Source organism: Plecotus auritus (assembly GCF_963455305.1).
Source record: "Plecotus auritus genome assembly, chromosome: 2".
Taxonomy (NCBI): Eukaryota; Metazoa; Chordata; class Mammalia; order Chiroptera; family Vespertilionidae; genus Plecotus; species Plecotus auritus.
In genome coordinates, this window is record NC_137771.1 from 200,351,660 (window position 1) to 200,495,838 (window position 144,179).

The window sequence follows — 144,179 nt, forward strand, 5'->3', positions numbered from 1 at the left end:
TATGTGTATATATATACATATATACATATGTCAAAATAATAAAACATTACCCCCAAAAGTTTTCTCATGTCCTTTTTTAATCCTTACTTCCAATTCTTTCCCATGTTTTACCTTGTGCATGCAGTGGTCTGCTTCTTTTTAATGTATTTAGTTTATATTTATAAGATTTTATATAAATTAAATTCCATAATATGCATGAATTCTTTTCATCTAGATTCTTCCACTCAGCATAATTATTCTGAGGTTCCTCCATGTTTCTGAATTAACAATTTATTTCTCTATATTGCTAAATAATATTCATTTGTCAGATTTGCTACAATTTATTTATCCATGCAACCATATACGGCCATTTGGATTATTTCAAGTTTGTGGCTATTACAGAAAAAGAGCTTCCATAAACATTAGTGAAAAAAGTTTTTGTGAAGATATAAGCACTTATTTATCTATGACAAATACCTAGAAATGGAATGGCTTAATCTTATGATAGGTGACTGATTGATTTCTTTGTTGTTTAGTAATTAGGTGTTTTTTAACATCTTAGATTTAAAAGGAAGAGTCTGCATTACACTTAGAATACTTCCATCATGAGTCAGATAAGTAAGGGAAATGTTACCAAAAAAACTAATACAATGGGGTCATAAAATTTAGAGTGAGAATGATTATTGGTGATCATAGATCCCAGATCCTACATTATACAAAGGGATACAAATAAAACTTCAATATCTGGGAAGAGTAAATGACCTGTCCAAGGTTAAGCAAAATTAGCACAATTTCCAATCCAGTCTTCTCCCCAAGTCACAAACTGAATCAAATTGTATTACCCCAACTCAAAATTGAGGTGGACATGGTGCTTTGCCAGGTCCACATTCGCAGGAATATCAACTAGGAGAGAATTTCCCTCCTCTAAAGCATGCCAGCACTTTTACTTCCAGCTTCAAGTATGGCCCACTTCATACAACCTCACTCCTGATCTCCTAGTGGCATTTTAAGTCACACAGTCCTGGTTTTATATCCAACTAATCAAGTTTTCTAAAGGTTACTTTGAGAAAGGCTTATTCTTAGGTGCTTTTTCCACTATAATATTTCTAAAATTCTCAGAAGTAAACCGCCAGGGCTCATCACAAATGGATGATTTATATTTTGCTCCATAATATGTCCATATACAGTATATGTGTTAGTACCAAATGTCCTAAATATCTTTGGGAAAATTTTTTCTCTTTTCTGGTTAATGAATGAAAACCTTTTGTTTTGAATATCATATTTTTTTTTTGAAATTTGGCCTCAAAAAAGGAAGCAGAGATTGAATATTAGATTCAATATCCAATGTTTTTCTCCCCTGTTTTGATGTCATATTTCTAGAATTCACACTCACATGAATGAGTGGATACAAATGTTAATGTGTTTGCACTGACTTATCTACTAGTATATATATAAAAGCCTAAGCCACCATTATGACTGGTTGACCAAACAACTGGTTGACAGGTTGTTATGACGTGCACTGACCATGAGGGGACAGACACTCAATGCAGGAGCTGCCCGCTGGTGGTCAGTACCCTCCCACAGCCACCCTCCAGCAGTCGGCCAACTTTCTGTGGTCCCTCCCCACATGCTGGCCGGCCCGATCAGCTCCAATCAGGACTGGGCAAGATGGCCACAATTGGCCCTGATTGCCTGGGGCCTAGGGACCCCACCCATGTACGAATATGTGCACCGGTCCTCTAGTCAAATATAAGAATGAAAGAAGACCAGAAATTTATTAAGATAATAATTACACAGAATTACTTTTTCTAGTAGTTTGATAATTGTTTTTCATAGTGAGTGGATATTTCCTGTGTAAATTGGTGAATTGAAAGGTTCTTTGAACTATTGGTCTCTCTCTTATATGGTTTCAGGGAAATACTTCTCAAAGTTCTGCTTTTAATAAAGAAAGATGATTACTGACCTATTTATTTTACCACAAGATTTACTTATATTTCATTTGTGCTTTACTAAATTTTATGTAGAAAATATGCTTTTTTTCATTTTGGATTTATAGGAAAATTTAGCAGAAGGTATAGAGGTTTTCCATATACTCTCTGTCTCCCTTAAAGCATAGCCTCCCAAATTATCAACATCCCCCACCAGAGTGCTACATTTGTTGCAATTGATGAACCTATATTGAGCCATCAATATCATCAAAATTCTAGTTTACATTAGGATTCACTCTTGATGTTGCATATTCTGTGGGTTTGGACAAATGTATGACATGTGTCACCATTATGGTATCATACAGAGTATTTGTACTACCCTAAAAATCCTCCACCTATTCATCTTTCCATTCCCCCTAAGGGTGGGTAACCAGTGATCTTTACTGTCTCCATAGTATTAGCTTTTTCCAGAATATTATATAGTTATAAATACAGAGTATTTCACAATTTAGGTTTGTCTTTCACACCTAACAAGCACTCATATTTATGTTTAACATGTTTATTTAAGCTGCTCCCCTTTTTAAGAAAATGAGCACCATGTCCAGCCAACATGGTTCCATGGTTGAGCATTGACTTATGAACCAGGAGGGCACGGTTCGATTCCTGGTCAGGGCACATGCACAGATGGCAGGCTCCATCCCCAGTGTGGGGTGTGCAGGAGGCAAGCCGATCAATGATTCTCTCTCATCATTGATGTTTCTATTTCTCTCTCCCTCTCCTTTCCTCTCAAAATAAAAATATATTTTTAAAAAAGAAAATGAGGACTTACATAAGCCATATATTTTTATATGTTATGTAACACTAGGTTGTCTCTGACTTCAGGTGACCCTATAAATGAGTGATGTTAACATTTTTTACCTGTATTTATTTCTATGTTATTTCTTGCAAATTAGTGGTAAATAATTAAGATAGAAGAAAGACTCTATTAACATTTATATTGGTAAATTAATCAAGTTATGGTGATATACTCACATAAGTAACTTCAATATTATCTTAAGAAATACCTATGAAAATGACAAATGTCATAAATTAAATATATAGGTATGTTTACGATCATGAAAGAATACATAAATGGAAGAGAGGTGACATTTTTAAAAAGTTACTTTGATTTATTCTCATTGCAATTGTTTTGTCAAGTATTTGAAACTTTGTTTCTTGTGAAAGTTATCAATATAAAATTAAATAAATATAGAATTTTATTTTATTTAAAATAATTAACATTTTATTCTAGTGTTATTTTCCAAAATGAAGTTGACAAAGAAGAATCTTGAGCTTTTTAGAAATCTAATATTTTATATTGCAAGAAAATAAATTACGATATCAAAATAAGTGCTCACAGTAATACATTTTTATGACAATCTCTAATTCTTTCAGCTTACTAGTATGATATGGCATTTAGTAAATGTAGTATCTACATAAGAAAAGGATATCACAGTATGAAATAATAAACCGTAGTAAATGTAAACTGCCATACATAAAATTCTAAGGGGAAAAAGCTTTAGATGCAAGTCTGCAAACTAGAGGCTATTATTTCATATTTACTTTGGCTTGGGGAATGGATATACTACATACATATGTGTGTGTAAAAGCCATTTTATTTTTCAAGGACAGATAAATAAGATATAAATGTCTAACTCAATGACTCCTAGGGAACACAAATTCAATTACTATGGTATAAGAATGGGAATACTCTATTGCAGGTCTGGGACACAACCCAAAAAAGTACCCTTCTGTATCACACATATGAAGGTTATTTTTCTTAGTCAGTGGAAGATATTTCAATATGCCCCCAAATTTCAGTAGTGCCAAGAATGCAAAGAAGTTAACTACAAAACCATTAGTGGGGATTGGCCATCATATACCTTAAATACCAAATTAAGATATCATTTGCAATCATCATACCTAATAATAGACAAATATGTAAATTGACCGTACCTCCGCTATGCCCACAGCCAGAGTGAGTATGCAAATTAACCCAACAAAGATGGAGGTTAATTTGCATATGTAGGCACCCAGCAGCCTGGGTCCTGGGAACTTTCTCAGCACCCAGGTCACTCCGAGGTAGGCCCCGTGTGGGTTCTGAGCAACCTGGGAAGGGCCTGAGCCAGGGGGCTCCTGAGTAGGGGTGGAGCCGGCGATCAGAGGAAGCTTGGGTCCCCTGCCTGGGCCTGGAGGCTTTAGGCCTTGGCAGGGGTGGAGCTGGAGATCAGAGGTGATAGGTGTGAACTACAGAGGAAACACCTTTTCTGACTGCTCATTGGCTAAGCTCCCTGTATGCCACTGGTAATATTCTTAGTAACTTGGGTATAAGAATCCAAAAAGGTGATCTAGGGCTTTTCCCCCACAATCCTGGAGAATAAAATGAAGGTCCACTGCTGGAGGGCTAAGAAATGTCATATCCTGCCCTAGCCGTTTTGGCTCAGTGGATAATGGCTAGACTTGCCGACCGCAGGGTCCGGGTTTGATTCTGATCAAGGGCATGTACCTAGTTGCAGGCTCCTCCCTGGCTTGTGCCCAGGTCAGGGCTCATGCAGGAGGCAACCATCAAAGTGTTCCTCTCACTTTGATGTTTCTCTCTTTCTTTCCCTTTCTCTTCCACATTCTGTAAAAATCAATGGAAACATATCCTCAGGTGAGGATTAAAAAAAAAAAAAGAAAGAAAGAAATGTCATATCCTATGAAAGAGACATCTTGAAAATGCCTAAAGAAAGTTGTCATTTTTCCACGGGGAGCAGGCCTAAGCCATCAGAAGGACATCCCCTGAGGGCTCCCAGTTTGTGAGAGGGGGCAGGCTGGGCTGAGGGCCTGCCCCCCCTCTAGTGCACAAATTTCGTGCACTGGGCCCCTAGTTTATTATAAGAATGAATTTATCACTGTTGCTACAATATAGTTTATTGGGAGTTAGAGTTCTGTTGTGTGTGTGTTTTTTAAGATACAAGTTTTGATATACATTCATACTCTAGAGTGATTTCCTGTTGCAAATGCCTGGATCATACCTCTGGTATCCTGATGTTTCTGTGCCAATGGGCTCTTCTGTTGTTCAGTGTGTCTAAAGCAATAAAATCAGCCTGTAAACATTACCTCGGCAGCTGAGAACTGCATGCATTCTGGTCATTATAGTGGTAGGGATGCTCAGTTGGGAAAATGGTATATAAGTAACTGATAACTTGAGCAGAATCTGATTAATCCTCACTGTCCAGAGACTATTTTTAGGATCCCCTTGCATTTGAAAGAATTTATGCTTCTGAGGGATTGAAAGTAAGAATGTGAATGCTAACTCCATTCTGAAATTATAAAAGGAGTTCTTAAAAAATGATTATTTTAGAAAAAACTTCTGAAAATTCAAATAGTATTTTATTGCAAGTACACTCTATATTTTGATTACTATCATTCTGAGAATAGCATGTTATAACATTTCCCTCAAAATATAAATTTCAGGTAAAGACAACAGTATTTTTGTGTTAATATTATATACTATTTCTTAGAGATATACTTTTAATGTATTCTCTGCAATCTTTTTCTAAATAATTTTTTAAAAATTTACTTCTACCTACTTCTGTCTCTCTCACTTCTTCTTCTTCTTCTTCTTCTTCTTCTTCTTCTTCTTCTTCTTCTCTCTCTCTCTCTCTCTCTCTCTCTCTCTCTCTCTCTCTCTTTCTTTCTCTCTCCCTCTCTCCTGCACACACATACAGACACACACACCCAGTACTCAGAAAGATTCAATATGAAGTCATCATGTTTTGCCAAATTATATGGAACTTAAATTGGCTTAATGCACACAAACACTAATCCTCAAGAGAAGGCAGGTAGATGATTGATCCAAGACCAGTTTTATTGCCCAAAGAATGCAGTGAATTCCCATTTGCTCTGCCCCCAGGATGCATGCTACAACAGACTGGACTGACCTCTTTTAGCTGCAGCATCCCTGGGGCTATGCTTCTTCATGAATAGGTTTAAGCAAGAAAGCCTATCTTATGTGGGCTGTATTTTAATAGTAAATAAACTTCTTTCCAGGAAACATGTATTAAATTGTTCTCAGGTTAAATAACCAAATTTGCTTAGGCGTGCCCTTTTGTAAGTCAGTTACTGGCAAGAGAAAATGGGTTTACCAGGATTAGATTAGACTGTTCAGAGCCCATCAATCAATTCTCCTTGAGGCACATTGGTTGAGACTGAGGAAAGCCTACATGAATTAGTCAGGTTTCTCTTAAAAAAGAGGAGGTGGCATTTGCACACTGGCAGGAAAAAACTCCTTACCCTATTTAGTAAAAGTAAATTAAAGTCCCTATCTCAGAGCTTTTATAACAAAACTAGAGGCCCAGTGCACGAATTTGTGCATGGGTGGGGTCCCTCGGCCTGGCTAGCTATAGGGGCCTATCTGGGCCGTCTCGCCCAGTCCCAATCGAAGCCTGCCAGCCGGGGGGAGGGACCGTGGGAGGTTGGCCAGCCACAGAAGGTTAGCTGTGGGAGTGCACTGACCACCAGGGGGCAGCTCCTGCATTGAGTGTCTGCCCCCTGGTGGTCAGTGCACATAATAGCAACTGGTCGACTGGTTGTTCAGTTGTTTGGTCGTTTGGTCGCTTAGGCTTTTATATATAGAGATAAATATATATAGATAAATAGGCATCTTTTTATCTAACTACCTATAGATAAATATCATAGGTTGCACTGAGGAAGATAAATACTTTTTAAAACCATGAAAATTAAAGAAGTAACTTTATTCTATTCAGATCTTCATCAGTAAAGAAGGTCAATATAATTATCTACCTCCTTGCATGGGTGTAGTTTTTTAGCACAATTAATAGTAGCACATGATACTTGGTACAGTCCTTAGCCTGGGATTGTTACTTGATAATACTGTTATTAGTATTTGTAACTGCCTACTCTAAATGAGCATGAATTTTTTAGTTTGCCATTTTCTAGTATTATTTAATTTATCTTTTTTGACTCTAGATGAACTTGAGTTTATGATCTTTAGCTAAAGTCAAAGTCTTAAAAATAAACTTCTTTCACTCTTGTTAATAAATGTTGTTACTGCAGTTGCTTTTGAAATGCACGCACACATGTACACACACACCACTCAGATAAGAGATTCTCAAATGCAGGTGGAATAGTAGGAAAATATCTCTTCAGAGATATTCGGCAATACCCTTCTTTTAACTGAACACTTACCTGCCTTTTTCCTCCTCACATCTGCTCATTCTATTTCTATATTCAAACTTGCCTATTTATCTCCTTTTTATTTTTCACTTTTTAGTGCAAATATCTTTTCAACAAAGACACCTTCATTGGGCCATCCCTCTAGTAGTAGGCCTGACTATGCTATAAATATATAGAAACAGAAACCTAGGACCATATTCTTATATTCATAATTCACAAGATTTATTAACTAACAAATTACACATTTAATTGTGATCATATTATTGCAATTCTATTTTGAACAGGCCTTTTTGATTTTGTTCTAAGTATTATTCATTTCCTACCACATAGTCAAGAAATATGGTTTACTGGATAACATTCCCTTAAGGCTGTTAATTTGTAAGTTTTCTGTGTGACTTGGGGAAAACGGTCAACATTTTAAATAGATGTCATTCTAAGGCTACAGGCTAAAATTTCAAATATTACAAATGTAACTTTACTTTTCTATTAATGAACACAATTTATAAAATAATGTTTATTACATTATATGGTAGGAAAACCTTGCCCAAATAATAATGAAACTCTTAATCTATTATGTGGTTTGCCCAGTCAAAACAAGTCTCCACACCCCATAGTAGGTTCTATGATTTGAGGCAGAGGCAATAACCAACTTGGAGGGTGAGCTTATAAGTTGTTTGGTTTCAATCAATCTTACCCCATCTGCATTTGCTGAGTCATCCCCACCAAGTCTCACAGCATCAGGCTATGCAAAGTGTTGCTGGATCCTCTTCTTCCAATCAGGCTTCTGTAGACCTGGTTATAGTAGTTGTCCACACCATATCCATAGTTTTCTTGGGCACATCTGAAACAAAAGTTTGCACACATACGAGTACATAAAAACCAAACAAAACTTTCTCACACCCTTCTGACTAAAGAGCTCTTGCTACTCTCTCTATTCTACCATTCTGAACTATGCCAGATACCAGCAGAGTAAATTTAATGAGGTTTGCCGATGCCTCAGGCTACACATAAAAAGTGAGGCTAAAGAATACTTATACTACTCAAAAAATAAAAATACACATGAATAGACTAATGTAGAAAAATAATATAGCAATGGCATTGCAATAAGGATATGAATCACAGATAAAAGTTGCCTGATAGGAAGGTGTCCAAGAAGCCAAGTGTGAGCTACAATTGTCCTCCCTATGTAGGACTGTATCAAATACACTTTTCCTCTCAGATTAGGATTATATGTGCACAAACTGCCTCAGTGCCAGAACCCCAAATAGGGACTCATGTGAGGCTTCTGCTCATGTAGGCACATTGTATCTAACCAGGCCCAATCATAAAATACTCCAGAGATCTCACAGAGACCAGGTGCAAATCATCAATCTCACTGTTATTAATAAAAAATGCTGACTGGCTGATACAAACCATCTCCAAATAGCATAGCCAGTGGTCGGCAAACTGCAGCTCTGTTGACTAATGAGTTTGCCGACCACTGGCATAGACCTATAGCTACCAAACAATGCTGTTAATCAGCATGTTTTTGCCTTGATCAGAGTTCAATGTCCTGCAGACAATTGAACAAACAGTGAAGGTCTTTCCAGGGTGCTGGAATTAAACACAGCACAAACAAGAGCCTGGTTTTGTTTGGTAAAGTTCTTCAACATATACTCCCATTTAAATCATCTCTCTTCCCATATATGTCAGTAACCATCTACTGGTATAAATATTTAAATCATTTGGGACTGTGCTAATGTTCTGGAAGGAAAAGATGATATACTCAAGTGGAACAATTAAGGACAGTTTAATAAAGAGAGTATTTCCAAATGATTGTTGGTTCAACCAATACAGGGTGTTGCTATTCTCCAGAATTAGAAACAATGGTACAATGTTAGAAATGTTAGGTCAGAGGGGCCAAGGAGATAATAGATTTTGCCAATAAGGTCAAGTTAACTGTATTGAAAGGATATCTGATTCAAATACAAGACCTGTGGACTAAAAAAAAAACACAGCCAATTTATGGTGATGGGTAGCAAGACATCTCCACCAACCTGGAGCAACACCCCACCAAATCGCAGCCAACACTGCCAAGACCTCATGGCACAAAATGTGGCCCACAGCCCAGCCCAGCCCGGAAACGGTCACTGTGGGTGTTGGATAATGACGTCACATAGCAACGCTCGACTTCCTCTCCCTAGCAACTACCCTCCTTGCAGTTTCTTCAGCTTATGAACCCAAATTACTTAATAGTCAGGTGCAAACATTTTATAGTTCAACCAAATGTTTGTGTTGCATGTTCACATACCTCATCTCATTTGATCCTCACAGAAGTCCTGGAGTAGGTAGATAGGAGACTCAGTAGAATCCTATTTTCATTGGAAAACAGAGAATTAGAAAGTTTAGAAACTTGACCCAACTGAAAAGAAGTAAAAAATTGTGGAACTTGAAAATGACTTCAGGTTTTCTCACTGCACAGAATATAGTCAAACACTGTTACAGTTAAATATTTTACCCTTTGTTCTCCCTGCATGATCTATAATAATAATCTGCTTTGTGTTGATATTTACTGTTGTGTTGCTGACAATTACCTGAAAGAGAAGTTGGGGTACTAGGCTGGAAAAAGTTTACTAAATCAGAAAGCAGGTCTAATTAAGCAAGTTTAGCTATCCTATCTAATAAAAGAGTCATATGCAAATTGACCATACCTCTGCTACACCCACCAGTTATGCCACCAGTCACGCCCACCAGCTAATCATGAGGGGATATGCAAATAAACCCAACCAAGATGGCTGTAGCCACAGAGAGCAGGAGGGAGGTTTCGGTTTCCCTGGCAATGGAGGAAGCCAAGCTTTCCACCTGCCCATGCTGGCCCAGGCCTCCACTCAATGCTACAAAGTTTCAATTATAGAAGATAAATAAATCCCAACAGAAATGGCGGCTGCCACAGAGCTGGAGAGAGCAGGAGGCTAGGGTTGCCCCTGGCGATAAAGGAAGCCAAGCTTCCGCAGCCCTGGCCTGCTTTGGCCTCCCCTAAGGCTACAAAGTTTCAATTATAGAATATACATAAATCCCAACAGAAATGGCTGCTTCCATGGAGCGAGTAGAAGGCTTGGTTCCACTCCAGGCTACAAAGTTTCAATTGTAGAAGGTAGATAAATCCCAGATCCCAGGGCCTCTGCTTGGGTCACCAGGGTGTGTGGCCGGCCTGAAAACCACCACAGGCCCATCACCCAGGCTGCCCCACACCCCAAGGAAACCCCTCACCCTGATCCGGGACACCTTTCAGGGCAAACCAGCTGGCCCCCACCCATGCACCAGGCCTCTAGCCTATCTAATAAAAGAGTAATATGCAGATTGACCATCACTCCAACACACAAGATGGCTGCCCCAATGTGGTCAAAGATCCTGCCCCCATGTGGACACAAGATGGCCACCACAAGATGGCCAATAAGGGAGGGCAGTTGGGAGAAACCAGGCCTGCAAGGGAGGGCAGTTGTGGGTGATCAGGCCAGCAGGGGAGGGCAGTTGGGAGGGACCAGGCCTGCAAGAGAGGGCAGTTGGGGGTGATCAAGCCTGCTGGGGAGGGCAGTTAGCGGTGACCCGGCCAGCAGAGGAGGGAAGTTTGGGGTGACTGGGTCTGCAGGCAAGGGCAGTTGGGGGGGACCCAGGCCTGCAGGGAAGAGCAGTTGGAGGGTACCAGGCCTGCAGGGGAGGGCAGTTAGGGGTGACCAGGCCTGCAGGGGAGGGCAGTTAGGGGTGACCAGGCCTGCAGGGGAGGGCAGTTAGGGGCAAACAGGCTAGCCATGGAGCAGTTAGGCATCAATCAGGGTGGCAGGGGAGTGGTTAAGGGGTGACCAGGCTGGCAGACAGAAGCACTTAGGGGCAATCAGGAAGGCAGGCAGGTGAGCAGTTGGGAGCCAGCATTCCTGGATTGTGAGAGGGATGTCCGACTGCCCATTTAGGCCCGATCCCACTACGGGCAGTCGGACAACCCTCGAGGGGTCCCAGATTGGAAAGGGTGAAGGCCGGTCTGAGGGACACCCCCCACCCCCGTGCACGAAATTCGTGCACTGGGCCTCTAGTATAAATAAAAAAGGCTAAGTTGACTTGTGCATGCGGGATACATATAAAGCTCTCGCTGGCACCAATTGCATGCGTGTGTTTCTTTTTTTTAAAAAGATTTTTATTGATTTCAGAGAGGAAGGGAAAGAAAGAGAGATATAGAAACATCAATGATGAGAAGGAATCATTGATTGGCTGCCTCCCGCAGTTTGGACCGAGCCCGCAACCCAGCATATGCCCTTGACCAGAATTGAACGTGGGACCCTTCAGTCTGCAGGCTGACGCTCTATCTACCGAGCCAAACCGGCTAGGGCGCATGCGTGTGTTTCTATCTGTCATTGTCAATTGTGAATTTGGTTGACACTTCTGTTACAGAGAAAGGGCCAACAGCAATATTAAAATATTTCTTCTAATTAATTTTCTTTAAACGTGCACAAATCCATGCACCATGACACTAGTAATTCTATAATTATAAACTCTTCAAATAAAGTTCTAATAATTCCCCCCTCATGTCAAATAGTTAAATACACAAAAAACCTAGGGTATATGGGCCAGACTAGAAAAGGTCTTTGAGTTGAACCCACATAAATAATTTGCAGAATTGACAATATATCCTATATAATAAGAGAGGGATATGCTAATTATTCGTTACACCCTGAAGCATAATGACCGACCACATAATGTCCGGATCATAGATCTGCAGGAGGGTTGGGCAGTGAGCTACAAGCTACAAGAAGGTGGCAGAGAGCTACAGGAGGGGGCAGGGCAGCAAGCTATGAGGTGGGGAGGGGGAGAGGAGGGTGGGAGACGAGTTACAGGAGGGCAGCAGCGACCTACTGGCGCACGAATTCATGCACAGGGCTACTAGTATTATTATATTAGCTAAATCCCATTTATAAAAATTCTTAGTAAGCAAACTTTGACATAAGTTTTTTTTGTGTGTGTTTTTTATTTTATTTACAATGAGAGTCAGAAAACAGTTCTGCAAAAGTGAATGAAGGAAGGAATGAACAAATGAACAGTTTGAAGGGTAGTAAAAGTGGTGATAGGGGTTTAGAAATGGGAAGATCATCTATCTTGGAACACACAACTTTCAACTTCTAGGGAAATCTACTCTTACACAGAAAAGAAAGGCATAAATAAATCTTAAATCTTCAGAAACTTTCTCTGAGAAAAAATTCACAAGAATTCTATATCTTAGATTTAAAAAAATCGACAGTTGCAATTAAGGAATGATTCATTTATTTTTATTTATTTATACAAATATTTGCCTATATTTTGATTGTTTCCTTAGAATAGATTTTTAGGAGAATAATTACTCAGTCTAAAGGTATAGGTTTTTCAAAAGTCTCTTTGTACCTAGTAACCAGATCGTATTCTAAAAAAAATTGTAGAAATTATAAATTGACAGTATTATGAAGAAAAAACAATTTTACTGCACCCTTATTGATATTAAGCACTATGATATAAAATATCTTTAATTTGAAATGTGAAAATTATCCTTCAATTTATATAATTAACTAGAGGAACAACTACACAATAATTCCTGACACTTTCCCAAAGCAACAAAGAGAACTCACCAGATATAACCTTAGTTCCTGCCCTGTTATTCTGCATGGAAAAAAATTCTCATTTTTAAATGCCTTTAGGATTTGGATAGGGATTGCACTAAATCTGTAATTTTCTTTGGGTAGTTGGGACATTGTAACTTTCATTCAACTTGTTTGTTCATAGCAGAATTCTTTTTTATTGAATTTGGTGGGGTGACACTGGTTAATAAAATTTTATGGTTTCTACAATACATCATTATTATATTAAATTGTGTGCTTGTCACCCCAAGTTTCATAGTATAATTCTTATTGAACAAAAATATACTTTTTCCTTTAGATCAGAAGGCGCACATAGCTACCACAATTTTAGTATACATATAAATAAAACTTTAGCTCCACATTTATTGAAGCTCCATGCCTTACAACTTTAAAGTCTAATAAAAAGAAAAAAATGAAGATGATTTTGAAAGATTGCAGTAGTGATTGCTGTGGGGGAATTGAAGTTGGAAAGGTAGCCAAAGCTTCAGCGTTCGGGGAAAACTTCCTGTAGGTGATAATGTTCAGCTGAGAAAGTACATTCTTTGATCCCATCTTTGAAAGAAAGAGCATACACTGTACCCACGAAGAAAAAAGGAAAATTAAGTTCTCTAGACCCTCTTATCAATTATTTCCTCCTTTAATTTTCTAGATTTGCTGGGTGTTTCAAAGTTCAAGCTGTAAAAATATTTGCTTTTAAAAGAGGTAGCAGGAGTTGGCTTTATTTTAATTAGATACCAAAGGGGGGCAAGGGGACAAAAACAATAACCCAAATGAAATAAAAAGCATTCTGATTTTTTTCTTTTATTACAGCACCAAAAATACATTTTGATTTATCCTATAGAAGATGATATGAACTAGAAAAGATATGTAGTTAACATTACAAAATCAACCAAACGCTTTTATATTTTTCTCTAGGGTAACTATAACTTACGTCTACAATACTTTCCTTGGCCTCGGTTTTCCAGGCTGTTTTTCTAGACTGCTTCTTCTCATCCTCCCTCTCTGACTGCTCCTTTCAGCCGCCTTAGAAAACACCTGTTCATTGCCTTCTCTTTTAGAACCGATTTCCTCAAAGTACTAACCTGGTCCTTTGCTGGAACTCTCTCCTTGGGTAACCATATTTACTAAGAGTACCACACATTAAATATTCAGAAATGTCTGTATCATTACAGTTATACCCACCAAGTTTCTATTCCTGCTCGTTACATTGTATGTTGGACAGCTCCACAAACATCTCAAATTCTACATTTCTAAACCTGCTTTCCCTTCAGTATTCAGTTTCAATGAAAGGTGCCACCACACACAGCTACCACATAAGAGTTAATGACTCTTTCCTCTTCCTTATTGTCACATTCCATCCATCATCAAGGCCGATTGTCCTCCTACACCGTTCTCTAAGTTTTTGTAGCCCTTTATTTTAAATTCCAAGGCATTGTCCAGATCATCATTTTATATACATTTCTAGCAGACTCTCCTTATTAATCCATGGCAAACCTGAATCATTATAGCATGCATCCCGGGTCACTTTCCTCTCAAATCCCAATAGTTTTCCATTGTAGTAAGGACTAAGTACCATTTCCTATAAAAATCTTCAGGATTCTGTGTTCATGCTTGTCTTCACCCTCATCTATTTCCACTTCTGTCTCCACTTTCCAAATCTAAGGACTTATTTCTCATCTTTGGATATTCATATATTGTGTTTCCCCAACCTGAAATACTTTCTACTCTCACATTCACTTGGGAAAACCTGTCACCTTTTAAGTTTCAGCTTAAGCATTTGTACATCAAATGTGTGAATTCCAATATTTAGCATAATGGTCACTGGTGTTTCCTATGATGGTAAAAATAAACAAAGACATTAATTATATAACTTCACAATCACCAGAAAATATAATATTTTCATGAGGAAATAATCAAGTTGATACATAAGAAGCTTAACCATGAATTAGATAGAGAAACCAAACTGACTATAGGGAAAGTATAAGTTAAACATATCTTACAAATATTCCCATTTTCTTCAGTCTCCCTTTCAATGCTTGTGAAACACAGTTAAAGAGTCTGTTTTTCAGCAATTTACTCACATCACATCTTATTTGTGACATTTATTAGCAATTGCATAACTTCGTGTTTGTGTTAGTCCATCATAAAGAATTCTCTAGTCATGTTTTTTTTTCCATCATTCTAATAAAAACATTACTGAGCCATGCTGTCAGAATGCATTTAGCATCAAGTTCAAATGTCATGCAGACTAACTGTGTTCAAATATTGGCACTACCATTTCCTGTTTCTGTAATTTTTAGATCAGCTATAGGGTTTAATGCTGTTTGAAAAGTTATAAATGTAGATTATGTAGAATAACAACTGACATAGAGTAAACATTATATAAGTGACAGCCATTACTATAAGTTATCTGTGAAACTCTTTCACATTTGATATGGCTTTTAGTAAAACAGCAAAGTGCAAAGTGAAAGCAACAGCAAAATAATCTAATCTCTTACTCAGAACAATCTAGTAAACATGCCCACATAAATCAGAAGACATTGGGTAGGCATCTATGAAAATTGCAGAAATGAATCAGTCAGCAATGTGATGACTGATACAAATTAAATTATACAAAATATTTTTAAAAGTTGTACAAATTAACATGCAAATCATACTATAAATTTTGTAGATTTAAAGCAAAGCCTTATGGGAAGACAGGGGAGAGTGGGTAGGTGGGAAGAGATCAACCAAAGAACTTATATGCAGGCAATAGCGTGGTGAAGACCTGGGGCAGGGGGTGAGGTGGGCTAAAATGTCAATGGGGGGAAAAAGACAACATATATAATACTTTCAATAGTAAAGATTTTAAAAAATATTTTTTAAAAAGAAAAGCCATAAAAGCAAACAGTGATTCTTTCTCTAGGGATTTAGGATATCTGAGTTGCAGAGTTCTTTGCTTTACAGTAGAGAAGTCTCCTAATATTTTGCCAATATAAGAACTCACCTACTTACATCAAATCTCTGTTGATATTGTTATACAAAATCAGGATACTTTTGTCTTAGAACCTCTTGGTAAATGAGTCTGTCTTCAAAAGTTAGTGTCATGCTCCCAAAAATCTGTATGCTTTGTGTCAGAGGGAAAATTCTACATGCCTATAAAACCACCGTTTGAAAATCTTTTTATTATTATTATTTTTTAGTACAAGCTTAGTGCCTGGATCATAGACCGTACTTTATTAATATAGGTTTTATTTATTGGAATTCACATTAGCATAGCTTTTATCACAAAATTTGTTTAATGGAATTGTTTTGGTATCCCAAATAACTTAAATACAAGCTATGTAACCAACCTAGCTGAAGTACACCTCACCATTGTTACTAAATACATGAGAAGTATGACATGGAATGTACTAGTATAATGTGGGGAGTCTCTGATAGCTGGCCTATCTTAAAATATGGTTTCACCACTTACCAGCAATGTAAATGACTAGGGTCCACATCAGCAATATGTGAGACTATTTATGTTTATGATATATATACAAGCATATATAAATATATAATGTGTATATTTTATATGTGTAGAAAATAATTATATTAAATCAAACAATATTCAGCACTGGACTAAATGCATGAGGGAAGGAAACAATACAGAGTTATGGTATCACATCTGTCCTATCTTTAACAAGCTTTCAAATATTAAATGTGGCTAGTTCAGGTTTCTTCATTGTAAAATAAAAGATCTAGACTGCTTTTTGTCACAATTTCTTCTCAACTTAATATTCTGTGCTCTCTAATATGAAGCAAGGAACAACTCCAGGATGGCTTTTATTTTGCTTGCCTAAAATGAGAGTAATTATTATTTTTTTAAATATGTATTGATTTTTTGCAGAGAGGAAGGGAGAGGGATAGAGACTTAGAAACATCGATGAGAGAGAAACATTGATCAGCTGCCTCTTGCACACCCCCTACTGGGGATGTGCCCGCAACGAAGGTACATGCCCTTGACCGGAATCGAACCTGGGACCCTTCAGTCCGCAGGCCGACGCTCTATCCACTGAGCCAAACCGGTTTCGGCGAGAGTAATTATTATCATTATGTATTTATAACACATTTATAGATTTTTTCATGGCAAAAAATGTTTTCTGCTCTTTCATGTTTCTTCATATATAAATTTTTGCATATGATGATTATTTTACTTTGTTTATGGCTTCCTTTGCTTTTATTTTATTAGTTTTATTAATATTATTTTTATTAATTTTATTTATTAGTATCTAGGAGATATTTATTCACTAAATGTTCTACTAAGTACACTTGTACAGAAATATGAGTATTGAGAGTCAGAGCTAACATTTCTGACTTTCCTTACCTTTTCTTATCATTCACTTTGTAGCAGAGACTTTGTAAGTGCTTTCTGTTCACTAACTTATTTAATGTGTATGACACAATTTCAAGATAAGTATTGCTGCTAGACCAATGTTTTAAACAGGGGAAAAATGAGTCAGTGCAATTCAGTAACATATCTAAAGCCACATTTGTAATAAATTTCAGCAGCTTTCTTATGACTGAAATTTAAGTACAAAACTTAATTAATTAACTAATTAATTTTTTTTCTTATTATTACTGAGCTGAGACCATTTGAAAACCTAGGAAGTTGTTTCACTTTATGGATTGGTTTGGTTTTGCTTTCCTTCCCAGCTGTACTTTGTGAAATATGCCATAATTTTATTTTTCTTGCAAAACTACATATTTATAATATACTTATTTCTAATCATCATCTAAGCACCATGACAACATTTAAGGTGTCTGACACCAAGTGAAATACAGTGACTGAGATTCTGGTCATGTGAACCGCAGTTTCATTTTCTGCTAGTGTAAAACAGTTAGAGAGAGACAGCAAAATTCACTTTGCTTATCCCCCCAAGAAACGTATTGTATTAGTTTGCTAGAGTTGCCACAACAAAATACCACTGACACGTATTTTGTTTATGTATTTATTTTGTTTAACTGTGAGACATTTATTTTCTTGCAGTTCTGAAGACTGGACATCCAAGACCAAGGCGTTGGCAGGTCTGGTTTCTTCTGAGGCTTCTGTCCGTGGCGTGTAGGTGGTGTCCTTCCCTCTGTGTGCTCACGTGCTCTTTCCTATTCACATGTGAAGTTCTAGTATCTCACACTGTGTACCTATATTTCCTCTACTTATAAGGAAACCAATCCGATTAGGTTCTGGCTCACTCTAATGGCCTCATTTCACCTTCACTACCTTTTAAATGGCCTTATCTTCAAAGAAGTTGCAGTCAGATGCACTGGGACTTAGGGCTTCAACATACACATTTGGGGAGACATCATTTACTCTGTATCATATTATTAAATTAACTAGAGGCCTGGTGCATAAAAAAAACAAAAATCTGTGCACTGCGGGGGGTCCCTCAGCCTGGCCTGCCCCTCTCACAGGCCGGGAGCTTTCAGGGGATGTCCTACTGACGGCTTAGGCCTGCTCCCCGTGGGAAGCGGGCCTAAGCCACAGTCTGGCCTTCCTCTGCAGGAGGCGACTGGGCCGGTAATGGGAAGTCGCCGCCCCCATCACCCTGCTGCTGCTGTCACTGCTGGCCCAGCCCCTCCCCCCCACTGGTGGGCAGGGGGGCGATCTGGGGCTAGGCAGGCTCCGGGAGGGGCTGTGGGAGGTTGAAGCACAGTAGGTCGCATCCTGTCCAGCCTCTACTGAGGCGTAGCACTGGGACCGGGAGCAGGAGCTACCTCCGCCTCCGCTCACGCTCCCGCTCCAGCTCCCGCTCCCAGCTCTGCTCCTACATTGGCACCGCCTCCTCCACTCCCGCTCCCGCATTGGTGTGGCTTCCTCTCCCATGTCGGTGCCTCTCCCATGGCGGTGCCTCTCCTGTGCTGCTGCTGGCCCTAGGCCCTTGCAGCTGCTGTGGCTTTGTCTGGACGGACGTCCAGATGGACATCCCTTTTATTAGTATAGACTAGAGGTACCATGCACAAAATTCGTGCAAGGGGCTCAGCCCTTGCAGCCCGGCTTCATCCCGAAGGTCGTTGGGCTGTCTGGTCTAATTAGCATATTATGCTTTTATTATTATATATAGACTTGATTATCACTAAACACATCATGCATTTTTTTTCAACTACTGATACATTAGAAAAAAAATGGTTTGATGAAATACTAATGGCTGATTATCTTTAATATCAAACTTAAGCATTATAAATCACTGCTAAATGTACCAGGTCTAAACCAAGTCTGAAGAATAATTTACTTTCAAGTATTTCTCTGCAATTATAGCCCTAAAAAGAATATCTAGTATACCCTCTGAGTTTTAATTCCAGATTATTTTAGCATATGGCAATAAAATACTTTTACAGGTATTTCCCCATCTCTTTTCTCTTTTAGATGATGTCTTTAATTTTCTGTATAAGTATTGAGAAGAATTTAAGTGCCTTCTAGAACATTATTTTCTCTTTGTGAATTTCCACCTCAGACTACTTCTTATTCCACTAACTAAGCAAACTTTTATTTAAGGAAAATATCAGTTTCAACTACTTCTGTGTCCTTTGTAATGAGAAAAAGAAAAGATCATAAAACAGTCTTTTTCTTCTACATGGATTTATTCTGCAGTCCAAGGATTCTCAAGCAATTTGCTCAATTCTCTATTACTTTGCTTCTCACTGCTTCAGACATATGGAAGCAATGGTTTTCATTCTCTTGAGTGCTGTATTTCAGCCATCTCTCCAATGACCTTATAAATGGAACAGATAAAGCAGTTGCCTTTTTAAAGCATATTTTCCAAAATATCTTCACTTATAGTTCAAAAGAATTATTTTTAAATAGAAATACTATACCAAGACTTTCTCAACATGAAAAACAAGGCCCCTGATACTAAAGTGTCTACTGTTTTTCAATTTAAAAAAATTATGATTAAGTAGAAATTCAGTGATATTCTCAATTCATCTATCTAATCACCACTCAGTTAGGCCAAGCTATGTTCATTTTCTCAAAATAATAATCTAACACTGATCACCCAGACACTATACTTTCTTTCTCCAAGATATTCTCCATACGTCTAAAATGTAATTTTGAAAAAAATTATATGAATTCATGATATATTACTAATATAATATACAAATACATTATTGCTTTAATACTTTTTTTAAAACTCTGGAAAACAATTGGGGAAATATGTAAAAGTTATTTCAATATTAGTATCATTTTTTATTACCCCAAGGAAATAATATAAGAAAATAAAGGACACCAATGTTTACTTGCACTATTTGTATTAATGCTAAGCTGGAAACAAGCCTGTAATCTTATAATTGGAAAATGATTAAAAGTCTATAGATATATAAAAATGAGGTAATTCTTCATGATTATTAAAAAGCAATTCCTATTCTATATATTTAAAAAGCCACACAATCTTATAGAAAACATTTTAAATAAAATGATTTTTATTCAAATTAATGGCTAAGTATACATTGAACCTTAAACAATATATGTATGAGCTGAACAAGAAACACAAATGATTCATATAGTGGTTGAGCCTGGCTGGTGTAGCTCAGTGGTTTAACCTTGAGCCCAGAACCAAGAGGCCACTGGTTGGATGCCAGGTCAGAGTACAGGCCAGGGATGCAGGCCCAACCCCCTATGGGAACGTGCAGGAAGCAGCCAATCAATGATGTTTCTCTCTCTATCCTTCTCCCTTCCTCTCTAAATAAATAAATAAATAAATAAATAAATAAAATATATTAAATTTTTTCAAATAGCGGTTACAAACTTTGCCATTAATTTTAGGTAAGTTTGAATAACCAAGACTTCTTTAGAAAGAGGAAGCAAGAGTACATATTTTCATAATGCCAGAATGCTCAATGCCATTAATAGAAGAAAGATCCAAAATTGATTTTAAAAATATAATCTATTCTAAAATTAAAGAATAGTTATACCTCACTCCAAAATTTTGATATACTGACTTACTATGTGTGTGTGTGTTTGTACGTGTACAATACAACACATAGAAAAGGGATACCAGCGGTCTGAATACCACCTTTATACTTATTACTCAGTTGCACTGTTATAAGAATTAGATTGAAAAATTCTTAAAAGCTTTCATTGTAATTCACACTTACTGATAAGGGTAGAGATAGCTGGCCATTTGGAGGATATACTTCCAAAACTCATTTTAGTGGATGTAAATTTAGAAGACAGGAAATAAAAATAGAACTGTTGATTAGATATAAGTGAAATCATATGGTATTTGTCATTCTCTGACTGGCTTATCTCACTTAGCATAATACTCTCCAGGTCCATCCATACTGTCATACAAGGTAAGATTTCCTTTTTTTTAATAATCAAGTAGTATTCCATGGGGTAAATATACCACAACTTGTTTATCCACTCATCTACTGATGAGCAGGGGCTGATTCCATTATTCCAAGTCTTGGCTATTGTAAATAATGCTGCCAATGAACAAAGGGGTGCATATATTCTCTTGGGTGATGAACACACAGCACAATATACAGATGATGTGTATTTTGGAATTACACATTTGAAATCCATATAATTTTATTAATCAATGTTACCCCCAATAAATTCAATACAATTTTAAATAAATCGAGCTGTTGAAATATTGATAAAGAAAGGAAATATTTATAGGGAACACAAATTTCTAGGAGAGGACTTTCTCTATGAAATTTAAACCTTTCTAAGAAATTAATGAATAAAAGTTTAATTAACCAAGAATTAATGAGTAAATACAAGAAAAACAACATAGTAATTTTTATAAGTAATAAGTACTTATTGTTAGGAGAAAATATAAAAGGCATTGATTCTGAGATGAAGTAAATATTTTCTCATATCATGCTTTCCTGTCAGAAATTTCAGTCTTAACATTATTAGTGGATGGAGGACAAACACATATGTACACACTTAGTTACACATACTACATCCTTTGCTTTTAGAAAATTTAAGATCCTTTCATTCTACTCAATATTTTTCTTAGCAAAATGTCTTAGAATTTTCATTGGTGATTATATCAGCAGAACCTAATCATAATGAATTTTACATTTTAAAAATGCATTTCAGATGATGCAGTCAAGAATTGCTTGCTAGTTCTTGATTTTTTCTTTTTTTACCACTTTGGTTTTCAGTGAAAGCCTATTTTACAAAGCCCAGAAACTTCATTTCTATTTCATACTGACTAGGGCCATACTAGCCAGTGTTTTTGTTTGTTTGTTTGTTTGTTTGTTTTTCCTACTTCCTGAAAATAAATTACTGAGTAGAGAACAGTTTATTTTATATTTAAATATTTTAAAAGTCACAAATTTAAATGAAATAAATCTTTATTCTTCTCTGCTATCATTTGAGTGTGTGACCATCACTAAAACAATCAAGGGCACAGACTGATACAGCCTGGAATGATAGACAGATGGACAAGAAAAATCCCCTGGGTGCTTTATTATTTTCTGCCATTCTTAAACCAGTAATCAATAAAAAATTTTCTCATAAAGTAAATTGAATATTTCAGCAGTAAAAAGTGATTATCTTATTTTATCCCATGGCTGACCTTAATAACTCACAAACTCTGTAGGCACTTTGTGATGTCTGTGAGTTATGAGACTTTCATACACATTAAAGAAATATAATGATCACCTTACCTGCAGAGATATTCTGCACCCCTCATATTAAATCAGAAAGAGGCACATGATACCGTGTGATTTCAAAAAGGCTGATTAAAGATGTTGGGTATCTATCTAAATACAGATGTATGACACCTGAGGTTCACTGTTTTAAAAAGAGATTTTACGCCTGCAGTGTCAATTAAAAATATTTTTTAAAAGTCATTTTATTATACTTGACTTGAATTAGGCAAATATAATTCAGTATAGCCTATTCAATTTAGGAGGGCTCCTTGACTTATTGTTTAATTCAGGGGTGGGCAAACTTTTTGACTCAACGGCCACAATGGGTTCTTAAACTGGACCGGAGGGCCGGAACAAAAGCATGGATGGAGTGTTTGTGTGAACTAATATAAATTCAAAGTAAAGGAGCGGAGGGGAGAGCAAGAGAACCGGATAGAACAGCCGGATCTGGCCCGTGGGCCCTAGTTTGCCCAAGGCTGGTTTAATTGTTTATTTAAGCATATCGCCTGCACATTAAAAAATAAAATTAGAATATTTTGGCCTGTCATCATATTTTTTTATAGAAAAAGATTTATCAGTTGTGTTAACTTTTAATTGTTATACATCATATGCAAAGCACCCTCTCTGCCATATAAATCCACGATAATTCCAGCAAAATTTGTTTCCTGACAAAAACAAGGTAGGTGCATATACTGCTTTAATATAAACAAGTAGATCAATTGAATCTCTCCTGAGAAATATAAATAATAGGTCTCTGGATATTAACTGAAAAAATAAGACTAAACAAGGAAGACAGGGAGACAACACTTTATATTTTAGAGGTAGCAGTCCTTAAAAAGTAATAGTACTGTTCTCCTTTCATTTGTGAAGAAGTTGAATAATTTATGCAATAATACAAAATTATATTTGGCAAGCTGAAAAACTGAAACCAATTATTACTTAATTAATATTATTTGTTTTTAATTAACAAATAGAAACTTTGAGTCTTTTTTTTTTGTGTGTGTGTGTTAAGCTTTAGCACATGTGTAGATTTGTGTAAGCACCACAAAATCTCTACAAAATAATTTCATTATCCCAAAAAAACTCCCTTTTACTGCAACTTTGAAATCACATTCTCTTTCTACCTCTAACCTCTGGCAAACACTGAATAATTTTTTGTCTCTGAATTTTTTTTTTTCTAGAATACCATAAGATGGAATCATACCATATGTAATCTTTTGAAACTGACTTCTGTCACAATTCAGCATAATGCTTTTGAAATTCATTCATGTTGCCAAATCTATTAGTTATGTTCTTCATTTTTAGTGTTGAGTTGTATTCCATTATATTCCAGGGTAAGATTATAGAACCCATGATAAGTAGTTTGGCTTTTTTTAAAAAAATTTATTGTCAAGTCAAGTCATTTAATCAGGGGTTTGATGTGATCTGAAATACATTTTTGAGTTCACTCTGGCTCTTCTGTGGCAAAGTATAGGCAACAGTGAGAGGAGGAATGAATAGTGGAGGTACCCATGGTGGATGTGGACTTTTGAAAGACAAGGTGACAGGATTTAAGGTATAGGGGAAAAGAAAAATCAGTCATTCTTGTATTTTGTTAATTCCTGTTGGTTTTCACTTTTCTGGAGATTTAGACACTTCTGTCACTCTTATTCTAACCTATATTTGCTTTTGCTAGCTCTAGTTTTCTTCTGAGTGAGCAGAGTAACTACATAAAAGGATTCAGTTACACAATTCAAATAAAACATTATATTTAAGGTGTCAAAAAGTGATGTTAAATGTCCTAGTCATATCTTTGCCAATGAAGAATTTAAGATCTACTAAAATGCTTAATTATAGTAAAACTGATACAGTATTAAAGATTGGCAGAATGTGTTCATGGGCACACTAATATTATATGGTTTTGTACCAGACTGTTCAAGAAGTGAGTATTTATTCAAATATATTATTTGTTTGTTTATTATTTTTATTTATACCTCTTATAGAAGCTTATAGAGTAAGTGGATTGAGTAACTGGCTATAAAATACAAACATAATAATCTGATTGATTGAAATTGCACTGCTTATATCTAAGACTAGAGGCCCAGTGCATGAATTCACAGGAGGTTGGCCGGCTAAGGGGGAGGGAATGCGGGAGGTTGGCCGCTGGCTCTGAGGAAGGAGACAGCCTTCAGCCCCTGTGAAAGGGGCCACATCTGCTGCTCCCCACCCCCAGTTCCCTGTCCCAGCCCAGACCCATCAGGAGAGGAGGTGATGGTCATCGGGCTGGGCACAGAAGGAATGGACACCTTATGCTGATGCCACTGCATAGTTCCCCGCCTCCAATTCCCCCCCCCCCCACTGTCCCCGGCCCCCTTTCTTCACCAGGGAAGGGAGAGATGGGAGCAAGACAAACCCTTGTGTCAAGGGCTGACTTTCAATAGATGACAGCAAGGTAGCTGCTCTGCTACCTATGAAACCCTAACCTAGAAACAGGTCTCTATGAATGGTTTAGCATTGGGGGTCAAAGGAGGCCAGCCGGCTGGGGGAAGGGGCCACAGGAGGTTGGCTGTGGGGGCACACTGCCCACCAAGGGCAGCTCCTGCATTGAGCTTCTTCCCCCTGGTGGTCAGTGCGTGTCCTAGCAACTGGTCGATTGGTCGTTCTGGCCATTCCAGTTGTTTGGTTGTAATGGTGGCTTAGGCTTAAATATATATAGAATATATATAGATGTTTATTATCTATATATCTATCATCTATCTAGTATGTCATGAACTTGCAAGTTACCATAGCTTTTTGCAATTTTTACATGATACATGTTAATTCTGTTTAAACTAGATGGGACCTGTGGTTTATATATAAGTAAAATAACTTATTGAGTATATGGTTCTTACCTTTTGCAAAATTTACTTAGGCATACTTAAGATACATTATAAGAATTCAAAGAAAGTATTATATTTCATACCAAGGAAAAAATAATTTCCTTAGGGTTAACCCCAGCTATGAAAATATTTTAAAATTAACTTTGGATTTAATTTTAACTAATGTGTTACATGTACATTATTAACAGATTAAGAAAGTGATTAAGAGTCTTTTAAATATTCCTATTTATTGTTACAATATATGTTCATTATTTTGCAAGAATATACATGCATGCACATGTAATCATGAACAATAAAAATACTAGAATTAATAGGAGGAAAATAGAATGATTGAAGGAAGGTAGCATAAGGAAAGGCCTCTGGAGCAGGGAATATTTTGTTTTCATGTTTACCTGATCTGCTCTGTTTGCATGGATCCCATTGGAGTAATAAATTCATCAGGATTAAACATTCATGAGTCCCTTAAAAGCAGGTGTTTAGTTTTTCCAGCTCTGACTGTGGCAGTTCCAAAAATGCTTCACGGGAAAAGTGGAGCTCTCATAGGGGAGCATTTCTTTTCAAATGTTTGATTAGTTTTCAAGATATTCACTGAATTTCAACAAAGTTACGCTATTGACTAGAACACCTGTTTGGCTTTAAAGACTACTTTCAACATTTAATTTCAGGTTTGTCCATGCTTAAATACAATTAAAAATTTAAAATATACCAACAACATTTAAAAATTAAGACCTTATTATCAGCATTACCTTTAGTAATTATTAGTATAACATCCATCAAGAGAAACTCACTTGATATTAATATAGATGCAATGATAACTATGGAATGTTCATTGTAACTTAGAATTAATTGGAATAACTCTTAGTTTAAATTGCAATCATAAGTGGATTGAGAAACTGGCTGTAAATGCAATGAACACAGGAAGACCTAGTATTTAGGGCTTTCTAATTATTATGTATAATTGAATTCCTAGAATTTCTTTCTTTCTTATTCCACTTTAAACATTATTAACTAATATCCAGTGGAATAAAACTACTGTAATGCCATTAAAACAACATTAAATTTTATTTAAACTAAATAAGTATTTTTAAACCTAGAAGAGTTGTTTTGGTGAACATGTATAAATATCTGTGTGTATAACATTGTGATATATATGTGCATATATACATATATATGTATACTCACATTTCTATACAAATAAATATAAACAAATTATTTTTAAATGAATGTGCTATTCTTTATACCCATCTTAGTTTTTATCTATTCCATATAGCAAGGTAATACCATTCTGAACCCACAGCTAGATAAAATAACAGGCTGAGGAACCAATAAAAGGTGAATACAGGTTCCATAGCCTTCCTTCAATCTTTTCTCTCACAATATGGTCTCTTACTTCATTCCCAGACATCTGATTATGTAGAATCCACCCCCTTCACTACCTCTGAGTAGTCTCTTATTATCTACTTATTTTAAGCAAACTTAATTTTTATAAATACCTATTTTATTATATATTTTCTTCAAAAATAAACTAAGACCTTGATATGAGGCAATTTATGACTCAATGTTTCTCTAACAGTTATATAAGGTTTCTAGTATTATCCCAGCTGGTTTCCTCAACATCAGAAATCCAAATAATGATTTAATTTAATACTGACAATAAGTAATGCAACTTAATTTTCATGATCATGTGCTTTCTTAAGAAGAGTGAAATAAGAATTTAAAAGCTTGAGTTCAAATTCTGTTTCCTGAAATATAATGCTTGGATAAATAAACTATCATGGACCAAAATTTTAACTTCTGTAAGATCAAGGGTATTTTTCTAGAAAATTTCTACTCAAACACTGACAGCAAACTATGGAAATTATGACACAAACAGAAAAACAAAACCACACAACAATTTTCAACATTAGGGAATTGGCAGAATGCAATATGATTGTTAATCTGGTGCTCTGTGTAGACTTCAGAATTCATGCTATATAAATCAAATGATAGGGGACCACACTGCTGGTATTATGGCATGCACAATAACATAAACAAAAACCGTGAGACCGATTTGACATTGAAAATATAAATATCCCTAGGAAAAATACCTGAAATAAAAAGTACTATATTTGTGCTGGGTTTTCCCCTGTGTTAAGATTATGTGTACTTTCCTGTGCTTTTTTATTTTTTGTTTTATAGAAGTATTATAATTTCTTTTGTCATCAGGATAACTATATTATCTTTGTAAATATTGGATTGATGATCTATTAGATAGTAATATTAATATATCATTATTGTGTTGTCTTGATCTTTTGCCCACTCATTCTTAGCATAACCTCTGGGGACCTTGAAAGAGATGATAATGAAAATATGAAGCGATTATTTATTATTGTGTGGGATTTGGCTTACCTGTATGATAGAGCTATAGTATGTTTACCTGGAACACAAAAATGGTAACTTTCTTTTATACTGGGCAAGCCAAAGTCTGGAAATACATTTTTTCTTTAAATTCAAATACAAGTTTTGCATTGATTTACTAAATTATTTGTACATCCATTATGTATTTTGCACCCATCATTTTCCAGCATTCTTCTGAGTACTAGGAAAACCACAATAAAAATTTTTTGCTTACATGGAGTTTATATTCCAGTAGGGACAGAAGGGAGATAGCCATTAAGCATGTAAACAAATAAAATACAAGTTATGTAAATTAGTTAAGAAGCAATAAATTATAAAGCTTGAATAGAAAGCTGAAAGGAGGATACTAATGTTGATTCAATCATATCCTCCCCACCAGAGTAGAAAGGGGTTTTGTTAGCTCTTGAACCCCAGACCTTTGAGTCTGTGACATCAGGTGAGATGAAAGAAATGATGCTAGGACTTTCTTTTTAAGGAAAGGTCTCGGTCTATGTCCCCTTGAGACTTGATGAAGTGAAAAAGCAAGGAAGAGAATGAGTCCAACTAAGGAAACACAACATCTATGGGAAAATGAACCTGGCATTATTTTTCATTATGTGTGTGTGTGTTGTGGGGTCGGAGGGAGGCAAAAGCAAAATATGTATCAAACAAAGGAAGTCAAAGAGTGTAGTCAATCTTTTCACCACTCTGGTTACGTAGGAAGTCTCAAAGGGGCCTATAATTATGTATATTACAAATTTTAATCAGCATTCCAATGGTACCCATTGTCATGGTAGTTCAAACTTTTTAGTATCCCCAACCCCATGTAAAACTTTTCCTCCCTGGAGATAGAGTAACTTGACTAATTCTTGACGATTAGATGAGGATGGAGGATTCTTGAGTCTCTCTAGCAATTTAACAGGGATTATTTCTAAAGGGATTATGACCTACTGTACATAGGTTAGCAATTACAGATTCACCAGAAATACAACCGTCAAATAGCTTTGTCCAAGCAGAAATACTAATATTACTTAGGCACACTAAATGAAGGACGAGTGGAAGATGTCCTTCAGCTCTTATAATTATATTTCCTTTTCTTGGATTTAATGTGGGCCCTGGATATCTATGGTGAATATGTGACTTGAGCCAGTCTATCCCCCCTTACTCCTTTTAAATATTGGATTTCATGATGTTTAAAAATTTAATGACTGTCTCATATTAACCAACACTGAACTATGCGTTTTCTGTATATAAACTACTGTAATTTTCAAGCATGTACATATCCACCTTATATGATAGTTTATAATTATTCAAACTTTGTATGCAAAACAATACCAAATTTCAAAGCAAAAGTAAGAAAATTACTGCTTTTGATACATTAAAATTATAAGTAATGGTACTGGAAGTAAAACATAAGTCTTACTTAAAAGCCTCTACACTTTTTACTAACATTCCACTCAGGCATAATAACAATGATAATCTAATATCTCTTATAGCACTCTTTGCTTTAGAAAATGTATTTCCTTTATGTCAGGTAATCACACCATCAGCTCTGTGAAGAAAGACAAGAATTTTTATTCCCATTTGACAGGAGAATGCCTTTGAATATATATATATTTTTTAAAGTGCTATAAAATATAAGGTGGTATTATCAGTGTCTGTGAAAAATAAATGACTTGTAAACAATTGAATCATAATATTTACCATACAATTTTTTCATTTCCTACACCAAAATCCCATTGATTTTCATAGGGTGTTTAGGACTAGGTCAACAGTTTGTATTTAGTGATGAAATACAATCTAAGTTGATGGTAAAGTTGTCAGAAGGAATCCTAATATATAAAAACCCTGGGTTGTAATGACCAATAAGGACCGGAGGGTGACCAACCAGAAGCCAGTGCTGGCCGGGCCCCCAAGCAAGCGGTAAGGGGCAATGAGGCAGGCAGGCAGAGGGGTTAGGAGTGATCAGGTAGTCAGGCAAGGGGTTAGGGGAGATCAGATAGGCAGACCAGTGGTGATCAAGTAGGCAGGCAAGTGGTTAGGGGTGATCAGGTAGGTAGGCGAGCAGTTAGGGGAGATCAGGTAGGGAGATGGCCCCTCGCAGGACTGGCCCCACCTCCAGCAAAGAAAGAAGGAGGCCCAGGCCAGCCAAGCAATTGTACCCCAGCCTGTCACCTGTAGAGGGAGGCCACCGGTGGCAGGGGAGGGGATAGCACTTCACAGATGGCAAGCAGTAGCAGCAGCCTGGGGAAGGAAAGCCCCAATAGGCCCTGATCTCAGGCCAGGCCTTGGGGTCCCAGATTGTGAGAGGGTGCAGGCTGGGCTGAGGGACCCCCCCCACACACCCCAAGTGCACAAATTTTCATGCACCGGGCCTCTAGTAAATACATAAGTTCCAACATTTTTAGTAAAACTTCAGTTGTGAAAAATGAAATGCTGCTGCCGGGCCTGTGTGGCTCGGTGGTTGAGCATGAACTGATGAACCAGGATTTCCAGTCATGGCACATGTCCAGATTGTGGGCTTGATCCCCAGTGTGGAGCATGCAGGAGGCAGCTGACCAATTATTCTCTCTCATCATTGATGTTTCTATCTTTCTCTTTCCCTCTCCCTTCTTCTCTGAAATCAATAAATAATACATATTTTTTAAAATGAAATGTTGCTTCAGGACACTGAGCTCTATTGCTTTAAAATACATTTTTATTTTCTACACAATGCAATCTTCGAATATTTCTTGAGTGAAATGAAGCATAGATTGGGGACATCTACCATTCTCATCACAGCTGCTGCAATATCATGGAGCACATTGCAAGCTCAATGGGAAAGAAATTAACTACCCATCTGTGCAGCATATATTTTTGACTTCTCATGCTTGATTAGTGGGAGGGTTTTTAAGTATATGATAATCTAACCATTTGATAGAGATTATGTGTGACATCTTAATGTGAGCAATAAAATCTTTTCTTTACCTGGAATATTCTAGAAGCAAGTAGAAGATACTGCAAGAATGAGTTATATTATTGCAATTAAACAAAAATATTTGAGAGAATTAATATCTTTGAATTATATGGTTAAGGATTAATGGCCTCAAAACTAGCATTTGATGGACACAAATATGGGTCCTTTGAGGTACAGGAGTAGAGAAATAGTTATAACATGGGAAAGAGATTAATTTTTATGGCCATAATACAACTATTGCCTGGGAATCAAATGGTTTGCATGTGACTTTGCTAGTCTACCTTAAAGAATCATCATTAAAATATGGACATATTCTGTTTTATAAAACAGGAAACTCTGTAAAAGAATAGTCAACAAATATAATCAGTGAACTTAAAACAGTGACTATAGAGAACAATTAGTGGAAATTTCATAACCATTAAAAAGCAGTAATCAGTATAATAAGATAATGTATGGCTTAAAATGATTAAGCTAATTAAAAAATAGTTCTATTCTACACATTATAAAATCTGAACAAGGTGTAATAGATGGTAAATGTGTAAAACACTCACGTTGAAACTATATTTCTCATTTGCTTGGGTCAATTTCTGGGTTCTCTGTTCTGTTCCATTGGTCTATATGTCTGTTCTTGTGCCTGTACCAGGCAGTTCTGAGAACAGTGGTTTTGTAATATAGCTTGATATATGGTACTGTGATCCCTCCAACTTTGTTCTTCTTTCTCAAGATTGCTGCAGCTATTTGGGGGCTTTTTTTTTATTCCAGATGAATTTTTGGAGAGTTTGTTCTAGGTCTTTGAAATATGCTGTTGATAGTTTAATGGGGATTGCATTAAATCTATAGATTGCTTTGGGTAGTATAGACATTTTAGGGTTTTCTATGTACAATATCATGTCATCTGTGAATAATGACAATTTTACTTCTTCTTCTCCAATTTGGATGCCTTTTATTTTTTCTTCTTGTCTGATCACTATGGCTAGCACTTCAGTACTATGTCGAACAGCAGTGGTGAAAGTGGGCATCCCTGTCTTGTTCCTGTTCTTAGGGGAAATGGTTTCAGTTTTTGCCCAGTAAGTATGATGTTGGCTGTGGGTTTGTCATATAAGGCTTTTATTATGTTGAGGTATGATGCCTCTATTCCCACTTTACTGAGAGTTTTTATCAGAAAAGGGTATTGGATATTGTCAAATGCCTTTTCTGCACCAATTGATATGATTATGTTATTTTTTTCTCTCAATTTGTTTATGTGCTGTATCATGTTTATTGATTTGCAGATATTGTACCAGCCTTGCATCCCTGGAATAAATCCCACTTGGTCATGGTGTATGATCTTTCTAATGGAATGCTGAATCCGATTTGCTAGAATTTTGTTGAGGATTTTAGCATATATGTTCATCAGGGATATTGGCCTGTAATTCTCTTTCTTTGTAGTATCTTTATCTGGTTTTGGGATTAGGATAATGCTGGCTTCATAGAAAGAGCTTGGAAGTGTGCCTTCCTCTTGAATTTTTGGAATAATCTGAGGATAGGTTTTACTTCCTCTTTGAATGTTTGGTAAAAATCCCCTGTGAAGCCATCTGGTCCAGGGCTTTTGTTTGCTGATACAGCTCTTAGGATAATGGAAACTAAGGAGAAAATAAACAAATGGGACTACATCAAAATAAAAAGCTTCTGCATAGCAAAATAAACCATCAACAAAATAACAAGGAAGCCCACTGCATGGGAGAACATATTGGCCAATGTTATCTCTGATAAGGGTTTAATCTCCAAAATTTATAGGGAAATCATACAACTTAACAAAAGGAAGATAAACAATCCAATCAAAAAATGGGCAAAAGACCTAAATAGACACTTTGAAAGAGGATATACAGAAGGTTGAGAGACATATGAAAACATGCTAAAAGTCACTAATCATATGAGAGATGTAAATCAAAACAAGAATGAGGTATCAGCTCACACCTGTCAAAAGGGCTATATTCAACAGATCAACAAAAGACAAGTTCTGGCGAGGATGCAGAGAAAAAGGAGCCCTTTTGCACTGTTGGTGGGAATACAGACTGGTGCAGCCACTGTGGAAAACAGTATGGAGTTTCCTCAAATATTAAAAATGGAACTTCCATTTGACCCAGTAATCCCACTTCTAGGAATATATCCCAAGAAAACAGAAATACCAATCAGAAAGGATATATGTACCCTTATGTTCATAGCAGCACAATTTGAAATAGCTAAGATTTGGAAACAGCCTAAGTGCCCATCAGCAGATGAGTGGATTAGAAAACTTTCGTACATCTACACAATGGAATACTATGCTGCTATAAAAAGAAGGAATTCTTACCATTTGCAACAGCATGGGTGGAACTGGAGAGCATTATGTTAAGCGAAATAAGCCAGTCAGAGAGATAAATATCACATGATCTCACTCATTTTTGGAATATAATGAACAATATAAACTGATGAACAAAACAGAACCAGAGAGATAGAAGCATCGAACAGACTGCTCAACCTATGAAGGGAAAGCAGGGTGGTGGGGGGGAGGGAGTAAGAGATCATCCAAAGGACTTGTATGCATGCCTATGAGCATAACCAATGGACACAGACAGTAGGGGGGTGAGGGCATGTGCTGGGAAGTGGGAGCGGTCAGGGAGAGGTTAACAGGGGAAAAAGAAGACTCAAGTAATACTTTAAATAATAAAGAATTTAAATTAAAAATATTTATCATTTTCTATTTGTCTACCTTGCCTCACTTCATAGAGCAGGAAGGTAAAACTTCGGAAAATTCGAAAGATAAGAGGAAGATAGATAGATACCTAAATCAATAGTACACACCCTACATTGTAACCAATAGAAACAATGTAATATACTAAGCAAGATATTGTATATCATGTTGATAACCAGAATGTAATCATAGCCTGAACTCAATTCATTATTTAGGTAATTTTCAATCTTCCATACAAATAAAAAATAAAGTAGATAGTAGATCTTTCAATACAGTTAACATTCCAATTATCTCTAAATATCAGCTCTTTCCATCTACATTTTTAAAAATGATCTTAAAAGCAAATGCAATGTAGCTTTGCTCTAATGGAGCTAAGGTGATAAGCTATGGGAAGAGGGAGAGGGATGGGGAACAGGACTCAATTAGCCAGCCTGGGTGAACTTTGAATTTAATTTAAAAAGGTTGCTTTATCATTTAGGTTTTGAAGTAAAAATGCTATTTAAAAATTGCACAGAATTCAGTTGTTTACTACAGCAATCATTTGTTCTCATGCTCATGGGTGTGTGGATTGGAAAAAAAACTTGGTTAAAGTCAGTTGTTCTTGGATGAGAAGCTCAGCTTCAAACAGTAGTTATGTTCAGCTTAGATCCAGACTGTGGGGGGACCAGGTCTATGTTATGTGTAATTTATCTTCCTTGGTTAGAGGCTACCCAAGACATGTTCTCTTCTAGGATAGCAGGAATGCAAGGGTCAGGGCAAATTCTGCAAAAATATTTATGCCTTCTGAATACACCACAGCCACTCATTAGCCACTGGCCACAGCAAATCTCATAACTAATGCTCAAATCAGAGAAATAGGAAAATACACTATGCTGTGATTAGAGGAAGTACTAAAAGCATTCATTGCAGGAGGACTATCAAAAACAAAGCCATAAAAAAACCATTACAGATTGAAGCAGAGAATTCATGGGGGAAACATGTGACAAATCCTTAAAAGTTCCTATTGCCTGCAGAGAAAATCACAGGGAATATGGAGAAATTATTTCATTGAACATGTTGTTCCTTGATAAAAGTCCTAAAATATGCATTGATCTTATTTTCAACACAAACTAATTATACCAACTGAATATAGAGAACCTTTGAAGGATCTGTTTATCCTAACTACCTGGTGAGGTGTGGCTGATATTACAGAATCTCAACTGCACTTAGAGTGTCCAATAAGGATGATTTAGATTCAGCTTTCACTTTGGCTCTGATTTGGTTTGTCATGATTTGTTGCTAGCAAGAAATAAATGTACAGGAAGGTGGACAACCAGAAAAGCAAAGTGAAATATTCATAGTAGGTATTAATAATCCCTTCTTAAATGATTTTTTTTCTTTCAACATTTGTGAAAGTCAATACTCTTACCTCAATATTATTTATAATATACATTTATTTTACTTATGTTTAAACGATAACTGATTGGTCATTGAAAACCTAGCAAATATTAATTTATTATCTACATATTCACTTTCTATCATAAATAATACTATTAGTATATACTCCTTTAATACTAGGAAGAATATAAATTATATTTTAATTAAAACTAGACATGAATTAGAATTTTTACATATGACTATGATATAACTGGTGACATATTTGCTAGAGTTTACACAAAAGAGTGACAATAGAAAAGCTTACCAGTAGTTCAAATAAACTAAAACTATGAACATGATCTAATATTTACCTTATAAATCAAATAAATGAGAATTTAACCACAGGTTAAAAATTATGGAAAACTATCCATTACAATAAAGCCAAAAGGGATACGATTTGGAATAACCAGATGTGGAGACAAAGTGTCCCTGTGATTATGACAAGAGATGACTCTAACACAGCGGTTCTCAACCTGTGGGTCGCGACCCTTTTGGGGGTCAAACGACCCTTTCACAGGGGTCGCCTAAGGCCATTGGAAAACACAGATATTTACATTAGGATTAATGACAGTAGCAAAATTACAGTTATGAAGTAGCAATGAAAATAATTTTATGGTTGGGGGTCACCACAACATGAGGAACTGTATTAAAGGGTCGCGGCATTAGGAAGGTTGAGAACCACTGCTCTAACAGTAGAGGGAACAGAGAACATTTGGAAGTGAGCTAAAGAAACTTTGGAAGTCAGCAACAGAGAGAGAGTGGGAGAGAGAGAGATAAATTATACTATAGTACAAATAGATGGCATACTACTTAACCAATACTGGGATATAGATTGTGGAGTTGATATAGTAATATTTCACATATGTAAAAGGTTTTGAAATTCAAGGCTATTATAGTTTGTATTGTTAACTAATTATAGATTTTCTATATAATTTTATTCTCCATTAAGTTATATAAACAAATAATAAAAGGATTAACAATGTATTGAAAAACAAATAGGACATAATATTTAAACGCCTGTAAATAAACATAAGAAATATCAAAACAAAGGTAGATGATGCTTATAAAAATGCTGAAGACAGTTAAAACTATTTTGAAATTTCAAAACCACAAAAACAAATACCATTGTTCTATCCTATAGATTTCCTCTTTTAACAACCTTAATCTGAATCAGCAATTTCCTCTTTCAGTTGTTTTTTTTTTTTTTAAATATTCTTTATTGATTTTTTACAGAGAGGAAGGAAGAGGGATAGAGAGTTAGAAACATTGATGAGAGAGAAACATCGATCAGCTGCCTCCTGCACACCCCCCACTGGGTATGTGCCCGCAACCAAGTTACGTGCCCTTGACCGGAATCGAACCTGGGACCCTTCAGTCCGCAGGCCGACGCTCCATCCACTGAGCCAAACCGGTTTTGGCATTCAGTTGTTACCTTACTTCATGCATCTTATTTTTCATCTGTAAAATGGGTATAACAATGATATGCAATTCATACATTTATTTTCATTATTGAACCCACTAATACAAAGACAAAATCTTGGCACCTAGTATTCAATACAAGTTGATAATATATATTTAACATTCAGTATACTAGTGGATGACTGAGCAGGACATGTGGTCATGGCATGGACAGCAAATTTGGTTGAGGACATCACTAAGGATCATAGAGCAGCTAAAACAGAGATTAAGAGTTTCATTACAATCAAACTTTCTTCTGGTTGCAGGATAATGTCAAGAGTGTCAGGTGCAGCAAGAGTGGTCTGAATATATGCGGCCTGTCACTAACTTTCATTAAGAGGGAATTTTGACATACTGTTGGATGTGATCATGTTTGTAGTGTCCAGGAGAACAGTATCCAGTTCATGATGTGAATGCCCAAATACGTGGTTTGGGTCTACAATTATTTATTTATTTTTACCTCAATATTTTGCAGTTTTCAGTTTTATAAACTTCTAGTTCCTATGCTCTTGGCTATATTTATGATGAACATGTGTAATTCTCTAGTCCACTCTGTCTCAGGTTTATATCGATCAGATATAAAATGATTGAGAATTGAAACTCATTTTTCAGATTTTATTCAGAGCAACTGCGTGAGATTCAAAATCAATCCATTTGACATCACTGACTACAATGTCTGACTTATGCGAAAGAATTTTGTATTTAAATTTTATTCTTGACAAGGTCAATACCCATCATTACAGTTGAGCTTCAGCTAAATGTTCAATAACTGCTAGTTAGCAATCTTGATAATGAAAAATACACTTTTAAATTTGTTAACTTAAGAGACTATTTATTATTGTGCCATATAACTGTCTAGGATTATTATTCCAAACATAATGGATGGGATGGGTCATGAGACTATTTTATGTTCTCAGGTTCATCTTAACTCAAATAATTGTTTTTAAAAACCATATCTTTAACTACCTATAATATATAATAATCATTCTTCCCTCCTGTGACAGTTTAAAGAAGCTTGCAAGGTATAAAATTGATTTAATTCTGGGTAGTAAATGCCTTTCCTCAAAATTTACACACCTTGCTGTTTTTTAATATCAAGAATATTTCTTGGTGATAAATATCACTTTGTTACTGGAACACTTTTTAGCTTTTATTTTTTGTAAACTCAGTATATTTCAATTTGTTCTATTATTCATAAGATAATTCAGAATTGCTGTTCTTTCTATAGTTACGGGATGATTACTTGTTTTCTCCCTTGAGATACATAAAGGAATAAGGTCACTCTTGGGGAAAGTTGGATCCAGAAAAGGATGCTGAAGCTATGTGGTTGAGTCTACAAACAAATAAAGCAAAGCAAAACAAAATTAAAATAAAATTCCTTGAGGTAAATCCTGTTATGCATGCAAGTTTATACTTTTATTCAGTAATTTTGTTATATTATTTTTTATGTTTATCTATGTTCTATCCCTTTTATAAATTAAATCTACCAACCCTTATATTCATTCATTTGATTTTGTGGCTGGTGGTGACTGTTGGTTTTACTAGACATTTGATTTCAACAACTGTGCATGCATGTAGCTCTATTCTTACAATTAGGTGGCACTAGATTCTGTATGAAATATATTCTGAAGAAAACATACCTCATCCTTTTAGCATAACAACAATTATTGAGAAAAAAATTTAAATAAATTTTTACTGATTTCAGAGAGGAAGGGAGAGAAAGAGGGAGATAGAAACATCAATGATGAGAGAGAATCATTGATTGGCTGCCTCTTCTGGGGGACTGAGCCCTCAACACAGGCATGTGCCCTAACCAGGAATCGAACTGTGACCTCCTGGTTCATAGTTCCATGCTCAACCACTGAGCTGCACTGACCAGGGCAATTATTAAGAAATTTGAGAGTAATTGACAATCTAAGATTTGAATGCAAATATTCTGATTCCAAATATTACTATATCTCTAAAAAACTAACATGTATAAATACATAATTTTAAAGTATTTATTACTTATGAGTTGGAATGTTATAATTAAAAGAGAAAAGTACATATTATACCTATGGTGTAATAAACAATCTAAAGGTGTCTCAAATATAATACTAGAATCTGTAGTGCTTAATTGAATCTACAAGAATTAACTTTGGCCAATGAATTTGTTGTTGTTGTTGCTTTAATCCTCATCGTAGGCTATTTTTCCATTGAGTTTTAAAGAGTCTGGAAGAGAAAGGGAAAGACAGAGAGAAACATTGATATGAAAGAAACACATTGATTGGATTGGTTGCCTCCTCCATGGGCCCTGGTCAGGGGCCCTTGGCAGGGCTCTGGTCAGGGAGGAGCCTGAAACCAAGGTACATGACCTTGACCAGGACACTTTGGCTCTATCCACTGAGCCAAACCAGCTAGGGGTAAGCTTCTTTAATTTAAAGAAAGTTAAATCAGAGCATCTATTCTTTCCTCTTTGAAAATCTTTGAAATAATTTAAAATATGTCTCCATGTAATCACTAAGCACATCTTTATGTATAATAGAAAGTATTACAAAATAATCTGCTTACTTTGAAAAAAATTAGCTATACTACATATTGTATATTTTTATCTATATAATTTTGTCTCAGACATGAAATGGGGTATATTTATGGTGTATGTTTTGCCTTTTTCCCTCTAACATAAACAATTTGATTCAATTCAAAATATTAGGTGAACTACTATAGTTCTGTGCTATTCCTATACCAATATAGATCACAGGGCAAATAAAACATAGCTCTGTTCCTTATCAAGTTGGTTATCTGATGAGAAGACCTGTGGTCAGATCATTTCAAAATATAAGTCAGAGAGTTGCCAAGGGACCTACAGGATCACAGAGGACTGGCATAAAAGTATCTGAAAGTAGTTCTAAGTCATCAAAAAATCTTTCTCCTATACATAAGCCAAGATAGAATTTTAGTAAATCTGAAGTTACTTCATACATATCATCTTGTATTAGAGCAGTGAAGGCTGGTGTTGGAGCAAAAAACATTGTGTTTTGAAACTCACCTGCAAATTCAGGGCACATTACACGTATTTATAAAGTTAAATATAAGGAATTATTCATAATTCTTAATTATTTGATGCTTTAAAAAAATGAGTCATCCCAGGACTCATCTAACTAGCAATTACAACAAGTATATTGAAAATGTGGTCATATATTTAAAAATTACATATATAAAAGTGGTTTCTGAAACACATCTGATATGCAAAATGAGGCAGCTGCAAAATAATTAACTGTACACTGACTTCATTACAAATTAAAAGGTCAGAAAAGTGAAACAAGATATTTTACCTTTATTTGTTAATATTTTCTTTATTTAACCTCTGATGTAGCTTAATTTAATAAAATAAACAATTCAAATTACCATACATTCTTGCCTTATAATTCATGTATAGAATTATAAATGAGATTATTTTGAATGTTTAAAAATCTACTTTTATTTGAGATAATAAAATCAGTCTAAACTGTTTTTTATTTGCCAAGGGGGAATAATTTTCTTTATAAAATTATTTATTTAATTTATTGGGGCAACATTGGTTAATAAAATTTTACAGGTTTCAGGTGTATAATTCTATAATATGTCATATGTATATTATATTGTGTGTTCTCCACCCTAAGTCAAGTCTCCTTCCACCACCATTTACTTTTGTATTGTTTATATATAATTATTTATTTACATAAGCTGTAAAATAAGCTAGTCAAGTTCAATAAAAAGCCTGCTGAGCTTTTATTTGGGATAAGATTGAATCTATAAATTACTTTGAGGAGAATTATCACTTTTAAAAAGTTGAGTCTTCCAATTCATGAACATGATGTAGTGTTCCATTTGTTTAGGTCTTCTTTAGTTATTTTCAGTAATCTTTTGTAGTTTTCAGTGTATAGGATTTGCAAATCTTGCTAAAATTATTCCTAAGCATTTTTCATTGATATTAATTACTTACTCTTAGTATATACAAAATAAATTGTTGTAAATTGATATTTTATTCTACAAACTTATTAAATCCATTTAATTCTGATAGCATTTTAGTAATTTTCTCAATATTTTCTTTATATGCATTAATGTATTTAGAAAATACAGTTGTTTTAAAATGCTTCTTTTCTAAAAAGTATGGCTTTTATTTATTTCTTTTGCCTCACTCTTGTGTCATTGCAACATATTTTTATTAGCTCCCTGGATGTCTTTTACTGCTAAATACAAAATCTGAGTCTTCTTGTAATTGAGTTATTATTTACTGTTTTGTTTTTTTCTCACTGAAGGGGGATGCAGGTATCTGTTTCTTTGTATATATATAGTAATTTTAGTTTCTTTTTTATTAATCTTAATTAAATTATAATTGATATAGTATGCTACATTTAAGGTGTACAATATATTGTTTTGATACATTTATATATTGAAATATAATTAGCACTACAGTGTTAGCGAACACTTCTATCATGTTACAGAATGATTATTTTTGGTGGTGAGGACAATTAACATCTAATTTATTAGCAAATTTGAAGTTTATAATACAGTACTGTTGACTCTAAGCACTATGCTGCTCATTAGATCTTTAGCACGTATTTATCTACTAGATGCAAAGGAGAGGTTAAGATAGCAATTTTGTTTTAAAAAATGGCCATTTTTTTCTAATTGCATTTAAGTAGTCAAACTCACCTGTATAATTTGCCTGTATTAATATCTAAAAATTGCCTACACAGTTGTCATTATTCTCACTTGGCTCTCTATGAATTTCTCCTATCTGCAAATAGTTTAATTTCTGTATAATATGCTCTGGAATATTCACATGTTGGATCTTGTTTCCAATTATCTATTACTATTATCTTCTGCCTCTCATAAAGTTAATTTCTTGGATCTTTCTTTTTTCATTTTAAGAGTGTTTCTTCAAATTTGCTTAAACTCTGATATATTGTTCAACTGGTTTATTGCATTTTTTGTTTATTTTCATTTTAGAGTTATTGTTGTGTTATCTGGACTAATTCTGCTCTTAATATTTAGTATAGAGTTGAACAGATTTGTTATTTCCATGATTCTTAGTTATTTCTTTTGAATATTTGATTTGTAATTGTCTTATTTTTTCATGTTAAACAGTTTTTTTTTTGTGGTTTTAGATGTCATGCATTGAAGTCACATATCCTTGCTGTCTATTGAAAAACAAAGACTACAAAGATTATCCAAAAATGGGGACTACCCTTAGTTATCCTTACAGTTTCCTAGCAAAGATTTTTATTACTCTTTTTTAATTCTCAAGCTTTCTAGCACAATTCGTTGATTTAAGTACTTTAATCTTTTTTGCTACTCCAGGGGCATTTTTTTTTTATTTCTTTTGCCAGGATTTCAAATTCTTAAAGTTTTTATGGTATACAGAAAGTTGTAATTCACTTTTATTTCATGACTAGACATCTCCAAATGTATAATGCCATGACCAGCAGCCCCTAATTTTAGCTTGGGACTTGTCGTATTTACAATTACCTACCCTACTTTTAAAATATACTATGAATATGGAGCAAATGGAATTTCAGAGTTTGAAGGAAGGGTGATCTTAACTTATAAATCAGTTCCCTAAGTGAGGAAATAAATGACTGCCATCTTCTCTGAGTAGTCCATGCCTCAAGTTTCTGGGTCAGTGGATGTTAAATGATGCATATAAAAATGATACATCTTTCTAAGTTTTTTCTTGCTGTCCTCTCATGAAACTATTTTGGCATGTACTATAAGTTAAAGTCTAGCTAAGTTTTTCTTAATTCAGCTTCAGATGCTTTATTATTATTAATGGGAAATTGACCCTACCCCACCAATAGTCTGTCATTTGTTTTCCAGTCTTTCTTTTTCTAACTTACTGAGAGTTTCACTTTTCTATATATCCATGCATAAAATTTGAAGATCCTACAATGGTAGATGCTCAGCCACATGTCATTTTGATCTAGATGTGTCTAGAGATCCATTTTAAAGCTTTGTCATGATTGAACCCCATCTATTTCCTTTGACAGAAAAATCTCCTTGATTTTCTTTTGTGTGGTTACGTGGAGAAGCTGAACTATAAATCCTTCATCCTCTCATTCTTTCATAAGCCATCTCCACTTCCCAGTAAAACTGATTTCAGAGCTATTGAAGTATATTTCCAAATGTCTTGTAACCAGACTGCCTCCAAAACAGATACTAAGAAGTGGACTGATACTGACAGGATTTCCAATTGTTTATAAAATTTAAAACAGTGAAATTGTGCTTCAATGTATTCTGCTCCAGTATGGATGCAAGAGTATAAACAGAAGATGCAAATTACTGCTATCTTTATAATTTAGTAATGAGTAAAGAGAAATTACAATTTTTAGTAATTATGAGATTTATTTCTATCTTCTCTAGAAGACTTTAGATTTAATTAAGGAATAGGTAGCATTTCTTTCCTTATCAGTGATTTATTTGTGCAAGCAATTAATTGAATTAATTATTATTGTGGTGTTCTAAATTTAAATGAGCAAACATATATGAAGTATCGATTTATTCAATCTCAGAAATATATATCTAATTTAAATATTAACAATTATAAATGCTGAAAATTGTGATCTATTTTGTTTTGTTACTTAGAATTTATTATAAGATACTAGGGGTCCAGTGCACAAAATTCTGGCACTCTGGGGTGTCCCTCAGCCCGGTCTGCATTCTCTCGCAATCCGGGACCCCTCAGGGGATGTCGGATAGCTGATATCTTTATTTTCCTAATGTAAATTCTGCATCTCCAAAATACTGGTAGAATACCTGCATTGCCTTTTTAATGTCTCCCACCCTCAGGATTGCCTATGGTAATATGTGAAACAAATTGAGGCTATCAAACAAATGCATGTCATTATTATAATTAATATAACCAACCAATGTAGAAAATGATTTTGGATGTACTCTTTTTTTTTAAAATACATTTTTATTGATATTTTACAGAGAGGAAGGGAGAGAGATAGAGAACCAGAAACATCGATGAGAGAGAAACATCGACCAGCTGCCTCCTGCACACCTCCCACTGGGAATGTGCCCGCAACCAAGGCACATGCCCCTGACCGGAATCGAACCCGGGACCCTTCAGTCCGCAGGCCGATGCTCTATCCACTGAGCCAAACCGGTTTCGGCGATGTACTCTTACTTATGAGATATACTGAGTAGTGTATCGAACTATATAGTTAAGTCTTTACAACATCCTCCCAAATGACACCATTGATTTCAGTCACTCTGCATGCTATTTTGCCAGATTAAGTTTTCTGATCATTTTTTCTGTCTTTCATATCGCCAATGGAAAAACTTCAAAATATCTCAGCATGGAAAGTTGAACATTTCATAAGATTGCTTCCTAAAACTTTATATAATCTCATCTCTAGTAATGAATCTTCTCCTGCTATTGTGTATGTATTTATGTTTCACAGGTAACAGTTTCTTAATATCTGGCATCCCAGGGTTTGTTATGAAATATTGACTTTGCTCACAGCCTTCAGTATTGCTGAAATAATCTAACTTTTTTTTGTTTGTATATCAAAACTTACCATCCAAGTCCATGGTCAAATATTTCTCTGTGTGGTAAAAAAATAAAAAAATAAAAAAATAATATTACCCTGTGTGGGAATCATTCTGCATTTGCCAAAGTCATATTTAAATATTAAGTCTGTAAAAACATCTTATCATATTCCATAATCACCAAAATGTGCTTAATTGTTTTGTTAATTGTGTGCTTTTTTTCTGTCTCACTAGATAATGAACCGTTTGAGAACCAATGGTTCTCAAATTTGACATATATGCTGTACAGTTTTCTTGCAAATAAATGTTAAAAATATGAAAACTCATAGTTATATGATGTTAAACAGGTAATTTAATTATTATTTGTCTAAGTTTGCACATTTAGAAAATTTATATCATGATGCCTAACAAAAGACTTGTTAGAAAAATTAAATTTTATATTGATATTATTAATATTATTATTATTGTTTTTTAAACTTATCAGTCATAGTATTTGTTTCTTTTCACTATTATACTGAATTTAGCACTCTGCTCAGAAACACAATAAATATTTATTGAAAAAATTCATTGAAAATTTGACTATATACCTCTTTATTTTATTGTTTAAAGTATTACATATGTCCCCTTTTTCCCCGACTAACTCCCCCACCCCCACTAGCCATTCCCACCCCCCAGGACAAGCTCCCACCGCCCATGTCCATGTCCATTGGTTATGCTAATATGCATGCATACAAACCCTTTGGTTGATCTCTTACCACCCCATCCTCCCCTGCCTTCCCTCTGAGGTTGGACGGTCTGTTAGGTATTTCTTTGTCCCTAGATCTGTTTTTGTACATCAGTTTTGTTGTTCATTATATTCCACATATGAGTGAGATCATGTGATATCTATCTTTCTTCGACTGGCTTATTACACTTAGCATAATGTTCTCCAGGTGCACCTTCTTACGGAGCAGATAGAAGAAATAACTAAATCGATTAACTATATGCTTCTTTACATATGTTTTACAACATCACTTTTTTTTGAAAGGTGTATACTCACTGAGCTAATAGACACATAAAGATGGACTACACTTCAAAGATATTTATAGTTAGAGAATGATCTTACATTTCGATTAGGAATTGGGCTGCTAATAAAATATATAATTCAAGGAGACCTCAATATTAAATTTCCCTTTCAGTAGTAACCAAGTTAAGTACTGCATTTATGTAAAAATAATACTCTGATTACTGTCAAATCACTCTAATCACTTGGTGACACTTTTGCTATATTGTATTCTCACCAGGCATGACCTTCCATCCTACAAAGTCTTCAAAATACTGAATAAACTGGCTATTTATTGATTACACCTTCATACTAATGCAATGCAACGTTTCACATGCAATTGGGATACTTATTACTGTGAAGAATAAAGTGGCAGAATGAATCCCACCGGGCTGTTAAAATGAAGAATGCTGCAAAAAGTATTGGTTTATTTAACACTAAAATAAGCACATGTTTTATTGGTAGCACCTGTATTTTTCAAACTTTTAGAAGATACGTTAATCAGGCACTGTGAGGAGCCATAATAGAAAGTCACTAACTCTAAAGGAAACCTCAGAAGAGATTACTGAGCTAGGGGTCAGAAAACCAGATTTAGACTGCTCTGCTGCTGGCTAAATCTTTTCTTACGAGGTAATTCATCCCTTTGAGCTTCAGTCGCTCTCTGAATCAAACAAACAAGTATAATTGACTTGTAACTTCAATGATAATTACCAAATTACAAGTTTCTGTGATAGAGAGGCATTAAATATATTTATTATCTAAATGTTTACATCTATGTCTTCGTGTACAGCTAGCTGTATCTATCTTTCTATCACATGCATTGCTAGATATGCGTATGTAGGTATAAATTTTTGTCTACATAGGTGTGATATAGCTTAAGAGTATTTAAAGTAGAATATTTTCTATTCTTTTATTTTTGAAACATGATACATGAATTTATTCTCCAGTGAAACCATTTTGAGGATTATAATGAATAAGAAACTTCAGATCATAACACAAAGCCCTGAAAAAAATGCTTCATGGTTTTTTTGGAAAATGTGCTCCAATTTTGTTAAACAAAAATTACCTTAAATTTTAAAAACATAAAATCTGATTTAATTGAATTCAAGGGACAAAAGAATTTCTGTCTAATTTATCATATTGTTAACTAGAAAATGATTGTATTATCTTAAATAATTCATAGCTGGAGTTTTTTAATTTTTATTGATTTCAGAGAGGAAAAGGGGGGGGGAGATAGATACATAAATGATAAGAGAGAATCATTGATTGGCTGCCTCCTGCATGCCCCTACTGGGGATTGAGCCCGCAACCCCAACATGTGCACTGACCTGGAATCGAGCTGTGACCTCTTAGTTCATAGGTTGATGCTCAACCACTCAGGCCATTCCAGTAGGGCTAATAGTTGGATTTTGTTATTTAAAATGTACTTTAATCATTACCTTTAAAGCAAAGGATCTTTTACTTTAAGTACTCTTGGAAATAGAACAACTATCATATTTCTCTATTTATAATCATCTGATATATTATATTAACAGAACAACCTGTAAGAAAAAAAATGTTACATTGTTGAACCCATAAGAATGTAGGCACAAGAAAGTGCTAATTTTTGTGAAATGTGTAACAATGACACTCGTGCAAAGGAGACAACTGGTACAGGAATCTATAATTTATGAACTAAAACTCCAGCATAATGGTTACCATACATTAAAAGACATGTAGCTGAAATTTATAATTTCAGTTCTTAATTCAGTAACATTGGATCTTTTGAGTGTTTTTCAGGGGTATAAAAGAGTTTTCAAAGTTGTTATCCTCAACCAACTGCACATTGTGATATAGAGATAAAAAGATGGAATGTAAAATATTAGTTAAAACAAATGGGCAATGTATTTGTGCAACGATTGTGTGCCACAAACTTTAATATGCTTAAGAAATATCTAAGACTATTGATAAAATGCAGATATTTTATTAAGAAGTTTGAGTGATCTAACAAATCTGCCTAGTCTCATGCTGAGTAGCAAAGTATATGAGATTCACACTCTGGTATATGCTTTAAGTGATGGCCAATCTACTCTATATGTTTAACGGGGTTAAACAGAAGGGAAAAATATTAAAAGTCATACAGAATCTCATTAAAACTCATAAAGAATCTCAATGGAAAAGGTTGTGTGCCCTTTAGGAAGGATCTTATAATGATACAAGCAATATAAAGCAGTTCTTATTCCCCCAAAACACTGATAGCCATTTATCAAATAAGTGTGTACTGAGGAAAAACATCTTTCAAGGGCTGTTGGATGTAGTGTCTAGACAGGGGTGGGCAAACTTTTTGACTCGAGGGCCACAATGGGTTCTTAAACTGGACCGGAGGGCCGGAACAAAAGCATGGATGGAGTGTTTGTGTAAACTAATATAAATTCAAAGTAAAGGAGCGGAGGGGAGAGCAAGAGAATCCTCCGCTCTTTCGGCTCCGCGGGCCGGATAGAACAGCCGAACGGGCCGGATCCAGCCCGCAGGCCGCAGTTTGCCCACAGCTGTCTAGACACTAATATCAATAAACTCAAAATACTCTCACAGTTGCCCTCTTATAGTGGAATTGTACAGAAGCACTATGATAAGAACTTGACTCTGGTCCAAAGTCATTTCCCAGGATGTCTATGTGTTTACAGATCCAATCTGCGGCCATTTCACCTATCCTTGAGTGTATAAATGGCACGCATATAGTTAGCAGGAGACTTTTATTGGTCGTGGACCTATGAAGTAAAATGCATTATTGGGGAAAAGGCAAGGTGAAACTCCTTAAAACTTCCCTCCTTGACCTTCTCCTTAATCTGAGCAAGTTACCCACAGAGCAAAACGAAACCCCTTTACATTAGAGGACCCCACCTTTCTTAGAAGTAGTTTTAGCAATTATGTGTTTATTCATGCTTCTAGAGGATCTCATCCCATCTAATAGGTTGACAATTATATGTTTCAAATCTATACTGCATGATTTTCTCAATACCTATCTTTTCATAAGATGATGCTCTAGGAACTTAAGTCACTTGTTTATGTAATAGATTCCAAAATTCAGTATTATTATAATAAAAATTATGCTTTAATAATAATCTTGGTGCTAGTATTATGTTTTCTGGATTAACATTGAACTTTGCAGTTTGTAAAATAGCATACTAATGACAGACATTTTCCAATTAATGTTAGAGCCTATTGTCATAGATTTAACACTACAATACTAATAAGCAAATTACTATTCAAAAAATATTGCAGTGAGGATTTAGAAAAAATAAACACTTGAAAAATTAGGCAGATATCATATATGGAGTAACAAGATTTTTCTCACTGAAGTAATTTATTATTTTTTTCAGAATGGCAAGTAATGAATACACTGGCAATAAACTGAAGGCTTGGGCTCTTGTTTCAGTTCCTCCACTTACTTTATGGTCTTGGTCCAGTTACTTTACGGTCTAGACAACTCACCTCAATTCTTTATATCTTACACAATTTTGTATGGATTAAATGAGAAAAATACAAAATGATTATTAAGTAAATTACATTATAAAATATTAAGATATATTTTTAAAGTAATCATAACTTTTACAACTCAAAAAAGGTACAAGTGTATGTGTGTATGAATGTGTATTTGTATTCAAGATTTTATAACATGGCTATAAAGTTCTCATAGTTAAAATCTATCACCTAATTTTGTTCTTAATTTCTTGGATGGCTTTATAGACTAATATATACACAACAAATCAGGATCTTTATTTAATTAGCTTGGTGTTTGAAGTGTAGTGATGCCAAAATTATAAGATGGGTAATTATTTAATAATATAATTTTAGTGTTTCAATGATTACTTTGAGCATGAGTTAATTTCTGTAAATTTCATGTTTTATAAGAATAAACCAGAAGAGAAAGATAACTTTGTATTGCTATATAATTCAATTGAAATGCCTACAAGAAAACCATGTGGTCAAAGATGGCTGCCCCCATGTGGACACAAGATGGCCGCCACAAGATGGCCAGCAGGGGAGGGCAGTTGGGAGAGACCAGGCCTGCAAGGGAGGGCAGTTGTGGGTGATCAGGCCAGTAGGGGAGGGCAGTTGAGAGGGACCAGGCCTGCAAGGGAGTGCAGTTGGGGGCGATCAAGCCTGCAGGGGAGGGCAGATAGGGGTGACAAGGCCGGCAGAGGAGGGAAGTTGGGGACGACCAGGTCTGGAAAGGGCAGTTGGGCAGGACCCAGGCCTGCAGGGGAGAGCAGTTGTGGGGGACCAGGCCTGCAGGGGAGGGCAGTTAGGGATGACCAGGCCTGCAGCGGAGGGCAGTTAGGGGAAACAGGCTGGCAGGGGAGCAGTTAGGCATCAATCAGACTGGCAGGGGAGTGGTTAAGGGGTAACCAGGCTGGCAGGCAGAAGCGGTTAGGGGCAATCAGGAAGGCAGGCAGGCGAGCAGTTGGGAGCCAGCAGTCCTGGATTGTGAGAGGGATGTCCAACTGCCCATTTAGGCCCGATCCCTAAACGGGCAGTCGGACATCCCTCGAGGGATCCCAGATTGGAGAGGGTGCAGGCTTTCCTGAGGGCCACCCACCCCGTTGCACAAATTTTGTGCACCGGGTCTCTAGTTAGTTTATAAACACACACATTGTTCCATGTTACCTCTAAAAGGCTCTATTTTCCAATGTAAATGGTGAGGGGCTCATGATTAGTTCAAGGTTAATGTCCCAAGTATCATGATTCTAGTTTTTAAGAGTACTTTACAGTGGCTAATGAGAGTAGGCCATTTGAAATTTTAAGAAACATGCGTGGCTTACATCTAAAACAGATTTTAGCAGTTGGTCCTTTAACTTTCAAACAATATATTAGTAACTGTGTTTTAGATGCTGAGAAAAATATCCTCAAATAAAATGTACTTATTCGTGTAAATAACTAAGCATTTATGTATAGTATACAGTAGCACTCAATGAGTCACTAGTTGTTGTTTTTTTTCTTGGAAACTGGTTAACATGTCAATGTTATTTACTTAAGTTAAAATTAACAAAATACACATTTTAACAGACATTTTTGAAATTAGTTGGTTAATAGTTATGTTTTAAATTTGGCTATGAAATTAGAGTTCAAAGTATATAATGCATCTCTCTTCAAAGAAAGATGCAATCAGGCCAGAAAAAAGCAAAATTCTATGTATTTATGTAAATTCTGAGCAAACAGGATCTTCTATCCTTTTAATTACTAATATACCAAAGTTCTTTGATTCAGATTGCTCATGTGATTTTATATATATGTTTGCTTTCATTTTAAGTTAAAGAATATGCAAAATAAAACCTTTTTTTCTACTTTATAGAGAGGCCTTCAGCATATTCTCTCTTCAGAGCACAGTGGTCTCAAGCAAAAGATGTAGGTCATAATGTCTATGAGATTTATCATCATGGTTATTTTAAGTACATCCAAAGAAATATTACTGCTCCTAAGAATTTACCTTTGTAATCACTTCCCTGTAGAATTAGGTGAATGTTCCTACCTCTTCTGTTCATATGAGCATTATATCAATAGCCTTCTTTGGAATATGATGAAAACTATGTTTAAAACCTACATCTTCATAATGAACAAAAAAATCAATATCTGTCAACTAATCTATAATATTGTTCCTCCCACTCTGTCAAAAATGGTTGTGTTTCCAAATATTGTGTACTCAAATTAATTTTTGTTTGCTTGTTTTTTATTTTTATTATTTTATAAACCTTTATTGTTAAAATCATTTAACTTTTGAAGTTGAAATATTTTAAATACATTTGCATCAAATGTGCATTAAATGAAAAGGGGATTGTGATTTTTAAAAAGTTACTTTAAGAATTAGAAGAGCAGAATAAAATCAAAACAAATTATATTTTATTATATGTAAAATAAGAACAGTGAAACAAGTGGTAATACTTAGTTTATTAAATTTTATTTTACTCTAGTGCAGTGAAATTGTATTTCATTTCTCTTTTCAGACATTTCATATATTTTTATGTAGTGCAGTTTTTAAATTAAATATTTTACACAATATGAATTGGGAACTGAACCTGAAGAAAGACTAGCTAAAGTAGCACCCTGGGAAATTTCCCAGTTTATCCTTCCTTTGCTGTTTTGACTTTCTTTTGTGTCTGCCAAAAGCAGAGGCAAAGGCGATCAACCTGTGTTAAATTCTTCCAGTTTGTGAAATCAAGAGACCTCTTCTCCATCAAAAGCTCCAAATTCAGTAAACAGTCAAAATGTTAATAAAGCTTACCAGTAATGACAATAATTTCATCATTTTGGTTTTCTTTTAAGAAATACAGAAATCATTTATTTCAATTTTATAGCTGTTTTTGAATTACTCAAGAATACTTTTCTTTCCCATATTTTCTTTATTTTGTGAAGCTAAGAGTGCAAATGGTAATTGAGTAAACCTTTTTTTTTTTTTTAATCCTCACCTGAGGATATTGTTTCCATTAATTTTTAGAGAGAATGGAAGGGAGGGGGAGAGATAGAGAAACATTGATGTGAGAGAGACACATGGATTGGTTTCCTCCCACAGGAGCCCCAACTAGACCAGGGCCCAGGATTGAGCCTGCAAATGAGGTGCGCTTGATCAGAATCAAACCCGGGACCCTTCAGTATGAAGGTCTATGTTCTATCCACTGAACCAAACCAGCCAGGGCAAATGAGTAAATCTTTAAATTACATATGCTTTATAGTAATGCCCAGCAACACACTTTTTTTCTCAAATAATTTCAACGTACAAGAACAGGTTCTTAAAACAAGAATATTTTATACCAGTGGCCTGGTGCATGAATTCATGCACATTGAAAGGAAATTAATTAGAAGAAATATTTTAATATCACTATTCACCCTTTATCTATAATAGAAGTATCAACCAAATTCATGATCGACAATGATAGATTGAAACACATGCGCCAGCGAGAACTTTATATGTATCATGCATGTGTGAATCAACTTAGCCTTTTATATATAGAGAATAAACTTGCTTAATTAGACCTGATTTCTGATGTAGCTACACTTTTCCAGCCCAGTGAAGCACCCCAACTTCTCTTTCAGGTAATTGTCAGCAACACAACAGTAAATATCAACACAAAGCAGATTATTATTGTAGATCACGCAGTGAGAACAAAGGGTAATATATTTAACTGCAGCAGTGTTTGACTATATTCTGTGCAGTGAGAAAAACTGAAGTCATTTTCAAGGTCCACCATTTCTTACTTCTTTTCAGTCAGATCAAGTTTCTAAGCTTTCTAAATCTCTGTTTTCTGGCTAATTAAAAGAAAATAAGATTCCTCCAAGTCTCCTATTTATCTACTCCAGGACTTTTGTGAGGATCAAATGAGATGAGGCATGGAAAAACACTTCACAAACATTTGGCTAAAGTGTAAATGTTCACACCTGGCTATAAAGCAAGTCGTGTTCCTGGGCTGGAGAAACTTCAGGGAGGCTAGTCATCACTAGGGAGAGGAAGCCAGGCATTGCTACGTGATGTCATTACCTAGACAGACAGCATATTAGCCTTTTATATATATATAGACTAGAGGCCCGGTGCACGAAATTCTTGCGGTGGGGTGGGGGGTCCCCTCAGCCCCGCCTGTGCCCTCTTGCAGTCTGGAACCCTTTGGGGGATGTCCGACTGCCAGCGTAGGCCCGATCCCCCTGGAGATCGGGCCTAAGCCGGCAGTCAGACATCCCTCAGCAATCCAGGATCCCTCGCTCCTTTGTCACCTGCTTGCTCCTTAGCACTTGGCTCACTGCTCCTTAGCACTGCCATGAAGACAGGAGAGGCTCCCGGCACCTCCACTGCATTTGCCAGCTGTGAGACCGGCTTCTGGCTGAGCAGTGCTTCCCTTGTGAGAACGCACTGACCACTAGCTGGCAGCTCCTGTGTTGAGCGTATGCCCCCTGGTGGTCAGTGTGCATCATAGTGATCGGTCGTTTCGCCATTAACGGTCACTTAGGCTTTTACTAGTATTATATAGATTACATTTGTATATAGCCACAGACTCCCCATGTAAACACATTATACTTGATTAAATGCTTCTAATGATTTTGTTTGTGCCTAAATTTGAGAGAGAAAGGGACACAAACTTGGGGAATTTAGTAGGATGCAAGTCTATAATAATTATCCTCTGCAAATCAAAAGTGAAAGAGAATCCATTAAAAGTTTACATGTATGCCTTTTAAATTGTTGCATATTTATTTAGGTTAATTCTAATTGAGTCAAGAGAACTGGCATATTATTTTGTCAACGACAATACTTTTTCCCCCTATGTCTGCAATATATTTTCTCTCCCTTTTCTTTAATGTTCTGATTTTTTGTTGTTATTGTGTTTTGACTAATGAAAGGAAGGGAGAATTGGAAAATAGCAACAACTGAAAATACTGTTAATAGATTACTTCACATTAATTATTACTGTAGGACTTCTGCAGATTTTTTCAAAGAACCACTGAACAGGTAGCCATTTGGCATTGTGTCAGTTTTATAATGCTTTCTGAAAAATGTCAACAGAAAAGCAATATAATAAGTGTAATAAATCTCAGCTATATATTTTTTTACCACAATGTCACTTTTTCTGTAAGAGAAAATAATAGAGCTGGAAGGAATTCAGGTCATTATCTAGTCCAACACTTTCATTATATCAACAAAACAGAGGATCAGGCAATTTAAGGAGTTAGCTCAAGATCATGCAGTGCATGGGCAGTACTTTCACAAGAAGGCAGAGCTTTAGTACAGACAGTTCAAGGCATTTCTCCCTCTATACTGCCTTCCTAATTCTTCACTCAAGGTCGCAAATAGATTAATTTTGTAAATTTTGTTATTTTTTTTTTTTACATTTAGTTAATCATGGGTCTGGGAAATGAGTCAAAATTAAACAAAAAAAGAAAATAATTCATATCAATAAATTGTTAAATAGTGATTTTCTTCAACATTGAATACTAAGACTAATATGTTATACAACTATATACCAAGATTTTTAAAAAGCCAAACATTCTGGTTAAATTAATAAGACAAAATTACAAGTTTTAGGTTAGGTATACATAAAAACCAATAGGAAAACAGAATTCATGGATTAATTGTCAAATGAAACCTTAGAAATGAATACACAAGTAATTTAGAAAACTATAATTTAATTAGAAAGCACAGAAGTAAACTATTCTATGTAAATAGGTATATCTGATAACAACAAAACAAAACAAAACAAACAAAAATAACAAATAAAACAAACCTCTGGAATTACTTTAAAAATAATGACAAAAATTGTTTAAATAGTCAAATTTAAAAATAAACATATTGAACTTTAAGATTCTTTACTAGTCACCAATAATAAAGTCAGATTCATGAAAAGTTTATCTTTCCACATTAAAATGTGCCTAAATTAAGCTGATGAATTTAGAAATTATATATATATATATGTATATATGTGTGAGATATATATTGAGATATATATTATATATATACACATATATACACATGTATATACATATATATACATACACACACACACACACACACACACACACACACACACATATATATATATATATATATATACACATATGCATATACACACACACACACACACACACTGAGTGGCCAGATTATTATGATCTCTGAACGCATAATAATCTGGCCATTCAGTGTGTGTGTGTGTGTGTGTGTGTGTGTGTGTGTGTGTGTGTGTATATATATATATATATATATATATATATATATATATATGTATTAGAGGCCTGGTGCATGAATTCATGAATGGGTGGGGGGTCCAGCCAGCCTGGCCAGGGGGAGGGGACATGGGTGGTTGGCTGGCTTGCCTGCTGGTCGAAATCCTGGTCAAGGGGACAATTTGCATATTAGCCTTTTATTATATAGGAGGATATACACTGAGTGGCCAGATTATTATGCATTCAGAGATCATAATAATCTGGCTACTCAGTGAACGGAGGGAGGGTGTCCCTCAGCCCAGCCTGCACCCTCTCCAATCTGGGACCCCTCAAGAAATGTCCGACTGCCTGTTGGACATCTCTCTCATAATCCAGGACTGCTGTCAGACATCCATCTCACAATCCAGGACTGGTGGCTCCCAACTGCTCGCCTGCATGCCTTCCTGATTGCCCCTAAGCACTTCTGCCTGCCAGCCTGATTGATGCCTAACTGCTCCCCTGCCTGCCTGATTGCCACTAACTGCCCTCCCCTGCAGGCCTGGTCACCCCTAACTGCCCTCCCCTGCAGGCTTGATCGCCCCCAACTGTCCTCCCTTGAAGGCCTGGTCCCTCCCAACTGCCCTCCCCTGCTGGCCTGATCACCCACAACTGCCCTCCCTTGCAGGCCTGGTCCCTCCCAACTGCCCTCCCCTGCTGGCCATCTTGTGGTGGCCATCTTGTGTCCACATGGGGCAGGATCTTTGCCTACATGGGAACAGCCATCTTGTGTGTTGGAGTGATGGTTAATCTGCATATTACTCTTTTATTAGATAGGATAGAGGCCTGGTGCATGGGTGGGGCCCAGCAGGTTTGCCCTGAAGGGTGTCCTGGATCAGGGTGGAGGGTTCCCTTGGGGTGTGGGGTGGCCTGGGCAAGGGGCCTGTGGTGGTTTGCAGGCTAGCCATGCCCACCCACCCAGCAACCCAAGCAGAAGCCCTGGTATCTGGGATTTATTTATCTTCTACAATTGAAACTTTGTAGCCTGGAGTGGAGGCTTAGACTGGCCAGGGCAGGTGGAAAGCTTGGCTTCCTCCATCGCCAGGAGCAACCCTAGCCTCCTGCTCTCTCCAGCTCCGTGGCTGCTGCCATTTTTGTTGGGACTTTTTATCTTCTATAATTGAAACTTTGTAGCCTGGAGGGGAGGCCTGGGCCAGCCACGGTGTGTAGAAAGCTTGGCTTCCTCCAATGCTATGGAAACCCAAGCCTCCCTCCTGCTCTCTCCGTGGCTGCAGCCATCTTGGTTGGGTTAATTTGCATACTCGCTCCTGATTGTCTGGTGGGTGTGGTTTGTGGGCGTGGCTTGTGGGTGTAAAGGAGTGATGGTTAATTTCCATATTACTCTTTTATTAGATAGGATTTTTTAAATATATTTTATTGATATTTTACAGAGAGGAAGGGAGAGGGATAGAGAGCTAGAAACATCGATGTGAGAGAAACATCAATCAGCTGCCTCCTGCACACCTCCCACTGGGGATGTGCTCGCAACCAATGTACATGCCCTTGACCGGAATCAAACCCGGGACCCTTCAGTCCGCAGGCCGATGCTCTATCCACTGAGCCAAACTGGTTTTGGCATTAGATAGGATTTTATCCTGAAATATAGTCATGCCTGGGGATCATTTTGAAAATCATTACATCTGCCCAGTTTTTACTCAAAACACTGCACCCTCACCCCACTTTTTTACATTACCAAAGACATGTCCTTTCATATCTTTTGCATAGACAGCTATTCAGTGGCTTCAAAAAATTAAAGATTTGAACAAGTTAATTGACTCATGAGAGGCAACAAAGTGTTCTTAATTATTGAAAATATCTACTTGATTCCAAATTTCCATTGACATTTCATTTCTGACAAAACTGGAGTTCAAAATGTGAACTATTGTCATTGTACATCTAGGGGTATATGCTAGAAAAAGGCTGGGAAACTTAGTGTACTTTTGAGAAATTACCATCTTAAATTAGATTGAATCATATTAAATTTCTCCTTTATTAGGTCAAAATAGTTGAATATCCGTGATCTCATATGGCTCAACATCTATAAACTACATTCTAGTGATGTATTCATGTTTATCTCCATCTACAACTTCTTTACTCTCGCCACAATAATAAATGCCTAATGCCAGTTCTACATATTTAGCTGGATGTTTTGTAGACACTGTCTATTTTCTATTAATGCACGAGTCACCACAAATGTAATGCCTTAAAAATAACCCATTTATTATCTCACAGTTCTGGCTGGTTCTGCTGGATTCCCTGCTTAGATTCTCACAAAGTCATAATCAAAGTGTCTTCTGGGCTGTTACCTGGTGATCTGGGGAGGAAATTGCTCCAAAGTTCATTTTGGTTGTTGGCAGAATACAATTCCTTGTCGTGGTTGTTGTACCTCAATCCCCATTTACAAAATTATTTTCAGTCAGGATCTCAATTTCTAGAGTCTTCTAGAGATTTTATTTGTTTGTTTTGTCATGTAGCTTCTTCATTTTTAAACTAACATGAAATCATTTTTATACTTCATATCTTTTGACTTCAACTTCTATCAGCATCCAGAGTATTTTTATTTTAAAGGCCATGAATCTTTCTATTTCTATAAGATATAACATAATCATGGGAGTAAAATCTCAGCATATTTACAGTTTTTAACCACACTAAAAGGGCAAGAGGTTATCCAAGAGTGATAGTAATTCTTAGAATTTGGTCTACAATAAGCACTTACACTTAATATTTTTAAACAGGAAGTACTGACTTTCACCATCAATCCTATTCTACTCTCTTCTCTGTTAACTTGGTAGTACTCTTATCACTGTAAAAATGGCAGAATTGGGAAAGTAATCCCCATCCCCCTCTGATTTTCACCAATTATTCATTAGATTCTACACACTTATTAGGTATTTCTTGAATCCACCTTCTTCACTTCTTTGTTATTACCATTGCCTTCATTCTGGCCCTCATCATTTATCCATGTATTATTTTATTCCAACATATCTTTATATTATTTCCAGAATAACTATCCAAGTATATAAAACTCAGCATGGCCCAGTTCTACCAATACAACGGTTTTCAGTAGTACTTGATCAAGATGTATATCAGAATAAACTTGTAATATTTTTAGAATGCCTCCTTATCCTCTCACCCTTCATTCTTAGAATGTGACCCAACCTTGGATTAATAATCTATTTGAGAGTAACTGTTTAATTGTTCTATGATTTTTCAATGAAGTTCAAGTTTCACAGAGCTATAACTGAGCCTCCATGATCATTTATTTCTCTTTAGCTTTGTTTCTAATCTGTGTCTGATATTTTATTATTTAAAGGTACTTGGCTCAGATATCCTATATAATAAAGAGGTAATATGCAAATTGACCTTCACTCCATCACACCATCACAAGATGGATGCACCCACAGCAGAGGCAGGGTTCCCATAATGAGCTGTAAAGAGCGATCAGCAGGGACCTGAGGCTGCATGGCGATGGGCCAGGGCGGGGGAGCTGAGGTTGTCCCCCCCGCCTGGCAGGGCTTGAAGGGGGACCTGAGGCCACTCCCCAGCCCAGCGGGGCTTGACAGGAGACCTGAGACTGCATCCCCCCCTTAGCGGGGCTTCATGGGGGACCTGAGGCTGTGCCCCCTGCCCAGCAGGGATTGACAGGGGTGGGGCCGGCTGGGTCTGGGTCTCACGTGATTTTGAAGTGCACGCAGGTGGGTAGGGACTTGACTCTGGGTCCTGCGGCGTGCACCAGACTCTGAGAGGAGGAAGATTTTCATATGCATTTTACTAATTTTCTTTCATCTCTGATACTTCTATTATAGAGGAAGGTCAAATAGCAATATTAAAATATTTCCTCTAATTAATTCCCTTTTAATGTGCATGAATTTCATGCAATGGGTCACTAGTGTCATTATATTTAAATTTGGCATTGCTACTCATATTTGCTTCCTCAGACTTTCTTGACTCAAGTCTTATCTTGACAGATGATTACTCATTTTAGAATAGTTACCTCATATACCATTTTCTCTAGGTTGATATTTATGATCTCTTCTATTTGTTCTCCATAGAGCAAACTAAGTCCCTCTAATCCAAAGTTTTTATTTTAGGCTCATTATTGTCTTACAATTTTGATTTGCATTTCTATTTATATATAAGTATCTCTGGTAGAAAAACTCTAAGATGGCCTCCAAAGATCCCCAATGCCTGGTGTTCATAACCTTGTATAATCCTCTTTTCTTGGATGTGGGCAAGACCTGTGACTGGCCAGCAATCAATAGAATATGGCAAAAGTGATGGGCTGTCACTCACATGTTTACATTATTTATATAAGACTCCATTTTGCTACAGTTAGCTTGTTCTAGAGATTTTCCTCACTGGCTGACTGAAGTAAGTGGCCCAGTTGAGAAAGCATAATGGGACAAGACAATGCAGAAATCCCCTAGGAACTGCAGCCAGCCTCCTGAAGCTGGGGACAGCCTCTAGATACTGAGAGCAGCCTCTAGCAGATAAATTGGGGTAATGAGTCATAGCCATCAAGGCAATAGATCTTCCACCTTAAGTAATCTTGGAAGATTTTTCTCCAAACTAAAGACAAAAATATAATGGCTGATGACTTAACCTCCACCTTTTGAGACCCTGAGAAGAAGACTCTTCTAAATTGTGTTCAGATCCTGAGCCACAGAAACAGTGAAATAATAAATGCATGCTTTTAAGCTGCTAAGTGTTTGGTAGGGTATTATGCAACAATAAGAAACTAATGTAGTCTCCAATGCTAGACACTGCCATCCTCAAGAGTAGATTATGCCTTAGTCATTGTTCTATGTCCACAGTCTATAGTAGTATCTGATAAACAGTAAATACTGTGTAAAAAATTGTTGAAAGGATATGAGTTATACAGAACACATACTTTATGAAGTTCTAGGCTTTCAGTAGTCATTAATTTTAGATATATACATTTATATCTGAATTTTTTCTTTGTTAATATATGTATATGTATATCTATATGTATATCCATATCTATATCTATATCATCTATATGTATATATATATACAGTATATATATATGAACTTTTAGAGATATATCTTTTCAGCTGTTTTTTATGTAAGTCTAACCAGTCTACCCACCCAAAACTTCAAGTCTATTAAAAACAAAGATTCCTGAACCTCCGTGACCTCAATATTGACTTTCATATACTTGTTTTTATCTTTCTGTCCTTGGTTCTTGATTCTAATCTATATTTTAATGTTTGCTTCAATGCCCTATTTGATTTAATGATATACCAAGACTTTTGTTTTAATTCCTGAGTCTTTGAATTCCAAAATAACATCATATCACTTTAATTTCTAGATATTCACATGGTATCACTGAAGAAACTTCATGACTATAAACCCCATTATTTCTGAACTACCTCACTTGCCAGATGGGCTATAACAAGAATTCAGATACTTATTTCCTGATGATCTATGGTTTATATAGTCCCATAATTCTCTTGAGAGTCAGCCATTTGGCTATTAACAAAAGAGTACCATGAACAGATACTTATATTTACACTACAAAATAAGAAATGTGAAAGCAGAGTTGTCAATGTTATGTTTTTAGGCACCACTAATCTAAGTGAATTTCTGTGCCTCTGTTTTGATCCTGGATATAATCAGAAGGGTTTGGAATAAGGAAGGGTTTGGAATAAGGAAGGGTGTCATTTGGAACAAGGAAGTCTTACTATGATGAATTCTCCTATAATTAGAGTGATATACTAGTAAGTACACAAAACGCCTATTATTTTTAAGGGACTCTAAGCTGTGGAGAGTGGCTACAGCATTTGGACAGGTTCAAGCCTCGGACTACTGAGAGGGCACGGACCTCTCATGGCAAAGCTATGTGCAAGTCCCAGCTTGGAGGGCAAAGCCCTCCCAGCACAATTATAGCCAAAGGCTATAGTTGTAAGCTTGACCTTATGGTCTGAACCTGTGGTCCGGGGTGGCTAAGTGATGTAGGCTGTGGGAGGTGCAGCTAGTGCTACCAAAACAAAGCTTGATAGAGTTCAGGTGCATGTAATTGAGTAGATTTGAAACCTGCGAGAACATTGTAAACATCTTGACCATGCCCTTACTTTGCCTCCTGGAATCTGGCTATAAAATAAAGACTCAGCTTGCAGGCTGTGGCACTGTCTCTCCATCCGAGAGCAGTGTCCCATCTAGCCCCAGCTTTATTCTCTTGTCTGTCTTCTTTAATCCTTCACCACCCCCGCCCCTCAGGTTCACACCTGGCCATGCTGAGTGTGGCACACTAAGCCTATGAGTTTCTTCAAATCTCACCTGTTTAATGGTAGACTCTTCCCTTATCTATTACTCATGGATCCACCAATGTCTAGAGTGACCAGGATTTCCAGATGCTTAACACTGATGGAAACATGCAGACAAAAGACTTGGTGGGACCTGGAAATACCAGTTTTAAATAAGCCCATTTTTCAAGGCAGAGAAGGGAAAAATATAATTATCTAGCTACCTGAACCATCTCCCTGATGACAAACATAGGATGTGTGTACCACCAAATGACTGGTATACATTTGGCTTGAAATGTCCTATCCATAGAAACCTCTGACCTAACTTTTTAAAAAAGCTGACTCTTGCCCTGGGCAGGTGGCTCAGTTGGTTGAAAGCAGCTTCCCACACACCAAAAGGTTGTGGGTTTGATTCTGGTCAGGGAAAATACATAGGTTTCAGGTTCCATCCCCAGTCGAGGCACATAAGGGAGGCAACCAATCCATGTTTCTCTCTCATATCCATATTTCTCTCTCTGTCTCTGTCTCTCTGTCTCTGTCTTTGTCTCCCACTCTCTCCCTCCCTCTCTCCCCCTCCCCTCCTTTCTCTCTTTAAAACAAAACAACAAAACAAAACAATAACAACAACAACAAACAAAAAAACACATATCCTGGGATGAGAATAATTTTTTTTTTTTAAAAAAAGACCCTATTCTTCAACAACAATAGCCCTCAGGTCTAATCAATTCCAGTTTTGCTTTATCCTCTTGATCCTAAACTTTCAGAGCCAATAGTCTTCCTTCAGGAAGAAATTTGACATAACACAAGGATTGCCTTTTCCTAAGATTTGTTGTGTAATGATAATAGTTTATTTTCATCTATATATTTTGCTATTATTAAGATCTACATTTCCCAAGAGATGTATGACCTTATAGTTTCCCCAAACATGAGTATGGCATTCCATTTTATATCCTGTTAATTTCTGCCCTATTTCTTCCCTGACCTGGACATGCACTCTTTCATCCCAGCAGTGAAAGTTACTTTGTTTCAAACAAGATTTTAGAAAAGCAAATCCAACTGTGTATTCACATCTAAAATGGTAGTCTGGGATAAATTATCCTACCTGGATCATAAAAGGCTGGAACTCAGAGCTGCCTCCAAGAAGAGAATGCATTTCATCCACAAAATTTTCACTGTCATCATGATGATGTCATTCCCCAGCTATTGTTTTCTAAGCACGCCAAGACGGTTTCTAAAATACTGTTCAATGTCTAAGTAAGTGTCTTTGTACATTTCCATTGTTCATTACTTGTAGATTTATAGAATTTAAATAGGATTTTGATGAGTTCTCATGCTGCTACACATTCAAAAAGGAACATGATAGATTCACTTAACTTACCAAGTCAGAATTGTATATAACCATTCGCTGTAGTTTTCTAGCAAATGCATTCTATTTTACTTAATCAATGCCTTCTCTACTTCCTCCTTGCAATACCAAAAACAAAACAACTAAAATAATAAATGTAACAGCTGTTCAATATCTAATGATTCTCTATGAAGAACTAGTAGGATATGGAATGTCTCTTACATATCCCAAGTCATAAATAATTTGTCTTTAAGTTTTTATATGTACCATATATATATATATATATATATACACTAGTATATTAGCTATACATACATGTGTGTGTGCAGATGCATGCATTGTAATATATTATAAGTGTTATCTACTAGAAAACATTTCTTAGTGAAATAAAGGGAGATAGACTAAGAAATTATAAATTACCAACCATCAAGATTTAAAGAGCTATAATTTATCTAATATGTGACTGGCATTGAATATTAATCTGCACATTAGAAAGGCATAACCATATTTCTCAATAGTATGTTTAATAGTAGTTGATGGTACTGAGTAGGATAGCATTTTACCATGTCAGTTACTTATGTACAGTATCATTATTTAATCTCTGACAGTTCAAGTGCTTATTCTAACAGGGGTGACTTTGCTCTAGCTAGTAAATGAAATTGACATAAGGAATGCTGAAGGAAATAAAATATGTCACATTCCAGGTTCAATGTCTGAAAGTCTTCTTATTTTGCTAAAAATATTTGAGATTTATAGGGCTATTGGAAAGCTCAAAAAGTTGAAAACGTGAATGCTATTTGTGCTTAACCTGTGCATTTTAAGCATGCACTGAGTAGTCTACAGGGTTTTAAGGAAAAATACAAGAATGTGAAATTTAATAGGATAAGATTCTTGAATGAGTTAGGAGAAATGCAAATTAATGAAAGGTTTTAAATAATTCAAAACTTTGACTAAATATTTAAAGGTTGGAGTTCAAATATCTCTCCAGATATAGAGAGCTTTTAAAATTTAGGAGTTAGTTGAGTACCTTAATGTCTTAAAAAATCTGTGGTTATAAATAAAGTTATGTAGATATTAGAATAGTATGATAATTACTGGAGATTAAGTTTCTAAAGAGAATTCTTGTAATTATTAAAGACTTAACCTTTAAAATAGTTAATATGTATACTGAAGGAGAAAGCTAATTTAATGGAAGAAAAATATTATCTGGTATCTGATGGTGAGCAATACAAATCTTGAAGATTAGCACCAAGGAAAATATGTATTAAAGTATTTGATTTAAAAATGTTCTATTTATAGCCCTGGCCAGTGTCACTCAGTGATTAGAGTGTTGGCCTGAGCACAGAAGGGTGATGGGTTCCATTTCTGGTCAAGGGCACGTACCTGGGCTGTAAGTTTGATCTCTGTCCGTGATCAGGGTTCATGTGGGAGACAATCAATTGATGTGTCTCTCTCACATTGAAGATTCCCTCTCCTCTTTCTTTCTCTTCCCTTCTCCCCTCACTTCCACTCTCTCTAAAAATCAATGGAAAAAATATCCTCACTCCTTGGGTGAGAATAAAAAAAAGTGCTATGTATATTGAAAATAGGTTTAATATCATGCTTAATTTACTTAGAATTTATTTTATAATTTTCACATGTCATACAATATTATTCTCCTTTAGATTTTTTCAAGTATTTAAAAATTTAAAAACCATTTTAGATCATAGACTATACAAAATTTAATCTGATTTGGCAGGCCTCATTCGTCCTGACAGCCACTGTTCACTAATCCCTGCCCTATACAACAAATCCCCTATTATACAAAAATGTATGACACATACAATTAGGTAAGAAAACTCACTCAGAAAAGACAAATTAATCATAAGTAAAATGTAACAGATATTTTAGAAGTATCAGGTCCATTAGGTACTTCTGGACCTGATACTTCTAACATATCTGCACATAGAGTAAAGTTATAAGAAAGAACCAAATATAAAAGCTAGAAATGAAAAACACAACCATAGAAATAAAGAATTCTTTTGAGCAATCACCAGTAAACTCAAAGCAGCTGACAAAGAATTAGAGAGCTTGAAGATAGATAAAATACCTGAACCGAAAGGAAGTGAGAATGAAAGAAGAAAAAAAACAACTCAACAATCAACAGAACGGAACATCCAAGCATGATCCAGAAGTCTAACATCTGCACATTTGGAATCCATGAAGAAGGATGATAGCAAGAAGAAATATTTGAAAAAATAATGGACAAGAATATTCTCAAGTTAGTGATAGATAAGATCGGAAAACATCAAGCAAAATTAAAACAAACAAACAAAAAACACAAACACTCAGCTATACCATATTTTAAATTGTTGAAAACCAAACACAAAGAAAATATTTTGAAAATAAAAATGCAAGAAATAGGTACATGATACAGAGGAACCAGAGTAAAATTAAAGCCCACTGCTTGTCAGAAGCTATATAAGAAAACAATAAAGGATATATATATATATATATATATATGTAATCAATTGCTGCTTTTATGCTACAGTGGTAGAGTTGAGTGGTTGCAAAGTCTAAAAATGGGAGGTTTAAAATTAAAAGGATGAAAAAAGTAATACCATCCTAACACTGTCAAAAAATAAAGATAAGAAAAGCTATTTTCAGTCAAAGTAGACTCCAGGATATAAAATTATTATAGATAAAGAAGGAATTATATAAAATAATAAAGTTATCAATTATCTAAGAAGACATAAAACTATTCTAATTGCATGTAGATCTAATAATAGGCTTTTAAAATACATGAGGCAAAATATGGTAGCTCTGGAGGAAGAAATAGATAACTGTACAATTATAGTTAAAGACTTCAACATTTCTTTCTTAGTAATTGATAGAATGAGTAGATGGAATTCAGTAGGGAAATTGATGACCTGAATAACATTCTCGACAACTTGACCTGTTTGACATTTATAAAACATGGCATGCAACAAGAACAGGAAACATATTCTTCTCAAGTGCAAATGTAACATTATGCAATATAGTCCATATAGACAACATAGACTGATAAACGAATCTCTAATGCCTGATGATTTTTTAAAAACAACTTTATTAATTTTTTATTTACTATAAATCACTCTTCTCAATTATACAATATTATGATTTTAGTTAATTTGTCTACTGATGATATAATAAACATGACTTAGTTTTCTGATAATTTATTTGAATATAGAGAGAGAAGAAGGGAGAGAGAGAGAGAGAGAGAGAGAGAGAGAGAGAGAGAGAGAGGTGAGAGAGAAACACCAGTTTAGTTGCCTTCCACAAGGTGCTCAAACCTGCAACCTGGGTATTTGTCCTGAGACTTGAATATACAACCCTTGTTGCATGGGATGACACTACAACCAAGTGAACCACACTGGCCAGAGCAAACTAAATTCGTTTTATAATATATATATTGTTCTGTCCTGATAAGGCTCTAATAAATAATATGGATTCTATGCAGTCTGATTATACAAAATGGTAGTATGCATATTGTGCAACTGGATGTCTAATACCATACTAGATAGAAAATAAAAAAGAGTACAGATACTCTAAAAATAGTTTGGTAGGTTTTTGGTATTATAAAGTTAAATATACATGTATAACCCAGCAATTGCACACTTCCATATGTACCTTAGATAAATGAAAACATGATTCTAAATATCTACAAGACCATTCCTAGGATTTTTAAGAAGTCTTTATCTTTTGGGGGTAATTTTAGGATTATAACAAAACTGAGAGAACAAGACAGAGATTTTTGATACTTGCTCTGCCCCCATACAACTTTGTTCTTCTTTAATTTTGCGTTGGCTATCCTGGGTCTTTTGCCTCTTTATATGAACTTTGGAACCAGTTTGTTGATACCCATAAAATAACTTGCTAGGACTTTAATTGGAATTACATTGAATATATAGATCATAGGAAGAACTGACATCTTGCATCAATGACAGATCAACCATATAAAGTCCTATTTTTCCTACTTGGGAAAATAGTGTTGGGCCATCCCAGCTGAACGCTTATCATGAAGTTTACTGAGACCTTAGGAAGACCTACATTATAGCTAAGCTTTCCCTTACTCAGTTCTATTCACTTGTCCTCTTTTCCAAATGTGTTGATCCATGACATTCTATATGCTAACTTTTGTCACATTTCCTTTTTGCAGATGACAGCCTAAAACAGATTATCAAAATAGCAGGTCAGCAACTCAGATTTTTGTTTAACTATTTTGGAAGTGGTGAAGGAGAAAGGTGGTTGTGTTTAGGTTTCTCTTTGTAGTCTTGATTCTTAAACTCTATACTGAATTACCAGCTTCTCAATAACTCAAACATATTTTTAAATACATTATTCTGTTCTTCTAACTAACATTGACAGAAGAGCTGGTCAGACTTACCTAATCTGCCATTCCTATAAAAGCATTCTTTCTTTTAATCAAAGCAATTGAAACATAAACTCCAAAGTTATGCTTTTGTAGATTACACAGTGTGTGTTGGTACTACCTTCAATACTGAAGTATTGGTAAAATATATTCTGATTAGTACTTAATATTCTTATTTATGTTCTCAATAATATTTATATCAAAGATATGTTAATTTTATTATAATATGAATGCTTTATTGTTTTAAAATAATATAATTGGTAGGAAATCCTGGAAACCTCTATTAATAATTTTATATAATAACTAGAGGCTCGGTGCACGAAATTTGTGTAAGGGGGTTGTGTGTCCCTCAGCCCAGCCTGCACCCTCTCCAATCTGGGACCCCTCAAGGGATGTCCAACTGCCCGTTAAGGCCCAATCCCACAGTCAGACATCCCTCTCACAATCCAGGACTGCTAGCTCCCAACCGCTCGCCTGCCTGCCTGCCTCATTGCCCCTAACCGCTTCTGCCTGCCAGCCTGATCACCCCCTAACCACTCCGCTGCCAGCCTGATCGATGCCTAACTGCTCCCCTGCCAGCCTGATTGCCCCTAACTGCCCTCTCCTGCCAGCCTGGTCACCCCTAACTGCCCTCCCCTGCTGGCCGGCTCACCCCTAACTGTCCTTCCCTGCCGGCATGGTTGCCCCCAACTGTCCTCCCCTACTGGCCCAGTCACCCCTAACTGCCCTCCCTTTCCAGCCTGGTCGCCCCTAACTGCCTTCCCCTGCCAGCCTGGTTGCCCCCAACTACCCTCCCCTGCTGGCCTGATTGCCCACAACTGCCCTCCCCTATTGGCCATCTTGTGGCAGCCATCTTGTATCCACATGGGGGAGGCCATCTTTGACCACATGGGTGCAGCCATCTTGTGTTTTGGAGTGATGGCCAATTTACATATTACCTCTTTATTATAAAGGATTCAGGTTACAATTGTAACATGTTTATGTATGTTAAAATTAAAATATATATGTTCATTTATTTTTCTCTTTAAATTTATGATGGCCTTTCTTAATTTTAACTTCTCAGATTTAAAACATTACTCATATTGACTTCCTTAAAGCCTAATGTAGTAAAATAGAAACAGTTCCCATTATATTGGCTGCTTTGAGAATTAGTTACATATTTGGTTTTCTCATATTCAGGTCCTGCAAAATCTAAGCTTAAGAGTAAAAATTGCATTGGATATTACAGTTCTGCCTCATTCTTGAATCAATAATCTATTTCTATAAAGATTAACTTATTTTCAATTATTCTTGGGATGGGAAAACTGTCACAGATTCAATACTTAGCTTTTTATGGAATTTTAGTCTCTCTTTCTGGGTTTTTAAAAAGATACTGTGTGTATATCTCTGTTTTTTAATTTTCTCTAACTTCCATAACTCCCTTACTCTGCCCTTCTACAGACATACATAATTATTCAAAATTTAATTTGAAAGAAATGATTACATATTGTGTCTCTATGAGCTGAGGTAAAGGATAATGACTAAGTATGTGATTGTCAGAAAGAACCATATAATTTAATTAACAATTTTTAAAAGGATTATAGACATTGGAAATGGTCATAGATACTTTGCCTACCAGACAATAGAGATTTGTCTTCCTAATATTGATAGAAGTCATAGTGCAACGGAAATTTAGTTAGAGACTCTGACAGGTTGGGCACAGGAACATGTCTTTTTATTGAACTATATGATTGTGAGCATTAATGAGTTCAAAGGATAAGATGTTTTCTAGATGTTTGCATTTCTCCATATCACCATACTAGTAAATATTGGCAATGCATGTTGACATGTGTCACCTTGGCTTGTTTAAATAGATATAAATGGGGTTCTTTCTGCTAGTCCTCAAACAAGGTAGAATTAGTCCTTACATATTGACTCCCTGTCACATTTCATAGACCAGGGCATAAATACCAGGCTCCATGACATTTAATAGGAATTTAATAGGAATAACCAGTCATGTTTTTATTAAATTCCAGTCCATAAGTAGTTGTTACCATTCCTAAGAATAAACAATAGTAAATTTAATATTATATATTTACTTCATATAATTGGGGTTCATAATTCTTGCAGGTCAAAACTACTTATAACAATCTTTAAAAAGCCTATTTTAGAATGACTTAAAATAAAAACTCCACTAGGAGAAGACATGCCACATCTTTAAGGTAATTATTTTAATAACAAAGAAATCATTTCAATGTCACATGGATACTATACTAATGCACTCAGTTTGGATACATTAAATTTAAAAAATTTTAGATTTTAGATGTTTTAACTTAGGACCTGTAGTTTAAGTGAAATCTCATCCACTTTTTTAATGAAAAACACTCTCCATATGGAAATTTGTATTATATTAGAGGCCCGGTGCACAAAATTCATGCACGGGGGAGGGGTTCCCTCAGCCCGGCCTGCACCCTCTCCAATCCAGGACCCCTCAGACATCCCTCTTGCAATCCGGGACTGCTGGCTCCTAACCACTCACCTGCCTGCCTGATCACCCCTCACCACACACCTGCCTGCCTGATCACCTCTAACTTCTCTGCCTGCCTGCCTGATTGCCACTAACTGCTCACCTGGCTGTCTGAATGCCTTTAATCACCTCTGCCCCCCACTGCCATGGCTTCATCAGGATAGACGTCCAGAATGATGTCTGGAAGGTCATTCGGCTCTCGGGTCTAATTAGCATATTATGCTTTTATTATTATAGAAAGAAATTCAGAGAAAACAGAAGTCAAGAAGGACAAAACAAGATGAAAGCATATTAAAAACACACACAAAACAAAAGCATTTACTAAAGTTGAGAGATAAGAAGCCAAAAGAAAACCAGAATCAATAGTAAGATGGCAAGCACAAGGTTTGACTTTAGAAAATAAATTAATTACTTCTGACAAGTTCCCTCAGGTTATAAGAGTGAAGCATTTGTCTTGGAATCAGTCCTATCAATAACCATACAGAAATATGATAATAGTAGCTTAATGTGATTGGATCTGGTACCAAGCCAGGTATTTCTTGTTTAACTCCAAAAACTAAAAAAAAACTATTAGTGACAACTGAAAATAAAAATGACTATGTGCATTTCATTCAATAATTCACCAGCTTTTGAGTGTCACCACCTGTTCAAGAGCATCATCACCTTAGTTTTCTTATCTCAGCAATGGTGTTCCAGGCTATCACATTTATGTATGTATGTATGTATGTATGTATGTATGTATGTATGTATGTATTATATAGCTTACTGATTTTTTAGAGAGAGAGGAAGAGAGGAGATAGAGACATCAATGTGATTGAGAAACATCTCTCAGCTGCCTCCTGCACACCACCTACCAGGGATCAAACCCCCAATCCAGGCATGTGCCCTGACTAGGAATCAAACCAGCATGAGATGACACCCAACCAACTGAGCTACACCAGCCTGGGCTCTATAATTAATATAGGAAGAATGGTTGATGCAAAGAAAGGATATCTGAGGGAACACAGTGTTTGTATAGTCATTTTCTTCTTTTATTTTGGGAGGGAGGATAAATCATTGAGTAGTTACAGATCTCAAAGCAAGCTAAGGAGGATCTAAGAGAGTCTCTTAAAAGTTAGGGGAAATTTGATGAAAAGAGGAATTGACATTGAAGTCTTTGAGGGACTGGCTGCTCAGTTACCATGTTTACAACCATTCAACATGGTCAAGAAGTGGGAAATGACATAGAGACAAATAATATGACAGTACTAGAGGCCCGGTGCATGAAATTCATGCACGGCGGGGCGGTGTCCCTCAGCCCAGCCTGCACCCTCTCTAATCAGGGACCCCTAGAGGGACGTCCGACTGCCCGTTTAGGTCCGATTCCAGTGGGATCCGACGTAAACGGGCAGTTGGACATCCCTCTCATAATCCAGGACTGCTGGCTCCCAACTGCTCGCCTGCTTGCCTTCCTGATTGCCCCTAACCGCTTCTACCTGCCAGCCTGATCACCCCCTAAACACTCCCCTGCCAGCTTAATTGATGCCTAACTGCTCCCCTGCCAGCCTGTATGCTCCTAACTGCCCTCCCCAGCAGGCTTGATCACCCCCAACTGCCCTCCCTTGCAGGCCTGGTTTCTCCCAACTGCCCTCCCCTGCTGGCCATCTTGTGGTGGCCATCTTGTGTCCATATCGGGGCAGGATCTTTGACCACATGGGGGCAGCCATCTTGTGTGTTGGAGTGATGGTCAATCTGCATATTACTCTTTTATTATATAGGATAGAGGCCCAGTGCATGGGTGGGGGCCAGCTGGTTTGCCCTGAAGGGTGTCCCGGATCAGGGTGGGGTTTCCCTTGGGGTTTGGGGTGGCCTGGGCGAGGGGCCTGTGGTGGTTTGCAGGCTGACCATGCCCCCTGGGATCTGGGATTTATTTATCTTCTACAATTGAAAGTTTGTAGCCTGGAGTGGAGCCAAGCCTTCTGCTCGCTTCTTGGGGGCAGCCATTTCAGTTGGGATTTATGTATCTTCTATACTTGAAACTTTGTATCATTGAGTGGAGGCCTGGGCCGGCAAGGGCAGGTGGAAAGCTTGGCTTCCTCCATTGCCAGGGAAACCCAAGCCTCCCTCCTGCTCTTTGTGGATGCAGCCATCTTGGTTGGGTTTATTTGCATATTCCCTCATGATTGGCTGGTGGGCGTGGCTGGTGGGTGTAGTGGAGGTGCGGTCAATTTGCATATTATTCTTTTATTAGATAGGGTATCCAGATAGAGAAGGGAAGATGCCACACCTTCAAGCTCAAAGTTTATAAAACGTATGGAATAGGGAGCCCCTATTTGCATATAGGATCCAGAAGTGGGTATTATAGGAGGTACTCAGTGAGACTGGACTATGGGTTTTCCTGTGACTAACACTGCATGCTAAAATATGTTCAGTATATAAAAGAACCATTTTTAGCTAAGAGAGATGCTAGAAATTAAAATAGAATGCCTAATAAAAGATACTGCTACAACTAAACACCAAGCCTTCTGACAATGAACTAACAAACTTTAATGCAACCTTGTGACAGCATCCCTATAAAGAATTATGTCACATACAAGTAGAAAAGATAAGCAATTGAATACTATGTATATTTATCCTTCTTGAAATATAAATTAGATTACATATAAATAATAGTATTGTGCCCTAATTACTTGGCTTGGGGAAGGGAAAACAAGAATTTGTTAGGTGTTTGCTCCATTTTTCCATTGTTTATTAAAGGGAGGCATTACCTCTCATCAAAAATATTAACTTCCCAAATAAGCACCTCTTTCTATCATCTTAAAATCCATCATACCGACTAGGACATTCTTTTCCCTGGTGTGTGTGTGTGTGTGTGTGTGTGTGTGTGTGTGTGTGTGTGTATGCAGAAGGTAGTTAGAAAAAATTCAAAGATTCAAGCCAGATGGTGGAAAAAAATAACTCCACAAAAAATCAGTAAATGCCACTAAACTCCAAAGCAGTTATTTTAATTAGTAGAAGACTTTTCTCAAAGATGTGACCAAGATATTAAAAATGAATGAATCTTTGACCTCTCTACCTAATACATGTCTTCAAAGTTCTCTGTACTCTTTTGCAGAAGACTGTTGGCAAAAAGGAAATATTATGATGATCAAAGATGAAAGATTAAAATAGGTTATATTCTAAATGGGACACATCATTTGTACGCATATTCCAATGGCTAGAATTGTTATATGACCACATCTAAATTCAAGGGAGACTGGAAATTTCAAACTATGTGTCCAAGAAGAAGAGGGAAAAACCTAGATTACAAGCAATTCAGTTTCTTCTCTAGTATGTCATTTTGGCTTTCTGGCCATTTCATTTCCAATACAGATGACAGGCACCTTATTCTAAGGAAATTTAATAAGAATAATCTAGGTTATGCTCACTAACAAAAGCAATGTTTCAGTGGCTCAACACCACTTACATTTAGTTGTCAGTCATGATACATGCCTAACACAGTTCACCAGTGAGGCTCTGATTATATTGATCACTTACGAGCCAGATGGATGGAAGTTTTCATAGTCACCATGGTAGGGGGAGGTGAACATGGAACTCATAAATTCTACCAACATTTTATTGGGTAAAGAAAACTATTTGTCAATATAAGTTTTCAAAATTGTAGAGAAGTAAGTGTGCAAAAGAAGGAGAAATGCAGTATTATGCTAGATCTTAGTGCCTTTTCCACAATTCTAGTCACTACCAGTACTTTCATCTCAAAGTCCCAAATATACAACTGTGCAGTTCTCTCTATTGGGCCACTGTTGGTATGGTTTCTCATGAACTGTCAAGATATGAGCTAAAAAGAAAAGTTATTTGTCCTACTCACCCAATGTATAACGGTGAATAAGGAGAAAATGAACACTCTAAACACTTTGAGAAGAGTAAAGATAGGAAATCTCACATAGCAACTACTAGCTCTTAACAATCATGAAATCCTGCTGGATAGCCTTTGTAAAAGCTTTATTCCCTGTGGGTGGGAAGTTTCTTAATTACAGACTCAGAGTCTGCTCTTTGGGAGGAATAACCTTGTCAAGTCTCTTCAAAGTTGTGTGTGTGTGTGTGTGTGTGTGTGTGTGTGTTTACACTCTACTTTGTGAAATCCTCCCTTTCTCATCGTTTTCTATGGTATTGTCTAAAGTACAGGACATATGTTCCCATTGGAGTCTGCATGGCTTTCACCACTTACATCCTACTATTGAAAGCTGGAAGATTAAATAATCTATAATAATAAAAGCATAATATGCTAATTAGACTGGACAGCTGGACGACCTTCCGGACGACCTTCTGGACGAAGTTGGGGCTGTGAGGGCTGAGCCCTATGCACGAATTTCATGCATCAGGCCTCTAGTTGTTTAATATTTAATAGACAAAGCCATTTTACATTAAGTTCTTACTATCTTTGATAAAATAACTTCCTCAAAATATTAACACTCTTCTGATTTACTTGCTTCTATTAATGTCTGCTTTCCGGTAATCTCTCTTAATTTTTTTTTTCTAGACATAGGTTTTAAGATGGCTTTATTTCTCACCTTCTTCATAACTATTCATTCTTTTCCAACATGATGTTATTTGAAATTATGGGCTTACGTGGGAAGGAAATACCCTTACTTTGTACTTTGTCACAAGGCTAAGTGACCTTGTTTAATGAGAAACTTAAAGAACAGTTATCACCCAAACAATTTTGGTCTCATTTACTAGATTTTTGAGCACTAGAAGCAGCTGAGTCTTCCAACCTAGCAAAGCCACAATATTCTGGACTTTATTTATTCTCTTAGATTTCTGCCTGAAAATTGTCAATTTCTCCCTGTACTTGAGTTCATCTCTCTTGTTTAGTATTCTAGTAAAAGCAGAAAATAAATGGCAATGAATACTACCACACCATGTCTTTCCAAACATTTCCTACTGAGCTGCAGTCTTGTTAGGGACATTAATTGCCTTCCAAGTTATCAACCATAACAATATTGCCAATTGTGTTGTCTCTGCATAAAAAGGATCTTTAGTTTTCTAACTGCTGACATCAATTTCCTCACAGATCACTACTAAACTGCTTAGCTAATTATATCTTTATCAGTTACAACAGCATCCCAACCATCAAATAATTTCTGTATTGGTTAAAGAATCTCCAAAGCCTGAAACAAATAGCTCCAATATGTGCAACGGTACAAACGGCACAAAATTACTTTCTCACTAATATGATATCCTAAATGCATGTTCCAAGTCTGTAGCCTGTTCTCTAAAAATCTGTTCATAATTCCCCAGGTAGAGTAGGGTATTCAGGCTGATACTTATGCATAATTTTTATTTCTTTCCACACAAAGTACAACAGCACAATGCAGTTTTTCTCCAATCCATCCTCATTGTGCTGTTTTGTTTTTTTTGTTGTTGTTGTTAATTTACTACATTTCTATATGTGACAACCCCAACAATATATTATATGCATATATTTTTGCAATTGAATATCAAATAGGTTAAAGAAGAATGAATAAGAAAATGTTTTTATACTATCCTTTATAATTACATTGCTTTTTGTTTCTTCATGCAGCTTCATATTACTGGGATCATTTGCTTTCAGCCTGCAGAGCATGTTTTAGTATTTCTTAGAAGGCCGATCTGCTAGCAACAAATTACGTCTGTTTCTGTCTGTGGGAATGCGTTTTTCCTTTCCTTTTTGAAAGATAGCTTTTCCAGATATGGAATTCTATTTGCTACTTTCAAGATCTTATCTTTGTGTTTGTCTTTCAACATTTTTTAGAATGTTTCTATTTGTGCATATCTGCATTTATACCACTCAGAGTTTGTAGAGGTTTTTGGATGCGTAGGTTAATGTTTTTATAATAATTTTGGAAGTTTTTAGTCATTATTTATTTAAATATTTTCTGTTCTTTTCTCTCCTATCAGGTAGTACCATCATGTATATGTGAATGTGCTTAATGGTGGCCCACATTTTATTAACTTTTCAGTTCAATTTTCTTTATTCTTTTTTTCTGTGTGTTTTTCAGATTGCATAATCTTCATCAATCTATTATCAACTTGACTAATCTTTCTTCTATTAGTTCAAATTTACTGTTAAGACACTCTAGTAAATTTTGTATTTCTATTATTGCACTTTTCAACTCCATAATTTCAATTTTATTCTTTTCAAAATATAATTTTATCCCTTTATAGAAATTTTCTATTTGATACAACATTGTCATTATACCTTTCTTTACTGCTTTAAATATGCTTTCCTTTAGTCCTATCAGCATATTTTTACTTGCTACTTTTAAGTCTCTCTATTAAATCCAACATAGGGTTACTCTAGGTCAGTGGTTCTCAACCTTTTTAATGCTGCGACCCTTTAATATAGTTCTTCATGTTGTGGTGACCCCCAACCATAAAAGTATTTTCGTTGCTACTTCATAACTGTAATTTTGCTACTGTTAATGGATCGTAATGTAAATATCTGTGTTTTCTGATGGTCTTAGGCTCTATAGCGGTGGTTCTCATCCGACCCACAGGGTGAGAACTGCTAGCAGGGTCGCCTAAGACCATTGAAAAACACAGATACTTACATTACAATTCATAACAGTAGAGTCCAAGCTGTAATAGGCTTTGCTAAAATCAATCAAAAGTCAAAGAGGATCCCACATTTAGGAGGTATTGTCCAGTTCAAGTTATGATTAGGAGGGACTGGGGTTATGGTTGGTAGGGAAGATAAATGGAGAGTGCTGTTCATCTGTGCTGAATGTGTCTCTTGCCTATTATTTTCCTTGGTATTTGGATCATACTTTACTGTATTTCTGCATATCTCATTTTTTTTGAAACTAGACATTTATATAATATAGCAACTCTGGGTATTATTCCTCATCCCCAAACCGTGCCTCACTGTTATTGTTATTTAATTATTTACTTGTTTGGTGGTTGACTAGATTATTCTATGAGATCTATCCCAAATCTCCTCCCCCATTGTGAAGTCTCCCATGTTGCTCCTAGGTGGGTATATCCCGACGTGTGCCCATAGTTACTAATCGATGACAGTGGTTTTGGCAGAGCTCTCTTTGATTTTGTTTCCTGACCACACTAATTTCTGTACAGTTTTCAACAATATTGTGGGGAATACTTAGCTTCACATACTAATCCTTACGTGAAAAACTTCAGTGTTTGAGATTTCTTCTGATCTCCAATGGGCTCTTCCAAGCCATGTCTTTCCCTATTACTCTTTGAAAAACTAGCAGCCCTGTGGTTCAGCCTGTATCTCTGTTGAATGTATCAATCCCTTCAATTTCTTTTTACTACAACTTCCTCTGCTTTTGAGAGTGCCCTTGGTGTGAATTTCTGCACACTCTGTGGCAAATCAAGTCTTTTCTTTTGGAATGGGATTGCATCTCTCTATTCTATGGCTGCTGCTTCTCCTAGGCAATATCTCTGAGCCATAGCACAGGTGCAGGAGGTGGGGAAATGGCATTTTCTCTCTTAATGACACTTCTACTTTAGGTGCTGAGTTTTCAGTGGATGGGTGGAAGCAGCCCAGGTCTCCTCTGTTTGCCTGTCTTGGCATAGGAGTCCCCATTATGAGCCAGGGCAAGGGTAATCAGGAACCCAAATAATCAGTGGCGTCCTGCCGTAGGTAGAATTTCTGTTATACAAATGGGAGATGGACAGAATTAATGAGTCCCCTACTTCTTGGTTTTATTCCGCAGAATCTTGCCTCACCAACAGTAAATGAGGGCAGGATGCAAAATACTGATGCACTGCCCTTCCTTAGCAGAGAATCCTCTGACTGAGAGCTCTGGGAAAAAGCAAGCCCAGGCTTACTTGTCTGTACAAGTCTGGAGCAGGGTTTCTGCCTCACTGAACTGAGAGGAGCAAAGATGCTCTGGGTCTTGGTTAAGACACAATACTTAGTTCTTACTGAGTTTTAGTATATTTTAAGGAATATGTTTTTCTTCATTTGCTTTATGCCCTCTAGTCCATTTCTGGATAATTTAAACTTGCTGTTTTATCTGTTTTTATTATTCTCATCAGTTTCATTAGGGAGAAGATCCATGTAGCTCCTTATACCATCATGGTACAAGTGAAACTGCCACACTACACCTTTCAAATGAGCATTTTCCCATGCCTCACTTATTACTGTAGTTAGTGGAACCAAACTTCCATTTATAAGATATTTAAATGTATTTATTTAATCATCATATACACATGGCCCATTGGCACTGACATAATCAATGCTCATCATATTAAACTCATTGGCATATCTCAACTCAAACTTACTCATGTTATTAGGTACGACACTTCAGGTCCAGGGTGACTGCTCAGCCTGACAAATTTTAATTATAGCATTTAGGACCTTTAAGAATATGCTAGAAAAGACTAGTTTAGAGGAAAATAGTTATGCTTATTTTAATGATTTTATCGGCAACCAGTTCAGATCACAAGCATTTATTTGACTTCTGATAAAATATGTAGATTGAACATCTCTTTAACACAACTCATTTTCACACTCCCAGACAAATGATAATAAAGTAGTAGAAATGCAAGGGCCAATAGAAAAGGGGGAGAAAAATAGTGGGGAAAAATTAATAAGTGTTGGGAAGATGTAAGAGTAACTGGTAAATGGCAACCACGATGGAGAAAACACATATACAGGGAGTTAAAGTCATTCACATGGTAGAACAATGAATTTCAAGGAATTTGAAGCATCAGCTACAATGGAAAGCAATGATAAGAAAGGGAGGGAGTTAAAATTTTATATGATTGGATTATAGATTATAGATTAATGTCCCCCTAAAATTCATATGTTGAAGCCCTAATTTTTAGTGCCTCCAAATATGACTTTATTGGAAGACAGAGCTTTTATGGAGTTAATTAAGTCAAACTGAGGCCACAAGCATGAGCCTTAATCCAATCTAATTGGGATTACTGGAAGAAACATTAGGACATAGAGACATTAGGGATGGGTGTGTGCATACAGAGCGACAGCCATGAAAAGAGGCAACAAGAGGGCAACCATCTGCAAGGGAAGGAGAGAGGCTTCAGGAGAAACCAACTGCACTGGTACTTTGATCCTAGACTTCCAGCCTCCAAAACTAAGAAAGTAAATTCTATTGTTCACATCACACAGTCGGTGGTATTTTGTTATGGCAAACCTCGCAAACCAATACAGGTGATCAGGTGAAATTTTTGTACACCAAGGTTGGGGGAAAGAAGCAAGGAGATTATCTCATCTCCCGTTGATTTCTTCCAATGCAACAGAAGTAAATACCTTTGATAGGCTTATTAGTATACTGCACATGACAGAGACAAGAACCGCTGAGCTGGGGGATGTATCCATAAAATCTTTGAAACCCAAAAGCAAAAAGAACAAAGACTAAAAAAAGATCAGAATATACTGAAGACCTGAGTGACAACTACAAAAGTTGTAACATTTACATAATGCAAATACTATAAGGGGAAGAGAGTAAAGAACCAGGTGAATATTTAAATGTTCACTAAAATAATAAGAAAGGAAGCCTATGAGCAGCTATGAGCATCAATTTGATAACCTATATAAAAAGGACCAATTCCTTAAAAGACACAATTTGTCAAAACTTATATAAGAAAAAATTAACAACCTCTATAGGCCTATATCTATTAAAGAAATGGAATGACTAATTAATACCTTCCAAAACAGAAAGCTCCAAGCCCAGATGGGTTCACTGGTGAATTCTTCCAAACATTTAAGGAAAAAGATTACTGTATACCAATTCTCTGCCAATTGTTTTCAAAGGATTGAAGCAGAGTGAATACTCCCTAACAAATTCCATGAAACCAGCATTATCCTAATATAAAAATGAAACAAAGACATTATAGGAAAACTACAGACTAATATATTTTATTAATATATATGCAATGTCCTCAACAAAATATTAAGAAATTAAATCCAACAATGTTATAAAAAGAATTATATATCAATACCAAGTGGTGGGATTTATCCCAGGCAGGCAACGCTTTTTCAACATTTGAAAATCGGTTAAAGTTGCCCATTACATTGACAGGCTAAAAAAGAAAAATCACATGAACATATCAATAGATACGTAAAAAGTATTTGGTCATTTACAATATCCATTAATGGTAAAAACTCTCATAAAATAGGATAGAGGGGAACTTGCTCAACTTGATAAAGAATACATACATAATACCTGTAATTATCACCAGACTTAATGTTGGGAAATGTGAAATATCCTTCTCACCACTCTTTTTCATCATTGTACACAGACTAGAAATTCAACCTTATGTATTATGACAAGAAAAGGAAATTAAAGATTTAAAAATTAGAAAGAAATAAATAAAACTGTTCACAGATGACATGATTATCTATATAGAAAATCCAAAAGAACCAAGAAAATATCTCTGAAAATGTTGAGATGATAGTAAGGATATGGGATACAAGGTTAATATGAATAATCCATCACTTTACTATATACTAAAAATGAACATGTGGAATTGGACATTAAAAATATAATACCATTTAAATTAGCACCCACTAAAAGCTAAAAGGTTAAATATTAGCCAGACAAAATGTATACAAAATCTATATGAGGAAAATTTTAAAAAGTGTGATGAATGAAATGAATAAAGGACAAAATAAATGGAGAGATATTCTATCTTTATGAATAGGAAGACTCAATAATTTTAAGATGTCAGTTTTTACTCAAATTGACCTACTATATAGAATTAATGCAATCTCAATTAAAATTCTAGAAAATTATTTTGTGGATATCAGCAAAGTGATTCTAAAGTTTATATTGAGAGCCAAATGACCAAGAATAGGCAAACCATATTGAAGAGAACACAAAGTTGTAAGACTGACACTATTTGACTTCAAGTCTTAATTTAAAGATGTGGTAGTGAAGACAGTATGCTGTTAGCAAAAAGTAAATCAATAGATCAATGGAACAGAACAGAGAGGCTGAAAATAGACCTAAATAAATATAATTTACTGATATTTTACAAAGGAACAAAAGCCATATAATGAAGTAAAGAGAGTCTTTTCAAGAAATGGTGTTGGAACTACTAGATATTCACAAGAAAAAAACATGAATCTAGACACAGACCTTAGAAGCATCAGAAAATTTAAATAAAAATAGATCTCTGACTACATGTTAAATATAAAACTGTAAAACTCCTTGAAGATTATTCAAGAGAAATCTTATATGTTCTTGGGTATGGTGATAACTTTTCTTCATTTTTTTGTTAATCCTCACCTGAGAATATTTTTTTCCGTTGCTTTTCAGAAACAGTGGAAGGGAGGGAGGGGAGAAGGAAGAGATAGAGAAACAGTGATATGAGAGAGACACATGAACTGGTTGTCTCCAGCACGTGCTCTGACAAGGGGCTGGAAGAGAACCAGCAACCCAGGTGCATGCCCTTGATTAGGAATTGAACCCAAGACCCTCTGGTGCTGAGCAGATGCTCAAACCACTAAGCCACACTAGCCAAGACTGGTGATGATTTTTTGATTCAGTATTAAAGACACTTTCTATGTAAATTATATCATGAGAGAAATAATTGATAAGTTGGATTTCATTAAATTAAGACTTTTGCTTTGCTAAGGACATTGTGAAGAGAAGAGAAGCCACAGACTGGGAAATACATTTGCAAAATGCACATCTGTTAAAGGATTGTTACCAAAAAATAAAATAATAAAAACTCCTACCATTCAACAATAAGAAAATAACCCATTTATAAAATGGGCCCAATACTTTAGCAGATACCTCACCCAGTAAGATATATAAATGGCAATTAAGAATATGAAAAGAAAAAAAAAGAATATGAAAAGATGCTTCACATCATATATTATCAGAGAAATTCTAACTAAAACACTGAGATGCCACTACATGCCCATTACAATGGCCAAAATCCAGAACACTGACAAAGCCAAATGTTGATGAGCATATAGAGCAATAGGAACTCTCATTTATTGCTTGTGGCACTGAAAAATGGTGCAGCCACATTGGAAGACAGTTTGGCGGATTTTTAAATACTAAACATGTTCTTACCATGTGATCCATCAATTATGCTTCTATGGTATTTATGGCAGAGCCGAAAACATGCCCACACAAAAACCTACACATGGATTTTAATAGAAACTTAACTCATAATTGCCAAAACTAGGAAGCAATCCACATGGTTTTATTGGATGAATAGGTCAATAAACTGTCATATCCAGACTGGAATATTATTCACATTAACTATGAATGACTTATCAAACTGTGAAACTACTTGGAAGAACCTTAAATGCATAAGTGAAAATAGCTAATCTGAAACAGCTACACACCTTATAATTTCGACTATATGACATTCTGAGAAAGATAAAACTATGGTGACACTTAAAAGATCAGTGGTTCTCAGGAGTTAGACGGGGAGATTGTTGAATAGGTTAGAGCACAAAGTATTTTTAGACATTGAAAATACTCTGTCTGATAGTAAAGTGATGAATACATGTTATTAAACATTTAGTCTAATCCAGAGAATGCTCAATATCAAGAGTGAACCTTAATTTAGGGTATGAACTTTGGGTAATTATGACATTAATGTAGGTTTATCGATTTTAACAGATCTATAGCTCTGGTGGGGGATATTGCTAATGGGGGAATGTGTATGTTTTAGGGAGCAGATGGTATAAGTTAATTCCCCACAAATTTTCTGTGAAACTAAAACTGCTCTAAACCACAGTCAATTAAAAAAAAAATGACAAGACCAGGTTGGGTCAGGAGGATGAGGGCGCTTTGAAGGAGATCTCTAGGATATTAAATTGAATGCATAAATCACCTGATGTGTTTGAATATTTGGAAAATGTAATTGAATGCTTTTGATAGCTCATTTGAGAATAAATACAGATGGGTACTTAGAAACAGCATAAATGAAAAAACAATGAGCATTTCTGCTTCTCATCAAGATGGATTAACATGGACCTGAATTACCTTTCTATGTAAAATAACTAATAAAACCCAACCAAATAAAACAAAACAAAAAATGCAGGATATCAGAAAAAAGCTAATGTAAATAAAATGGTCACATAACCAACAATCTGATGTAGAAATGAAGAGTCCCATGAAGAGTCAGATGTGCTTCATATGTTATTTGAATTTTAAAAGAGAGATTTAATTGAGGGATGATAAATAGCACCTTCTGTATTGCCCAAGTTGGGGACTATTTTGGATCCAGTCTCAAAATCAAAGTTCAGGGTTTTTTTTCTCCCCCTGATAAATCCACACTAAAGAAGGTATTATGGATTTGTGACCAAATGGGTTTCTTAATTTATACCACATAGGAGAGCCCTAACAGGTCACAGGCATGTACAATGACGGCCACCAGCGGATCCAAGTACCTTCTTTGCAAGCACAGTTTGCAAAGAGAGTTCCCAAGGGCAGTTTCATATTTATTTCCCTCTCCCAAATGCAGTAGTCAGCTACATTATTCTCCTGTCCTGGAAAATGTGAGGAGGCTTTGAATTTCTGGAAGATTCCTATCTTACTGTTCCTTCCTGAAACAGATGAAATGTCTCTTTCACTATGTAAACACAGGGAGGAAGACAAGTATTCTCTGTTGTAGGTAAAGAGAAAAGACTGAAATTTTTCATAAAAGAACACAAGCCAATCAGTGGTTGAGTGCCAACCCATGAACCAGGAGGTCATGGTTCGGTTCTCAGTCAAGGCCCATGCCAGGGTTGCAGGCTCGATCCCCAGTGGGATGCTTGCAGGAGGCAGCCAATCAATAATCCTCTCTCATCATTGATGTTTCTATCTCTCTCTCCCTCTCCCTTCCTCTCTGAAATTAATAAAAATGTATTTTTTAAAGCACAAGTGAAAAAAAAGCATTATTTACCTTTTCTATCCTTTTTTCTTCACAAAAAAAATACATTTTTTAAACGATGTACTTGAGAGGTCAAATTCAAGTTATTATTTCATCTTATTTGTCACACACAAAGCTACCCTTCATTTAATTATTTCTAATTTTTTCCTCATAAAGATGCAGTAATCTTTTTATCGTTCGACACTTTAATTTGACTTTGTTGGCTTTTGTGCTTAGAGCAATTTTTATTTGACAGTTCATTTATGGTGAATTTTAATAAGGAAAATTAAACATCTGTCCAAATTATCCCTGATATGTACAGCCGTGGAATGTAAATTTGTATTGCAATAAGATTTATTAGAAAAGTTTAACTTGCCATCACCTAGTCTTTCTGCCTTTTTATTTCATAAGAGATTCAGCTACTAGTATTAGAATTACTAAAGGCAAATATTATAATATAATGTATTTTAATAAAAGATATGAATTATTTTAGAGGCTATCAAAGAAATATATCTTAGCTGAAATGATAATTTAGAAACTTTATTTTCTTTGCAGTTGTTCTTTCAAAATCTCTTCTCTATCGCCAAAATAAACATATATACAGTAAGTATGTTAATGTATATAATTATGTATATGTGTACAATTCAAACAGGTTTTTTTAAACTCTCTGCTTACCTACCATGCAGAGGCTTCCAGAACGATTCTCATATTTTCAAAAACTCATAAGAGAATATTGCATCTTTGAGTTTCACTTGATGGAGCGACATTTCCTTTCATGCTTTGCTTCCCTCAGCTGAAAATATTATTTGTTGTCACTGGAATGATTTCAGATCAGGTTCATAGTCTATAATTCCTGGTCCTTCTATACAAAATATGATTTGGGGATTTTTCCATTCAAATTTCTGACATATGAAAAATGTTAGAGTCTCTGAGTGCCTTCAGATCCATAACTACTTGTTGGCTATGTGAAACCTGGGAATTGTCTCCTATTAAGTCCTCAGACATTCCATATATTCTGTTCTAATATATCTGCTTATCCCCAGTGTTTCCACAAATGATGAGTTTCATGAGGGCATAAATCTAACTTTGGTATTTCCAGTTTCTAGCAGTGTTTGCTTGCATTAGATGATCCAAACATTTACAAAGTGAGGAATGGGTGAGTTTAGTTTTATTGCTAATTGGTTTCTTGAAGATAGCTGAGTGGTTTATATGTCTCCTTTTTAAATACTTTAAAACTTTTTGAAATTGAGGAAGAGATATTTTTCACATAAGTTCATTGTATTTCATGTATGTTCTCTTCATTAACATTTAAATTCATATGGTAAATTAAATTTTTGGATAATCTCTGCTTAAAGATGGTTTACCATTGTATTAATATTTTATGCTGATACTCTTGAACAGTCTAAAAAAAATCCCACATGAATGCACTATTTTTTTTAAATAAAAAGTAGAATACTGGCATGACATAATATTCCACTATATAGATATATCATAACTTGTTACATTATTACCTACCTCTCTCTATATATATTTTTTCTGATTAGTTTGCTCTTACAATAATTCTGTGGCTAATTACCATAAATGCTCAGTTATATTGACTCTATGTCAGAGCTTTCCAGCCATTGGTATTACTGGACAATATTTAGGGAAAAGGTAGCATCACAAGGTGTCCAATTTTATTGAAGTCACATCAGTTCATGAATGCAGATAGCTCTTAAATATCTAATTTTTTATCTTATTTTTAAAATTTTTATTCAACCATTCTTTATATGCATGTAGCATGCAATATTCTACTACTTATCCCATACAAGTGTTGTACAAGACATACATTTTATTTATTTAGTCTGCTATTGAAGAATAACTGTTGTGATAATTAAATTTGAAATGAATAGCTTTTAAAAATCAAAGTACTTCCATTTAAATTGTGCATAATAAAGGTTTGGGTTTGATCCTAAATGATATAAGACATGAGCAATCCCTGAATCCCAAGGACATAACAAAATAATAATTTATTAATCAAAATAAAATTCTTGTTTTATTATTGTCTGTTTTCAGTTCTTCAAAGGATTACATTAGTGATCAAAGACAGTAAATTTTGATGCTGACATGGAAAGACAAGTATCAGAAGAATTTACTGTCTGGGGAGGTAATATCCTTCAGATAAGAGACTGATATCCTAAAGCTTGATGAGTGTATGACAATTTGAAGTGTGGAACCCTGACTACATTAAACACAAGAGCTCAGAGAGTTGTAAGTTATTTAAGCTAAACGGCTTGTCAAGATGATATATCTTGTCAAAGAGAGGTTAGAAAACAGAATCCTATGGTAAATGAAGACAGTTTTGATCTTTTATCAATATTTTTAACCCATATGGTTAAACTATTTCTTGTTTTTTTATAAATTTAAAATAAAAGGAACTCATATTATAATTAAAATTTATTCTGAATATCTCATAAACATTATAAACTTACATTTTATAATCAGGTTGCAAATATATCTATATTATAAAGAGGTAATATGCAAATTAGGCTGAGACTTCATAACGGGTCACAACCAGACAGGAGACAGAGGCAGGGGGGCCAACCCAAGCTGGCGTGGTGGCTCAGGCAGCCCCAGAGCGGACACAGGCAGGGAGGCCGGGGGACGCTGTGAGTCAGGCGCAGGTTCAGGCCCCCTGCAGCGCTGGTCCAGCCTCCCGCGTTGCCAAATCGGCCTGACTTCTGCGGTGGCCAGTTCTGCACAAATCAGTTGTGGGTCCCGGTTCCAAGCAGGGTGCCTCCTTGCACGACAGGAGGTGGGACACCTCCTCGCACAATTTCAATCGTGCACTGGGTCTCTAGTATATATATATATATATATATATATATATATATATATAAATACTTTTACACAGAAAATGTTTTGCAGAAACTTAATTCTAGAAGGCAGCACCAAAATATCAGTCAATGTATTTCAAGTTTGCAGTCATGTGTAATCAGAACCATGAACTTGAACTCATTTACTTCTTTTAAGTTTATTTTTCATTGTAAATTAGTGAAACGCAGATCAACTTAGAATATTAACTGTATGAGAGGAAGCTCTCTTTTCCATTCTAGGAGAATAATGTGGCTACCAAAAACACATTCCTTCCAAAGCAATTGTGATCTATTGCTTGGACTTTATATTTTTTTAGCATATATGTATCTCCAGAGTTTTAACCATGAACTCAAAATATTTTCATCAATAAAGATCTAAAGAAAGGAGTAAGCTAAATTTCACTGATGGAAATAAAATGATGCAGAAATAAAAGATATTTAAATAGATGTTTAGATGTTAAGAGTTATAACTGTTCATTCAAATTTTAAACAAGTGATTACATCCTAATTCTTCCCTTCAAAACATGGTAGAGAATGGGAAATAGGGTAAGCACATCAGAATGAAATGGCAATCTCTTATTTTATCTATAAATTAGAGGCCTGGTGCACGAAATTCTTGCAGGGGGGCGTCCCTCAGCCCACCCTGCACCCTCTCCAATCTGGGACCCCTGGTGGGATTTCTGACTGCCGGTTTAGGCCCAATCCCTGTGGGACATTCCTCTTGCAATCCAGGACGGCTGGCTCCTAACTGCTCACCTGACTGCCTGATCACCCCTAACCATTCTGCTTGCCAGTCTCCTCACCCCAACCTGCCCCCCTACACCAGCCTTCTCATCCCCAACTGCTATCCTTGCCAGCCTGCTTACCACCAACTGCCCCTCTCACCAGCCTGATCACCCCCAACTGCCCTCCCCTGCTGGCCTCATGGCCCCCAACTGCCTGCCCTGCTGGTTTCCTGGAAGGTCTCCTGGTCTAATTAGCATATTGCCCTTTTATTAGTATAGACTTTAATTATAAATTTCCAATTTTGAATGTTATAAGTGCTAAGTAGTAAAGTGCTTTCAGGTATGTAAGAGAGAGTCTTTAGGAAGAAGTGGTAGTGTAACTAAGTTGTGAAAATGAGTAGGCATAATTATCTTAGAGGGATGAGAGAGCAATCTAGGGGTATCTCAGGATTCTCTACTAGGCTTCAGATGGCTTCTGCCCTCATTCTGGATTTCCAGTCTAGTGTCTCATTACCTTAGCTGGTGTGTGCAACTGTTATGCCAGATGCACTTCTCTAGGTTCCAGCTTTCTTTCAGTTTACTTTATCTCAACCCAGGGATTTTTTTTAAAGAGGAGGAATTGTATTTTCTGAGCAAATTCCAATGTTTTACCTTTCCCCCCCACATATTTTAAATGTACACCCTGTATTTTACAAATTTTACAAAGTGAACACAAAATCCAAAGAGAACTGAACATTTTATTCTCTTTATGCTTTCCTGATTCCTCACTTAGTTTAGGCACTGTGCATCTTTGCTTGAAAAAAAAAAAGGTTAAGAGAAGTAGGCCAATATCTGGTGAAAGGAAAATGAAACATAGATGAACATATCAAACTTTCTCTGCTAAGTAGCTTGGAATGCCTTTTAGACATCTGAGTGAATATGTAAAATATGTAATTAAGTATACAAACATAGAGGTAAAAACAGCATAGGCTAAATATAAACATTTGTGTTATATATTGTTGATGAACTACAGATATAGATAATAGATAATAATAGATACATTATAGAATATATCAGGTACTATAGCATACATGTTTAGCAAGACTAATCTAAAATTAGAGGTCTATTCAATGTTTAAAGTGTTCTAGAAGATTCTTCGAAAGTGATGATGGCATTCATGTTCACTGCTTTAATTGTACAGAATTTCTGACCTTTGAAGAATATAGATTGGATGATAGTTGTTGAACATGACAACTAACCTAATAAGCAACCATTCTCCTGCTGTAGGTAATAATAAGTCATAATGGCATGAGTGATGTGCTATTAACATAATTCCAATACAACATTCAGTTACTACCTCAAACCATTTCTGTTACCACTGTGTCCCTCTGAAACTTTCCATAAGAGCCTAGGTATTGTTAAGGTCTCCCCATTCTTTCTTCACTCACAGCATATAGCATGGATCATGGTTCTGATCAAACTCTCTGGTTTGGCTCCTATAAAAGACCTTAGGAAACAATAAGGAGGCATCTTTTTTACTCAAAATTATTGACACTTTTAGCCATGGTTGGTGTGGGTCAGTTGGTTGGAGCATTATCCTGTACACCACAAGCTGGTGGATTCAATTCTCAGTGAGGGCACATATCAAGGTTGTGGGTTCAATTCCTGGTTGGGGGGTGAGAGGCAGCCAATCAATGTTTCTCTCTCACATAAATGTCTCTCTCTCTCTCTCTCTCTCTCTCTCTCTCTCTCTCTCTCTCTCTCTCTCTCTCTCTCTCCCTTCTCTCTAAAATTAATAAAAAAACCATTAACATTTTCAGAATATCAACTTTACACAAACTAAGGCTAAACATAAGTGCAAATCTATTCAGAGAAGCAATCTACTACTTAGGAAATTAGGGAAAGAGGATCATGATGCAGGGAAAATTAAAATACAATACTACAAACGCTCACACACACACACACACACACACACACACGCACACACATAATTGGAAATTGCCAAATACTGCTTCATTTATAAAATTGAAATTTCTGCAAGTTTCATCCTAAAAGTACATTTTGTTTCTCAGGGAAAAATTATAATACTGTCTCCCTGGATAGTAGGTCTCCAGACGTGGCTCTGCCAATTAGCTACACATGTTTACTAAATAACTCAAATTTTCTGGTACTCATTTTTCTCCTTTATTAAATAATAAATTGATTGAGTAAATGGTTTCAATCACTGGTTGCTCAACCGAATCACTGAAGAGTTAATATTTTTAAAGGCCCAGACTTATTTTTTGAGGCCCAAACTCAGATCTACTGAATTACGAAGTGCACAATAAACTATATTACAACTGTGAATTTCAGAGGTAATTGAAATGAGCAGTCCATTTGGAGAATCACCAGACTAGATTATTACTATTATCTCTTCTGTTCCCAACATTTTAGGAATCTATGGATGTACTAGAAACAAGAAAAAATGCATATATATATATATATAGCTATAATGTTAAAATTACATGCTTCACATGCTTGGAATCCCTGGATTCATAATATTTTCCTTTTAGCTTTTGAAATAAAAATAGTGAAAAAAAGCTGAATTTTTATATATATATAACCTGACTTATACCCAGTTCTCCTAGGATACATAGAGTTGGAAAATTGAGAGCTATGTGTATATACAATGCTTATCTACCTTCAACCAATAGAATTTTGAAACTCTCAAAGTATTATACTTTCATAATTATTCTTTTTAATTTGATATTAATACAACATATAAAATATTAAATAATTTAGTACAACTATTTCATGTTTGAAGGGGTGAAATATGCCAATTTGACAACCTTAGCCTAACCAACAAAATTCTAATTATGATTATTTATTTAATTTGAATTCATTTGTAACTACATATATAAAGTAAATTAAAATAAGAAAACATGTAATTAATCTAGCCTAGAGGATAGTCTCTACATTTACACCTATTTCCTCTCAATTCCACAAAAATGGTGTTATTTAATTATGCTATCATATTATATTTGCTCTAAAATCTCCTTAAAAAGTCTGAAAAAGTAGAATATAAGTATTTAATCCACCACACTTCCTTTGCACTCAAATATAAAATATAATACTTTACTCTTTTGCAAAACACAATGTTATATCCTTTAACAGAAGGTATGAACAGGTTTTACATATTTATGTGCATATAGCAGAATATGTACATATTCATGATCAATTTGCTTCCCTTTGTGGAAAACAGACAAAATCAATATATCTCTTGCATTCACACAAATAAAAGGATTGCTTCTATGGTATTTGGAAAAAATGCTGAAGTTCAGTGAGGTGTTTATCATTAAAGGATAATCCACATGGAAAGCTCCCATAAATGTAATAGAAACGAGACCTATTTTACTCTATCTAGCATTTATGCAGCATTTTTTAAGTGAATTGTGACTCCTCACAATGATCTTATGAGCTAGTGGTGTTATGCTCACTTAGAAATGGATACATTAAGGGACAAAGGAGCCAGGCATTGCTCTGGGTCATGGGACAGCCACACAGCAAAGGAAGCCCAAATTACCATTCTGTGACCTGGCATTTTCTTTATGTCATTTTTCTTTTATGAGGCACACTACCCATTTTATTTTCTTAAGAAGAATCAGTTTTAGGTAGAATTAGACATAGCATTTATATGTAGGGTTGGTAAATTACAGATAAAATATTTTAAAAAGGTAAACAATGACACACTGTCACAGTATCCTATCTAATAAAAGAATAATATGCAGATTGACTGTCACTCCAACACACAAGATGGCTGCCCCCATGTGGTCAAAAATGGCTGCCCCCATGTGGACACAAGATGGCCACCACAAGATGGCCAGCAGGGGAGGGCAGTTGGGAGGGACCAGGCCTGCAAGGGAGGGCAGTTGTGGGCGATCAGGCCAGCAGGAAGGGCAGTTAGGGTGACTGGGCCAGCAGAGGAGGGCAGTTGGGAGAGACCAGGTCAGTAGGGGAGGGCAGTTGGGGGGGACCAGGCCTGCAGGAGAGGGCAGTTAGGGGTGACCAGGTCTACAGGGGAGGGCAGTTAGGGGTGACCAGGCCTTCAGAGGAGGGCAGTTAGGGGCAATCAGGCTGGCAGGGGAGTGGTTAGGGGGTGATCAGGCTGGCAGGCAGAAGTGGTTAGGGGCAATCAGGAAGGCAGGAAGGTGAGCAGTTGGGAGCCAGTAGTCCTGGATTGGGAGAGGGATGTCCGACTGCCCGTTTAGGCCCAATGCTACGAGGATCAGGCCTAAATGGGCAGTCGGACATCCCTTGAGGGGTCCCAGATTGGAGAGAGTGCAGGCTGGGCAGAGGGACAAACCCCCCGTGCATGAATTTCGTGCACCAGGCCTCTAGTTACTAATAAATCTAAGACCTGTTCTTAAGTTCATGCTGGCTCTTCTAACCACATATATAAGAGCATATCCTTTATAATAAAAGACTAATATGTAAATAGACTGAACGGCTGAAAAACCAGAACAACCTAACAACCTGTTGCTATGATGTGCGCTGACCACAAGGGGGCATGCATGGAACATGGTGGGCGTCAGCCACGGCGGGAAGGTGGAGCAAGTGAGTGGGGGCTCCAGACTAAGGCGGGGCTCCAGTTGCTGTCATTGGGACGACCCTCTGGTGGTTACTGAAAATTCTTTGCTCGCCTGCGCCACAGTCCCAACCAGAGCTTGCACCTGCTGCCAGCGCCGGCCCTGCTCGCACTCGCTGCTGGTGTGGGCCCTCATTGCTTCGTGCCTTCAGGGGATGCAAGCAGGGCCGGCACTGTCAGTGTGTGGGAGTGGTGGCCGCGGAAGCAGGGCTGCCGGAAGACAGGGGACCAGGGGCCATGTTGGGAGGGGCCGAGCGGGGGTGCAGAGGATGGGCAGAGACCTGCCACTGTGCCTACTGGAGCTTTGCTGCCCACAGTTCCTTTCAAGGTGCACAAAAATTCATGCGCTTGTCAGAGGTGGGGGGCAGTGCCTCAGCCCAGCTTGTGCTCTCTCACAGTCTGGGAGCCCTCAGGGGATGTCCTACTGATGGCTTAGGCCTGCTTCCCGGGATCTGGCCTCCCTCGGCAGGAGGCAACCGGGCAGCCGATCAGGGGATGGTGCCAGCTGGTGTGGCCCCGCCCCACCCCTCCATCGTCCCTCTGCTGCTGTTGGTATCTGCTGCCTCCCCGCCCTCATCGCCGTCCCCTCCCTCTGCCTGCTGGCACTCGCCTTGGCTGGCCTGGTGCCGCTTGCACACCAGCCCCACTCCCCGCTCACTGGTTGTTCTGTAGTTCAGTCAATTTGCATGTTATGCTTTTATTATATAGGATATTCTTTTAAGATATCTTAGGATATCTACTTTCTTCAGGGAAAACAGTAATCACGACTCTAAGACACTTATGGTATAGTTAACCTCAGCATTATTGGCATGTGGGACTTATAATTGATTATTAGGAGTGGCTGCCCTGTGTGCTGTGGACTGGTTACTAGTAGCAGCAACCTTGGGCTATACTCACTAGACTCCAGGAACATTTCCTCTCCCTCTCCCCAAGTCATAACAATAAAAAAGATCCCCTGACATTACCATGAGGAGAAATGCAAAGTCTCTCCCCACTGAAAACCTCTGTTCTAAAGGAAAATTCTAGCCCCTTCTGTTCAATTGTGCTGCTTATCACATGCTAGACAAGTCCATTTACTTGAAGATTATTACATCATGTGCTGGCTTGCATGTCATTGGTTTATTTCTACCTGACAATGCCTTATACAACTTGGCTCTTGGTCTCTGATATTATCTCTGCTTTTAACTCATTCTGTTATAGCCTCACTGGCCTTCTTACATTTGCGCAAACATGACAGACATCTAAGAATCCTTGTGTTATACTGAGACAGAAGAAAATTAGGTAGATAGGGGAAGGACTATGGGAGGAAGAAATGAAACTGGAAACCCATCTGGGTGGGGAAGGAAGGGTGTGTGCAAGAGGCAAGAACTTTAAAATGTATGAATGTTGCTTGCAGATAACCAATCACAAGATAATAAAGGCATAAAAACCAATCCCAAGGATGTTGCTAAGACAAAATTCTTTGAAAGGACCGATCAGGAACTAACAAGCATATATACAAGAAAGTGCTGCTTCCTCCCTGCTGCACTAGATTGATGGCAGGAGATGCACTTCCTGTTCCCCATGTAGCTCGTGGCCATGTTGCCTCCACACATGGACTAATGGACTTTAATTAGCTTGGATACTGAACTACTCCCAACTGTAATATGGGAAAGAAGCTCTGGACACTGGCCTGCTCCTGGAGTCCCAGCTGCACCTTTTCCAGGATTGGTTTCTCTCAATAACCTCAATGGTTCCACTAACCATTTTTGTCTGCAACTTCATTCTTTGATTTCTGGAGACAACAAACTAGGACTCAAACATTTCACATTTTGGTTTCAATACTGTCTTGAATATCTTAGCCCCTGTTATCTACATGGCTTATCCCTCACTAAATCTTTGCTCAAATCTTGCCATTACAGTTACAACAAGATCTGCCCTGACCACTCATTTTAAATTATAACACACCCTCACTAGTAATTCCAAGACCACTTATATTATTCCATTTGTCTATAGTAATTTGCTGTTTATTATAATATTTAATTTATTTAATTCTAACATATTATTTAAGTTACTTATTTGTATGCTTATTTCTATTAACTGTCTCTCCACTGTAGGATGTATGAGAAAGTGCCATTCATTCAATTTTACTTATTCAAAAGTGTGAATTCAGTAGTTACAGGGAGCCAGGTACTATTCTATGTGTTTTCTATACATAGTGTACATGTAATAAAAAGACTGCTGTGTTTTGGAGCCTGCATTCCAGCAGGTGAAAGAGGTAAAAGTAGGAAAACATGGTCAACCATAATTTATGTTAAATGTGATAAATGCTATTAAAAACTAAATAAAGCAAGATAAGCAGGCAGGGATGTTGCCTGGCACATTCAAACAGCACAAAAGTATCTGAGCTGTTGTAGTGGATAAATAGGTATTTGTGGAGGTTTGAGTTTATAAAATGTAGGAAACTTAGAAAAGTTTAATTAAAATGAACTGTGAAGCCACGGAAGGGTGCTGAGCAAACTAAACATGGCCTGTGGTTTATAAATATCATGCTAGGTGCTTTATTTAAGCTAGACTATAAGGAGGCAGGCAAGGAAAGAAATAGACAAAAATACATGGTAGCTATTACAATTTAGATTAAGATGTTATAATATCTTGATCAGGATAAAAATTATAAAAAATATTTGAATGACAGATATATTCGGAAAGTAGAGTCTATAGGATTTTCTGGTAATGTATTTTGAGATTAAGGGAATAGTCAAGGATCACACAAATGATTTTTTCCCTGAAAGGTTGAATTGGTTATAAATTAAAATTAAAAAAAAAACACACACACAAAATGATATGTGGGAGGTTATATGTGTGGGAAGATGGGACCTTAAATTTTAGACATGTTTATGTTGAGTTGACTATTATATTTTATTTATTTATTTATTTATTTATTTATTTATTTATTTTTATTTATTTTTGTTAATCACACAAGAGGATATTTTTTCTATTGATTGTTAGAGAGTAGAAGAGAAGGAGGGAGAGAGAGTGAGAAACACCAATGTAAAAACGACACATAGATTGGTTATCTCCTGCACCTGCTCCTAGCAGGTCCAGGGATCAAACCTGCAGTCCAGGTATGTACCCTTGACCTGGAACAAAGCCCCTTGACCCTTTAATGCACAAAGGGATGCTCTAACCACTGAGAAATATTGACCAGGGCAACTATTAGATTTTAAAGTGACATTTTTGAGTAGGAATTTGAATCTTCAAATATAGATATTGAGTGAGAATTCTTGGTTGCAGATAAAATCAAGGAGTCGCTAGCATAGAGAAGATATTTAAAGTCATGAAACAGAATGTAGAATGTGGTCACCAACAAAGCAAGTGTAAATATTAAGTTTCAAGGATTGTCCCCTGAATGTTCAGACTTTAATAAACAGAGAAGTAAATGAACTAGCAAAGGAGACTAAGAGTGGCATAATGGAGGGGAGAAGCCAAACGTTTAACAACTTGGAAGTTAAGTTTAAAAATAGAGAAAGAGAGATCAATTGTTTAAAGTGCTCTGATATGGTAAGAACTGAGCGCTGACAGCTGGAATTAGCCATGTGGATGTTATGCTTACTAGGATATGATCAACTGTTATTAGGTGAAGGAGACAAAAATCTTATTGAAGTAGGTTTAAGAGAAAATTTTATAAGAGTGTATTGGGATAGCAGGTGCAAACAACTTATCTAGGAGGTGTTGTTGGTTTTTTTGTACTTTGTTTTTTGTTTTGCTTGTTTTCATTTGTATCAGCTTTTGCTAGAGGAGCAACGATATATGAATATGTCTAAAACTGTGGTAGGACCAGAGAAGACTTTCCAAGATGAATATAATATCACCATATATGTATGCTAACAAAAAGTATTAGTAGAAATAAAACAAATTAAAATATAGAATGAGGAGGAGAGAATTTCTGGAGAAGACACCGTTGTGTAGGTGAGAGGCACATAAAGGCAAGGATTGGGTTTATAGAGCAGAGGATGTTTCAGCTTTGATTACAGGTAAAATGGGAAGACAGCTATTAATAAGGTAATATATGTGGTAATGGGATCAACCTTTTTCTCTGCTTTAAGTTTCTTGGTGAAGAGGAAACCTAGGCCATCAGCTGTTCATGTTTTCAGAAGAAAGCAAAATAATTATCTATGAATATGAGAGAACACACAGACTCAAAAAGCATACTACGATATCCGGGTAGAATTATTGGAATATGAGACGTCCAAGAACATTAATTTATACTAGATCAATTAGTATGGTTGTTTTATAAAATAGCCACTAGAATGTACAGTATAGCATAGAGAATATAGTCAAGAGCATTATGGTAACTACTAGAAGCCCGATGCATGAAGATTTGTGCTACAATGGGCCTTCCTTTCCCTGGCTGCTGGCACCACCTTTCCACTCCAGCCCAGCCCTGGAGTCGCCTCTTTAGGCTCCTGCCCCGCCTTCCCACGCTGCCCAGAGGCCCTGAGAGACCAGGGGTGCGGCAGAACACCTGTGCCATCACCATGGCGATGGCAACGGCACAAGCATCACGCCTGCCCATGGTCGCTCAGCGCCTGTGTATGCAAATTAACTGCCATCTTTGTTGGGTTAATTTGCATATCACTTCTGATTGGCTGGTGGGCATGGTGGAGGTACGGTCAATTTACATGTTTGTCTATTATTAGGTAAGATGTATAGTACCAGGTTCATAGTAGATTTATTGGGGCGATCACTTCTTAAGTTAAATAAGTGTCTAACCACCATGCTGAAACTAAGATGACAATAAATGGTAACTGAAACTGAAACACAAAAATTAAAAAAAGTGCATGAAACAGTGTTCAGAAATGGACTTTAGACCACAATTTTATTTATTCTTTCAATTAATAGTTTAGATGGTTCACTACTAAGAACTGTTTGAAGCATTGAAAACATGGTATTTACTTTAAAAATTCCAACTTTCATTCAGGTTACATTTTAGTGGTGAAGGATGCATACAACAACCACCATATTAGTGAATCATGCATAATGTATCAAAAAAAACAATAAGGTGGCAATAAAATAAGCATAAAAGAGGAGGTGCAGAGGAAGTGGGGTTTGGAATTTCAAATAGGAAATATTTAGTGAGGAATTTAAATGAGATGGGATGGAGGACAAGGAAATTACCTGAACTGCCTTCTGGGAAGAGCGAAGGCCCAAAAAGAATGTGTCTTGTCTGGTCATGGGACTGTGAGGGCACCAATGTGCCTCAGAGAGAATGAGCAAGGGAGACTATAGGTAGCGTGAGGCTAAAGGTACCATAAGGTTAGATCATTCACAGAAGATATGTTTAGATTATCTACCCCATCCATTAATATGACTTAAAAGGAGCCTCAGATGTGGTTACTTCATGAAAAATAAAAAATAAAAAAGAAGTCATTGCTTTAAAGAGAGAGAAAGAGAGATGGACCTGGGTGAAGGATTACGTTGGTGTATGGATAGCTCTACATAAAATGGACAGTTTTCTTTCTAAATGGTTTGATGAGGACAGAACACACACAAAAAAAAAGAACAAAAAAGCAAGCAAACAAAAATCAACATAAAACCCTATCATTCCTTATCAATTCCTTCGAAGAATCTCTTACCCTAGGGCATGAAATAAAGAACATATTTCTATTAACATGGCAGACATTAGAGATCACTCTAAGTAGGACAAACTTAATTTGACACAAAATATTCTATGTCAATTTATTACAAGAGTATATTTTCAAATTCAAGAATTCTCTATTTTTTCTGTTCTTTTGAGTACATTATAGTCTGTGATGAAAGGTACTTGATATAATCTGTTGGCCTTTAATTATGACATTATGGGACAGTTTATACTTTTTTAATTACAAATTTTTAATGTTGATATTCTCGCAGGTGTCCTTTCTCCCCCCTCTCCCCTGCCGCCAATGTGTTTTAATTTCCTAGGGCTGCTGTAACAAGTTGCCATGGACTTGGTGGCTTACACAATTGAAACATATTCTCTCACGTTGTGGAAGGCTGCCAATCTGAAGTCAGGGTCTCAGCAGGGCTGCCATCCCTCTGGAGCCTCTAATGGAGCGTCCTTTTGGCCTCTTCCAACTTCACGTGGCTGCTGCTGTTCCTTGGCTTATGGTCGCATAACTCTCATCTCTGCCTCTGTCTTCACATGGCCTTCAACCCCACGTCCTTCTTTTTTCATGTCTCTTTTAAGAACCCGTTATTGGATTTAGGGTCCATCCTAATCCAGGATGTACTCATCTTGAGATCCCTCCCTAATTGCATCTGTATAGAATGTTATCCTATATAATAAAAGCCTAATATGCTAAGTGTCTGACCTTTCATTTGACCATATCAATGGTTGCTATGACATGCACTGACCACCAGGGGGCAGATGCTCAGACCAGTAGGTTAGCTTGCTGCTGGGCTGATTGGGACTGGGCCAGATGGGCCCTGGAGCCCACCTGGGGTCCCTTCCCAGAACTGATGGTGCACTGGTGGAATCCCTTGGCCTGGCCTGAGCCCTCTCACAATCTGGGACCCCTCAGGGGATGTCAGAGAGCCAGTTTCAGCCAGGCCAAGGGACCCCCTGGTGCACAAATCCGTGCACTGGGCCTCTAGTTCCAAATAAAATAATATTCTGAGTTTTCAGATGAACGTATCTTTTTGATAAGGACACTTTTCAACCCAGTACCTACATCATACAGTCTATGTTGTTTTATTTTGGAATCAGTGATTCTTCATCATGATTAAACTTTGTTAACCTAAAATAAAATATATTAAAACTATATTGTATCCCCATTGTTTCCATTAACTCTGTTTCCAGTTTGCATATTTTTTACAAAGATATAGAGCATCAAACATCTGTAATCTCTGCAGCTCTTCGTATTTCACAAGCTTCTCCTAACAGGTCCCATCCTGGTGACAACAGTGCTCAAAACCTTTTTCTGTGAACAGCAGAATCCTTCAAGTTAGCAGTTTTAAAGACTAAGGCATTGAATACATCAATCTTTTCTCAATCTGGTATTGGCATTTTTCTATACCTGCCTCACTCACCTTGTCACCAAGGCCACAATTAGTGACCTGGGTTAAAAAAATCAATTTTACCCACCCTCATGAAGGTACTTGACAATCACTATTTAAATACATACTCTGTACTACTGATCAATAGCCCTATTTCATGACAAGATTCATAGGCTATAAGGGGGAACATGATGATACAGTAATAGCTGAAATACTGGTGTCATGCCCATCTAAAGAAGAGTGGCAGCAAACTCAATTAGTGCTTCTCTTGAATTGCTTAGTGACAGAACATTTAATTGTCGCACACTTTTGTATTTCTGCACTAAGAAATAAAAAAGATAATATATAGATTTTAATTTGCTGGTACACTAAAGTAAAAAAATATTCTTCCATTTTTTGTTGATTTTTTTCTTATTTGTAAGAATCCTTCATATAATCTTGATATGACTCTATTACACACACATACATACACCTACATGCATATATACATACACACATATAGTTAGATAATATTTTTCTAAATATCTTCTCCCATTTTAGGTTTTAAATAATTATATATAGTTCTTATCTATAATGTTTTATTTAATTCAATTAGCTAAATTTATTAGTTGTATGATTTGTATATCTTAAATAGTTTCTCATCTGTTATTGTCTTTTTCTATACAGTATTGAGAGAAACAAAATATTCAGCTTCGCCCTAACCTGTTTGGCTCTGTGGATAGAGCGTCGGCCTGCGGACTCAAGGGTCCCAGTTTTGATTCCGGTCAAGGGCATGTACCTTGGTTGTGGGCACATACCCAGTGGGGAGTGTGCAGGAGGCAGCTGATAGATGTTTCTCTCTCATCGATGTTTCTAACTCTCTCTCCCTCTCTCTTCCTCTCTGTAAAAAATCAATATATTTAAAAAATTATTCAGCTTCAATTATGAATACAGCTATTCCTTTGTTCTGTGAGTCTTTGCTTTTCATACACTGAAGTTAATGTATTAAATCCATACAAATTTAGAAATGTTATTATATTCCTATTTAATGTGTTAGACTTAGTTTTGGCTGAAAGTTTTTTTATTTATATTTTATTTTAAAGGGATGTTTTTGAATTCTATCTAGGTTGACAGTTATTTCATTTCTAGGATTTATTGAATTCTATCTAGGTTGACAGATATTTCATTTCTCCGCTTTATATATAGATTATAGTTATCATTCCGATGTCATTTGGCTTGAAGTTATTTTATTTTATTTTTGCTTCCTTTAAAGGAACATGTTTTATTTTTCTATCTTTTTTTTTTTTTTTCTGGTGGCTTTGGATATTATTGCCATTTTTTCCTTTGGTGTTCAACAGCAGCATGACCATAATTTTCTAGGGATTTTTAAGTTTAAAAAAAAAATCTTCTTTGGTGTTTATAGCAACTCCTGAATTTGTGATGTCATCTGCAGTTTTGAAACATTCTTAGGCAGTATCTCTTCAAATATTACTTCTGTTTCATTATCTTTAAATTTGATACCGATATTCAAAATGGAAACATATTTTTACTTTTTACCATGACCTGTATTTTTTTTTTTTTTGCTTTTTCCTTGTATTTCTTTCTTTTTTGTATACAGTTCAATTTGGATTATTTTACACTGATTTATGTTTAGAATACTAAACCTCTCTTCTGACATATCCAACTGCCTATAATGTATCTAATAAATGTATCTTTCAGTTGTAATTTTTTAATTTTAGAATTCAATTTTGTTTGTTACATTATAGTATAAATTGTTAAAATTACTTTATCTTTTTCTCTAATGTACACATTAGTCATGGTTATATTAAAATCCATTCTCTAACACTAATATCTGGATCACTGTGCATTTATTTATTATCTGTTATTTTGTACATATGTTTGTTTCCTCTTGGATTTTTTTCTTATTGTTGTGACAAGTCTGATATTTTATATTAAATGAGGTATATTATGCTTAAAAATTATGGAGTTGCCCTGACTGGTTTGGCTCAGTGGATAGAGTGTCAGCCTGCGGACTGAAGGGTCCCAGGTTCGATTCCGGTCAAGGGCATGTACCTTGGTTGCAGGCACATCCCCAGTAGGGGGTGTGCAGGAGGCAGCTGATCTATGTTTCTCTCTCATAGATGTTTCTAACTCTCTATCCCTCTCCTTTCCTCTCTGTAAAAAATCAATAAAAATATATTTAAAAAAAAATTATGGAGTTTCTGTATCATATTATATCCCTTCAGATAGGATTAGTTTTCTTCTGGCCGACAAAAATGTGGATAGATGAGCTTGATCCAAAAAGAAACTGAAAACTTTGAGGGTGCCTCTGCTTTCTTTGATGGCTGGGATATCTCCACTCTGCCCTCTGCCTAGGACTTAGGTGTTTTGTGTCCTCCACTGAAAGCCAGGAGTTTTCACGAGTTTTATTTTTTCTTGGCTGACCCTTAGCTCCAGTTGTTGACTTCTCAACAATGACAGATGGGTAAATTTGCTGTTTAGACCCTTAATGCCTACTTTCTGTTCAGCTGTTCAGACTCTTCCATGTGTAGAAAATTTGACTAAGTTGTCTTCAATTTCTTTTTTCTGCAAAACCTTGACTCTTAAAATACTTTGTAGCCCTGTACTTAATGTTTATCAGTAAATGTTCTGTGAATAAATAGCAGCAATGAATAGAAGATCTGCATCATTGAGTATACTTTCTGTATGAGATCTTGGATTCTCAAGTCTGGATGCCTGGTTCCTCTTTAGTACATTAAAAAAAGTCAATTTAGCCTCTTTTACAGATTTGATTTTATTGTCAGCAAAAGAGATATTTGATATCAACCATCCAGTTATAGCTCAATATGACCACTTCACATGCTTTTACTTAGTCATATCCCATAAATAAGAGTTCCATAATGTAATATTAAAAACACAGGATCTTTTCACTCTAAAATCTGCTGCATATATTATTTAACCTTAAGGTTTGCCACCTGATAGTTATATGATAGCTAATGTAGTTTCAGGTATCATGACCTCACCCTAACCAAAGTATTGCTTGCAAACTTCACTTTTAAATGACATCATAGATAACATTTATTTACCCCTTAACCAGGTAAGATTAATTTTAAATCATCTTTTTATACTTCAAGAATATTTTCAGAAAAAAATAAATGAGAAGGAAGATGAGAGATGAGAAAGAAAAAGAAGAATCACCCCAGCATAGAAGTATCCCTGACAACCAATTGAATCCTGTATTCACACTGCATTGCAATTTTTGGAAATGTTTTATAGTGGAATATTGCAGTTAATTCTAATACTGTTTAAGTGCAAGTATTTAGACTGATAACATTTGCCATAATCCAAGTGTAACATTGCATTGCACTTTGGGTCAAAAGCAGACTGTGTGCATCATTTGTATTTAAATACACACATACTCACAAACATGTTGTGTGCTTGCACATAACTATGAACTGGTGCTAATTAACAAAGAATATGATTAAATTTTTATTATTTCAAATATGTTTAATAGACTTTTTGTACATTAGATAGAACAGTGATAGATACAATATATATGTTTTTAAATAAAATATATAAAAGCATATATGATTTTGTTAAAATAACTTAAATAACTGATGTAACATTTCAAATTTAAATGATTTCAGAAGTGAATGCAGGATTTGAACATTTGTAAACAAGTATAGACAGTATTAGCACAGATACCACATTCTATGTCAATGTTCTTAACTGCTAATCTGTGGTATTTGTACCTGTAGCTTAACTCTGTGTATAAAATCCTGTAAAACCCTATGGTACTTTGAATGTGTTCACAATTGTCAGTATTTATAAAACATTATTTCCTGCACCACTAGTTTTACATTCTGTGCTACATGCACCTGTCTTTCACCACAGTCCATGGTCATGATTATTAAATCAACTTTACCAGTAGGAATTCTTTCTTGCTCCAATTAAATTTATGAAATAAGACAACAACTTGAAAAACTATATTCAGCTATTTAAAAATTCCATTTATTCTGTCCAAATAACAACGTTCAATTTGATTCCATCATTTCTATGACTTTTTTGGAGGGGGTCTGGCAGTATAAAATACAGCCTTTCAAAAAGCAACACAGTTAGCTCCCCAGTTCCTATAGCTACTAGTAATTACAGTTTTAGTCTCACATAAATTACCCATTTCTGCCTCTGTGGTTTTTTATTTAGGTTTAAACAGCTTTCTGCTCACACCAGGAAGAAAGGCATAACATAGACAGGTTTCCTGTGCTTCCTTCCACCCTAAAGCTATGAATTTCCTAGGGGAAACCCCACTGGAGACTGTCAGCTGGCAAGAGCTTTGGAAAGTTCCCTTTCCTCTGTTGGCCCACTCGCAGTGGGTGTTCAGCAAAGCTGCATCTTTCACCTGATCTCCTAGAGTCAGTTGTAACTGAAGCATTATGGCAGGTGAAGAATTAGTCCATGCCTCTCATGGAAGTGGTGTAGAAGCCACTTTTGTCCTTAGAAGAAAATATGAAAACAAAGGTACTCAAACTGAAATATTTTAAATTATTATTTCTATTTGGAAGGTCATATTATAAATATTTTACTTAGAATGATCAGGCAACTGTCATTTTTACCTCATGTCTAATGTTTTATAAAGATTTATTAATGTTAAGTAACTAGAATATATTGAGTATTTTCTTATTTTAATGAAATAAATCTATAACCAAGTGGTCCAGAAGTTAAAGAAATGCTCTCATGTTAGTTAAAAATATCTGCTCTCTATCTAAAAATTTAGCCTAGCTTGCTATGCTATCACAATCATAAAGTGCTCTTATTTCTTAATAACAAAATAATGTGCAGTTGGAACAAGTTTCAAAAAAAATTGACTTCTTATAGTACATTCAAATGCTAATTTAGCACCAGTGTGAATATTTAACTATCAACATTTACTTATACTCATAAATATTTTATCTATTCCATTTTCCTTTTCTTTTATTTTAAATGAAATTATATGTACAACATAATGATGATATACATAGATATAAAAATGACTACTAGATAAACTAATTAACATATATTCATATATTAGTAGGTACCAATATTTTTTTGTTTAGAGCAACTGAAATATACTCTTAATAGGTGTAATCTTTGTCCCCATGTAGTTTCCAGTCCATTAACCCCACTAAAAATCAAATGGATTAATATGGCATTGCTTATTGCTCTTAAGCAGGCGTGCTTTGTTTTCCAGATGTATAATCCTTTGAGTCCCCATTAGATTATTTTACTGGAGAATGATGTACAGAATCCCTTTCTGACATCAGTTTGTCTCTTTAGATACTCCTGATTGTCCAATTGGAGATTCTAGTTTAATAAAAAAATATATTGACTATAGGGAGGGAATAATGGCGGCGGAATAGACAGACGTGTTCCGAGCCTTGTCCCGGAGCAGAAAGAAAGAACAGCTGAGGGTCGCACAAGGAGTGTTTGTTGGCTGGTTGGGAGACAGCTGAATTCCAGAAGGAGGTGGGGGACTGCTGAACGGGGTTCCCCTGACCTGGCAGCACCAACTGCGGCTGGGTCCCCTCCCGGAGCTGCGGGCTTGGACGCGGAGTCTGCGCCATCTTGATCCGGAAAGTGGAGCTTATCTGAAGCCTGAGAATCCACAACGGCGGCACCCCAGGAACAGCTGCGAGCCCCAGAACAACGATCCCCAACTGGCGCAAGCACACGGGTTCAGAGGAGCTCTACACTCCACCACGGAAAGGTCAGATTTCGCCTGGGATAAGGTGAGGTCTCTGGTCCCGGCGGGAGAGAGGAACGCGCGTTTTGCGGGAGCTGGAGGACCAGGGAAGTCTGTGCCTAGAAAAATCCGTGGCTGTAGGGGCTGGCGTGATCTGTGATTGTGGAAAGGGGTCCTCAGAGCTGCTAAGAGAAGGGCACTCTAAAAAGCAACCCATTTTGATCTGAAGTGCAGGGACACCCTAAGAATTTCAGGCAGTCCAGACTTACGCGCAGCCCCTACGTTCCCTGGGTGCCTGGGCTTAAGCGGAGTCCCGGAGTACGCACAACTGGGCTTTTTCCTCTTGAAATTCTTGCTTCTGATTACTAAGCCCAATACATAGGATCACCCAGTTGGGGACACCCTGGGAGACTGCAGGGGAAGGTTGTTTTTCTGGAACCTGGGGATCGGAGCGGGGAGTGACCATCAGAGAGTCAGCTCTGAGGCAGACCACTCCCACAGGCCGGTGACGAGTGCCACAGAGAAAGAAGGCTCTAACACTGCCTAGAGAGGCCATAGATAGACCCGGAAGTTAATCCAGAAACACTGCCACCCAGGGGCTGAATCACAAATCGACTCTTGTGTAATCAAAAATAAAGGAATACGAGAAATTAAGACACACCGCCTGCTTAAAATCAGGACTGGCTTACAACACCGAAGAGCAGTGGATCGCAGGGAACTGCAATACTGTCTGGACTGAGAAACAGGCGTGCCAAACAGAAAAACAGAGGAAGTGAATGACCTTCACTACTTCACATTTTATTTTTACCTTTTATTTTTTTAATTTTTTTTTATTTTCATTTTTTGCATCTTTTAATCAAGAAACTTTTTTTTTCTTTTTTCATCACTTGATTTTACCTTTTTAATGATTACATTTTTATTTTCAATCCATATTATTACTACTGCTATTTTATCTTTTTTTTTTTTTTTTAAAGTGTCATTTTATTTTCTCTTCATTTTATTTTGGGATTAGGGTTCTACATTCTATTTTTATCTTTCCTTTAGCATCGTTTTACTCTATCTCAACTCTACCTTTAGGCCATCACTCTCTTCCTAACCTCCCCCTTTTCAGTGTCCTGTTTATATTACCCTTTTACTGCTTTAGATTTTCCCTATTCTTTCTGTTTACCCCTTGTTAAAATTTCACCCTACTTTCATATCTAATCTCCAATCCTCTGCTCCAAGTCCACATACACCTCTCCCTTCGCTGTCTGAGCTATCCATAAACTTGTCCTTCTCTCTGTCCTTTTGTTGTTGTTTGCTTGAATGTAGATTATATCCAATTTTTATGCTTTTTTGTGAGATTGTTTTGCTTATTCTTCTTTTGTTTATTTTTTTGTTTGTTTTGTGCTTCAGCTTTCCCTTGCCTCACTCCATATTAGTTGGTGTGGTAGTTTGTACTAATCCCCAGGCACTTGTTGCTGGCATTTTCTGGGATTAGTGATTGTTCTATTGGAGTTTTATCCCCAATATATATAGTCTGTTCCCCTTTCTCTCTTAGTCACTTTCTTGTCTCTCTTACTTTTTTTTTTCTCTTTACTTTCCCTTTTCCCAATTTCATTTTCACACTCCTTTTTTTCTTTTTTTTTTTCTTTCTTTCTTTCTTTCTTTCTTTCTTTCTTTCTTTCTTTCTTTCTTTCCTTTTTCCTCTTCTTCTTTCTCTCCTATCACCTAATTTGCCTTTCTCTGGTGGTCACCTTTATTGGAGGTTATTAATATCGTGAATACATTCCTGTTCAGTGCCTTGTGAGTTGTACCTGGTAGTGCTGTATTTTGTGCCTTTAAATCAAACCAGGAGAGAGAGAACTACATAACCAGACACCCAGAGAAGAGAGACCATGGGGAGACAAAGAAGCAGCCCGCATATGAAAGAAAAGCAGGCATCACCAGAAAAGGAAGTAAACGAAATGGAGGCAAGCAACCTTCCAGAAAAAGAATTCAGAGAAATGGTCATAAGGTGGCTGAAAAGAATGGAAGACAAATTCGACAATATGAGCAAGAACCAAGAGGAAATGAAGAAGAACCAAGAAGAAATGAAAAATGACATCGCTGCCGTAAAGAACTCAATAGAAAGCATCAAGAGTAGACTAGAAGAAGCAGAGGACCGCATCAGTGAGCTAGAAGACAAGATGGAAAAAAATACCCAAGAAAAGCAACTTCTAGAAAAAAAAATTAAAAGGCAGGAGGAGAGTCTAAGGGAACTTTGGGACAATACGAAACAAAACAACATCCGCATAATAGGGGTTCCAGAAGGAAAGGAAGCTGAGCAAGGAATAGAAAACCTCTTTGAAGAAATAATGACAGAAAATTTCCCAGATATAGGGAAGAAAAAACACACACAAATCCAAGAAGCTCACAGAGTCCCAAGCAAAATGAACCCCAAAAGACCGACACCAAGGCACATTATAATTAAATTGGCAAACACCAATGACAAAGTAAGAATCTTAAAAGCAGCAAGAGAGAGACAGAAAGTTACATACAAAGGAACCCCCATCAGACTAGCAACTGATTTCTCAACAGAAACTCATCAGGCCAGAAGGGAATGGAATGAAATATACAAAGTCATGCAAAGGAAGGGTCTGAATCCAAGAATACTGTACCCAGCAAGGCTGTCAATCAAAATTGAAGGTGAAATCAGGAGCTTCACAGACAAAAAAGGACTAAGGGAATTTATTACCACCAAACCAGCAATGCAAGAAATGCTAAAGGGTCTGCTGTAAAAAAAAAAAAAAAAAGAAAGAAAGAAAGAAACAGGAAGCGAAGAAGTAACACAGGGGTAAAGAATAGGAATGGCGACAAATAAGTACCTATCAATAATAACTTTAAATGTAAATGGATTAAATGCCCCAATCAAAAGACATAGGGTAACGGATTGGATAAGAAAACACGACCCATATATCTGCTGTCTACAAGAAACCCACCTCAGAAAAAAAGACACACACAGACTGAGGGTGAAGGGATGGAAAAAGGTTTTCCAGGCAAATGGAACTGAAAAAAAAGCTGGGGTAGCAATACTTATTTCTGACAAATTGGATCTCAAACTGAAGGACATAACAAGAGATAAGGAAGGCCATTTCATAATACTAAAGGGAGCAATCCAACAAGAAGAAATAACTCTGGTAAACATATATGCACCCAATACAGGAGCACCCAAATACATAAAAAAACTCCTGGAGGATATCAAGGGAGAGATTGACAGCAATACAATCATAGTAGGGGACTTTAATACCCCACTATCACCACTGGACAAATCCTCTAAACAAAACATCAGCAAAGAAACATCAATCCTAAATGACTCACTAGACCAGATGGAATTAATTGACATCTTCAGAACATTTCACCCCAAAGCCACAGAATATACATTCTTCTCAAGTGCACATGGGTCATTTTCAAAGATAGACCATATGTTGGGACATAGGCAAAGTCTCTTCAAATTCAAGAAGATAGAAATCATATCAAGCATCTTCTCAGACCACAGTGGCATAAAACTGGAAATCAACTACAATAAAAACAACCCAAAGAAATCAAACACATGGAGACTAAACAGCATGCTATTAAACCATGACTGGGTTACCAGAGAGATCAAAGAAGAAATAAAAAACATCATGACAACAAATGACAATGAAAACACTACAATCCAAAATCTATGGGACACAGCGAAAGCAGTCCTGAGAGGGAAGTTCATAGCTCTACAAGCCTACTGCAAAAAACAAGAAACAGGGGTAATAAATTACCTAACCCAACAACTCAAAGGGTTAGAAAAAGAGCAACAAGAAAAGCCCAGTGTAAGCAGAAGGAAGGAAATAATAAAGATCAGAGCACAGATAAACGACATAGAGACCAAAGAAACAATACAAAAGATCAACAAAACCAAGAGCTGGTTCTTTGAAAGGATAAACAAGATTGATGAACCTCTAGCCAGGCTCACCAAGAAGCAAAGAGAGAGGACCCAAATAAACAAGATCAGAAATGAAAGAGGTGAAATAACAACAGATCCCGCCGAAATACAAAGGATTGTTAAAAAATACTACGAACAACTCTATTCCAACAAACTGGACAACCTGGAGGAAATGGACATATTCCTAGAAAAATATAACCTTCCAAAACTCAATCAGGAAGAATCTAAACATCTCAACATGCCAGTAACTATGGAAGAAATTGAAGCAGTCATCAAAGAGCTTCCAGCAAACAAAAGCCCGGGGCCAGACGGCTTCACAGGAGAGTTCTACCAAACATTCAAGGAAGAACTAAAACCTATCCTCTTCAGACTATTCCAAAAAATTCAAGAGGAAGGAACACTTCCAAGCTCATTCTATGAAGCCAGCATCACCCTAATACCAAAACCAGATAAAGACAACACAATGAAGGAGAATTACAGGCCAATATCCCTCATGAATGTAGATGCCAAAATCTTCAATAAAATTCTAGCAAATAGGATCCAGCAGTACATCAGAAAGATCATACACCATGACCAAGTAGGATTTATCCCAGGAATGCAAGGATGTTTCAATATCCGCAAATCAATAAATGTGATACATCACATAAACAAATTGAGAGATAAAAATCACATAGTCATATCAATTGATGCAGAAAAAGCATTTGACAAAATCCAACACCCTTTCTTGATAAAAACTCTCAACAAGGTGGGAATAGAAGGATCATACCTCAACATAATAAAAGCTATATATGATAAACCCACAGCTAACATCATACTCAATGGGCAAAAACTAAAACCATTTCCCCTAAGAACAGGAACAAGACAGGGATGCCCACTCTCACCACTCCTGTTTGACATAGTACTGGAAGTATTAGCCACTGCAATTAGACAAGAAGAAGAAATAAAGGCATCCAAATTGGAAAAGAAGAAGTAAAGCTGTCCTTATTTGCAGATGACATGATATTGTACATAAAAAACCCGAAAGACTCCATCAAAAAACTAACAGACTTAATAAATGAATTCGGCAATGTAGCAGGATACAAAATTAACACCAAGAAATCTATGGCATTTCTATACACCAACAATGAACTTACAGAAAGAGAGACTAAAAAAGCAATCCCATTTTCCATCGCACCAAAAAAATTAAGATACTTAGGAATAAACCTAACCAAGGAGGTAAAAGACCTATATGCGGAAAACTACAGGACACTGAAAAAAGAGATAGAGGAAGATGTAAACAGATGGAAGAACATACCATGTTCATGGATTGGTAGAATCAACATCATTAAAATGTCCATACTACCCAAAGCAATCTATAGATTCAATGCACTCCCCATTAAAATACCAACAGCGTATTTCACAGACCTAGAAAGAACTCTCCAAAAATTCATCTGGAATAAAAAAAGACCCCGAATAGCCACAGCAATCCTGAGAAAGAAGAATAAAGTAGGAGGGATCTCAATACCAGATTTCAAGCTGTATTACAAAGCCACTGTCCTCAAAACAGCCTGGTACTGGCACAAGAACAGACATATAGATCAATGGAACAGAATAGAGAATCCAGATATCGACCCAAACCAATATGCGCATTTAATATTTGACAAAGGGGGCATGAGCATACAATGGAGTCAAGACAGTCTCTTTAATAAATGGTGTTGGGAAAATTGGACAGATACATGCAAAAAAATGAAACTAGATCACCAACTTACACCATACACAAAAATAAACTCAAAATGGGTACAGGACTTAAATATAAGACGGGAAACCATAAAAATACTAGAGGAATCCACAGGCAGCAAAATCTCAGACATATGCCAAAAGAACTTTTTCAGTGATACTGCCCCTAGGGCAATGGAAGCCAAACAGAAAATAAACAAATGGGACTACATCAAAATAAAAAGCTTTTGCACAGCAAAAGAAACCATCAACAAAACAACAAGAAACCCCACTGTATGGGAGAACATATTTGCAAATGGTATCACTGATAAAGGTTTAATTTCCAACATCTACAGGCAGCTTATACAACTTAATAAAAGGAAGATAAAGGATCCAATAAAAAAATGGGCAACGGACCTAAATAGAATCTTTTCGAAAGAAGACAGAAGGAAGGCCAAGAGACACATGAAAACATGCTCAAAGTCACTAATTATCCGAGAGATGCAAATCAAAACAACAATGCGATACCATCTCACACCTGTCAGAATGGCTATCATCAACAAATCAACAAACGACAAGTGTTGGCGAGGATGCGGAGAAAAAGGAACCCTCGTGCACTGCTGGTGGGAATGCAGACTGGTGCAGCCACTGTGGAGAACAGTATGGAGTTTCCTCAAAAAACTGAAAATGGAACTCCCATTTGACCCAGTAATCCCACTCTTAGGAATATATCCTAAGAAACCAGAAACACCAATCAGAAAGGATATATGCACCCCTATGTTCATAGCAGCACAATTTACAATAGCTAAGATTTGGAAACAGCCTAGGTGCCCATCAGCAGATGACTGGATCAGAAAACTATGGTACATCTACACAATGGAATACTATGCTGCCGTAAAAAAGAAGGAATTACTACCATTTGTAGGCACTTGGATGGAATTAGAGAACATTATGCTAAGTGAAATAAGCCAGTCAATGAAAGAAAAATACCACATGATCCCACTCATTTGGGGATAATGAAAAACATTATAAACTGATGAACAAAAAGATAGTTACAGAGGCAGTAAAGCATCAAACAGACTGTCAAATTACAGGGGTAAGGTTAGGGAGAGGTGGGGGAAATAAGAGATCAACCGAAGGACTTATATGCATGTATATAAGAGTAACCAACGGATGCAAAACATTGGGGGGTGAGGGCATGTATGGGAGTGGGGTGGGGGTGGGGGGCAATGGTAAGATATGTACACATATAATACCTTAAAAAATTTGAAAAGAAAAAAAAATAAAAAAAATAAAAAAAAATATATTGATGATAAAGTCAGAAACTTCCTGAAATGAAATTTATGAGGCAAGTACCAACGTTCCATAGAAAAGCATTGAAGTAGGTATTTAATCAAGGAAATAAGATTGAGAAGAAGTATGGGCAAAGCAAGTGGGTACCAGAGCAGCAGCAGAGTAAGAAAGGGACGCCAACTTGACTCATGACCCTGAAATACACGGGTAAGGAAGAGTTCAAAGTGCACTCCTGAGAGAGTGCAAGGAATTCTACACCATCAGAGAAAAGACATGATTTACTTTAGCTGACAAAATGTAGAGTTTTCATGGATATAAGTGATTTCCTAGGAACTAGAAGCAGTCACAGAAAGAGAAGGAAATATGGAAGAGGGATGTGATCATAAAAAATTCCAAGAATAAAGTAATAGGTGAAATTTCAACTTCTTGAAATTTCAACTTCTTGAAATTTAATTTCTTGGTTTAGAAATGTAAGCATTGCAGAAAACTGAGGTAGTGAGAGGAAATACCCATAGCAATAACTCTGGGACTCTAATTGGAGTGAAGTTGGATTTCTGTTTCTGCAAAGTTTCTCTGTTATTTGTCTTAATATATGATGGTAAGTAAGGCCTGATAGTCAGTCTGATACATATTCAGAAACAGTATTACACCATCATATTTGTCTGACCAAACCCTTATCTGATATTCAGGAAAGAGTTATAAATCATCACCATGTTTCCTACCTCTGAGATGTTAGTGGCTATCAAATATCTCTTCTTGCCTGAGAATCCTGTGATTCTTCTACAGTAAGTTGGAACCACCACCTTTTCCACTGTACCAGGAAAGAGAATCTTCCTATTTAAAAATTACTTCATATGTATCATAAAGCTCAAAGTAAAGAGGGATTTTTTTGTGTGTCTTTTTACCATACATGACATTTCTAATCATCATTGTCAATACGGGATTTCACTTTCTTCCAAATATTTGGAGTAGTTTTGTCTTTATTATTCATGCATTTTTTCTTTCCCACACTTGAATTTAATTAATGATTTAGAGATATGTCTTAAGCTATTTCATCTTCTTTAGCTGGTATGCATTTAAATACTTAGAAATGAAGCAAATGATAATTGTGAGACTTTTTAATATCATACTATATCATGTCTTAATAAGCATCTCTAATGGCCATCTATCTCTCTTATGAAATTTAACTTTGTTGGGCCCTAGCCAGTTTGGCTCAGTGGATAGAGCATTGGCCTGTGGACTATAAGGTCCTGGATTCGGCCGAAACCGGTTTGGCTCAGTGGATAGAGCGTCGACCTGCGGACTAAAAGGTCCCGGGTTCGATTCCGGTCAAGGGCATGTACCTTGGTTGCGGGCACATCCTCAGTGGAAGGTATGCAGGAGGCAGCTGATCGATGTTTCTCTCTCATCGATGTTTCTAGTCTCTATCCCTCTCCCTTCCTCTCTGTGAAATATCAATAAAATATATTTTTTTTAAAAAAAGGTCCTGGATTCGATTTCGGTCAAGGGCACATGCCCAGGTTTCAGGCTTGATCCCCAGTGGAAGGCGTGCAGGAGGCAGGCAGCCGATCAATGATTCTCTCATCATTGATGTTTCTATCTCTCTCTCTCCCTCTCCCTTCCTCTCTGATTAAAAAAAATAATTAAAAAGTTTTAAAAAAATAAAAGAAATTTAACTTTGTTGGAATAACTTCAGAGCTGAATGGGATTCTGCTATTCTACAACCCTGTATAGTTACAGGTTAAGTTTGCAGAAGAGTGTAAGGTGTGTTAATTCTCTGTTTATTTCCCACAGGAAAAAACTGACCTCAATACTTACAGCCCAATTATCTTACAAGATAATAACCAGTTTGTGCATAATTTAACAATCATACCTTGTTACTTACCCTAGTTGACTGTGTTCATCTCTATTTTATATTTTATTTTTAGACCATCTCAAGTCATTCTGCTGAGGTTAATAGATTAAATAAAATTTTACCAGATACTCACTAGCTATTTGTGTAAGAATTAGGATCTAAAAAATTGAGAAATGTTCTTCTACACAGCTCTTGCAATATAGTGTGTATAACAGAAGATTATGTTAAGCAGGATAAAAACAGAACAGAAATCCATCAGGCCACTGGAACAGTTCTTTCAATGTCCACCTTTACTGCATCTGAAATTTAAAGTGTAATTCCTTTGAGATATTCCTACCAAATTGGCCTGAAATCTCCTTGAAGTCTGCTCTAGAGATAAGAGTTCGGATATAATGTCAATTTTCACAGATCATCTATACAAAATTCTTAGCAACAATGTTCCAAGACACTTTATTTTTCCTATTTCCTTCCTTCCTTCCTTCCTTCCTTCCTTCCTTCCTTCCTTCCTTCCTTCCTTCCTTCCTTCCTCCCTCCCCCCTCCCTCCCTCCCTCCCTCCCTTCCCTTTTTTTCCCTTTCCTGCTCTCCCATTTCCTCCCTCCCTTCCTTCTTTCCTTTTTTTCATTCATTCATTTATTCATTTTATTTTGTCCTAAGGTTCTATATTTTGGGGACTTTGATCATATGAGAATTTCTACAATCTACTAAATGTATTCCAGAAACTTAGGTAATGGAATTCTCTTTCCCCTAAAATATCAAAACAAAGTAGATAACAGTTCAACTTTCTTCATTGTAAGGATATAAGAAATCCCATGGTAGGTGAAATTAATCTAAACTTCTCTGAAAGTAATCCTAAAATGTTTTGGGGGACAGCATAGAAATAACCTTCCAAGATAAAAATTTACAAAGGTGAGGATTATATTTTCTCCTCACTAATCTTGTTTCCTTTTACCAGTAATATTCTATCATGGATCAATTATTCAAAACATTTCCCAATTTTTTATTGAATTCATTTTAATAAGAACTAGAATACAGTTTGAAGCTTATGATTCACAAAGTAAATTAATTTTATTTTTACTTAACCTCTAAATATATACCAAAGTGTTTTTATCCCATATGAGGGACTGATTAAAGTCCCATACAGTCAGGACATAGAATAATCTGTCTTCTTCTTGGATATCATAGTTCATTGGCATTGTATTAATCTAACTCTAGGTAACAAAAGGAAAAATTCATGTATAACAATAACCAAAGAAGTCCTATATCTGGACTGTTCTTTTATTACTACCTGCCTGGCTTTTCCTAGTCCTGTTACAATGCTCTTAAGATGATATTTAGGACTCATATTCAAAATAAGTTGACAACAATATTTTGTATTATAGCATTACATTTTATTTTAATAAAGTCATAACACAATGTCTAAAATTACATTTTTCTCTTAAACAAGGATTTAACCATAAAAACTAAAAGAGAGCCCTACCTGGTTTGGCTCCATGCATGGAGTGTAGGCCTGCAGAATGAAGACTCCTGGTTAAGGGTACAGGCTCAGTCCCTAGTATGGAGCATGCAGGAAGCAGCCAATCAATGATTCTCTCTCATCATTGATGTTTCTATCTCTCTCTCTCCCTCTCCCTTCCTCTCTGAAATCAGTAAAAATATGTTTTTTAAAAAATAGAGAAATATAAGGAAAGATTATTTTTTGTGTTTCATTAAATTAAACGGTTGCATCTAATACTTAAATAGAACTGTGTTGGTCACTGGATTTATGAAGATATATGACAAGTTTCCTATTCTTAAGTAACTCACAAATTACGACAGCAAACGCATGGAAAAGCAGATCACTTTTAAATAGCACAGGATATGCAGTGATAAGCATTAACATAAGTGAAATGAATTTCACTAAAAGTGACTGGAGAGCAGAGGAGATGCAATCTAGCCTTCTTAAGATGCAAAGTGGGCTTCTTAGTCAGGTGGCATTTTAGCTGAGACTAAGACAGCAGTCCAGGAGAATAAGAAATCCTAAAAACAGAGGAGATTTCTAACAACAGCTGTCATTCTCTGAGTTCTGATGACATTTCAATGTGTGTCTCATTTGTTCAATATTTATATAAACTCGTTTAATCTTTTCAATGACTTGACAAAGTGGGAACATTTGTTCTCATTTTGAAGAACAGAAAAATAAGAGTCAGATTATATAACTTTTTCCAAGACAGCTCAGCATGTAAATGATGGCTCCAAGAGTTTAACTAAAACTGTCTGACTCCATTGATTAGTTTCAGTTTAATTTTAGTATTTAAACATTTCCTTAGCATCTTTTAAGTCTTGGGCACCGACCCTTCGGTCCTGGAGAAATAAAGGCACAGAAGAGGGAGCCATTCCCTGGAAGAAGGGCATTAGAATGCCTCATCCTGTCACTCACCTATATGTTGCCTCCCATTTTGAAAAACTGATAAAGCCGGCACAGGTTTTGGTTTTTTTAATGTTCATTCAAAATGCAAAACAGGTATGCTCCAGTTCATTGTAATTAATGATTTGGGTATGTGCTTAATTATTACCTTGTGGGATTTTAATAACCTTATTTATAAATTATTTCTCTATAAAACATTTAAACCATCCCATTCCTTTCTCCCCTTTTATTTTAAATTCTTGGAAGACCCCATGGTACTTAGAACTTTCATATCTGGCATATAAACTCAAATAAAAAAATACTGTCAATGCCAATTTGAAGGTGCCATTATCATTTGGGGAATAGCCTTTGCAACCCATTAATAATTTGCTTAAATTGTTATCTTTTAAAAATTCAGGATAGATGGTTATATTTCACTCACCTCAAAGCTCCCATACTTGATTTTTCCAAATTCAGATACTAATGTCACTTAAAAGTTTTCAACTTAACTTTCTGCTGTTTAAGCCACCAGTCTGTGGTATTTGCTATGGCACCCTGAAGTACATGGATACACTAACCTGTCATTGACTCCCAGCTTCTCAAATCTGCTCTCCTGACTTAAAGATGAAACACTGCTTTTCTTCTGGCCCTGACATTATTTGAATGTTCCCATTGTTCTTTAATCTCCTTCAACATCATCACTGCTTCCATCACTTCCATCAGGACTATGGGAAGAGGCCCAGTATTCTCTATTGCTTAAAATCTGACAGCCAGAAATTAATATCAAGTCAGAAATTCACCCAATTATATACGAAAAAGATCACCTACAAATAGGCATTTAGATATTTTAAAGGATCTGTCTTAATCTTTAATACCGGGTTTAACCTTTTGGGAAGTACCTCTGATTATGATGACATTGTTTCTTTTCTTCAAAACAGTTATCAAAATTTGTAATTATTTATTTATAAGGCCATTTGCACTAGCTATATAAGATATTTTTTCAGTAATATATGTTGCATCTAATATGTAATATCCTTTCAAAATAAGCAAAGAAAAAAGACCCACACTTCATTTTAAGTTGTGTAAAGGCTAAAATAATTAGTAGAGTAACATAAAATGTAATAATCTGAATGCCACAGTATATATGAGTTTTCAGAAACAAATTGTTTCTTAATCAATTGATTACACTTGAACCTTTGGTTTTTGCCTTTTATAAGATGAGCATAATTTGAAATATTTATTTTGAGTAATCTCTGTAATAATGCTTTGATTCTTATAAGCATTCTGATAAGTATTTATATTTGAACTATTCTTGAGAATACTGCTATAATAGTAATAATGTCTATCAAATATTCAAAAAGCTTATTTAATTAAATGTAAATAATCATAAACATTTTTCATTTTATTTCAACCTTTACACACATCTATATACGACACACACAAAAAGTTAAATTAACAAAACTCCAAAATATAAGTCACTCATCATAACTGTTCACATAAGAGAAGTAGAATAAAAATCTTAAACATATTTTCTAAAATTGTTAGACTTAATATGACTCTCAATATTAAAATAAATTAATAAAGTGTATAGAACAGTTTACACTAAATTGTTAGTGTTTTGCAGTCATGTTTCTTTTTAAAATATTATACATAATATAGAAATCAATAAATCAACTTTTATTTAAAAGATAACCATAAGTATAAATGCAGATATACCGGTATATGCATAAGACTTATGTATACCTCTGGTTTTTGTATGTGTGTGTGTGCATATATATATGAGAGGAAAGGAGAGGGAGAGAGAGATAGAAACATCAATGGCGAGAAAATGGTGAGAATTGTTGATCGGCTACGCAACCTGGACATATGCCTTGCCTTGACAAGGAATAGAACCATGACCTCTTGGTTCATAGGTCGACTCTCAACCACTGAACCACACTGGTCTGGCATAACCATGTTTTTTGTATGGCTATATACATGCTCATTGTATTTCTCGTGATTTTTTAAATGAAAATAACTTGTTGGCTTAAATGAAGTGCTTGTGAAAAATGCTTAATACTAATTTTTAAACAATTTTGAACAGACTGAAAGACCTACTGTTTATTCATTTCTAGCTGCAAATTATCTTGTGAATTTAAAAAAATATATGGCAAAACAAAAGTTATTACTGTTCTTTTTAATAAAAACATTTTCAATAGAGAAATAATTGAATAGGGACAAAGAAAACCTTTTACACACATTCTTTAAGAAGAGCTAGATATTGGCACTAGAAATGGAAACCAACCAATCTTCTAAATTTCATTGTAACAATTCACATTGTCAATAATTTAAAAAGTCATTTACCAACTCAAAAGATCTGGGGAAATGCTAAAATTTTAGAAATTGAGTGTCTGATCATTTATTTACTTGAGTCATTTTTTAAGGAAAATATTAAGTGAACTAGAGGCTCAGTGCAGGAATTCGTGCACCAGTGGGGTCCCTCAGCCTGGCCTGTGGGATCGGGCCGAAACCAGCTCTCCGACATCCCCTGAGGGGTCCTGGATTGCAAGAGGGCTCAGGCTAGGCTGAGGGACCACAATCGGGGCAGGGGAGGAACACGGGAGGTTGGCCAGCTAGGAGGGAACGCAGGAGGGCTCCAAGGTGTGTCCATCCCATCTTGCTCAGTCCTGATAGGCCGTACTCCAGCAGCAAGCTAACATACCGATCGGAGTGTCTGCCCCCTGGTGGTCCATGCACATCATAGCAACTGGTCAACTGGTGGACTTTCTGCCCCCTCGTGGTCAGTACATGTCATAGCAAGCAGAAGAGCAGCTTAGCATATCATTAGTATGGTATGCTTTGATTGGTTGAACAAACGACCAGATGACCAGACACTTAGCATATTAAGCTTTTATTATATAGGATTATGCAAATACCTTCCCATTTTATCTAAAATATTTAGGTACAACTCTGGTATTATTTAATTGAATTAATAGCATTGATGGTACAGAAAATTTAATTGAATTCTATGCCAAGCAAATACTAAACTTAATAAATTCACTTTGTTATATACTAGTGTGACCAAAAGTAAAATATAATTTGTTTATATAATATAAACACCTGAGTAAAACATAATGAGCATAAGTATGTTCCTTAAAAAAAAACAAAAAAACAAATAAGATCCTTTAAAATATGTCAGCTCTCTTCATATTATTCCATACATCTACATGGTTTTATTTGTTATAACCTAAAACTTATTTGATAGTCATTTAAAAATTTTTAAGTAAATAACTTTTCCAAAAGTAACTCAACATAATAGGTCCTAACATTTTTTGAAGACATTTTGATGCCATTAGGAAAATAGGGTAGGTATCTAAAGGTAGAATGTGACATACTGCATATGGCTTCTAGGTTAACTAAATCCCATCGTAAGGTACAGAGATATAGTTTAAATAATAATGAGACATTAAAAAGTAAAACTTTAAATAAATGTAACACTTTAATTTACCTATGTGTAAGTCCATATGTCCTCCAAGAAAGCTATTGATAGGGGCTGACTCTGGCTCCCAGTAAATTCATTTTCAGCTTGTCCTGAAGTTATTTATTGCCACAACTAAGAAACAAAAAAGACAACAGTGCTTCCAACAAAGGTCAAATTCATGGCTAAGAAATGGAATGAGTGTCATGATCTAATTGTTATAAACCACAAAATCTAAGGAGACAGTCAAACTATTAAAATTTAGTAGTTTGTATTGATTTGATCAGGATACAATTGCCCAGAATGTTTATAATGTACACCCAAGAAATGAAGAAGAACACAATATGCTGCCATTTTGAAGCTAACCAGTTGGTATATGATATGACAGTGTTTAGACTAGAAATAGACCAGTGATTTATCACTGAACATTCTGTGTTGACAGGTAGGTTAAATAAACAACATATCACAGACTGGAGTTGGCCCTTGCATAAGAAAATCTGCTAACTGAATTTGAAATTAATGTTATCAACTTGTGTCTTCAGGAGAAATGGAATTTAACCAAATGATAAATATAGAGGCCTTTGCTGGTGCAGAAGCAAAAAGAATATGTTAAAATGAGGAAAGAAGTTGAATAAGGGAGGAACCAAAAGCAGCTAGTGAAAGGCATAAGTATTTAGTTGCACATCCTCCCACAAGGCAGATAGTTTTAAAACACCAGCTGTTATCTTAAAGCACTAGAGGGCTGATGCATGAAATTTGTGCAAGAGTGCGCCCTCGCAGGCCTGGCTTCATTCGGAAGGTCGTCCGAATGGTCGTTCTGCTGTTCAGCCGTTCAGCCAATTTTCATATTATGCTTTTATTATTATAGATGTTGTAAGCAGCCTGACTTTCTTCCTACGTGGGCCTAATTAAATTGGGCAGGTAAAATGTTTAATATTTGAACAGCATGTTTCAGTGTTTCATAATGACAAGATTTTAAATTTATCATAAGGTTCTGGCCTGTTAGCTGGCTAGATCACCATCTCAATATGCCAAGGTTGCGGGTTTGACCTCTGTGGGGAAGCATGGGACTTGGTTGGAAAGTCTGTAAGGAGGATTCTCTGAAAGGTCAGAGTCCTCTGGGGGGACCTTGCCAAAGGCGGCAGCCCTTGCCTTGACTTTTCCAAACAAGTCTAAGCCCCTAGGTGTTTTACTAGAATCTTTATGTTTAGACTTCAAAACATCCTTGTTTGAAAGACACTACAGATACAGGTGTTTTCTCAAGGATGCTTACCCTGATGATAGTATCTAGAGGTTCATTTTAGTTCAAGCTGTTGTTGCAATAAAATCTTAAGAAGGAAGGCGAACCAGGCTGCTTGGTTCCTATAGTGAAGTAGTCCCTTAGCCTCTCTTTCACAGGAACGTTTGTAGGAGTATTTATTCATCCGTTGTTCAGGGTCTGCCAGTCAGTCCCGGCAGACCTCCAGTCAGAGCACATACAAGAAGCAACCAATGAATGCATAGATAAGTGGAATAACAAATTGATGTCCCTCTCTCTCTCTCTCTCTCTCTCTCTCTCTCTTTCTCTCTCTCTCTCCCCTTGCTCTCTTTCTCTGAAATCAATACATAAAATAAAAATTTATCATATTAATTTCAGAAAGAAATATAGTATAAGGATCTATAATTATTTTCTAAAATGAAAATTAAACAATACTAGTACATTAAGAAGGACAATAAAATTATAGATGACCATAATTTTTTAAATGTATACAATCTATTTATGACACTGACGGCAAACATAATTGGGACAACATTAAAGTTTAAATTCTGACTACTGTCCTTATTTTGATATCAAAAAGTTAATTGTGCCTCTATTTTAACTTTTATGGACACAGGTAAATGCATGTATTTACTTTAGATGCCATGATCTAATAAAACTATGTGAAAATACTAACAAACTATGAGTCTACACTGAAAAATGTAAAGTTAAAACAGTAATCAAATGCCTCTGAATTTACAGCATGCTCTTTTATGAAGTCACTAATTAGTGTAATAAATCAAGTGGACTGTTTTTGTTCTAGTAAAAGAGGTAAAACAAATATGTAACTCTGAATCCATAATAATATGTATTTTTCATTGGAATAAATAGAGATATCTGACATTTTAATAGTTGAGAATTTTTAATGGCCTCAATATTTAAAATAATTTTATATGTAGCTAGGAAAGTTTTGTTCTAAGTTTTTTACATGAGTCTACTCAATAGGAATGATATAAACTAATTAGATTATCAGAATTAACAAAAACACATTATACTTATACATGGAGTATGGAAATGAAGATCTGAACAAAGAGTTTAAATGGTTTTCTTACAATTATAAAATGATAAGCTTTATACATAGAATTTATGATACTTAAAAACATTTATATTTTTTAAAACCATATGTGGATTATGCATATTCCCCATTCATTGTCACAGTGGAAGAGCTATATTTTAAAAATCTAAGGTTTGTGACTTTTTATTTAAAAAAATCATTGGATTATAGGGTAGTATTTACTATTGATGAGAAAATAATAGAATATAACTCAGTAGGTGATACAGGATCCAATAGAACATAATTAATTTTATATTGATTATCTTGATTGCTCCCACAGAAGTATATCTGAAAACTTTATTGATAAACCACAAAATGCCTTTGTGAATATAAGCACCTACTGTATATTTGTAACATATAGTTTTGGCTGAGGTTCACATAGAAATCAAATATTAAAACAAGCAGAGTAATAAATGCTTTCATATGAAATTTTAAAATATGTCCCTTTTGCTTTACCTGCAAACACTTTAAATAAGAATATAATAGACTAGAAGCCCGGTGCACAAAATTCGTGCCAGGGGGTGTGTGTCCCTCAGCCTAGCCTGCATCCTTTCCAATCTGGGATGCCTCTCACAATCCAGGACTGCTGGCTCCCAACTGCTCACCTGCCTGCCTTCCTGATTGCCCCTAACCGCTTCTACCTGCCAACCTGATCACCCCCTAACCACTCTCCTGCCAGCCCAATTGCCCCTAAGTGCCCTCCCGTGCCAGCCTGATTGCCCCTAACTGCCCTCCCCTGCAGGCCTGGTCACCTCTAACTGCCCTCCCCTGAAGGCCTGGTCACCCCTAACTGCCTTTCCCTGCAGGCCTGGTCACCCCTAACTGCCCTCCCCTGTAGGCTTTATCTCTCCCAACTGCCCTCCCTTGCAGGCCTGGCCCTTCCCAACTGCCCTCCCCTGCTGGCTATCTTGTGGTGGCCATCTTGTGTCCACCTGGGGGCAGCCATCTTTGACCACATGGGGGCAGCCATCCTGTGTGTTGGAGTGATGGTCAATTTGCATATTATTCTTTTATTAGATAGGATTAGATAGGATAGAGGCCTGGTGCATGGTGGGGGCCGGCTGGTTTGTCCTGAAGGGTGTCCCGGATCAAGGTGGGGGTTCCCTTGGGGCATGGGGCTGCCTTGGGGAGGGGCCTGTGGTGGTTTGCAGGCTGGCCATGCCCCCTGGTGACCCAAGCAGAGGCCCTGGTATCTGGGATTTATTTATCTTCTATAATTGAAACTTTGTAGCCTTGAGCAGAGGCCAGGGCAGGCTAGGGCGGGCAGGAAGCTTGGCTTCCTCCACCGCCAGGGGCAACCCAAGCTTCCTGCTCTCTCCAGCTTCATGGCTGCCACCATTTTTGTTGGGATTTATTTATCTTCTATAATTGAAACTTTGTAGCCTTGAGCAAAGGCCAGGGCCAGCCAGGGCAGGCAGGAAGCTTTGCTTCCTCCATTGCCGGGGGCAACCCAAGCCTCCTGCTTGCTACAGCTCCATGGCTGATGCCATCTTTGTTGGGTTAATTTGTATTCTCACTCCTGATTGGCTGGTGGGTGTACGGAGTGATGGTCAATTTGCATGTTTCTCTTTTATTAGTGTAGATTAGCTTGATTTTAGGCTTGAAGAGTCAGGTAAATGACAGAAAAACCTGATTCCCATCTCAAACTGGAATTCATTTAAAACTTCACATTTTCCATGAAATTTAAATTTTCATAAAGCCTGCTACCAATAACCAAAGTCAAGAAAAATTACAAAAGAAATTGCTAAGATAGAGGTAGAAACTCTAATTTAACCAATAGTTAGAATTTATTATCAATTAAAAATCTTTATTGAGGTCTTGATAGGTCCATGCTACATGCTATAGCACATGAAATCTGGTAAAGCAACAAACTTAAATAAATACCTTGCTGATTGTGTAGGGCTGAACAATGATGGTTATTATGCAAATTAAAAAGAAAGGGAAAATAAAGGTTTTCACACCGACAGAAATAGCTTGCTGCTGTTGGTTGAGTAAACCATAAGTGGTGAACCTTGGGACAAAACAAATATTCCTTGATGAAATTTTATGTAAGGACCCTTGATACTACACATGGACATCAGGATTTTGTCTGGGGTCCAGCAGGGAATTGCAAAATATCTCTTAGCAAGGAAACCTCTCTTTTATCTGCTGAGATGTCATCTTTTGTTAACAATAAAGCTTTGGAAAAAAAACTCAAAGAGTGATAGGAAAAGCTGAAAATCAAGTAGCCACATATGACAAATAACTCAGTCCCTGGCTGGAAGGCTCAATTGTTTGCAGTATCATCCCTTACAAGAAAAGGTTGCCGTGGGGTGATTTCCAGTCAGGACACATACTTAGTTTGAGTGTTCCATTCTCAATCCCAGAAAGTACAGGAGGCAACCAATGGATGTTTCTCTCTCACATGTTCTCTCTCTCTCTCTCTCTCTCTCTCTCTCTCTCCTCCAATCAATCAATAAAAACATATTCTTGAGTGAGGATTCAAAAAAAGAAAAAAAAAACACAACTCAGGTGATAAATCAGGAGGAAAATGTTTTAAATGAATTAGATTATTGATTCTATAGAGAAAAATAAGACAAAAAGATATTTGTATTTCTCAAAATCTATGGAGTAAATATATCATTATTTTTGTTCTAAATTTGAGATAGATGATAATAATACCCACAAATTTAAATCATCAGCAGAATTTAATATATGTTAACTTAGTGTTTTTGGGGGCAAGTTTACAAGAAACAGTCCTTTTCTTTGATTCTGCTACTTGAAGAATTAGTCAGTGACCCCTTAATTTCACAGAGCAAAACTATTGAACCTTATGCTGATGTCAGCATTTTACTCAAGATAATTTTCCATGGAGCAGAATGGTTACAACTAAAGGATGGAACAACTATAAGGAACTAAACACTTCTTCAAGCATATTTTACAACTTCACTGCTGTTCAAAATATTTTCCACTGCTCCGTATGCGTCCCTTGGGTTTTAGCTTAAAAAAGAAAATCAGCTTTATTTAAGTACGTTTTCTGTCAGTGGTGGTTATTGGATTGCTTCCTTTATATAATTATCAACAAGAAACTTGTAGTATTTAAAATAAAATATTCTTTCATGCCAAGACATAATTCCTCTTCCAAATCGAAGTTGTAATTCAAAGTTCTGGCCAAAAGCAATTCTATTTTGCAAAGTTCCCAAAGTTAACAAAGTAAAGCTAAGTGATAAAAATCATTAGTGGATAATATTTTCAGTTGTGCCTTTTAGTTACTTTAGCAGATACAATATTGGCTTCTTCTTTTCACAGTAAATTAGATATGCAATTATTAGAAGCAAGAAATAGATTTACATTATGTAAAAATGGTCTCCCTAAGATTAATTATGAGCAGAGAACGAAAAATGTGCCAAAATTGAAATAGCTGCACCAGGGGGACATTCAGATCCAAGTGATTAAATTAGTCTTTTGGCTGGATGATAACTACTTCTCAGTCATCAAATTAGTAAAATGCAGGAATCAAGAGTCATGACTTTCTTTAAAATAAAAGATCGATACCAGATTTTTATACCTTACATGGGGCATCATTTTATTTTATCTGTTATGAATTTTCCCTTTGCCACTTTATTCATATATATTCATGTAAAATGCTGGTAAGACAAACTAGAAAGTTTGTTGAGTTTCCTATGAATTGATTTCACAGTTTTCTAACAGTTGTGGTTTAGATCAAAGCTTTATAAAGTCCACCTTGTTTATATTTCTATTTTCTTAGTCTTATGAAAATATGTGTGGAAAACTGGAGGCATTTAAAAATAGGTCATGATCTCTTCTGCAACTAGATATAGATCCTTAAACCATTTATATGTTGTTGAACATATCTCCAGCAGCCACAACGCATGACATTTGTTCTAGGAATTATTAAATCACATAAAAATAAAGGTATTTGTTAAATATCATTAAATAAGAAATATATTGCTATACTTTGTGACAGCATGGATGGACCTGGAGAACATTATGCTAACTGAAATAAGCCAGTCAGAGAAAGTCAAGTACCATATGATTTCACTCATATGTGGAACTTAATAAAGAAACTGAACTAACAAACAAAACAGAGACAGACTCATAGATTGAGAGCAGGCAGACAGCTCTGATGTGTGTGGGGTGTTGTGGGGCGGTGGCGGGGGAGTGGAGTGATTGAGCAAAAAAGAAAAAAAGAGAGAACACATGGACATGGACAACAGTGTGGTTTTTGTGGGTAAAGGGAGTGGGGGAATCAAGGTAAAAGAGTGCATAAGAGGTATAAATTGTGATTAAAAATAAAATAAAGAAAAAAGTTATTAAAAAAAGAAATATATTATTATAAAATAGAGCACTCCTTTACTCTCACAGAGTTCATGTGACTTAAAGAAAACTCAATTTTATGTATTCTTGCCATAACATTTTTCTTACCTATGCTATATTGATTTTTATTTTAATAGAAATTCTAAAAATTTTTACACTGAAAATTTTTTTAAAAATTAAAATTTAAAGTATACCTTTTAATTATTCAAAAAATAGATCATTTTCTATTTATTTATTCATTACATATTATAGAATATTTACCACAAATCATCTATGACAGAAAGTTTCTTCTAGGCTCTGAGATAGATATACCAGCAAACCAACCCAACAAACTATCTGAAGTTTACATTATGGAGACAGAAAATGAAGAAGAAATCAGTAAATCAAATGGTAAAGGAGGTGCAATCAGAATGAAAGGGGAAAAAATGGAGAAAGGAGAGGAAAATGAATGATGGGGGAAAGGGGTACATTTTGCAACTTACATAGTCAGGAAAGGCCTCATTTAGCATGTGAGAAAAAACCTAAAGGAGGGCAGACCATGTATCATGGTGATATGTAGGGAAAGAATATTCCAGAAGGTAGGAATCACAGTGTAAATAAATTTAGGTAGGAGCATTCTTGGCATGGCCCAGGTATAAGAAGGAGACTATATTGGCTTATTATTTTCCAGCTTTATATGCTTAAAATGTACCACTATAAAAATAACCAACAGAAAGGAAACTGGAATTTATTTATAGCTCAGATGACAAAGGATAAATATGCTTAATGTTATAATATCATGTGTAAGATAGATTTGGACAGTTTCATACAATAATAACAAAAAATATGTATCTCTAAGCAACTCAGTGCCCCTCCTAATTATTGTGATAGTTTGCTGTGAACTAGAACCTCCAGGAATCCAATCCCCTATCACAGTACATAGCTTAGAAAGCTCTTTGTATGTTAGATTTCAGCTCAAGACAGGCATCCATGGGCAGTGAATAATCATGGTGATCCTAAAAAGATGTCATCCTTTTCCCTAATCAAGTAATACTCGTTAAAGCAATATAATATTTTTTTTAACCTCCCATATTGTCAAGAACAAGAGGATTGGTAATACTAAATTGGTTAGATTGTAGGGAAGTAGACATTATTAGTCTGGGAAGATGGTAGGATAAATTGGTGAAAATGAAGGAAAATTTGGCAATTATCAACATTTAAGAAAAATATGTATTATTTGATAGAACCATTCTATCTCCATACACTATCCGTAGATGTAATCTCAACTGTATGCAAATGCCTGCGGGACAATGAAGTTTATGATAGAATCGTTCTTCAAAGCAAAAATTTGAAACAAACATACATCTGTAGAGGACCAGTTAGATATATTATTTTGCATGTGTTTACAGGAGTTCTATTGACAATAAATATAGATATAAATACAGATATGTTGACATAGATATGTGTTTTTCAGAGGAGCTCTATTGATAGAAAAATATATGTACTAATAGAGATATGTATGTATCTACATAATTTGCATATAATTAAATATTACCACTATTTCTAAAAGATTAGCAGTGGATATTTTTAAGTTAATCCTCACCTGAGGATATTTTTATTGATTTTTGAGAGAGAGTAAGGGGAACAGAGAGAGAGAGAAACAAGCTGTGGGAGAGAAACATTGATAGGCTGTTTCCTGTAAGCACCCAGAGTGGGCATTGAACTCTCAATCTATGTATGTTTCAGAATTGAGCCTGAAACCTTTTGTGTACCAGATGATGCTCCAACCAACTGAGCCACTTGTCCAGACTCATTTTGTATTTTAAAGTGTTAAATAAAAATACACCATTTGTATAATGTAATCTCATTGTAGACTTAAGAATATTCCTATTTACCTTACAAAAGAATCTATATATATATAACAGCCTAATATGCAAAGTGTCACCTCAGGAGTTTGACCGACTGCAAGTTTGATTGCTCACTATGGTGTGCACTGATCACCGGGGGTGGCATGGAACGAAGGAAGGCCTCAGCCGGCAGCCAGCAGCCAGCAGCCATAGCCACTAGGCACAAATTTCGTGTACTGGGCCCCTAGTTTTTAATAAGATTACTATAGAAAGAAGTAATTAAAAACCTGCCTTTGGAAGAATATGTTTTATAATATTAATTTTGATCTGGGTAAAACAATATTTTAATTTTATATTCTAATTAAAAATATTGGCATATTGCATTACATTTCTACTTAGCATCTTTCTTTCAATTTTTATGTACAAGATCCCCAAAATAAAATTAATCCAGTTAGCATTATAATATTTGCAAATTTTAAAACACTTCCTTATTATTATTAACATTAATTCTTATTTATAGAAAAATAGTTTGCATTTTACCTACATGGCTATGTTACATATTTTATAGTACATATAAACATTATAAGGACTTTTTTCCCCCTTTTTTAGGTCCTCCTAGTCTATTGCGTGGATCCCTACCCTGCCTTGCTCTTACAATCCATTTCCAAACAGCCTTCGAAAGTGATTTTCCTAAAATGTAATACTCATCATGATACTCTTCATTTAAACAGCTTTACCAGTTCCTGACAACCCTCAGATGAAGTCTAACAGTCTTAAATTGGTGCACTGAGCTATCTGTGATTGAACCTTGGCTTATATCTTCAACCTCACCATTTTTTCCTTGTTAATTCAATAAACTTTCATGACCAGCTTGCTCACTTCCAGGGCTCAATCAGTGCTATTTCTTCAGCCTGAGAATGTTTGTTTTTTTTTAACTCTTTCCCTACACATTGCATACTAACCACTACCTAGCCTTTTTAGCATTTATTTTAATTTATTTTATTGTTGAAAGTATTATAGATGTCTTCCATTTTCCCCTCTTGCCTTGCTCCACCTGGTTCCTACTCTACACCAGGGGTTCACCTGTCTATTTTCTCTGTCCATGAGTTATGCATATTTACATATACATTCCTTGATTAATCTCTTCCTTCCCTCCCTCCCACTTCCCTCTGAGGTCTGTCAGTCTGTACCATGATTCTATGTCTATAGGCCTATTTTGGTTGTCAGTTTATTTTGTTCATTCGATTTCACAAATAAGTGAGATCATGTGATATCTGTCTTCATCTGACTGGCTTTTTTCCTTATCATAATATTCTTCAGGTTCATCCATGTTGTCTCAAAGGGTAAGAGATCCTTCTTTTTTTACAGCTGCATAGTATTCCATAGTGTGAATATACCACAGCAGTTTTATCCACTCATCTACTAATGGGCACTTGGGCTGTTTCCAGATCTTAGCTATTGTAAACAAACTACCCTGAACATAGGGGTGCATATGTTCTTTCTGATTGGTGTTTCCGGCTTCTTAGAATATATTCCCTAGAAGTGGAATCACTGGATCAAATGGTAGTTCCTCTTCCTTCTTCTCCTCCTCCTCATCATCACCATTACTGTATTATTATTAGGGCTTTTTTGTTTTAAAAAATCAAAATTGTTTGTTATTAGGGATCTGAGAGATTCTGTCCAAATAATATGCATAAATTTTGTTAAATAAACTTTTTGACATTTAATTACATTGACATTTTAAAATTAGTTCTAGATTTTTTAAATGTGATAGAAAATGAAATTGCTGGATAATTGTCTTTGCATAAATAAAATAGTATTCAAATTTTATAAGGTACATTATTACTTTTATTTTCTGCAACTAGAGGAAAAATGTATTATGGATATATCATTTAATATAATGAAATGAAAAGTTGTAAAGAATTAATCAACCAGGTTATTCTTGAAGCTTACAAAGAACAGTATTCTCAGATTCTTTTTATTCACTTATTTCTCCCAAGTAAAGATCTTCAACATATATATACTAACTCCTGCCAGGATCTTCAGTATAACTGTTTCAGCAAGAGCTCATTACAAAATACATACATTAATTAATATGTATACACATACAAATATGCATGTGTACACAAATAAAAAAACAAAACCATGAATCTATCTTTGTTTATCCCCAGCACAATATCAGTAGCCCTGCTTTAAGGAATTTACTTTTTTACATATATCTTGACAAAAATATTCAGAAAACATACAGTGACTGATATTTCTGATTACTCTCAATCTGAGATGTTTGGAAGAGCTGATGAAAACAAATGCAATGAAAACATAAAATTTAAAAAAAGCTACTTATATTTAGCCTTCTATCATTAAAAAAAAGGCATGATGAAGCCTCAGTTTGCAAAGTACACTCAAATCTTGTTTAAGAGCCAAGAATGAGTGGATTTCATGTAGATTTGTGTAGGATGGACCAAAAGAAAATGGGCAAGATAAATGTACATGATACATAGTGAGATTTAAACAAAGGAAACTAGTAATGTATGTCTATTTATTGTTAGGATAATTTATATGACTTTCTTATGCTTTGAATCTAAGTGTCAGTATGTATATTTTCATGTATTTCAGATTAACATCATGTAGGATTATTAATTCACAGAGATATTTCAAGAACACTGAATGTATTCTGTTTTCTTGGATATAGGGAAGCAGCCATGCATTTTGGGGTTGTTTTCTAGTGTACTTTAACAACTCTTATCTTTTAGTCAACCTAATATTAATGTTAGAATTTACAAAATTTTATTGACATAGTTTTTTAGCAACTGGTGATACTTTAATGACAGTGTCTTTTATATTACACTAGAGGCCTGGTGCATGAAATTCATGCACCGGCAGAGGTGGGGGTCCCTTAGCCTATCCTGCACCCTCTCCAATCTGGGACCCCTCGGGGGATGTCTGACTGCCGGTTTAGGTCCAATCCTGGGATCAGGCCTGAACCAGCAGTCAGACATCCCTCTTAAAATCTGGGACTGCTGGCACCTAACTTCTCACCTGCCTGCCTGCCTGATTGCCCCTAACACCCCACCCCACTGGCCTGGTCACCCCTTACTGCCCCCCCTGCCATCCTGGTTGCCCCCAACTGCCTCCCTCTGTCAGCCTGACCACCCCCAACTGTCCCCCTGCCGGCCGGGTCACCCCTCATGGCCACCCCTGCCAGCCTGGTCACCCCATGTAGTCTGCTGTTCAGTCATTTGGTTCTACCTCACTAACCCCCCTGCTGGCCTGGTCACCCTATGCAGCCTGCTGTTCAGTCATTTGGTTCTACCTCACTAACCCCCCTGCTGGCCTGCTCACCCCACGCAACCTGCTGTTCGGTTGTTACTGGGAGGGTGTCTTGACCAATTTACATATTACCCTTTTATTAGTATAGATAATAAGTATCATGATTATATGAGCTGAAAGAACAAATTCCAAAGTTATGGAACACAAGGATAAATACAGGGTGTCTCCAAAAATGTATACACATTTTGAATGATTATAAAGTTAAAGTTAGTGTTTATTAATATAGAGTTCCATTTCAAAATTCAAAAGAATGTATATAAATGAACAATTTTTTTGTCAGTGCTTATTTTCAAAATGATGACCATTTTTGTCCAGTCACTGCTGATAATGTGAGGTGATGGAATCAAACATCAAGAATCATTTTGTTTTGTATTTATGCACCTAAATTTGTCAACTGTTGCTTGTTTTGTACCATAAGTTATATCTTGTATGTATCCCCATAAAAAAGTCTAGTGGCACTTTAAGATATATTTTCTTTGTTCAAAGCTTAGCCCGGCTTTATCCCTCAATTGAAATCAGTTAAACCAGTAAATGAGTAAAAATTAAGTGAGTTGCCTGCTGTTAAAGTGTGTATATATTTTTGGGGGACACCTTATATTCTGTCTTTCAGTTCACAGTTTTTTTCTCAACACAGCTATAAATATTGTCCATCAGTCGATATGAAATTATATATACTCCATATACGTATATATTCATGAAAATTAAAAAGAGGTGAAAATAGTGTATTCTTTAAAGTTAGAGGTGGTAATTGTTTTGATATATTCTTGTTTACTTTTCACTAAAACTCATAGTCTAAGTCAGCACTTAACCCATCAGAATTTTTCAGCCTTTTTAGGAGTTAGAGTTGTTCTGGCCATGGATGTCCTAAATACATAACCATTATCAACTTACAAGCTGTGATTAAAGAATTCATCATTATAAGTCAGAACCAGATATTTATACTAGGTAGATCAATAACAGAGGTGTACCTCTCACATATTCAAAGCATCACTAGTATAGAAGTCAAATGCATCTAAATATTTCAGTGTCATTTGTATTTTGGTGTGTGAGTTGCATTTCTACTAACATTTTTAACAATAGAGAGCATAGTGGTTTATTATTTTCAAACTATACCATTCCACAAAGTGCAGATGCAGGATGCCTGTGTAATGATGTGATAAATCAGTCAACTGAAAGCTGACAAAATATCATTAGCATTGCTTTTATTTAATAGTGGGGATAAGAGAGTTTTAAAAATGGATCCCCAGGTAATGACTAAAGATAATTGACTTAACATTGAATTTTGCATAGAATGATAAACTGCAAATCAATAAGACCACTAATTAAAACTTTAAAATATTTCTAAATTAATTTTTCTATACATTTTCCAAAAACTATTTAAAATTGTTATATAACATGACAATCACAGTATTTCACATTACATATAGGCCATATTCGCTTACTTAAGTGTTCTGAGAACACTTTAACAGTGTGATATTATTTAAATGACATTTTGCAAAGCTGATGTTCCTTTTCTTTTTATCTCCAAAGTATATCAACAATATTGTATTTACTTGCCATAAAATGTATTTTTATGTAGTTCAATATGATAGAATCTCTAATTCAATGCTAATATTTTTCATGACCTAACTTTGCAAGGTCTATATACACTGAGTGGCCAGATTATTATGATCTCTAAATGCATAATAATCTGGCCACTCAGTATATATATTAGAGGCCTGGTGCATGAATTTGTGCATGGGTGGGGTCCGGCCAGCCTGGCCAGGGGGAGGAGACATGGGCAGTTGGCCAGCCTACCTGCTGGTCGAACTCCTGGTTGAGGGGGCAATTTTCATATTAGCCTTTTATTATATAGGATATACACTGAGTGGCCAGATTATTATGCATTCAGAGATCATAATAATCTGGCCACTTAGTGTATTGTAAATATATAATAATAGAGACAGGAACAGAGAAAAAAGAGCTGTTTGTTATAAATTTTCAAGCACACCATATTCTGATTGTCTGAATATTATATCAGTTATTTCTAAGTTGGAAAGTGTTTTCCTTTGGAAGCAATTAGATATAAGTTGGGTGGTTCGTTCCAAGACAATTCCACAAAAACAAGTTCAATCTATGTTATAGTACATAGAAGTCCTCTTAACACCAAGTACTAATTGAGCACAAAGCTTTGATTCATTTTTTCCTTTGCAGAAAAGACATATGAGCCTATGTCGTTCATATCAGTCTTCATATTTAGATCATTGTCCTTGTCTGAAAAATAAAAACAAAAAAATAGATTCCCCTAAGAGTGAAAGCAGTATTTCTTTGTTATGAGTTGCTCCTGATACTTTTTTTCAGTTGATTGAATGGAAAGAAAACAAACAAAAAAAGACAAAAGCTGGGATCTGAGATATGGAGTATGTAAAAGATTCCTAAAATTGTTTTCAATTACTTTCCCTTGTCATATAAGAAAAAGTGTATATTTCTTGGTTTATTGACGTATGTCCTGTGTTAAATAGGCAAAAGTAAGAACTTTATACTAAACAGCAGATGCTAACTCACAAATTTTATTTCTTAGGGCAATTAAATTGTAATTCATTGAGCAAGATAAAGTCACTGATCCAGTGGGAAGTAAATCTACACATCCAATAAGTAAGCATGAGTAATACATATAGAAATCATAAAACAAACAAGCCCTGTCCTCCCCCTGCCAAAAAAAAAAAAAAAAAAAGCCTGCTTCCAGTGATACCTGCCTACCTCTAATAATAGGTACACAGTAGAACCTTTATAAGTACCTTTAAACATTTTCTTATACTATAGGGGTGTTCATTACATTGATCAGATGATATGTGAGACCTCAGTCTTTGACTTCCCAGTTGAACAAGTGCTAAGCTAAGACTGCAGTAGTTGACAAACAAACTACTTTGACAATTTTTTACCCCTGCTTTCAACACCTGGTGCACCATTCTCATAGAGATGTGTAGTCCACCATAACTATATTAGGACATGAATTTGGAATTTTGGAGTCACTAAATTCTGTATCTAGGGTAACCCTAATATTTACACTCTGATACTAACAGTACTTTCGATCCACTTAAAAGTGTTTGAAGGAATAGTCTCTATCTGTCTTCATCTGAGGTAACTCTCAAGTTAAGTTTAACTTAAGGAGTCAACAAGAGACAGAAAGGAATTTTGACCCTGATAGCAATGGATGGAAGCAGAGGACCATAGTGGTAGCAGGAGCTAGGGAAATGACTATGAGAGATAGAAAACAAAAGAGAACCTGGGGTATTTTAGGGTGCTGATTGAGATAATGCAAAGATTCAGTATTTTGAAGTAACTTATTTTGAACATCTATATAGGGATAAAATAAAAATATATGTCAATTCAACACCTGATGTAAAAGTTATATAAAAAATGATTCATGTTCAAGGAATTCTAAATGCATCTATTCTTATAACCTATATTTATTTTGTTGAGAGCTCTCATGAGTTACTTACTTGTCAATTACTGAACAAAATTATTTAACTCAGTGATTTTCAACCTTTTCATCTCATGACACACATAAACTCATTACTAAAATTCTGTGGCACACCACAAAAATTATCTTTTTTGCTGATCTGACAAAAAATCAGTAAAATTTTGATTCCTTCACACTGGATGGTTATTGTATTTTTTTTTATTTGAAAATCTAAGGAAAAAGAGGTCAATGCTCCTGACTAAATACTGACTAAATAGTCAAGTATTACATGTTTTAAAAACTATTGTGGCATACCAGTATGCTGTAGCACATTGATTGAAAACCGCTGATCTAATTGAACACAAAACTATAGCACATGTAATAGTACATTTTGATAAATCTTCCTCTCTTTTCTTTCATCCCATATCTTCTCTCTCTCCTTTACTCATTTCCACACATTTTATTTTATTTTATTTTATTTTCTGTTCACATGGAAATTTCCTTTATTACTAAAATGTATTCCATATTTTATTGAAAACATGTGTGCTTATACATTTATAAATTCTCTTAAGGCCTACCAGTCAAGGAAAATCATCTTCTTATCACTCAGAATCCTAAGCAGCACTCCAGGGTTCTATTCAGGAAGCCAATGCTACTGCCAGAGCAGCTCTCTTTCCACCACATCACACCCCTGCTCATGGGACAATCTCTAAGAAAGGAGACAGCAGTGTTGTAGAGTGATCAGACTTCGGTTCATATCTGGGTCCTACCCATTTTTGGCTGTGTGAAACCAGGAAAATTATTTCCAGTATTGGTCTTAGATTGTTTTTTAGTGTTATTTTTTTATTTTATTTTATTTATTTTTTTAATTTAAATTATTTGTTGTTGAAAGTATTACATATGTCTCCTTTTTCCTCCATTGACCTCTCCCCAGCTGCTCCTGCCCCCCAGCACATGCCCTCACCCTCCCCCACCGCCCTCCTAGTGTCTGTGTCCATTTTCATTATATGTATGGTTGATCACTTATCCCCCCCGCCTCCCCAATCCTACCCTCCTCTGCCTTCCCTCTGAGGATTGATGGTCTATTTGATACTTCTATGTCTCTAGCTCTACTTTTGTTCATCAGTTTATGTTGTTCATTATATTCCACAAATGAGTGAGATCATGTGATATTTATCTTTCCCCTACTGGCTTATTTCGCTTACCATAATGCTCTCCAGGCTTCAAGCAAGACCATGCTCATGATTTTTCATATGTCTACACCAGTGGTCGTCAAACTGTGGCTCGCGAGCCACAGTTTGCCACTCTGTTGACTAATGAGTTTGCCAACCACTGGTCTACACTATGAGGCACACTAATGGGATACTCATTACTATTGCTGTGTGAGGAAAATATTGGGCCCCTAACTGGTGTGAGATTGAAATAGAGTTTAACGTAAGGATTGGAGAAAATGATGAAAACAGGTGCAACATTTATTTTGAGGATAACTCAAATAGATAACACTTAAAAATACACATGAAGGACTGGCCATGAAAACTTCTAAGTGCTAGTTGTTTGAATGCTTCTGAGATGATCTTGTGGTCAAAATGATTCTGTACAATAAAATTACTTGCCACAGTCACTTTGTCCAAAATAAATTAGCACTGGAGCAGGATCTTTCCAGCTTCTGGCATGACAAGTACTTAATGAATCTTAGTGAAGAAGAAAATAAAGTAGGTTGACATAGAGGGTGGAACCTGCTGCAGAGCTTTGCACACACTGGGCACACCAAACCATCTGCTAATTCTGGCATAAAATCACCCAGTGCAGAAATTAACAATGACGGAAGTAAGCAGTGATGTAATAAACATAGAACAAAGGACTGAAGGACAGGTGCAATCAGATTCCTGAGGAAACTCACTGAAGTTTTGTAGGCTTATTTTCTCCCACTTTTAGTAGCTTGGATGAGAGCTTGCATAGTAGGTCTTGGTGAGGTCAACAGAACAAGATGACACTGACAATAAATTCCAGAGATCCCCCTGTGTAACATGCCCCTTATCTGACCACTGAGTTCCCATTTTATAGTTTTACAAGAGGCCTGAGCACGAAATTTGTGCAAGAGTAGGCCTTCTTTCCCCCAGCTGCCAGCACCTCTTTCCTCTGGCACCCGGGACCCAGGCTTCCCTCCGGCCACCGGCAGGCACTGGAGACCAGGGCTTCCCTTGCAACCCCAGCTTCGTCCGGAAGGATGTCTGGTCTAATTAGCATATTACACTTTTATTATTATAGATAGACGCTATCTATGATCCCAGTAAATATGTAGAGTATTACAGGAACAGGGACATTCTCTACTGGACTCTCTACAGTGATCATTATAAAAGCTGACCATATACAGTATATCTGGCCTAAGCCAGGGGGTACTGAAGGTTGGGTGGGGGAAGGGGTTATGTGTACTCTACTAGATGTCTTCCTTTATTTCCCCCCCAATAAGCCCTATATATCTTCATTAATTGTGTGTACCTTGAGCCCTTTGCACAATGGTTTTCAGTTCTTATCACACTCTTTCTTATGTTGACTAGATGCCTTCATGACCACTTGAACTGAGTACTCATTTACCTAAATGTTATCTTCAAAGTATGTCTTCACTCAAAAATATCTTTCTTTGCTTCAATCAGATTTCAGGGTTCCCTTTTATTTATCTAACCCAGATTACCTACTGTGGTGGTAAGTTTTATTTATTCCTTTTCAACATCAACCATACCTAGGCTTCATTACCCAGAAATCTTGAAAAGAGGATGCTCTAAAAAAACCCAAAGAATTTCTTGAAATTACACAAATAAAGTTACCCTCTTTCCCTAACATCTGCATTTCATTTTGGACCATTGTGGATTAAGCCAAAAGGACAAATAATTTAAATGCTCAGAATGGGTCCATAATACAAATATATTTGGTGTTGATAAGACTTTTGAACAACTTGTCAAGGTACAAAATATGATAGGCAGCCTTGGTTTCTTTCTTAGGTGCTCCTTGAAAGCCGATATGCATATTGCCAATGAAGTGCTATATTGTGGCACTTGTGTTAATGGAATGAGTCAGAAACTGTTTGGGAACTCCAGACAATTCTGGAGTAGTTGCTTTTACTCTTTGCCTCTGTTTTAATTAACCGCAATTCCAAACATTGTGAGCTAGATTCCAATGAGCCAAGACATAAAGCAATATCAAGAGAACAGTGCATTTATTGCATATTTGAAAGATTTTTCAATTTCTAAAACAGATCTGCTCAATATGTTTCACATGTAAGTGAACCAGCAGACTTCTATTTTCATTTTAATTGCTAAAACTGGCCATTTTCAGGGAGAAACCAATTTTTGTTTAAACTAATTTTTCAGACAACAAAATAAATTACACCGAAGCTTGCAACCTTTTCGAATCTATTTTTTAATTGTGAACATAGCACACCGCATTATTTCAGACTTTAAACATAATTAAATGTCAGAAAATGTCATGTGAATTTTGCTTCAGTAATGATGTGTTAATTATTCTACCAAGGTACTTAAAAAAACCTTTAGCTATCATAGTGTTTGTTTCAAGATCCTCAAACTTTGCTAAGTGTAATCACAAATAAGCTGCTGCTTTTCCTTTAGGATCTTTATTTCCTGGTTCTTTAAGCACAGGAGAACAGCTTCAGCATGACCAAACATTCACATACACCAGGGCATATCAGTGTACCCTGTCCTGTCTCTTCGGTACAAGCCTTAAGCCTTAACAGCTAGAAAATGAATCAACTAAAATGAATGACAAATAAAATGAATCAACTAAAGTGAACATCATATACATAGAATTTGTTAATTCAGGATTAGAGTTTAGATTCTGGGTTTTAAGATTTTATTATATTTTTGATAATACTTAAAGCATCTTTAAATATTGCCAGAGTGAGTGATCATTTCTTTATGTCATTTTAGTGCATCAGGAGGAGTCACCTGCTCCCTCCCCTCCTTGATACTTGAATTGCTATAATAAAAACAAAGTCTTTTATTTTGCAAGGACAGGTCAGACTCAAAATTCAAGTACTTCACAGAAATCAAGTTGGCAGCATAGGTAATCATTTATACTTGCTGCCTCCCACAACCACATCAAAACCACAACTAAACGGCAGAACAACTACCACCCAGAACCGCAGGAAAGCTGGCTGAGTGGAAGTTCCACAACTAGAGAGGTGAAGAAAGCGCAATGAGACTGGTAAGAGGTGCAGAGGCAGAGGTGCACAAAGTGCTGGCACCTCGATGTGCTGCTCTTTTAATCGAGAGGGAGATACAAGCTCCCACTTGATCTGAACTCCAGTTCCGGCCGAGACTCTGGGGGACCCAGGCACATTCGGGGTGAAACTGGACTGTCTGGCACTGGGACAGGAACGTGAGGGTGGCTTACTCTTAGAGATGCTCACAGCGACCATTGTTCCTGCACAGGGGCGCAGGATGCAGAGAACCAAGGACTTCTCCAGTTCTGGGCAGCCACTGCTGTTTGCTCTGCCCTAGTGATTCCCAGAGACCCCGCCCCACCCAATTTACAACCACACCCAAGCTGTGGGCATCGGCTTTTGCATATGAATGGCCTGTCCTTTTGCCTAAAACAAACTGCAGCTGGGTCAGAGAGCCCCAGAGATCCCAAAAGAAAGCCCAAGACCCTGCCGGCCTTGCTTCACAGCTGGGCCTCTTCTGGGCACTTCCAAACCCCATACAAAGAAGAGGAATCTGCAGATGTCTCTATAGCTCCTGCTGGGCAGCCCCAGACAGTGGCTGACCTTGCACCTCCTTGGAGATCCAGGAGCCAGTGTACCCAGTGGTCAGAGTGAGACCATCCAGATCACAACTTTTCACATCCATAAGAGACACACTCAAGGGGCAGAGTCAGTAAGCACCAAAGCCCTACTGAAGCAAGACCTGCCCCATAAGGGTGTCTCCTACGCAACAGATCTTCCAGTGTAGACATAGCTGGTCATCATAGCCAATTGCCCTGGCGGTCAATTCCTCCTGGTGATACCAACAGCAATCAAGGATTAACTACAAGACTGTGCAAACAGCCCATAAAGGGGTGCACCAAGAGCGTCCACCTAGGTGCCTGGGGAGGCTGAACCACTGGGCCCTATAGGACACCAACCACACAAGGCCACTCTATCAACTCAAGGAGACTTAGCAGCTACCCAGTACATAGAAACAAACACAGGGAAGCAGCCTAAATGCAGAAACAATGAAACAAGTCACAAATGAAAGAAATGGATGAAAGCAAACTACTGGATATAGAGTTCAAAACCACAGTTATAAGGTTATTTAAGAATCTTTTAGAAACCTCTGAGAAATTTAGTGAGACCCTCAAGGATATGAAAAAGGACCAATCAGAAATTAAGCATACACTAACTGAAATAAAGAATAATATACAGAGATCCAACAGCAGACTAGAGGATCCCAAAAATCAAATCAAAGATTTGAAATATGAAGATGCAAAAAACACCCAACCGGAAAAGCAAAAAAAAAAAAAAAAAAAAAAAAGAATCCAAAAATATGAAGATAGTGTAAGGAGCCTCTGGGACAACTTCAAGCAAACTAACATCCGAATTATGGGGATGCCAGAAGAAGAGAGAGAACAAGATATTGAAGACCTATTTGAAGAAATAATGACCGAAAACTTCCCCCACCTGGTGAAAGAAATAGACTTACAAGTCCAGGAAGTGCAGAGAATCCCTAACAAAAGGAATCCAAAGAGGACCACACCAGGACATATCATAATTAAAATGCCAAGAGCAAAAGACAAAGAGAGAATATTAAAAGCAGCAAGAGAAAAACAGTTAGTTACCTACAAGGGAGTACCCATATGACTGTCAGCTGATTTCTCAACAGAAATGATGCAGGCCAGAATGGAGTGGCAAGAAATATACAAAGTGATGAATAGTAAGAACCTACAACTAAAAGTACTCTACCCAGCAAAGCTATCATTCTGAATTGAAGGTCAGATAAAGAGCTTCACAGACAAGAAAAAACTAAAGGAGTTCATCACCGCCAAACCAGTATTATATGAAATGCTGAAGGGTATTCTCTAAAAAGAGGAAGAAAAAGGTAAAGATAAAAATTATGAACAAAATGACAACAAATATATATCTATCAACAGGTGAATCTAAAAATCAAGTGAATAAAAAAATCTGTTGAACAAAATAAACTGGTGAATATAATAGAATCAGGGGCATAGAAAGGGAGTGAACTGACAATTCTCAGGGAGAAGGGGGTGTGGGAATGTGGGAAGAGATTGGACAAAAATCTTACACCTATGCACTAGGACAGTGGTGGGGTAAGGGCATGGGGTGGGGTGGGAACTGGGTGGAGGGGAGCTATGAGGGGGGAAGAGGAACAACTGTAATAATCGGAAAAATAAAGATTTACTAAAAAAAATTCAAGTACTTCTAGGAAAAAAATAACACTTTGGTTTAAATTCACACTAACATACAAGTGATTGACACAAGAACCTTTCCAGACAGGTTTTAATAAGTGAGTTTTCTTAATTACTTGTTGATATAGTGTCAAAGGAAAAGGGTGAAGAAGATGAAATTTTGCCTAGAGATAACTGCATATATTTCATGTACAAAGTTGCTTATGATAAAAGAAAAGTCACCTAAGAGTAAGCAATTTTAGAAGATTACATTTTCCTGTTACTATCTTCACAGCTACTACCTTTATTGGGGTCATTGTCATCACTTCACTATGGTGAAATCCAGTTAAAACTGTTGGAACCTCCTGGTTTAAGAGTGGCACCCTATAGATTTTTATACTGAAGATATAGAATGTGCAAAGAATCTTGTATGATATTTTAAATTTTCTCAGGTGATTCTGATGCACTTCCAAGAATGAGATTCATTCCTTTTAAGGTTTTCAAACATTTACTGCATCTTCTATGAGAGTATTCAAAGGAACAAATCTCTCCTAATCCCCGCCCATAAGACCTACTGAGAATTGTTTTACAATTCTTTGACTATCTGGCTTCAACTATCCCAGCCCCTCCACACACTGTACCAAAGCTGCTCCTTCTAACCCACACTTAACTATTTGATGTTTCCAAATTCTCCATGCTTTTCCAGGATCATCTGAAGCCAGCATCCCAGAAGTCATATTGATACTCAGCTCTAATCCACTCATCGTTGTCCTGCTTTGTGAGATGTGACTATGCATTTTCCTCAGCTAGCTGGTACAATGTAAGATTTTGTTGTCAATAAAAGGTGATGGAGGGCCATTTCAGGGCCATAACAGAACAGGTTTTTCTTATTGTTCCAAGAAGCATTCCTCCTCGCTCCCCAAGCACAGCTCCTAGTGGCTTGAGGGAGGTCTAGCAATACATTCTCTCACATTCCACTAGACAACTCCTGCCTGCAGACACCCCAGTGAACATCACAACTAATGGTCCTGGTTCTTGCAGACAACTCTACCTACTCTCATCCTCTAGCAGGTTTGCCATCCCACAGTAGGCTGATCCCATATACCAATTTGAACTCCAACCTTTAGGCAAATTTCTTCACCATCAGCAAGTTGCTTGTTCTCTCAGTCTGGGTTTAGAATTAGGAGAAGGGAGGAGGGGTACACTTTTCCAAATGCGTTGCTTGTCTGGGTACTCTCCCTCAGCTCTAGAGGTAGTGGCCACTTTCTGTATTAGCTATTCCTTCACCTTTCTAATTTTTTTTTCCCACTTTTAGCCCATATAGTTAACAATCTATATATATAAAAGGCTAGAGGAGAAACCAAGATGGCGGCATAGGTAAACACCTAAACTGCTGCCTCGCACAACAATTTCAAAACTACAACTAAAAGACAAAACGGACATTATCCAGAACCACAGGAAGGCTGGCTGAGTGGAAATTCTACAACTAGAAGGAAAGAGAAAAGCACACTGAGACTCAGAGGAGCTGCAGGAGGCAGAGGTACTGAGGCATGCACACGGAGAAGACTAGCAACTGAGTGTGCGGTTGGCTTTCTCAAGTGGGAGGAGACAAAAGCTCCCAACTGTGCTGAACTCCAGTTCCGGGCGAGACTCTGGGCACCCAGACTCATATGGGGTGAAACTGGACTATAAGAAAAGAGAAAAGCACACTGAGACTCAGAGGAACTGTGGAAGGCAGAGGTACCGAGGTGCGTGCATGGAGAGGTCAGGGAACTGAGTACACAGCTGGCTTTCCCAAGCGGAAGGGAGACAAAAGCTCCCAACTGCACTGAACTCCAGTTCCAGGCGAGACTCTGGGGACGCAGACTCATTCAGGGAGAAACTGGACTGTCTGGCAGCGGGTGAAACTTGAGGGTGGCTTTCTCTCAGAGGTTCTTGCAGCGATTACCATGGGACATTGGGACACAGGGGCCTATTAGGGCAGGGCTGACAGGAAACCAATGCTGTCTGATCCACCCTGAGACTCTGCCCCATCCAAGCTGAGCACAGAGGCTTTTGCAAGTCTTGTCTCATAAGGGTGTCTCCAGCACAGAAGTTCTCCCAGCGCCCCTAATAAAAGGAATCCAAAGAGGACCACAACAGGACATATCATAATTAAAATGCCAAGAGCAAAAGACAAAGAGAGCCGAAACCGGTTTGGCTCAGTGGATAGAGCGTCGGCCTGAGGACTGAAGGGTCCCGGGTTCGATTCCGGTCAAGGGCATGTACCTTGGTTGCGGGCACATCCCCATTTGGAGGTGTGCAGGAGGCAGCTGATCGATGTTTCTCTCTCATCGATGTTTCTAGCTCTCTATCCCTCTCCCTTCCTCTCTGTAAAAAATCAATAAAATATATTAAAAACAAAAAAAAAGACAAAGAGAGAATATTAAAAGCAGCAAGAGAAAAACAGGTAGTTAGCTACAAGGGAGCACCCATATGACTGTCAGCTGATTTCTCAACAGAAACTATGCAGGCTAGACGGGGGTGGCAAGAAATGTTCAAAGTGATGAATAGCAAGAATATACAATGAAGATTACTCTACCCAGCAAAGCTATCATTCAGAATTGAAGGGCAGATAAAGAGCTTCACAGATATAAAAAAGCTAAAGGAGTTCATCAACACCAAACCAGCATTATATGAAACTAGAGGCCCGGTGCATGAAATTCGTGCATGGCGGGGGTGGGGGTGTCCCTCAGCCCAGCCTGCAGCCTCTGAAATCTGGGACCCTAACCCTAATCCAGGACGGCTGGCTCCCAACTGCTCACCTGCTTGCCTTCCTGATTGCCCCTAACCGCATCTGCCTGCCAGCCTGATCACCCCCTAACCACTCCCCTGCCAGCCTGATTGATGCCTAACTGATCCCCTGCCAGCCTGTTTTCCCCTAACTGCCCTCCCCTGCAGGCCTGGTATCCCCCAACTGCTCTCCCCTGCAGGCCTAGGTCCCCCCTAACTGCCTTTCCCTGCATATCCAGTCACCCCCAACTTCCCTCCTCTGCTGGCCAGGTAACCCCTCACTGCCCTCCCCAGCAGGCCTGATCCCTCCCAACTGCCCTCCCCTGCTGGCCATCTTGTGGTGGCCATCTTGTGTCCACATGGGGGCAGCCATCTTGTGTGTTGGAGTGATGGTCAATCTTCATATTACTCTTTTATTAGATAGGATAGAGGCCTGGTACATGGGTGGGGGCCAGCTGGTTTGCCCTGAAGGGTGTCCCAGATCAGGATGGGGGTTCCCTTGGGGTGTGGGGTGGCCTTGGTGAGGGGCCTGTGGTGGTTTGCAGGCCAGCCATGCCCCCAGGTGACCCAAGCACAGGCCCTGGGATCTGGAATTTATTTATTTTCTACAATTGAAACTTTGTAGCCTGGAGCAGAGCCAAGCCTTCTGCTCGCTCCATGGCGGCAGCCATTTCTGTTGGGATTTATGTATCTTCTGTAATTGAAACTTTGTAGCCTAAGCAGAGGCCAAAGCAGGCCAGGGCTGCAGAAGCTTGGCTTCCTCCATCGCCGGGGGCAACCCTAGCCTCCTGTTCTTTCCAGCTCCGTGGCTGCCGCCATTTCTGTTGGGTTTATGTATCTTCTATCATTGAAACTTTGTAGCATTGAGTGGAGGCCTGTGCCAGCAAGGGCAGGCGGAAAGCTTGGCTTCCTCCATTGCCGGGGAAACCCAAGCCTCTGTCCTGCTCTCTGTGGCTGCAGCCATCTTGGTTGCGTTTATTTGCATATTTCCTCCTGATTGGCTGGTGGGCGTGGCTTGTTTGTGTAGTGTAGACACGGCCATTTTGCATATTACTCTTTTATTAGATAGGATGCTGAAAGGTATTCTTTAAGAAGAGGAAGAAGAAGAAAAAGGTAAAGATAAAATTAACAACAACAAATACATATCTATCAATAAGTGAATCTAAAAACCAAGTGAATAAAAAATCTGATGAACAGAATAAACTGGTGAATATAATAGAATTAGGGGAATAGAAAGGGAGTGGACTGACAATTCTCGGGGGTAAAGGGGTGTAGGGGGTGCGGGAAGAGACTGGACAAAAATCGTACACCTATGGATGAGGACAGTGGGGTGTGGGGGTAAGGGCAGAGGGTGGGGTGGGAACCAGGTGGAGGGGAGCTGTGGGGAAAAAAAGAGGAACAATTGTAATAATCTGAACAATAAAGATTTATTAAATTAAAAAAATAAA